The sequence below is a fragment of the Gallinula chloropus genome (assembly GCF_964237585.1).
Source record: "Gallinula chloropus genome assembly, chromosome: 7".
Lineage (NCBI taxonomy): Eukaryota > Metazoa > Chordata > Aves > Gruiformes > Rallidae > Gallinula > Gallinula chloropus.
The window spans coordinates 186,082-330,260 of NC_140092.1; the positions used below are offsets into that span (position 1 = coordinate 186,082).

The window sequence follows — 144,179 nt, forward strand, 5'->3', positions numbered from 1 at the left end:
TCACCCAGCTACTTGGTAAAACAAACTACACAAAGGGAAGGGAAGGGAGCTAAAGGGAAGGAACATCTTGATTGAACTGGTTCGCGTACACCAGCATTTATGTCAGAGCAAAGGTCAGTCTCCTATTACCTCTAGTGAACCCCCCTTGAATGAGCAGCCCGGTGATTTAATGGGCTGCAAATGAAGATTTATCAACATACCATGGGTTGCTGGCACTTTCTCTTAACCCACTGAAGGGGGCTTTAATTTTTATACAAGGGAGGGGCTATGCATGTAATAGCTGCTTATGTTAAGAGTAAACGTGCTCTCACTTCACAGAGCCTGCTGCTGCCTATTAGATATCAGGCTTATCTTCTGTAAGCATGAAAGTTAACACAAAGCTTCCTCACTTGAAACCATCTGAGCAGTTGAGGGCATGGAGATGAATGAGGGGAAAGCTGTAGTCACAGAATGTCTTGAGTTGGAAGGGACCCCTAAGGCCCATCAGTGCCACTCCTGGCCCCACACAGCCCAGCCCAGTCAGAGGTGGCACTGAGCACATCGTCCAGACACTTCTTGCCCTCAGCCCAGCTCGGGGCTGTGACCCCTTCCCTGGGGAGCCTGTGCCAGCACCCGACCCCCCCCCTCAGCACAGAACTTCTTCCTGACACCCAGCCTAAACCTCCCCTGGTGCAGCTTCACGCCATCCCCTTGGGTTCTGTCCCTGGTCCCCAAAGAGAGGAGAGAAATCGGCGCTGCCCTTTCGCTCCCCTCAGCAGGCAGCCACAGACCAGGGTGAGGTCTCCCCTCAGCCTCCGCTTTTCCAGGCTGGGCAACCCCAGGGCCTTCAGCCTATCCTCAGGAGCCTTCCTCTCCAGACCCTTCCCCTTCCCCACTGTCCTCCTCTGGACACTCTCCAATAGTTTTGTGTCCCTCTTGTCCTGTGGTGCCCAAACCTGCCCCCAGGACTCGTGGTGAGGCTGCCCCAGTGCAGGGCAGAGGGGGACAATCCTTCCCTGCACCAGCTGGCCGTGCCAGGCTGGATGTACCCCAGGATGCGGCTGGTTCTCCTGGCTGCCTGGGCACACTGCTGGCTCAGCATGAAAATCCCATGGTGTCATGCAATGTAACTTATGTACTATATCATGTAGTTGCCAGAATATCTGCATTGTTTGCTTTATCACCTATGTGAGCTCAAGGTCAGAGGAAACCAGCTACCACTAATTCAGAGCATGGCAAGCACTCCCTTTCTCCACTGGCACCCTATTTCTGAGCCAGGAGGGCACCCCACAGCCAATGGCAAGGCAGACACCTCCAGAGGGTGATCCAGAGCTCACATCTGGGGTCTTCATATTGCTACAAGAAAAGCTGGTCTGTTTTTAAGGAAAAAAGTCCATGTGGGATATAACCCTCTCAACAGACTTGCTCCCTCTCCTAAATCACCACCCTTGATTGTACAACAGCAGCTTAAAATGGGAAGAGCAACCTGAACAGTTCTGCATTCACAAAACCACATCCTTGCACCTCTTCTAGCAGCAGCTTTCACTGAGGTCTTCCTCTCTACACCTCTGGTCCCTCCACCCACAGCATTGCCTCTGGCCAGCTGCACATGAAGTACCAGGTTCCTTCCCCCGACCCAGCATTCCTAGGAGATTCCCACAAACCCCACTGCATCCAGCAGTTGGGTTTTACAAGATCCATCTTGACTGCAAAACCTCCTCAGACCCCTGACCTTTCACTGGCAGCTAAGGGAAATAAAACCCCTCCACATCCTATGTTTACACTTAAGGTTTACACACCTCACACCTGTTTCCAAATTTTTCTTATCACATCTCAAACCCACTTCTCCACAGTGCTGGACACGGGATCACAGGGAAACTGGATTCACTCCCCCTTTCCCTGCTGCTGTTCCAGGTAAACCACACAGCTGTCTTTCCTTCTGTGCTCCATAAGAGAGGTAAGGCTTTCTTCCTTTGTGGAAGCACCATCAGAACAAGCTTGCCAGCCTGTTTGGGGCATTTACACACCCAAATCCCTTTGGCTGCCGCAGGCGTGGCTGGGGGAACAGAGTAAGGACTGGGAGAGGGATTCCCAATATGTGCTCCTGCAGAATGAATAATTTCTCTTCTGCAGCTAGTGCCAGCACTTGCTCTTTGCCAGTTGGCAGAGGGTACCGCTTCCTTTTCTGAGGAATGCTGAACATCCACCTTTCTCCCCACAGAGCGGTGCTGTGGAAGCTGGTGTGCGCCCCTCAGAGCAGCCACGCTCCCTCCAGAGCTGCAGCCTTGGGGAAGGAGCAGTAATGCAGCAAGGAGACAAAGGTCCCTTCTTCAGGTGCTACTTTTAGCCCAACTGCTGGCACTCTTCTCCCTCTCACCTGAGAGTTCCCATGGGAACACAGAAGGGCTCTGTAACAGTAAATTTTGGAACAGGCATGTATGTGAAAAACTTCTGATCTAATATTTGAGTCCTCAGATGCTCAACCATTTGCACATGCTGCGCCAACGCCTTATTTGCATAGAATTTGTATTTGTTGGTATTCACATTTGTAGGAGAATGCATACATTAGGTTAATGTCATCGCAGCTTATGGAGATCATCTGTGCCACGGCATCAGCTCAAGGCTCTGCCTCCACCCAGCGCCCCGTGGCAGGCAGCAAGCCCCCTGCCCCCCCAAAGGGCAAGGCAGCACTGCCACAAGCCGGGACAGAGGGCATGAGGCTGCAGACCCGTCAGTGGTCACACTGAGCCCCAAGTCAGGTCCTGGTGCACTATCCTTTTGACCAGACTGTGCTAACATTTCAAAGCAGAGCTTAAGGATCATTAGGAGCAACTGGCCAGGATTGCTTAGCCTGGATTTCCAAAGGTGAAGTTAATTGAGCTCTTCTAATTTGTTCTTGCTTATATGATCTTATGTCACACTCCTCACCTGCATCTTTAGTGTCTATGTATGGACATTTGGATGCAAAACAGTCCAACTAGGTGGTCCCTTTTCTTCTTGCAACAGCATTCCTCCCTCCAGAAAATGGGAATGGTTATTATTCACTCCCTGGTTTACCAAGACACCTGGGTGCTCTTGTCTGCTAGACAGCTGGAAACTGTCACTAGAGATGCTGTTCTCACAGAAGCGTTGCTAGGCTGAGTCAGATATTGTTTGTAAAGCAGATGGAAAACCTCAGAACAGCAGCACTGCAGCAACAGAAAGCTCATTTTCTGCTAGGAAATTTTTGTTATTGGGCAATGTTTTCATCAGGTGACTTCACATCCCAGCGAGCCCACATGCCAGGACAGTCTAATAACAATTTTGTTAACCAACTTCCCTTACTGAAACTCTACAACTTTACTTTTCAAGGCCAGTCAACAGCCCCAGGTCATTTTACCATCTCTGCTCTCCCCAGCTGCATGGCACAGAGAGCATCTGGGAGCAGCCAAAATCAGGGCTCACACTCCAGTGACAGCCAAAGCACTCCTAAGCTCTGTCACCCAGAAACCTTTCCTACAGGTGACCACCCCATCCCTGAGCAGCCACTCTCCCACAGGCCTCTCGCCTTGGCTTGCAAAGGGGCTCTTCACATGCAGGGTCAGTGGGATTTCCCTTGGAGGACACCCAGTCTGCACAGCAGCAGGTGGCAGAGCTGCCCAGCAAGCAAGAGGCTGCGCTGCCTGTTGGGCAAGGACATGGTGGGATCAGCCTTTGGAGGATGCTTCAGCAGCCTGAGCAGACCCAGATCACTTCAGTGGCTGTTAAGGAGAAACCCACACAGGTCAGTTTGCAGGAGAGTTTGGTTCCTGAAGAGCTGACAGGTTTGTTCTATTGGCTCAGCATCAGAACGGACCAAAGGGCTTCACAGTCATTCTGGGACTTCCATATTTGCACTACAGGACTGCTCCTCTTTCTTCCCCCCTCAAGCTTACATGAGCCTGGAGGGATCTCTTGATCTGCTGCTGGAGGGAGAGGTGCGTGACCAACCGACCGCTGAATCCTGCACCACCAGCAATGTGGTTCCGTGAAATCTCTCTCAAGCTTCATGATGCAACCAAAAGGAAGTGGGTAGCTCACAGGAAAAGTCTGCATCCCCAGATCTGTCTTTCACACTTACTTGGGTAACAGTCCCAGTAACACCATTCTGGCAGTCATTAACAGTTCTGCTGTTAAGGATGTGTGTCACCAGCCCATTACCGAGCTGAGCGTGTCATCAAGTCCCTCAGATTTCTCCTACATAGACACAGACTTTCCACCTCGCAGCGAAGGTCCCATTCCTGCTGCACTCAAGGCACAGAGGTACTATATCACAAATATCTAGAGAAAGGGTACGAGAAAGTCTTTCAACATTCAGGTGCTCCGGTACAACTTTCCAAGTGATATATGCTCCGAGAACCTCACTTAACTTCCAGAACACAATCAAAATCCTTAAACAGTTTAGGAAATTGTGTCCCCAAGTCTTTTTGTAACTAGCATCCTTGTGACAAATAGCTCCCTATTTGTCTTTCTTTTGGTTCCTACTTCTCACCAACATCTGTCACTATGATTATGATCTCTAATGAGCTTCTAAACTATATCATGGCATTCTGCATTGATGAGCTACATTCAGTAACTGTTTCATCCAGCAAGTTGTGGAACACTTCCTACAAGATGCTGAATGCTCACAATTCCCACAGCACAAAACATGAGGCACTTAGGTGGTTTGGTTTTTTTACTCACAAATCTTGTTTAAGGAAACCTGGGTACTTCAAGAATGAGAGACAGAGATTTGAGCCTCCCTGCTTCACACACTGAAAGCCTTTAAGTGGTGCAGCTTTCTCTCAACACAAAGTGAGCTGAGGCATTTCTGTTAAGCAGTGGACAGTGGAAAACACCACAGCCCTAGAGAATCCTACCATTATTTTTACATTGGTTTCAAGTTCAAAACAAAGGCCAGTTTGGGTGATGTACCTAAGAGGTTGGGATGCTGCCAAGATCCATCATTATGCTTCACACCTATGCACATGCACAAGCACTCTTTTCCGCTAGTCACTGGGAGACTTTGGCATTAGTGGAACTGGACAAGTTAATATTAACAAGCCATGCTTGCTGCCTTGGCTGTAAGGAACCAGTTTCACAGCTGTGATGGCACAGCCCTGTGAACGTATGCCTACCCCAGATGGCCATCTCTAGATGACTCAGATCTCTCGATCCCTGTTCCCATTAATTCCTGACATAACCTGTAGCAGTACAACAGCAGCCCCACTCAGCTTCCTGTCACCGGCTGAGGACGCACCCAGAGCCACCTCCTGCATCACTGTCCCTTGTCCTGCCTGGGAAGGGAGTACTGTGTACTCAGCACATCCTGTCTCAGGAAAACAAGGACACCAGAAGGATGATATCTTAGGTGTAATGGTTTAGCCCCAGCCAGCAATTAATCATCATGCAGCAGCTCCTTCACTCCCCCCTGGTGGGATGGGGAAGAGAACAGGAAGAGTGAAAGCAAGAGAACCCAAGGATTGAGATAAAAACAGTTTAATAGGACACACAGAAGAGGAAGGCAATAATAATATATATTAATAATAAATACACAAAGCAAGTGATCAGCAGCACAACTCCACCCAAAGTCAATGCTGCACAGGACCCCCAAGCTGCCCAGCCTCTAGCCCACATCCCCAGGCAAAGCAAAACAAGGCATTCGTTCACCATTTCCCATTGGCAGAGGCAGGGGTTCAACCACCACCCCCAAGTCAAAGCTAGACAACACCCCCAGCTGCCACTCAGCCCCTCAGCCCACCCCCAGTTAGAAATGTGACATGACACTGTATTGGTATGGAATATCTCCTTGGCCAGTTTGAGTCACCTGTCCTGGCTGTGTCCCCTCCCAGCTCCCTGGGTCCCCCACCGCCCATCCCCTCGTTAGCAGGGCAGGTTGAGGAGCTGAAAACTCCTTGACTGCTTGGCACAACTGAAGCCATCAGTGTGTAATCCACATTCCTCTTATCCTGAATCCAACACACAGCTACCGGAAAGAAAATCAGCTCTATCCCTGATGAAGCCGGGACAACAGGGCCTACAAATAGCTTCCACAATCTGGCAGCAAGGTGAGGACTCCCGGCGGGGAACTCAGCTGTGCTGTTCACCGCTTCTCACTGAGGTCCCTGTGACACGGCTCGTGACAGCACAGGTCTGTAGGGCTTGATTTACAGGACAGGATTTATGGGGGTTATTCCAAACATCCTGCTGATAAGGAACATGCAGAGCTGATAAGCAGTTACTGCAGCACAGGGTATATAGGCCTTTCTTGCTTTGAAGGTGCAGAGTGGAAGCCTGGCCATAGACAGGAGTTGCAACTCCAAATCTATTGGGATGAGGTGTGCTGTGCCCAGCAGAGGTGGGAATAACTCCTGCCACCACTGTGCCCTCCCCGTACAGCTGGGCTCCCAGACACTGCAGTGGAGCAGCTTGGCAGACAAGAACACTGCAGTGGGACACACAGTCTGAACTTGTGGCTGTCAGGACCAACAGCAAGCTATAGGATTTCTATGGGTGGCACTCATGCCACTGAACAGAGATATCTCTAGTTGGTGTCTAAAGCCGAGCTCTGCATCTTCGGCCCTATTGTCTGCAGAAGCAATTCAACCCATTTAAAAAGCTGATACCTACATTCAGTCAGGTGAAGCACATCTCCTTCCTCTCCATCACCCAGAAAGACCAACTCACAACGGATGTTTACCATCGAGGACAAGTCTTCCTGAGCATCCTCCAGGCTGAATGAACCCAGGGCCTGCAACCTCTCCTCAGGAGCCTTCCTCTCCAGACCCTTCCCCTTCCCCACTGTCCTCCTCTGGACACTCTCCAATAGTTTTGTGTCCCTCTTGTCCTGTGGCACCCAAACCTGCCCCCTGGACTCGTGGTGAGGCTGCCCCAGTGCAGGGCAGAGGGGGACAATCCCCTCCCTGGACCAGCCGTGCTGGGCTGGATGCACCCCAGGGTACGGTGCCCTCCTGCCTGCCTGGGCACACTGCCAGCTCATGGGTAACCAAGACCCCCAAACCCCTCTCAGCATGGTCAGCCTCCAGCACCTGATCCCCAGGGCTGGGGGTGCAGCCAGGGCTGCCCCTTCCCAGGGGCAGAATCCAGCACTTGCCCTTGTTAAACTTCAGGTGGCTGCCCAGCTCTCCCATCTGTCCAGGTCTCTCCGTAAGGCTTCTCCACTCTCAACAGAGTCAACAGCTCCTCCCAATTAAGTGTCATCTGCAGATGTACTTAAGGCACCCTCTAGTCCTGATCCTTTATGAAAATGTTGAAGTACTGAACCTAAAATGGAACCCTGGGGAATGAACCCAACTAGTGACTTGCTGTCAGCCAGGGGTAACCCCATTCACTGTCACCCTCTGGGCCTGACCCTTCTGCCACGTGCCCACCCATTCAGTTGAAGAAACCCTCTTCAAGTGAAACATCTACCTGCTCTTTGCCCCAGGTGACAGCATCTCCCATTTCTTTTGCTCTGTGTGCACCAAGCACCTCTCCAAGCCCATGATGAATAGGGCACTGGTACAGGCTGCCCAGGGAAGTTCAGCCCTGGAGGTATTTAAAAGGCATGTAGATGAAATGCTTAAGGACATGATCTAGAGGTGGGCTAGTCAGGGTTAGGCTGTGGTTGGACTCGATCAGAGGGTCTCTTCTGACACAGGTGATTCTATGACACAGACTCGCTCCCTGAGGTGTGGCTGGGCCCAGTGGTTCTTGCCAGCTCAGGAGCATGACAGCCTGAATGAGCTAAACAAGTAAATCCTACTCACCAGAGGGAGATTGCACTGCCCTGGCCAGGAACTGCTCAGGGGCGCGTGCACGGCAGCTGGGCTGTGCTGCAAGGCATCTTGGCTTATGCCTAGGTGAGGTGTCCTCAAGCTGCCCCCATGAACATACACTGACTCATCGCTGTCTGCGAGCCAGGAAGTGAGTTAGCCAGTGAATTAAACCACCTCTGTTCTGCACATCCGCAGCAGGGACTGAAACACCCACTCTGGACATGCTTCACAACAGGTATCTTTTGCTACGATGGACTTGTGATGGAGCTTAAAAACTGCTTCCCTGCAGAAGCTGAGGAGCACCTCTCAAACTAGCCAGGGGAGCTGCAGATCAGCACCATAAGCAGAAGCCACTTGCCTTGGCTGCATGCTTGCTTTCTCTGCTGTCACAGCAGTGTCAGGCAGGTGCCCAGCAGAGTCTGCACGAGAAGAGACACTGTGCTGAGCTGCTGCAGAGCCATCACAGCAGTTCTGCCAAAGACACACATCCGCACAGGAACTGGGTGCTGGACATCACCAAGGAAACATGGGTATAACAAAGACATCCATCCCCAGCAGGCAAGTGGCACATCACTACCAGCACTGCAGAAGAGCCTGGAGAGATCAGGCCTCACTGTGCACTGCTTTCTGAGCATCCCAGGAGCAAAAGAATAGCAGAAGCCAAGTCACAATTGCACAGAAAGAAAGCTTAAGATCAAGCAGTTAGATACCAGCTGGGTGTCACACAGGAAAGTGGAGGGTTTCACATCACCAAGCCTTCCCCCACAATCAGCTTCTGAGCCTTAAGCACAAGGTGAGCTGCACTTTGCAAACACACTGGAGAGGAACACTGGTCATCCCTAGTACCATGAGCTATTTTGCTTCTCATTTACCTTTGCTGAACAAACCTTTTACTTTATAATGCGGGGTTTTTGTGGTTTTTTTTTCCCCCACCCAGGAGACCTCAAGAAGTCAACCTCAATACTGAAGTACTGCCCAGTAGGATGGCAGTTTAGCATCTTTCCCCATGACTAGTAATGTATAGGAACTGTAAGTGTTCCCCAAGGCCATTGTTACACGTGCTGGTTTTGGCTGGGATAGAGTTTATTTCCGTCACAGCAGCTAGCACTGGGCTATGGTTAGGATTTGTGCTGGAAAAGGTGTTGGTAACACAGGGATGTTTCAGTTCCTGCTGACTCTTACACAGAGCTGAGGCCTTTTCTGGTTCTCACCCCTCCGTCGAGTAGGCAGGTGGTGCACAACCCACCGGGGCTGAGCGAGCACATCCTGCACTTAGCTGCTGGCCAGGGTTCAACTAAGGCAAGTCAGTCACCTTCCCCACCACGGCAGTCCACAGAAGTTCACTCAGCACCAGCCATGTTCAAAGGAGTTACTATCTCCAAGGCACCAACCCCCAAAACCCTCACAAAGCTGCTTCACCCGCTCACCTCTGGGTAAAGAGACACTACTAGAGAATCATTTTTAATGCTCTGCCAACACCACTGCTTGAAATGTAACCTGGAAACCCAGACAACACTGTCCCACCTCTACCTACCTACCACAACTGCAATATAGAAAGAAAGGACAGCCTCTGGGAGTGCAGAGCGCAGGACATCAGGACTGCTTGCTAGTTCAACTTCTGCTGCTGTGTTGAGAAATGGAGGAACTAAGAAAAAGGGTAATCCAGAGCCACGCATATTTAAACACCATCACTTCTGTCTGAAGCCCAGCAGAGTCACACTGATGCACCAAAGCTACTCATACAGGGCGGGTAAGACTGACTACACCTGAGTTATCAGCATGGTTCGGCTGGTACATTACCTGGCACAGCCCTGACTCAGCTGGCAAACACACCCACCTGTACTCTTCCTGCCCTGCAGCCTCTGAGGACAGACTAGGAAGACTGACTGAGGTAGAAGCCCCAGGGTACTCGGTAAGCTTGGGGCTCCACCAGGCACATCCTTTCGTAGGTTTGACTGGAGTATGCAATTTGCTCGAAAAGTTTTCGGTAACCTGAAGTTACACAAGGCAGCAAAAACCAGGACCACAGCCAAGCTGAAGATGTGCATAGCCAAGGCACACCATATCTTTCAGCCAAAGGGGGAAAATCCCCTCAATCAGGTTGGAAAGTACCCCAGACAGTCCAGCTTCCTGCTCAAACCACGGCAATCACCAAGTCCAGACCAAAGCTCAGGACTATGACTAGTCACGCCTTAAACCTCTCCCAGGGTGCAGATAGCACCTCTCTGGAGTGCCCTGCCCCAGGGCTCAGCTGCCTTCATGGAGTCAGGATTTCTTTGTATCCTGCTGCCACAGCCCAGCACAGTGCTGCCCTCCCATCCCAACATCTAGCACACAGCCAGCTTGTTGCCCAGTTCCCCAGGTAGCTCCACACCTCACAACTGCTCCTGTGTGTGAAGGAAAAGCCCTCTCCATTTCCTCCTCAGCCCTCTCCTGAAGGGCCTGTATCTGCTGCAGCACTCCCTCCACCTCCCAGGTGCCCACACAGCATCCTGGGCCAACACAGACATGCAGAATCTCTGCTCCTCGTTTGCTGTGGCACAAAGGTCTCTCGTAGGCCTCAAGGCTAGCATCTGAGCTGTTTCACTCCTCCCAAGGTATCTCTAACAAACATCACCTTGTCCTCATTGCAGGGCTCCTTCTCCCCATTAAGACCAGAAAACAGTGTAAACCTTCCCCAGGTGCCACAAACTGCTGACTCACCCCACACTGGAGCCTTCAGCCACCCCCTGCCCCCCCCCCCCCCCCCCCAGCTCTTACCTGCAGACCCCCACAGCAGGTCTGTCACTGCCTCACCCGCAGCTCCTGGTGCTATGCAGCCCCATCCACACCTCCTCCAGCCTTTCCTCCACAGCCACCATGGTGCCAGCACCTGGGGTCCCTCCAGCAGCAGGGGCAGACACCAAGTCCCCATACAGCCCCACAGCTCTGATCTTCTGGAAGCAGTTTTTCTAGCTCTCCCAGCTCTGCAAAGCATGACTCCCCTGCACACAGAGCAGCAGCACAACCCCCCCAGTGATAACCAGCAATGAGGAGAAGCCTTCAGGGTTCAGCCTTTATACTGTCAGCCCCACAGTCAGGTAACACCCAACAGCTGCTCTCGGCTGCAGGTGGCCCCAGGAACAATCTGGAGCAGGGACCCCAACCTAAGCAGAACCCCCATGAAAAGGTAAATGAACAAATCTGACAGAGTTGCTGGGGGAGCAAGGGAAGGATAAAATAAAATAAAATAAAATAAAATATGCCAAACGCCCAGGTGTTTCCTCAAAAAAAGCCACCACAAAAAACCAAACCACCACCCCAAAACTTATAAAATCTCTCCAAAACTTATAAAGTACCTATCTAAATAAAAAAGGTAAAGAAATCCTCTCATGGCAAGCTCCAAAATTGGAAGACGTGTCAAATAATGGGTGGGGAAAAAAATGAGGAAAAAGGAGAAAGAAAAAAAATCCCAAGAAACTGGCAAAAAACCCAGGGAATGAAGGCACCCCCCATATCCCCTTAGAAAGACCCATGAACCATGAAAAGTTGTGAAAAAAGCACCAGCAACAGCCACCAAGGAAATCTCTCCCTGTGGAAAATTCCTCGCCATCACCCCCAAACCAACAGCATCTCTAAGTCTCTGCCAAGACCACACTTCCTTGCTTGATGGTCCCCCCAAGCAGATGCCTCCCTGGTCCGTACCCTCTATGACCTACAAGGGGTAAAGCAAGCGAAGGAGCAGACCCAGGTCCCAGTCGGCATTTGGGTGGACTGTAGACGGGTTATGTTTGGTCAGAGCACCGGCAAAGTGCTGTGTTCCGACAGCGAGCTGTTGGTAACTGGCCGTGAGTGCCACCTACCCCTGGCCAAGGCTCACACTCTGCTGAACTGTATCTTTAAGGAGATGCACAGCTCCTACAGGAATGGATTTCACACTCCACCGTGGCTACAATGCCGATGGCGAACAGGAGCTGTGTGTGGTCTGCACACTGCTTGGTGGTGCCCAGAGCCCCCGTACGAACAAGGCTCACAGGTTTCAGGCGCTGCCCGCTGCTGTTGCTAAGCACAAATCTCTTCGTGACTGTCACTCGGCCACGATTGCATGCCGGAAGAATGCTGCACAGATGACTTCATGAAACAAAATTAAGAGTCATACATAAGAAAGGACATTGCCACAGCTCTGGCGTAATTAGGACCCATCATCATCAAATACAGGAAATTGGCACATCTGCTTTTCAGGCTGTTGATCCAACAGTGGCTCGTGCACGCTGTCAGGGGGAGTCCTGCTGCAGCTCGCTGGCCCTGCAAAGCTGTCTTTGCATAAATATTTACACAATTTCCCCCAAACAGCGGTATAAGCAGTTGTTTTGTAATTTATCCTCCCAATTGTTCTTCTCTTTCTCTACCAAGCCCAGGAAGACAAAACTGACATCACAGCAGAAGTTCGCTTTCTCCTTTGCAGCCCCACTGAGATCAGGCTAGGTAGGCGAACGTCAGTCTCTTTTCAGCCAATGTGACCCCAAACAGAACAAAAGAGACGTTTCTGTTTGGATGGGCCCTAGATGAAATGTGATCTTTTCCCCCAGACCAATGATAAAAGGTCACAAACTGGGTGGCAGTAGGACTGCGGCCTGTTTCACACCTGCAGATGCTTCACCCCACCCCGCCCCGCTTCATATACTACTCAGAAATGTGGTGTTGTTTTTAATGGGGTGTGCTATTCTCCAAGGAGAGTTCCTGCCTACTTTATCCTCCATCTCCTCTAGTTGGACCTTTGTTTCCTGAGAAGACCAAAAAGGGTCACTACGGCTCTAGAGTTGTGCTGAAATCCCAGTTCAAGGCATCCCTCGGTGCTGCTCTGGGCCAGCAGTGGCTCCTGGGGCATAGCAGCAGTTTGATGTATTCTATGCTTTGCTTTTTGCTCTCCCAGGCCAAGATGGATTTATTTTTATTCTGGGATGGTTTGCACCGGGACAGCCCATCTTTCCTTCTCTGCTTTCATTCCTTCTGCTTATCCGAGCATAGTGGAAACAAACAGCTCTGTGCCATGTGAAGGCAATCGGCCAGCAGACAGCCATGCCAGGAAACAATGGAGCCTTCTCCACCTCTGCTAGGACCAGGAATGAGTACCAATTAACATCCCTGGCTCATCTGGGCAGCCACTGGTCCAGTACACACATACCAGTGACATCACTCTGTATTCTCACATTTGTAGCTTCTCTGACCCAACCTATTGGTCATATTTAGGTTTCCTAGTTTTGGAGTTGTGATGGTTTTTCTTGTTTTTTGGTGTTCCCCCACATTTTTTGGTGTTTTTTCAGTGGGTATTGCAAACTGTTTAAGGATGCTGGAAAGGAATGGTTATTCAGGAATTCTGAGCTTGCATAATTCCCAGATTTGTCTAGACAGATACTTTCCATCTGGAGGATACATGCAACACCACACTAACATGAGAGTTCCTGTGTTACTTAATGCTATCCTCTTTATTTATTCATTTATACACTGATTTACGGAATGAGCACAGACCATGAGTCTACATCTGCAACGGGGAAAAGGGATTTGTATCTCTAATCCTCCACGAGGCAGCTCCTGAGTAACTGCTGCACGTTGTATAACTCCTGGAGTCACTCTGGTTTCTCTTTCCTTTTGCAAAGCATGAGACTTCCACGTGTTGTTCATATCCTGTGATAGGAGAAGAAAAATATTTTCCTGTGAGCTGCCTCAAGTCAAATTCTGTTTTAAGCTGGAGCAGCTCAAGGGTTCACATCAGTGTCACCTCTCTCCTTTGGTTTGGTTCACACAGCTCCGAGTGTCCTGAAGGGTGGGTGATACCTGCCACCGCGTTACCAGCTCTGTCACTTCAGAGCAGGCAGGTGCCACGTGGTACTCGTGGCATTGCTGGAGCTGTAAGAAGAAGGGCTGGGACACCTTCGTCCCTCCTGTTACACTCTGCTCCTGTAGCACGAACAACAAACCCAGATCTTAATCAGAAAGTGTATTAAATTACTCTGAACTGCAGCCGCACACGCGCACGAGTTAAATTTTTCCCAGACAAGATTTTGGCAACTGGTAAGCATCTTGCAGAAAGCAGTCTGCCTCACAGTTGTTGTACAGAGCCTCCCTGAACTGGACCTGAATTTAACGAGCAACAGAGACCTACTGACCCTTTGTAGCCTATAGAAAAGGCAGCCTGTGTGGTTGCCAACTCTGGTTAAGCCCCAAAGGTCCATTCTCCTCCTGCCAAGGTCGCTGCAGCGAAGTACTTCCCATCACTGAGCACCATCTTTCTGCAACAGCATTAACAAGCATCTAAGGGCAGGGCCAGGCTTACAGCCAGGTTACCCTGAAGTCACAGGTCGACTTCTCCCTCCAGCTTTGGAAATACGCTGACTTTGGTTTGGCACAAGCACCACTAGTTAAAGGTCTTCCCAGCCAGTCTGGGCCAAAAAGAAGGTGGGAGTGGGTGGCTCTTAAAGAACAACATGTGAGGAAATCATCTGCAAGCGCTGTAAAAAAAAGAGAAGGGAGTTGTATAGTACCATACGTGTTGTACACTGTACAGTTTACTACTGTCTCTGCAGTAAATCTTGGCAATAAACTTAACGTTCTGCCGCGCATCAGCCTTCCATGTGAAAGCTTCATCTTCTGTCGCTGGGTTATTCCTAAGCTGTATTTAAGAGTCCTGTTTTCAATGACCACAGATTCCCCTGCTCCAAAATAGCCAACACCTTCCTTTTCGTTATCTCTATTTGCTGCATGTGGAAGAAAAGATCCTCAGCAGAAGTTTTAACCACTCGTTCTCTACTTTGTGAAAATGTCATGGCTAAAATATGACTCCTATTGTTAGGTGAGAAACCCCAAATCCAAAAACTACCTCCTGAGTGGCTGTTCTCTGTTCACTTGTGCTGTTCTCTGTTGTTCCTAATCTGCCAGGTCTGAGCCAGCCATGTCCCAAAGCTGAGAGGTGCTGTGCAGCTGTGAGACGGGTGGTGATCTCCAAAACCAGGATGTGCACGACCTGAGGGTCCTGCAATGGCAGCAGCATGGACTCATCGCTGCGGTCTCTTTCTGCCATGTGGAGGTCTGAGCTACATGTCATGGGACAAGTAGTGCCAGACCTGTTTTTCTTCCACCAGACCAACCCAGAGGACAGAAACACAGCAGGATCATTTCTGAGAGGTAGGAAACGTGGGCAAGGAACCAGCCATCATCAGGCACTTCAGGAAGTTTTAGATACGCCCACGGTTTGAGAGAGCTTCCTTTACAGAGCTTTGCCAAGCGCTGTCAGCCTCACATGTACCAAGTACCCAAGGACGGTTTCTCCCCAGTTCCTCCGTTTTCCCTGCTGTCCTGGCTGCTGGTGAACACTGTGCACATGGAACCAATGTAAAAGGGGTCCTCATGTGGGCAAGCTTCCCTGGGGACTGATGGGACAGGGAGTGAGGGGAAGCTGTTGCTACTCTAAGTGGGAACCAATACCCAGAGACAGCAGGAGACTTGCCTGGTGTCAGGGTGGGGGTCTACAGTGGCCCTTGGTCCCTTGATATCTGTGGACTGGCCTCCTCCTGCTGTAGCATGTTCTTCTCAGCTCTGGCAAGCCACCGACACCCCACCCAGCTCCTGGGGTATATGCAAGTATGTCCAGCGGCACTGGAGGGAGCAGCAGGAGGGTGGGAGATAGGGAACATCTGGCAGCACACCCCTCAGCTCCACAGCCTGTTGTTCTGATGGTTGGTGCACACATGGCAGTCAGGGCAGCTGCAGTGCCCTGTGTCGATGTCACGCAGCGTGAAACACCTGTCTTGCTGGGGCTAGGCACTGCGGCTCCAGTGTCAGCTGGCTCTGTGGCAGCGGAGGAGGGAGAGAGGCGCGCATCCTCTAACGAGTTCTGAGAACTGGGAAAGGAGGCCCCTGGGCCCTTGTGTGAATGAAGCCAAACACGTGTAAACAGCCCTGGGCTATTGGCCAGTACCTCTGTGCCTATCTCCCTCTCCTCTGACCACCCCAGCAAAACAGGCGCGATTCATCTGCTACGTCAGCAGAAACCGCAGGCTGAAAGAGGAGTTCACACAGTTGGAAACAAGAAAAGTGCAAAGCCTGGCTACCAGAGATCCCCAGCTGGCAGGGGTGTCTTGTTCCAAACAGTCGATCACATGCGCTTCAAGTAAGATGTCCAACAGCTGGATAACATGACACATACTCCCAGGCGAGGCAAAGCTCCTATGGCTGGGGAGTGACTCGTGCAGCTCTGAAGGCTGAGGCAGGATTGTTTTGGAAGCCCTCCGAAAGCCTGCTCTGCTGTACTGCATGCCTCTGCAGAGAGGGGGAGAGGTCGGCTCTGCACAGCGTTTCTGAGATGTAATGGATGATCAGCCTTCGCTTTTGTTGGGTCTCTGGCAAAGCACAGGCTGCTCGGTCCTTAATCTTCCGTGTTTTGTGCATCCAGAGGGACCGTAAAATACCGCTTACTTACCCTTTAGCCTTGCTAGCTCAAAGACATTAAGAAGTTCATGAGCCAGATCTTTGGCTGACATAAATCACTGCTGATCCACGGACTTTTGTGAAATTTCCAACTTGCATCACACTGAGGCTTGGCTTCATGTTTGGATCAGCAGGGAGAAGCCATTCTGACATGGATGTGTCAGGTCAGAGCACCACGCCTGCAGGAAACCATCCAGAGACATCAGGAAGTGGGATGAAGCAAAAGGTCTCTGGCAGGCCACCCTTGACTATGACTTTCCCAGCTTCCCTTGAAGATCCTGTTTGGAGCAGTGGTGCATCTGATGAGCCCATGCTCCCATGAGAGCCACATGATTTGTGTTAGGTGGTTGTCCCAGTCAAAAAACAATCCCTTCTTGTTGGTGTGACACTTTCAATCGCTGGTAGACTAAGATGTGCAGATATGGTACAGGTTAGGACTGAAAATTCATTTGATCCCACAGCAGTGGGGCTGCATTGTGATCCAAATTAACAAGAAACCACTTGATAATTCTGTGTGGAGACCTGTCGTTCCAATGAGCAATCCAGCATGGGAAACCTGTCTGGTAGAAGTGACAAGGAGAAGTTGGATGTTAAACATATCAACCCTGCCAGCTTACTGCTGGCATGACTGACACAGAATGCTTCTTGTATTTTATCATGCATGAACAGGAAAGATGTTGACTGAGCGATGGAAGCCCCGGTGTACTTGGCTCACCTGTCAATGAGGCTCGTGCTGTCTGGACTCTCCTGCACAGGATGCCAGCCTTTATGTCCATAGTAGAAGAGAGATCCCATTACAGATCAAGCTTGCAGCAAGCTGTGCTGTTTGAACAGCCACATCACTTCGGTTCTTGCCAGAGGGAAGTACAAATAATGTAGTTCCTTAAAACTTTGATTCAATGACTTCTCTTGAATCAAAGATGCACCTTATTTCACCTCCCGGTGCAAAGCACTGCTTGCTGTGAGGCACTGTGTTGCGGTTTGGCGGCTGCTGGGTGACCTGCACTTCTGGGAAATTCAGATACGTACAGCATAAAACCTGAGAGGATCATTGCCCCCTCCTCACCTGTATTCCCAGTGCATCAGGCCTTCCACTGCACTCGGGGGCTGTGCCCTGCAATGCCTGCGCTGGCAGCATGTCTGGCAAGTAGGTTTCTGAAGCACACGAACCTCTGTATAACGCCAGCGGGATGCCTGGCAGCATGAGGAATTCTCACCAAGTTACAGACAGCAGAGTGGTACCTGCTGGAAAGGAAATGTAAATAAGATGGTCCATCTAAGAAATGAGACAGTTACTATGAAGAAATAAGAAAAGAGCATCTTGGGAACAAATGGTAGGGTTCCAGGTAATATCCTCTATATAGCCCCATAAAACATTAATTTAATAAAAGCCACAAGGCCATGACAGCTTACTGCCAGTCACGAACTCATGCTGGTTCATGAAAAATTTATTTGGTAGATGAAAGGGGAAGCCTGTAATTTCTGTGGGGCGGGGGGTTGTTTGCGTATGGTACCCTCTGACCACTTCCACCACAAGGCAGAACTGACAGATTCTGAAGGAAGCAGGGTTTTTTTGTCATAAGGCACAGAGCACCTCTGAACTGCGTTTTATCTTTCCACAGTTGGAAAGTCTTATTGACTCATTGCTCCCGTGATTGATGTTATGATGGGAGACAGGCTTTTGAGAGCTCTAGCACATTACTTGGCTAGTAAAATGTAACTCAACACGTTATGAGAGAGCATACCGAGTCTGGTCCTAATTTGAAGTCTCCTGAGGTCTCTGGTGCTTGAGAGCGCTGCGTCTTGAGCTGCCGGGTGTCGTAGCAGCGAATGCAGTCCACCATAAATTAAAGCCGCTCAAAGCAGATGCCATTAAAACAAAGCACCGGGCACACAACTGCTGAACAAAAAGAGAATAATCAGTTTTACTTCAAGACCTCTTAATTGCTTGTCACAAAGAGCTGCAGGATAAAAGTCTAGAACGGAAACAAAGGAGCAGAGGCTGGGCACGTATTAACTACGGGATAATTTTGGTTTATGCAGCTGGCCATGTGACTGGTGTTTCTCTTCGCACAAAATTCACGCATCTTTTTAGCCTTCAGACAGCATTTTAAAGTCATTAAGCACGTTTGAACTTAACGTGAAGATCTGAGACCACAGATGGAAAACCGGGGAGGATAATGCTCTTGCAGCATGAAGTGACGCTTTCCGCAGCGCCTCATGCTCGCTGCGAGGGATCCAGCTTATGCTCCGGACCACATGTCCGCTCTATATTTAGTCTATTGTAGCCGGGCTCGCTCGGTGGCTCCCGCGCGCGCAGCCCCCAGGCACAGCCCGGGGCTGTGGCAGCCGGCTCCTGGCAGCCGGGACGCGGCCCACGGGCACGGCTCTAGCGCGGCGTGCGGCAGCTTCCCGCCGGCCGCGAAAAGGGGCGCGACACCGGACCCCCCGGCAGGGAACACTCGCATCCATCAGAAACCCACCGCCGCCACCAAACCGGCCCCAGGGATGCCGGTCCCGTCCCCTCGCAGGGCTTTAGCGGAGCGGACGGGCCGAGCCCCGAGTCCGGGAGAGGAAACGGGTTGGGGGAGCGGAAGAGGAGCTGCCGGCCCCCAAGTACGGGCAGCTCAGAGCCGCGGGGCCCGGCTGCGCCTTCTCATTGTTAGCGTGCAATCACGTACTCCGAGCATGTCGCAATCAGTTTTGTCAGCTCTCCGCGCTCTTTAAACTTGGCACGAAACCCGAGCAGAGCGCGGGCAGCGGGGAGACGTGCCCGCTCTCCCGGTGGCCGCTCACGGGTGGGCTTCCCCCGGCCGCGGGACCTGCTGCCTCTGCCTGCCCGGCCCTGCCTCCGAAGCGGGGCTGGCCCCACAGCTCTGCCTTCGCGGAGGGCGGGGGACGGCTCCCTCCGGGCCCGGCCGCCGGGGACGCGAACCCGGGGTCAGACGCCGGCCACCGGGGAGGTGCCTGTGGCGGCGGGGAGGGGGCGACGCCGCGGGGTCGCCATTGCCGGAGTGCGGGCGCGCGGGTGAGGGGGAGCGAGCCGCGTCATTACAGGCGCAGAGGAACGCGCCGAGCTCGCCCGGCCCCGGCCCCCGCCTCAGGCGCCGCCGCTGACGGGCGGGGAGGGCCGGGCCGGGCCGGGCCGAGCGAGCCGCGGCGGCGGGCGAGGGGCGGCCACTTCAGGACCGCCCGCGCCCGCTGAGCGGCAGTTCGGCAGCGCCGGGCCCCCGCGTCCCCTCGCCGCCGCCGCCCCAAGGCCCCATGGCGGGGCCCGTGCCCCGGGGGCACCTCGCCCCGCGCGGCCCGGCGCTGCCGCTGCTGCTGCTGCTGCTGCCGCTGCTGCCCGCCGCCGCCCCAGCCCCGGAGACACCATCGTGCCACGGCGCCTTCGACTTGTACTTCGTGTTGGACAAGTAAGGGGAGCGCGGGGGACGCCGCCGCCTCGCTCCGGGCGCGCCTTTGTTCGGCCGAGCACTGGGGCAGCCGGGCGGCGGGAGGGCGCGCCGGCCGGTCCGGGCCAGCGGCGGGGCCGTGCTAACGGCGGGACCGTACTAGCTAACGGCGGGACCGTGCCAACGGCGGGACCGTGCTAATGGAGGGGCTGTACTAACGGCGGGACCGTACTAGCTAACGGAGGGGCTGTACTAACGGCGGAGCCGTGCTAAGGCCGGTCCGGGCTAACGGCGGGTCCGGGCTAACGGCCAGGCCGGGCCGGGCCAGCAGCCGCGGGGTGCCGGGCGCGGTGTAACTCCCGCGCTGAGGCGGGGGGCGCGAGGAGCACGCACGAAGTTTCCGGTGCCCACCGCGGCCTCGCGTCGGGCGGCGGGGCCGGGGCCGGGGGCTGGGGGTCCGGCGCGGGGCTGGTCCCGCGCCCGCCGGAGAGAGGATTTTGGCGAAGGGGCGATTCCGACCGAAAGCCCGTGGGCAGATGCGGGTGAAGCGGCCCGAGCGACCGGCCGCATCTGCCGCCCCTCCCCCCGGCAGCCGCGGCCGATCGCGCCGTCGCGGTGCGGCTCGCGCGGCCATCGCGCGCCCGGCGCCTGAGGTGCGGCGGGGCCGAGGCCGCCGGGCCTCCCGGTGAGGCCCTGACGTGCTTGGCACCGGGGGTGCTGCTGAACGTGCGCGTTCCGCCACGCCTCCGCTCCGCGGGGCGCAACAGGGCTCCCCGCGAGCCGGAGGTGACTCGGAGGGGAGTGAAGAGCCCGGAGCCCCGCCGTGCCCGCCGTGCGGCTGAGGTCGGCGCCCTTCCCTGCCTGGCTCCCTCGCACCGGGCCTTCTGACGCGCTTTTGTTTCCTTTTCAGGTCCGGGAGCGTAGCGCAGAACTGGCAGGAGATATTTGAGTTTGTAGAGCAGCTGACGGAAAGATTTGTGAGGTGCGTTTTGCTCCCTGTGGCTTCCGTGACACTGGGATGCGATGGGAGAGGCGCTGTGAGGCTGGGCCGATGTGTTTCACCAGCGTGTAAAGAGTTTGGCTGCGAGTGCCAAAATTGCTGGGAAACGTTGTAAACTTAGTTTTCTCATGTTTGGAGCTCGCTGGAAGGGTGGTAGTGTGCATCTTTAAGTACTGAATAATCTCCCAGCTTGCTCTCAGATGTAATTCTATGAATTTTAAAACGTTTTTCATAAGCCACAGTCCATGTTTCTGGTGGAGTCTTGTAATCTTCTTTTGAAGATCTCTATAACAAAAGCAATTTGAATACGTGTCTGTATATACACAAATGTATGGTGCAGGTCAAAAGGAAAGAAGCATCTTTCAAGCTGAAACAGTCAGGAAGTTTATGCCATGGTAGCAGCTTGCTTGTTGTACACGGTTGTAATCAACGGACCAGCCACAGTGTCTGGCAAGGATTGCTGCTGCAGAAAAGGCCACTGTAAATACCCACTAACTGTACTTTGTGCAAACAGCTGAGGATAACTGGGATGCAGCATTTTGCATAAAAAATCCCTGGCAAATACCAAAGAATAAAACCAAGGAAGCCCTCCGATGTCACAGAAGGAGGTGGTGTGGTATGCTTTGCCTGTTGGTGCATCTGTTCTCCAGTTTGACTTGCCTGTAATGTGCCTGTTGACAGTAACAGTGCTGGACACAGATTATCTTCATTCCCAAAGGCTAGTGCCTGGCAGGGCTATGGAGTCCAACAGTTGTGTTCGTACAGTCCCCCTCCAGCATCACAGTGTCTTGAGTGCTGGGAGAATGGAACAGAAACAGGATGTCTTGTGAGAACAGGTCTGTGGCCGTCCTGGACAAGTTTGCTAAATCATAAGCCAATTGAAGTTATTACACACAGAGAGTTGCATCTCAAATAGGGAAGTCTCACAGTGCTTGGACTAGGTAATGATGCAATTACCAGAGATTGGGATTGCAAGTATTTTCCTTTTGTTTGACAACCGCTTGCGGCAACTAACATGACTGATAATCCCACGCCCGGGGTTGTAATTCAATTTCAAGCATCTCACAGTTTTGTATTCTGAGTTTTATGGACAGACCACAAGACTGGATCTTAAATCCAGGATCTGTGCAGTTCCAGGCAAAGTCTCACCCAGTATTTCTATTTCCAAATGTCAATAATGTTAAGTTGCATCATTGACAAGTGAACTGAAAATGTATGGTCATTCATCTGTACAAGTGTTACGTCTTTAGTAACATTATGCTGATTAATGAATGCTGATAGGCATTTGTCATGGTTTGACCACAACTCGCAATTAAACCCGACATGGAGCGTACCATGGGTATACTGCTGACTTTTTACACCAGCTGTCTGAAAACATAAAGGGATGTGTTACCTTCTGCACGTTGGTAGATCACAGCCTATGAAGTTCACTTTCAGTTGGGTTGCACAACATTGTTACTGTTAAGCTTAGCACGTCTTGATCTGGAACCTAGTTGGGGAACACAATAATAATTCAGCTACTTCATTCTCAAAGCTTCTGGGTAAGGAGCAGACAAGCAAAAAGCCTTTAATTCCTCTCATTCTGGCTTTGTAGTTCACAAGTTGTTCTTTGGAAGTTGGAGGATAAAGATGATACTGATGAAGCATGCATAAGCGAATGAAATGCTGTCCATCTGTACATTTCTCTTCATTTGTCTAAACCGTATTTTTTTCTTCTTTCCCTGTTTTAAAAGCCCCAAGATGAGATTATCGTTTATCGTATTTTCCACCCAGGCACACGTCATTATGCCATTAACTGGAGACAGGTTAGTGCACTGCTTTTTTAATTCTCCCTTTCCCTCCTCCCCCACCAAGGCCTCTGATGTAATCAGGGGAACAGTACCAGATACTGAATAATAACCTATACCTTTAAGTGGTGGCCAGTCATGAAGCCTCTCTGCAGAGCTGGATGTAATTTTGTGAGCATGGCAATGGAAAGCTTAGTAAAAAAAGGAAGGAGAAGACTGATGGGAAGCAGATTCTTGCTGTGAACTGTGTCACTGCTTTTGCAAGACCACCATGAGTACTGCTTACATCTCTGTGTGACTGCATCTTCCTTGGCACAACAAGGGAAATTATTCTTGCTTTTAGTTTTGTAAAGCACTGTCTCTAGATGAGTCTTTGGTGTTATTTCATTTCTAGGTAAAGCATACAATGGTAAACTAGTGTTTCCCATAGTGTCATATAGGGTAGGTATTTCATTTTGTATTTTCAGATCACAACTTCAAAATCAGTTTCAGATAATGGAGCTTGTGCCACTTGAAAAGTGTGAGATCTTTCTGCCACTGTGGTGATGTTTGGATGCGCCTGGACCCTTCCCTGCAGTAGATCCTTTCAAAAAAAAGTGCTATTCAAGGGTGCTCACTTCAATTTCTACAGCAAATAAGGCTTAGCAGCTAGGATGGGTGAAGGACAGATGGGGGGAACTGTGGGAGAAGATCAGGTAGACAAGAGATTGTACAAGGTTAGCTGCTGAAATGACAGGAATTGGAAAATGATACTGTGGTATGGGTGCTTTTCAGCAGCGGCCATTCCTCCAGAGCCCTTCAGAGCTTTCAGCCTTCTCAAAAGCATGGTGACCTCCTCTCTTTCTCTTTCTTCTGTCCAGAAGCTAACCACTCTGAACAACTCTTTGCATTTTGAACATGTGGGCAAACCATTTAGGGATCATTTTAATGAGTTGTGGCAGGGTGGAAGTCTTTCTTTGCTGCTCCTTCCAGTAGAATCAATACAAAACATGGTCTGTCATAGTCAGTTTACTGTGTGGGTGGGGATTTTTCTGGTTTTTGGGTTTTTTTTCTTTAAATGACACCTAATAGCAAGTACATGACTTACCAAAGAGACCTGTCATTGGCAGCAGACAGATGTTTCACACTACAGGATGTATGCTGACATACTGGAAATAGGGAAGTGGTCTGTCTAAAGACTTGGTTCTAAGCTTCTCCTGTTTTAGCATTTAATAAGTGGTCTGACTTGAGAATGGCCAAATTCTCACATTCCCCCACCAGGACTTGGATACTGGATCTGCTCTCTGTGGGGAGAGACAAGGTTACAAGCCATTTTTCCAGATGGCTCGAGAGAGGTCAGGAGAGGACACCCAAGCCTGTTCCGAGGACTGCTGAAGTCAATGAGATCCTTTCTCTTGATTTCAGTAGGCCCTTAATCCCCATCAGGGCCCTATTCCTTATCAGGAATAGTCAGCACTGATAGCACACAGACCCCTTGAAATGCTTGGGTGGAGCACGGGAACCCTGCCACAGAGAAACACAAGTGCCTTGTTCATTCCTGTCTGTGGCGAGCTGTAAGCCATGGCAAGTTTTTCTCGGAAGCCTCATTTAGACATAGGAAGAGCCTTTTTATGTTTCAGGGAGCTTGTTAGTGGGGCTTCTGTTTCATGTAAGGCTTGCTGATGCTTTTGTTAGCATGGTAGGAGAAGGAAAATTACTACCCTTATTATTTAGGAGGAATTTAAGGAGAATGAAGGAGGATGCATTCATAGCCATGACCATACGTACGTAGGTAAGAATGGATAGATACAGTTGGAACAGCTGTCCCTTTAACTATTAAAGAAGTCAGCAGTGGAAAAGGCCTTAGAAAGTGTAACTCCCATCATTCCAAACATAAGATGAGGATGCAAAACACTGTGCAGTTTTGGGGATGGGTGTGTACATGTGGGTGATTATGGGATATTATGGCCTTGGGGTTTTGTGTGTGTTTTGGAGTCGCAGGGCTGTTTTTCCCCTTGCTTACTTGCTATTTGCTAATGTCAGGAAACCACAATTCATTCCCAGCAGTTAGTTCAAAGTCTTTTTCATTTCGAAGGCTTTAGGCTTCTAATTGTTTGCACAAAGTTTTTGGTGTTTTTTCCTGCATAGTAAAGCTGTGGGTATAAAGAAACCCACACTATAGCCTGAAGCCCCCAGATCACCAAATATTTTGTGACTATGAACAGTTCTACATGAGTAACTCTTGAAACAGAAGTCACTGTTAACCACAGTACCCACGCTGCTATAATAAATACATGGGAAAAAAATAACACCCAGATGGCAAAGACATCTCACAATGGTTATATTCCATTTTGGAGATGGATGTTTCCCCTGTGAAGTTCAGCCGGAAGCTGTATGCTACACATTAAACAAAAACTTGTGCACATTTGGGCATCAATTTTGCTACTACTTTTAAGCAGCAAGTTGTTTGGAAAAGCAGATACACTTACAAACATCATCCAGATGGCACAGCATCATCTGAGCTCTCTTTTGGCCAACTGTATGTTGGCCAGTGGAATTTCAGGTGTCTGTAAACCTGCTTCTGCAGCATTTGGAGTAGCACTGCTGACTGCTTAGGTGAAACTCCTGTGGGAGCTAAAGAAAGCTTGTCTTAGTGAAGATGGAAAAATAAGATGCTTCAGTACTTGGTACATGACCAACTATACCTTACTGTGCATGTCTGTAGCCTGCTCCAGCACTGACTCTTCCTTTATGGCATGGAGACATGTAATATAGCAAGACCTTTATGCAGCTTGAGCCTTTGGTCACACAAGCTAACTCTGCTTCGGTGCAAGAAGCTTGCTGGACTAGAGCCTTTGCAGAGAGCACATTCTGCTGAGTGTGTGAGGCACAGCAAAGTCAGCTGTGTACTTGTTTTCCACCTGGAGTCCAAGCAGGACACCTGAAGTTGGGAGCAGAATAATCATTATAATGGCACTGAGTCCTCTGTAGTCTCTGAGAGGTGTCGAAAGCAGGAATGCCCACCAAATCCTAAGAGGCCGATGTGCAGGGTCAGACAGCTCTGTTCACTGGGGATGTGACTGACCTTGTTAAAGAACACTTCCCTCCCTGCTCCTCCCCCTTGTGTTTTCCTGTTACTATGCTTCCTTCTTCACAGCAAAACCCAAGTACCTGTTTTGTTTGTGTGTATTTGTTAGAGATGAAGTACGTTGCCCCGCAGGCACAGAACCTAGTTCCTGATGATAAATATACTCTTACTGGGAACTACAGTTTCCCTACCAGCACTCATACTCTCCACACCCTGAGAAACGATCCGAGATTCCAGCACATCGATATGCAGAAAGCAACATGGAAAAGGTGATATGGTACTGTCCCCCATCCCAAAGAGCTCGGAACACCACTAATTAAAACTGCATGGGTATTAATGGAGATTCAGTGTTTAATGCAACGCTAGCCCCTTGCCTGACTGAACCACCATGACCTGAGGTTTATGCAACAGTTTCAGCTGGTTGTAGCCTCTAGTATTAATGTATGAGCACAAAATTTCCCCCCCGCACCCCCCCCCAACAAAAAGCAGGATTTGAATGTTTTTTAAGATTCAGTCCTCTGGCATGCTTTACTTTCTACCAAGTATAAGACTATTTGTACATGGTGAAGATACATTTATTTCCTTTGAGGCAAATGACTGTCTCTTTCTGTTAAGGGTTCTTCCTCTCAAACATGGTATCACATCTCTGACAAACTAGGATGGGTTGTACTTTGTAACCAGTCTGTAGCTTTGTTCCTCTCAAATGGGTGTGTGAGCTACATCTGGCCGTGGTAGAACAAAATGTTATTATTACCTGTGCTGGGCTGCCAGCAAGTGGTGGCTGTGCCACTGTCTGTGAGGAACTGAGGCAGTGCCTTAATGTCAGTTGTCTGACCACTCGTCTGCTGACAGCACCAATCTCAGCATTGTGTTGATTAAACTTACTTAAAGCATGAGATAATACTGAGCAGTGAGGGAAACAGTACCTGTTGAGTTGCCTAAAAAAAAATCTCACATCTTGGTGCATCAGAGCTCATGCAGAGAAACCTCCCCTGTGAACTGGTGACAGTGACCTGGCCTAATTTGAACTCAGAAAGACAAACAGGTACATTTATGCCTGAAAGTAAATAGGAATCTTGGAGCAGTTCTCAGGTGAGGTGAGGTGGTTACATTTTCATTTACCTTAGGTTGGTTTCTGGGGTCATTTGCAGAGATGGGCTGCTCTGCAGTCTCTCTTGACTGAGCGGGGTGTTTCCAGTCCGTTGTGTGGTACTCGGCCCTGGGGGAGGCCGTGCAGGCGCTAGGCAAGCTCACAGCATAGACATGGGCAGTGCAGAGATCAGTGCTAGAGCTAGGCCGGCGTGCCTCGCAGCACACAGGGCACAGCCTCCCTCAGCGTCCAGTGCGGGGGCGAGGTCCAGCTCTGGAGGCAGAGCACAGCAGAGCTCCCTGGAGAGACAGGTGCTACTGCTGCCCATGCAGAGGTGCTGGGCTTAGGTCTGCAGCCCCCGCTCATGGAGGAGCTAAGAGGAGCCCACAGAGCAGAATGCTGGAGAGCTCGTTGCCAGGGCTGTGTTTGTCTCACTGCTGCTGGAATCATTTTCTGAAGTGGTTACAAAGCTTAAAGGAGAGAACAGACAGGGTAGCTATCAAAAATTAGATGCGCCTTTTCTAGAAAACAGAGATGTGATGCCGCGCATATGCTGGAGGGGAAGAGATATTAAATTTGTACTCATTCAGCACAAACACAGACAGGCTGCAAGTTGGTGATTTTGTTCTGCTTTTCCCACTTCCCTTCCTTGCCTGGCTTAAACCACAAAGCCAGTGGCCCTTCAGCCTTTATCACGGATACTGAACTTCCAGACATCCAGACTGAGGTCATGGCTCCGCGTTAATGCGCCACAGATGAGGTTTAAAACCAGATCTCCTCTGTGGTCTTTGTGGCTACAAAGAAAATACTACAGAAACTAGAGAGAGTTTTGAGTGCACTGAAAAGAGGGGGCTTCAGAGAGCTATGGCCAGTTGACTAAAGTGAGTCCTGTTATCGGAATGATTCAGGCAGGTACGAGCTTCTGTGCGCACCCCCAAACTGGCCAGGTGTGAGTGGTGACTGAACTGACCTCTCCTGCTGCTCCAAGTCCTGCACCCACCATAGCCTTGGGACATCTAGAGCGGGGCTTGCTTGTACCTGACCAGTGCTGAGCAGAGGGCAGGGAACTTGTTCGCATCTGGCTGGGCCTATGTAGTACAGATGTGCCCTGAGGGAAGAAGATGGTGACTGATTAAATGCAGCTAAAAAGGCTGCTGCTGCTAAAGATTTTCCTGGAACCCCTTGTAGGCAGAGGCCTGGAAACACCAGAGATTCCTGTGTGACCGGGTCACAAGACATTGTACATAAATAAACCCAAAGCGATTGTACAGAAGCTATTTTTGCAAAATGAAATCTGTTTCCGAAAACTGGGACTTCAGTTGCTGCTTGTTTCTTGGCAGCAGAACACTGAGGCCTGTGATGTGCTGCCACTCATTTCTGGCAAGCACTAAGTATGTGGTTTATAATCTACGTTCATACATAATCAGTTCCAAGTTGTTTCTATAGATGCTGAATGTAAAATATTTGGATCAAACAGATTGCATTATCTTACATAACTTGTTCTCTTCCACATATGCAATGCCACATTTCTCGCTCTGTCACGCCCCCCTGTATCGGTTGATCCTGTGATTGGGAGCTTATTACAGCTACGGATTGGACTCGGGAGCAGAGCTGCTCAGCTCAGAGGAAGCTCCTCAGTGGAACAAATGAGTAGTGGGTGGCATTCAGGCAGAGTGGCATATGCATTCTCTCTCTCATTTGGTATGCCCTACAGAAAGCTCTCGCATCCTGCAACGCATTTTCCCTCCATCTCCTCACCCCTGCTGGTTTCCTCTGTCACCTATATTTGTTAGTCTTCTCTATGTTCTGGCCCATATTTTCTCCCCGCTTAGTTTCTACTTGTTCTTCCTAGCACAGCCTTCAACAGCCTTCACTGGAGCTTTGTATAAGCATTAAGAACTTCCAAATTTGATCCTTTCAGTCAAATCTCTCAGCCCACCTCCCTCCACCTCCTCCCCTCCCCCCAGTGAATTGCATTGGAAGTAACTGGTTTCATGCTACCACTAGCTTCTCTGGTTTTACCATCATGGTTATGTGTCTCAGTTAGACATGATTTAGAGACCCATGAGAAATAACAGCACAACCTTATCCCCAAAACTAAGTGAACTTACGACCTGTGTAAGTTTGATGTCTTGTCAGAGGTCACATAGAAAGGTAGTGACAGCCAAAAATTGAAACAACTCTATCCTTAATTCTAGTCCCTGTCCATGGATACAAGATGTGTCTTGCAAATACAGCTTTTTCCTATTGATACTTAGTTTTACAGGAGAAAGTTTTAATTATTGCAGTTGTGTCCTACTCCATTAAATACCTGCATATTGATGTGGAAAAATTCTCTAGAATTAGAACTGTTGGTTTAGGAGATTTCTTTTTTAATTGCAGTGTGATTGGAAGTGAAGTTGATTTAATTGAGCAAAGTTGACTTAATACAACAGAATTTCCACTGGGCTGTTTATGCTGAGGCTCTGCTGCTTCTTTGTGATACTTGCTTCATCTGAGGTGTCTTCCTTGATTCTAGCTCTTTGACTCACCAAGGCACATTGTGTTATTTACGTCTAAAATCTCTGTTACCACAGTGCTGCTTCCATTGTGAATAGGAAATCTGCCTCCAAATGGTATCTTGGCTAAATGCTGTATTTTATGGATTTTAATTTCCAATCTCTTTCATGAAAAAGCACTAATTTTTCTAGCAACAAACTAACCTCTCTCCACTTGAAATGACTCTTGACAATCTTTTCTACCTTTTTGCTTTCAGAGAGAAAATCAGGAAAGGTCTTCAGGATTTGGGAGCAGTAAAGCCAGCAGGTGACACATACATACATGAAGGATTAAAGCAGGTAGGCTTTACTCATCTTCTTGCAATCAATCTATCCTCTGTTCTCACCCTCTGGATAACAGCAGCAACAACCTGTAACATGAATGGATGCATTGTATGCCCCAGTCTGTTACACTCCAATCTTTTTGTTTTCCTAAGCAGTCCCAAGATTGCACAGATCCTATGCAAATCCCATGCAGAAGATTAGCCATCACAGCAAATTGCCATATGGAGTTTCTTTGACTCGGCCCTTCGCGGTTCTTTGTCGTGAATTTAACACTAAGGCAGCATACCAATTACATGGTAAACAGTCACGCACAGCGCTGCAGGGCTGCGAGCCCAGCACGTGCTTAGGGAGACTTCACAGCACAAATGGCCTTGATTTTGGACTATCTGAATTACGGAGTTCCCAACTGCATGTATTTTCTTGAGATGTACATCTAAAGTGTCCTTTGCTATTTTACTCGAAGCCTTGGGCTCTGAAGGCAAGGGTCTAAGCTGTCACTGCTACAGATAGAAACTCACTGTCCTCCTTTATGCCTGTGGAGTTAAATTTGTAATTGCAGCCTGCAGGCTAAAAAGATAGGCAAACAGAATATTGTTGCCATTTAAAAAAACCCAACTCAACAACTTAGATTTAACCTGTTCTTTTTATATGTGGAACCTACTGACTGGCATTTGAAATTTGGGGAGTGCCAAAGGAAACCTTAGGGTGGATCTAAAGAGAATCGAGCTTTACAACTCTGGGAGTATCCGTCCTGAAAGAATCAAGCATTTCCAAAGGTCAGTCAGTTAGTGACCCCAGTGTTTTGGAGATGGGCTCACCCAGCACTGGAAATGGCTGATGATTTTCTTCTTAGTGGTGATGTAAAGGGAGCAGAGGATTGTCATGAGAGACGGGTTTGAAGATGAGGCGTGTGGTGTTTCAGATGCTGCGTTCATTTGGAAGTTAAATCTCATTTAAAATAAGTTCAGGCATAATTTTAAGATGGATTTTTTTTTTACTGTTTTCAGGCCAATGTGCAGATTGAAAAACAAGGAGCCTTGAGGTTTTCTAGTATCATCATCGCACTGACAGATGGCAAGCTAGATGGTCAGATTCCCTTATATGCAGAGAAAGAGGTGAGTGCTAGGTAAAAACATCCACCGTATTCTAAAGAGCTTGGGTGCTGCCTGTTGAATGGAAAAAAGCTTACTCTCTTCTATTTTGGGGCAGGCAAAGCACTCCAGAGACCTGGGAGCTAGAGTTTACTGCGTTGGCGTCCTGGATTTCGTACAAGAACAGGTAAGAACGTTACTATTTTGGACTACTAGGCAGCGCCTTGTCATGAGGTTATATACAGTTAAGTAACACAGAAATTAATTTTACTTATATTAGGCAGTATAAAGCCTTCTCTGACTCAGAAAGCAGCTGCTCGTAAGTAGTGTGTGGGCACCCCTTTCATTGCCGAAAAGACCCATCAGAAACAGGTAGCTGCCAGCAGGACAGGAAGCAGGAGAAACCCTGTCAGTAAAGGCAGCAGCCAGATGAAGCTACAGGTTGTGTGACCAGAGTGGCTACAGACAAATATCAGGAAGCACTGGGATAAGAATGAGATCCTTATCTGTGTCTTTCATTGACTGAAAGCTATTTCAGAGTTCTATGTCCTAATGAAGGCTGTAGCTACTCTCCTGCCTTCAAAGTGACTCAGATGGAGAAGGATGGTAAAGACTTTACGAGGTGCACTGAAAAGCATTTTTAACGGAAGGTGGAGCGAGCAGGGAAAGTAACTCTAGAAAGAGGTACCAAATCACTGTTAAGATACAGGCACTGAAAGATTTCTTTAGTGTGTTGGTTTGTCACAATGGCTAGCCACTATACCCTTTTGTTAGCTGCTGTAGGTTGTAGTAAATCCTCCCATTTGGAAGAGTCATAGCTAGCTGTGATGGAACACACATTTTCCTTCTCTTTGCAGAGTTGATGGGAGTTGTTTTTAGACATCCATTTACATGATAAGGGTGAAATGCAGCATGACAAATTTAGTGTGCCGAATGATTCATGTGTTTGCATGCATTTTCTCTCCAAAGCTGGAAAAAATTGCTGACACAAAAGAGCAAGTCTTCCCTGTCACTGGAGGATTCCAAGCACTTAAGGGGATAATCAATTCCGTGAGTATCCTGCAATAAGCTTAACATTTCCTCAAGATTACAGCATACTTGCTGGTCCCATTTACCTTCCCGGGCAGAATCGGTTCCTAAATCACTAATTGCAGTGTATTAAGTTCTTTCCTTATCGTAGAGATGCAGTTCTGTAAATTAATATTGCCTGCCTCTCCTGCAATTATTTATGCTGAGACCTTGTGCAGAGTTTGAGGACTCCACAGGAGTGCAGTTTGAGGGGGATGCTTTGAGGAATGGCTGCTAGAGATGTCTGGAAAAAAAAAAATCAAGACTGTTTCTCTGGCAGAGTTGAGAAGAATGGGTTCAGATCATAGGAATGAGTGCAATTTTGGAATTGCCCAAATCTTTGTCTGCAGAGAAGCATTCTAAATACAAGCTTTAGCCTTAATTTAACCATTTGATTTTCCAGTAAGCGTTTTAGTTCCTTTTAAACAGCACGCCATGAGAAGCTCTCATCAGGGAGATGAGGCTATTCAACCGAATACTCGGATTTGCAAGAAGGGATTAAAGCAAGAGGAATACTTTTGTTGTGATCAGTGGGGTTGACAGTATTTAAGCCTTTTCTGTGGGGACCTAATTTATTTGCCTCGTCTTAAATTATAGGCTGCGTATTTCATGCAAGGTTAACGGTGCTGCTGCTGAATGCAGGCAGCACAATGAAAAAAGCTCACTGGCAAAAGTCAAGTCAAAACCAATAATGAAATCCTTTTTCTGAGAGAGATCCCACTTAAATTAATTTCCCTTTCCTTTTTTTTTTTAATAAAGAAAGGATACTAGTCACAGGATATTATGCAGTCATGAATTTATCACTTCCTTCGAATAGAGCTTTTTTGTGGAAGATAATGTCATAATGAAACAACTGAGTTTCCTTCTTGTTGCTTAAAATAAATGTAATTTCAGCATCTTCCCTGCACAGTCTAAAGAGATACAATCAACCTTTTAATGCAGTGACATTTATTTTCCTGAAAAAAAGTACATCCCACGTAGAACTACTTTTTAAAAGACTACTTTTTCAAAGACTGCTTATTAAAGACTTAAAAGGATCAGTTATTCTGCTAGTGCAAAGTGATGCAACTTTGAAACCACTAGTGACAGACTTATTTAAAAGAGCTAAATATTTAACCCCAGTTGATGACGTTAACTTTCCAAGGATAGTGTGTTTCAGAATGCCTATGTCACAGTAAAACTAGATAAAGGACCAGAGAGTTAGGTGTTCAGGGTCTGCCCTCCAGCAAAGGACACTGGCCTGCATATTCAGCCCTTCCAAGGAGTCCAGCAGTAGTATGATGTCTGAGATACCTGAAGATCTCAGCTTGAGGAGTCAGTAACGCAAACACTTAGAGGACTGGCATAACCCGTGGGCTGTCCCATTATCCCTCAGTCTCAGCAGAGGTACTTCTGTGCTGCCGCTGGCTAGTGCCAAGGCCAATCCGCTGCTTTTGTACCTCCCAAGAGCTTTCAGGCACCTTCACTCTTTAGTGTACAGAGCAAGGGAAGATCTTCTAATAAGGTTTGGCAGATGCTTGCACAAGCCTCAATCCAGCTGCTTCTGGCACTTGTGAAAACGCAGAGAGTATAAATCCCAGATTTGTAGCCACAGAGCAAGAGAGACACACAAAATGGCAGCAGCTTGTTTTAAGGTAACAGCTGAGCGCTGACAGGGACTGGACAGGAAAAGCAAACTTCAAGTGTACTGTTCAACAGCTTCAGTGCATTGTCTGCCCCTTTAAACTGCAGCTGAACTCCTGAACTGCTCAGGATTTCAGTTAACAGGCTGCAGCTGGAGTAGGCATTTCAACACTTGGCTTGCTGCGTATTTCTGCCCATTAAAACGATCTCTTGTGTTGTTGCTGTCTGGGAAGTGGAAAATGTTTTTGCTTTATAAAGGAGTGTGAGAAGGCCTTTCTGATTGGAAACATGTCATCTGATTTCAGTCTTACTTGTATCAGTCTTATTTGTTGGGATAATGGATCAAACAAAACCAGTTAGTGCTGGTGAGTTGATAGCTCCCGAGAGGCCTGAATCTTGTTTACAGCTTTCTGAAAAGCACTGAATCTAACTCGAGTTTCATTTAGCTGTCAGGGGATTTGAAACTCTCCTCTAGTAAGCACATCAGACATATTTGTTGAATGCAGAGGGAGAATGACACCTTGCCAGCAGCCCTGTTTTACCACGGAGTGTGGATGGAAGTATCCATGGATAGGCTTTTTAGGTTTGTTTATTTTTTTTTTCAATGCATGTGTGGTGGCTCTATTAATGTGGTTTTTTGGTATGCTGTAGTTATAGCTCAGTTTTCTTCAAAGGAGTTTTGACTGATTGTGACAGTTAATTCTCACTGCATTATAAAATTGATAAGCAGATCTAATTGAACATGAAATAGTCAGGGTTTTCTTTTTTATCCATGATTATAAATCCATTTCAGTTTGTAAGTTAGCTAGAAAATACAGGCCCAAAGAGACACTCTGTCATAAAAGGGAAATCTAATTTCAAAACAAATCCAAATGCAATACCCACGTCACCAACACGCAGAAGCATTGCTCAAAGTGCAGTGCCAAAGGTGCAGTTGTGAAACCCTCCAACTGAACACTGCTAAGCACTACTCATTTAGAAGAAATACACTGCATATAGAAATGGCAGCGACCCAGCAACTAAAGCCCTCAAGCAAAACTACCACACAAACCCATTCAGTAGGAATCATTAGAGGAGCTGCTCACAGCCTGTACTACATTTATCTGTACCAAACCATAGGTGAAATGTTTTGGCTGCTATGTTTATATACTTGTAGCAGCATCCAGGACTGAGCACTTCTTCTTTTGTCAATGGCAAAGAAAGAGCGACGAGCTGTTAATACCTGTTTCTGCAGTCTTTTTAAGTCTATGCCATCACTGCAATTTATTTTCTTTGGACAGATCCTCAAAATATGTTTAAACGTGGCCAGTTTGATTAGCATAGTTGAGAGTAGCATAGAGAGAATACCTAGTGCAGTGTGTTTGACCCTTCTTAGTTCAGATAAAATGCCAGTGAAGTGTGTAAGGATTTAAGCACCACCATGCTGTGTTGCACTTCTGTTGAATAATGTCAGCTAACGATTCAAAACTCTGTGCAGATTTCTGTGAAGAGCCGCCTGTTCCCTGAAGTTTCCAGCTCTTCTGGCATTGCTAATAGCCAGCTTTATGGAGTAGTAACTGAACAGCATTGTCAGGGTAAATAAATCTAAGCAAAAGTCTAGGGCTGAGAAGAAAAATGCTCAAGGCAAGTTACTATGCTATCAGAAACAGTTTACTGATGTAGTTTGGCTGATAATTACACGGAGTGTGGCCTCATGAGCAAGCCATGGCAGTGTGAACTGTGGGAGTTTGGGAGGGCAGAGTTCTAACCGCTGCCTGACAGTTTAGTACCATACAGGAGAACAAAACTCTTCTTATATATGATTTATGTTAATTTCCTCCCCCCCCCCCCCCATTTGAGAATGTGTCATTTACATTGTTACAGCTGAGTTTGTCATAACCAAACCAGCACCTTCCTGCCTGGCCATGGGAGTGTCGGTGGGGCTGCATGTCTCCTGATACAAGGGTGCTGACCTGTAAGCAAGCAGTCTGTAAACAAGCTGACTCAGGAGTGCCTCACTTGCACCTAACCAGATACAGTCCTGAGACCGTGCTTTCATTTGGGGAACTGTGGAGACTCTGTGCTTATTAAATAGCTTGGTCATACTCAGTTTCCCTGCAGGATCAGTTTCTGCAAGGTGACTAGAGGCTGCAGGGCTGACCCAGGCATCAGGTAAACTCAGGAAATGTTGCTCTGAACGCTGCTATTCACTGCCTGATCACTTAAGCTGGGAGCCAAGGTGTGCTACCACTGGATTCAGAGACACAGTCTTTCGACAAGGCAGTTTCCTTTCCTGCAGGCTGACGTTTCTGCTGTGTTCCCCTGACAGTCCCCTCTAAATCACTAGGGTGTTTTATGTCCATTTTTCCCTGCAGTGCTTTCATGTGGCATGTTTCTCTGCCTGTGGTTTGCACAGCTCAGCAAATTCAAATCGCTTTTGTGCACCACATTTTGAAAAACAAAAGCAGTGGAAGATCCCTGCTTCCTCTTTCGCTCAGCAAACACAACTCCACACCTGGGATATTGTGTCCAGTTCTGGGTCCCTCAGCTCAAGAAGGACATGGAACTCCTGGAAAGAGCCCAGTGCAGGGACACCAAGATGATGGTAGTAGAAGCCCTCCCTTATGAGGAGAGGCTGAGGGAGCTGGGCCTCTTTAGCCTGGATGAGATTGAGGGGTGACCTTATTAATGTCTATAAATATGTAAATGGTGAGAGTCAGGAGGCTGGAGCCAGGCTCTGCTCAGGGATGGCAGCGACAGGACAAGGGGCAGCGGGTGTGAGCTGGAGCAGAGGAGATTCCATGGGAATGTCAGGGGGAACTTTTTCCCTGTGAGGGTGAGGGAGCCCTGGGACAGGCTGCCCAGAGAGGCTGGGGAGTCTCCTTCTGTGGAGACATTCAAACCCACCTGGACATGTTCCTGTGGGATTTAGTCTGGGTGATCTGGCTCTGGCAGGGGTGGGACTGGATGATCTCTTGAGGTCCCTTCCAACTCCTAATGCTCTGTGGTTCTGTGTGGATTTGTGAAAGTTGTCTGGTTGTCTCTGCAGGCAGAATTGGACAAGGCTTGTGCCTTTAACAGTTACATTAATGCATGCAACTCACTTGAGGAACACTGCAGTGTGTGACAGTTCTAAGTAGACTTAAACGCATTTTTTATACTAAAGTGAGTTGGCAGCACTTAATGCAAGAAGTTAAAATATATTTTGTACTTAAGAAACCCTACAAAAACTTCTCAGATAAGATGACAGGAACTGATACATGTGGAGCTTAAGAGGTAGTTGTCAGTTAAAAACAAAGAGTTCTGTCTAAAATTGTTTTATCTTTGTTACAAAATTTCTTAAAGCGATGTACCTCAGAAGGATTAGAAATAGAAGAATTAGTAAGCTCCCTTGCTTATTCATTTTGAGGGTGCTTGGTTTTGAATTGTTCATTTTCTGTGGAAAACCACCCTTAAACATACTGGACAAAGAAAATTAAATTCATCTAGACATGCAAGGTGAGCAGTTGCATCACCTAAAATGTTTTAAGTTGACACTACATTGTCTCTGAGTTGGCTGAGCCCCTCAAGGAAAAACCCTACCATAAAGGTTCAGGTTTGTCCAAGAAAACTTGTGAATTCATAGATCGTCTTGCGACAGATTAAGAGGCAAATTAAGAGTTAAGTCTCAAACATCAGCGTGGGTATGGAGAGACAGGACCCAGTAGAGCAAGTTACTGACTGGCCTCAACAGTCCCCTCCAGCTGCACCGTGACTGCTGTGCTCAGCCCTGCAGATCTCCCTGCAGGAACGCTCTGAATAGAAACTGGAGGGTGGCTAACTGATGGTGTAGCTATGAGGGGAATGGGACAGCACGGCAGCAAGGGATGGTGCTGGGAAGAAGGGAGCAGTGCTTCTCTCTGGCTGAGCTTTTTGTCTGAAAGTGCCTGCACTGAAATGCACAGCACCACTTGCTATCTGGTACCTTGCATGGGATTTCTTGGTGTCTACTCAAGGACCCACCTCTTGGTGGAAAGGTAACCTGGGGAGAAGAGACCTCAGCGTCTGTAGGATGTAAACTCCAAGGTTGAAGTGGAGTTACGTAGAACCTCTGTTACTTAGAGCAAAGGATTAAATGCATCCAAGGTCCTTTAAAAAATACATTCATAGCATACCCAGTGGCAGACTCTTGCTAAAGCAGTATAAGCAGGTAGTGCTATAAAAGTCTTACTGCCTAATTGTAAAGATTCTTTCCAGTAAAAATCTTGTTGGTGATGGATGAGGGAAGCCTGCTTGTTTGTAAAGAACAGCCAGTCACCAAATCCCTCTAGGACTCACGTTCATTTCAACAACGGTGAAGGATACCTATAGAATATCCAGGGGGTTTCAGCTCAGTGAGATGGTTCCTGTATCAGTTGCTGCATGGGACAGTGCATTGCTATCTTCAAGTTACTGGCTCGGTGACAGCAGTGGGGCCCAAAGTGAACCACTGCATAAAACGCTTGTGGCAGCAGCATGCTGTAAAGCTCTTAATACCTGATCAGTTGCTTCTCATCCTGACCGTGGTGGCAGTCACCATCACTCTGCCTGTACCCCAGGGCAGACCCACACCCAAGCCCTCAGTCTAACAAAGCAGTAAGCGACCCAAGCTGGACAGCGATTGGTGCCAGAGGGGAGAAGAGAGCAGAATCTGGCAAGGGGTGGGGACAGTTCTGTTGAGCTAGGCACATCTCACCTGAAGAACCGTTTTATCCTTTAGGATTGTGGAACTTGTGCAGAGACTTTGCAAAAACACACTGCAGCCCTTCCCTGTGAATGTGACACCTTCTGCAGTTGGTACACTGCTGGCAGCACTGCTGGGTCTGGCCTGGCCTTTGCACTGGGTGGGTAGTGAATCATTAAACTCAGGGGAGCCGCTGAGCATCTCCTGCTGTTACCTGCTGCAAGGCAGCGAGACAGGCAGAGCTCACGTTTGCAGAGTGGGAAACTCAACAGCTGCAGCAGCGCTCCAAGGTTAGATGTTCAGGTGTATGTGCAGTGCCTCTAACGTGAGTGTTTACTGAGCCTCTTCTGTCTAAACCACTTGTGCCTCTGTGGCCAAACTGCAAACGACTTTGGTTATGGAGCAATAATCTGGGACTGTGCTAAAGTAGTTGAGACTTCTGCCCTGACCCAGCTCAGCTTGTTAAAGCTGAAATGCCTCCCTAGTCTACCTTGCTTAGGGTAAGCTGAGTCTGCTCCCCCCTTTTTCCTTGAACGATGCCCATCAGCTGCAGATGAGGGAAGGAGGGTCACCCAACTGACTGCCTGCTGTTAAGATTTTTCAAGAGCAAAATCAGCTTAAACGGTTCATTATCAATTATACATCAACTTAATTGGATCATTTCCTGTAGGAAGAAAATATGCTCAGTTTATGCACTGGGAATCCAGGAAGCAAACTATTAAACATTTAAGGAGGTGGGGGAGGAGAAATGCAACAAGTTATCATTAAAAGAATTATTCTGATTAAATCAGTCATCTTCTTTAATCCCCTTGGATGGTCTAACATCCAGGCTGCACTAGGTGCAAGGTTTAGAACTAATGCTGTGCTTTGTTTTCCATGTGATTGAGACTGAGTAGATAGTTTTGGGAATTACGGCATGTAGTTGTTAAAAGGAATCAATGGCCTGGAATAGAATGCTTTCTGCTCTACCCTTCACTGCTGTGCAGCCCTTAATTTGACATTCTCTGACATATTACAAACCATATAATGTTCTCCTGGAGAACAGAGAGCTTGATAAGCCAGCAACTTAACTGACATGGTTCCAGTTTGTGTGCACACGCACGTGCCTCATGATTTGGATTTGACTTGTCAGCTATCCCTGCACAGCTATCAGTTCTGTTACATAAGGGATGCTGTAAAACTTGCTTAAAATGAAGCCCTCCCAAGTCCAAGTGAAATACAGTGTTTTCTTAGGCAAGTTTTTTTGAGCCAGATTTTCCTTACTAATTAAAAAATAGCCCAAACAACTTTTTCCCCTGTTATGGAAAGTAACAGTTTGTCTTGATTCTTATTTAAATTGCTTAATAAGCAATGGGTTTAGGGTTGTTTTTAGTAATTTGGGGGTAAAGGTTCTGATGCTGTTAAAATACGCATCTCATGACCCACAGTTTTGTCATCTACATTTGGTTCACTCAGCGACTGCAAATGAGGTACTGCTTAGACATTGTATAATTAGAATATTCTCACTAACCTGACACTGCACCAGGCTTCTCTCTGATGGTTATTTTATGCAAGACCATATGTCTCCAGGATTCTTTTCATTTACATGGGGGACAGGATAGCAACCTCCCCACCCCCTTTCCCCTCGCTCTTTGTCTCGGCATTGCTGAGCGGTGTCAGGAAGTAGCTGGAATTGGCAGCTAGTTGCAGTTAAGAGCACAGCTGTTTGGCAGCAGACAGAAGTAGATCCCATCGGTATTAACTGCTGTAGTTCCTTTGCTATGACTTTGTTGGAGAGAAGCATGGAAATGGTGTCTCCCCTGAAAGCATGCGTTTCATTCCAGTTATCTGGAGCTGGTGTGAGGTGGTCCTGGGGCCTCACTGCTTTCCACACAGATCAACATGGAGGAGAACACACAGGAGAGTAGAGACATTTGATGGGGAACTGCTCTGTAGATGTAGTATGGAATTTCCTCTCGTGTGTGGATCCCGTGGGTAGGTGGTTTTGGTTCTGTTGGGGTTTTTTGTTTCTAAATACTGTTTTTTCATTAAGCTCCAAGTACAGTGATGCAGGCCTTGTGACACTATGTGAAAGAATGGTAGGTGTCACTTTGGAAAGGAGTTTAAATAGTAGTTGCTGAATGGAGAAGCTGGCCTGTCCTGAGCCTAAGGTTCACTGTGAAGGTGCTGCTAACCTAACCTGAGCAGGTTACTCAAAGGTAATCAGCTAAATCAAAGTCTCTACTTACATTAATTTTGTCTTGTAACCTAGCCCAGGTCTTTAAAGCCTAATCCTACTACAGTACAAGGAGGCACAACCATTTAGGTAAACAAAGAAAGAAAAGAAGAAAGTAACAACTCATAAATGAGAGACACCTGTAACCATGCCAGCACACATACAGCCAGAGTTTTTCACCAAACTGATTTCATGCACATTCACTTTTACATGCTGTAAGGTATAGTGAATTCAGCATGGAAAATAGTGACCTATGGATTCATTCTCTTGAGCAAAATCAGCATGTGAGTCCATTACACCAATTAAACACCTTCTGCTTTACTTTCACTTCTTTTTTACTGCCTCAGCAAGAGTGGAAAAAAGATTTTTAAGTTACAGGGAAAAAAAGAAAAAGAATAAAGCTGCCAGTAGTACTTGTAAATGATTCCTAGAAAAATAAAAATACATGGAAACCTGGGCTAAGCCCAGTCCTAACCCAGCCAGTCAGCACAAATGGAACAAAATAATTTCAGGAACTAACCCAAGCACCTGTGTGATCTCAGTTTTGGTAGGTCCTGCCTGACTCAGGCTGGCCAGACAAGCTGCTTGGCCAGGCTAGCTTGAAATGGCTAAACCAAACAATAGTACAACACTCGTTTCATTACACATTCTTCTGAGAAACTTCACAGCTCCAGGCTAGGCAGGAGCTCAAAACAGCACTGACTTACCAGGGAAAGGATGATCTCTGTAGCATTGCTGCACGGACTCAGCAAGCTCCTGGCAGTGTCGACCCAGGGTCTCTAACCCTGCCTGGGTACCCTGCAATGCCAGCTGTACAGTGTGTGGCACTCCCTGGTCACCACTTAGGGGCCCAAAGGCAGAGGCAATCCCTCCTCAGGAAGCAGCCTGCAGAGCTTGAGAGTGTTACTGCAGGCAACAGAACCGGGGCTGGGGGGGGGGAGTAAGTGTGCTAACATGCACCAGTGCAACTGAGGCTGGGAAGGCTAAAGGCAGTTTTAAATGTTCTCCTGTTATCAGGGCCTACCCAGACACAGGCTTGCAAGTGAGCTGTGGCATGCACCATCCTCCCTCCCTCCTTTTCAGGTGCATTTATCCAATTAAGCATAGTGATTTGCAGGTGACTGATTGGAGCATGTCTACCACCCTGTCTCAGCTGAGTGTGGAACGAAAGGAGATGAGCTCTCTGAGGATGCAGGTTTCGTGGCTAACTGGGAGAGGCACGTGGAACAGGATGTGAGGAAAAGCACGTTCTCTTGACGTGTCACACTGTGAATATAGATTCTCCAGTTTTAATTATGTTTGCGGTTCCTTGATCTGCTTTCCTCAAGGTTGGTTTTATTTTGCTCGCTAGGTGTTGTGTTTGTAGCATCCCTGGAGAAAATGATAAACCCCATATTTGGAAGGGAGAGACTAAGGAAAAGGGTGGAAGTCTCTACAGAAAAGCCTGTCTTGAGTTAGCTGTTGGACTAGCATTTAAGGGATTGGGCTTTTTTGCACAGTTTGCAGGGAGTGCACATGACTGGCTGGCAGCGTGGCGATAGGCAGCGCTCCAGGCGCAAGCTCAGAGAGCACTGAGCAGGACCTGATGCTGCTGTAAATACATTTTTGCACATGGACTGTGGATGTGATTGTATCGTGCTGTCAGCGTGCTCTGCATGTGTCTTGCCATACATGAGTATAGTAAATAAGATTATTTTTTAAAAGTGAATGTTTGTTTTCCCCTTTGAAGCTTGGTTCTGGAAATAGCAAGTTAAATGTGTTTAGTTTATTATAGTACATACTTTTTTTCATGGAACCATATTGCCTTCCCTGCAAAAAGTGAAGCCAGCCCGGTTTGGGATCGGCTTCCAGTGAGCAGCAATGTGAACAGAGGTGCATGTCTGGAATTGAACTGTAGGAGTAAAGGCCAACAGAGACTCTGGGAATCCTCAGTTCTTCAAAGATATTAGCATGCCAAATCCGATGAAAACTGTCAAAGATCACTCTTCTCCAGCACTTCACTGACATACAAATTGCTCTACCAGGAAGCAAACACCTTACACATCCCTGCCCCATTTTCTAGCTGCAGAACTGCAGACTTAAAGATTGTTGTGGTGGTTCAGTGAAGAGCCCAGCGGTGCCGCCGACCTGCCCCAGATCCTGAGCTCAGTGTGCAGTTTGGGGAGAAACAGATGCCACACGAGTTGTGATTTATGGTGCCGGCTGCTGCCAGGAGCTGCTGAGCTGCACACGGGCTGAGCAGAGTCAAACGGTGCTGTGAAATAAATTGACACTGAGCATGTTTCGTTAATTGTCGATGTACATTTGGGTTGCTCGTGGCTCGTTAATACTGCATTGTTCTCACAATTTCTTGGAACGTGAATTCATTAAAGTGCTGGAAGGGAAAGTTGTTGTTTTAGCCCGCGTGTAACGTTGTGCCGCATGGAACCGCTCTGTTCCGCAGTATGTTCTGAGTGTGTGGCAGTCAAAATACTTAAAAAGCTGCAGGAGCTGAACTGCTGTATCATCTAAATTCCAAGGACTTTTTAAGAGGCTGGAGCAAGGGTGAAAAGTGAGTCAGAGCAGAGCTGGGCCATCCTGGGACAAGTTAAAGAGATACTGGAGGACGCAGATGGCATGTTTTCTACTGGAAGGAATGCTTGCATAAAGCAGGGGCAAGATTACAGCAAAGCACAGTTATAAACAGAGGTGGAGTTTGCAAAGACTCCAAGCAGTGGTGAGCTTTATGTCATATTATTTGGCTGACTTTCTGCAATTTACTGCAGGGACATCTGCCCCTTCTAGGCTAATGTCATCATTTGCTTAGGTGTCTTGTTTCTGTAACTTCAATCTAACAAACCATGATTCTGTTTTTCAATCCAGACACCTACCCATCAGAAACTGATACCTCTCTAACTGAATTAAATGTTCTATTAGTGACAGAAATGGCAAACCACCTATTTAGGAAGTGGACTGTGAAGTTAATGCCAGCCTTTGGGAACCTTCTGGTGGGAAGGGCATAGAAGTCCAGGCCACTGATGGGGATTGGTGTGTATTTTAAGTACTGATTAACAATCGGGTTGTTCAGAAAAAAACATTGCTAGGTGAGAAGTGGTCTCAAACTGGAAAGTTGGTAAAGTGTCTGCGCTTTCTACAGCTGTGCAGAGGAATTTATGCAGGCACTGGCTAAACTGAGTGTGAAAGTAAAATCATCTGTGGCTTGTAAGCCTCTGAAATGGCTTGAGGGATGGAAATAGATGACATCTGGACAAGGTAGGACTTTGAGAGAATATCTGAACACCAGTTAGGTGGTTCAGGAGCTGTTCAGCATGCTTTGCTGTTGTTTGTGAGCTGATAGGAAGCTTTGGACAGTGACAGTGGAGTACGTAGAGACTCCTGTAAAGGACAGAGCCCACGAGAGCTGTGTGCGTGCCAGAGTCTACAGGACTAGGTTCAACTTCCTTCAGTAACCATTTTCTGTAGGGGAAGTCACAGCCTCCATCCAGCATGGGATGTGTAAGTGTAACTGGGATCTCATCTCACCCCACTGAACAGCCTGTGCCTAGAGCTGCACACGCAGATGAGGGTTGGGAGAGCTGGCTCACAGGCAGGATCTGCGTCACGGCAGCTGCTTTACAAGGGACCCTTCAGAAAACCAATGCTTGTTGGGCCAAAGAGAAGCCTGGTGTAGCTGGTGGGTTTACATCAAGGGTGCACTTGGTTCTGAGTGCCCACAGAACGTCTCGGACACCTTTATTTGGATAACTTCTGTTGTTGAAAGTATTCTGGAGTGATTACTTGCATTCCTGAGAAATGCTGTGCCTTCAGCTGTCCCTCAGAGGCTGTGCCAGGCAGTCTCAGCCCTGATCCTAGGCTGCAGTCACGCTGCTTGTTGCCACGGGCATGGCTGTAGTAACTGCGCCTAGAAAATAGCACAGCTACTCTTCTTTTTCATCTTAGATGCTCAGCTGCTGCGCTGTGGCAATGATGCAACAAATTCTGTGTACAGAGGAACTACAGAATAGGGTCTCCTCTACAGTCAGTTGTTTTGATGTTGAACAAGAGGAAGTTTGGGGCCTGAATTTCATGTCCTGTTTTGTTCAGGTGCAGGAGACTGACAGCCTCGGGGAGCAGAACTCCTCTGCCTTTTTGCAGCAGGCACACATGCTTCCTAACAAGAACTCAAATGCAGGCTCCCAGCTTTGGTTCTGATGCCCCCCTCTCCGCTTTGACTAGCCCCAGGGTTTCCAGCTGTAACCAGTCTGTCTGTCTCAGGCATGGAGGAACCACTTTGCAGTTCCTCTCTGAAGCAGCCAGGACCCAGACTGACAGGTTTCAGCTCTGGCCTGCCCTTTGGTTTGTGGGGGAGCGTTTCTTTCTGAGAAAGGTAGCATTTGGGGGGGGACTCAAAGGAAAGCCTTGGAAGCCAGAGAGCCCTATATTTGGTGTGGAGCTCTGGAAGCAAAGTGGATGACATCAACTCTCTGAATCCCTCCCTGCGTGCTGTTAAACTAAGACAATTTATAGTCTTATTTGAACTTATTTTATGCCAGCAGCGTGTTTAACTATCCTGGCCAAGGATGGCCTTATATAGAGATTTATTTCAAGTTTTGTCATGGTGGTAGTTTTCTAAATAATGAATTTGCAATGCCAGATCATTCTCTCATTATTCTGAACTGGGAAAGAGGGAGCATAGTACGGACTTTTGTAGAGATCATTTTGATCTTGCTGACTTTGCAGCCCAGGTTTCCATAGCAAGATAGTTTAAAATTAGCTTTAAATTTCTTAAAAGGAGAGGGGGAGAAGGGAAGTGAAATTCTAACTACGCTTTGGTTTGTACTTTGCCATTGTTAAACGTGCTTCCTTACCTCCCAACTGAGATGGCTCCATTACAGTTGATACGTTTGAGACCCATCAGACCTCTCCTCTGGGGCTGGCAAGGATGCTGATCTCAGCTGCGCTTGCAGCTCCTGCACACTTGCCCCTTCCAGCCACATGTGAAGCACCAGCACCTTGAGAAGTGGTGCTCTGACAAGTAGTGTGCTCCATGCAGAATCCCTTGCCAGCAGCTGCTGAAGGAAACAGGAACAGCCCTGATCCAGGGAAATGAAGGCATGTTAAATAACAAACAGGGATCATAAGGCAGAATGGCTTCACATCATTCCTCCTAACGAGAAGAGATGAGCTTTCCACTGGGGTGCACTGGGCTTGCTCAGGAGGAGTAGCTTGCATTGAAATTGAGGAAAAAAGGTGAAAACAGATAGAAAAGAACACGATACAGAGCAAGGAAAGAATAAAGAGAGGCCACAAGTTTCTGTCTATCCTTTCAAGATGCAAGAATACGTCCTCCTCTTCCACATGCGCAAGAATAAGTGGTGAGAGCTTTCTCTGAAAACATCTTGATGTTTTCCAGTGTCACAGCTGAGTGCTGGTTGCTGAGCCATCCCTTCGAGCTGGTTATCCCATTGTTAATGGGTTTTGGCCCTTCACAAGAATGCTCTTTTACTTAACTGATGGAAAATTTGGTTCCACATATTGTTTCAATGTTACTTAGAGGGAGTGTGGACAAGAATGTGGAATGCAAAAGGCCCAGCAAAGAGCTATCAACATGCTTTTAGGTTGGTTACATTCAATTTCAGTCAATTTGTGATTTCTTGCTACTTAAGGTTACTAGGTGATTGTTGTTGAGGGGAAGGATATTTGGGGGCAGGACAGATTTCTATGATGTTAGTTTTATTTTTCTCTTTTTTGAAACAGGCTTTTAGAGGGATGGAAAAGAGCTAGTTAAACAGAAAAACAATTTTTACTATTTTCAGAGCTCTCTTTCCTGGTGTAAGCTGTTTGGGTTAAAGTGACAGTCCCAGGCCACCACTTGCAGAGAGACAGAGGCTATCTGAACAGCACAGCTTTGTCAAAGCCAGTGGAGAATGGCAATTAAGATGATGAAAAAACAGTGATAGTTCATTCCTCAGAACAGTACTGAAACCCAGTATTTTCCTGCTTTATGTCAGTAACAGCACATGTGCAGGTACAGGTGTGAGTTCCACACTGCCGTGCAGGAAGTCAGCGTCTCCTGCACTCTGTACTGCAGTGTGCTTCTGTTCATCCATGGTGATCAGTCAGTCTAGGCCCTATTTTATCTCAGATGGGGATGGTATATCCCCCCCCACCCCAGTTTACTGTTAAATCCAAAGGGAGTTAAGCATGTCCAAATAGGTTTTGCTCCTATTTTATACAGAGCGTGGAGATACAGTGCAATTACAGAAGTGCTGCTTTCCAGTGTCTGTCACTGTCCTCCCCTCCCCAGTCTGTAGTGTGGCCCTGCTTCAGACAGCGGGCACGGGGGGACAGGACAGGAGTTGTAAAGTTTCTCCCTGTCTACACAGTGCTGCTCTAACAAATAAATAAATAATGAGTTTGGTGGGCTCGGATGCTGCCAGCTGCTAGATCTGTACTTCATACGCAAGCCAGTCTAGAGTCTCATTACCTTAAATTGGACTATTTGTCTGACTCAGTTTCCTCAGAGGGAGAAAACCCCAAACCCAAATGTATTTACAGTAAAGGAATAAAATGCTTTATTCCTTCTGTATTTCTGCACAAAATACTCCACACTGCCCCCAGACCAAACCCAAAACCTAAACCAAACCCAACAAACCACACAACACTTACACTCTCTACACTGAAATGGGAATGAAAAAGCCATGTCCTTTTTTGGAAGTGAGATGAGCTCCTCAGCATATATAAACTTGCCCTGAACTGGAAGCTACATTCTTTCCAAAGCTCTCTAGCTGTGTCCAACCCAAATGTGTGCCCCCTGCAAGGGCTCTACTTATTTAAATACTGTGTCATGTTTATAATGGGTTTTGAAGAACTAAGAGGTAGTCTGTGCACAGTGATCTGTGGGGAGACAGGCAGCACCGAGGGTGTTAAATGAGGCTGGCTACCCCCTTCTCTTGGAGCTGGATGACAGTGACAAACAGGTTATTGTTTCTATAGGGCCTGGGTATGCAGCAACAGAAATCACTAGGAAATAGAGGAGACTAAAAAGCCAACAGGTGTATTTAAAGGAAACAAAAGGGAAGTTAAGAGCAAGACAGTTACATTCACTGACAGGCCAGCTGAGGAACAGGCAGAGTTTGGCAAACGGAGGTAGAGAGAGGACGATAACAGGACTTGATGCTATGCACGTGACTGTCAGGACTTGAATTGATTCCATGTGGTGTGACATGCAATGCCTGCTAAAAATACACCACTTAGTACAGTGAAACCTCAATACAGGGCTCATGAAAGGTGTCCAAGAGGGGAAATTAAAACCCATCCATTGTCATGTAAAGGTAGACAGAGGTTAAATTGTGGTGTGTTGGTGAGCCTCAGGATACTTATTCCCCCAGAGTATTTGAGTCACCTGTAGGAGTATTGTTTTGCCCCAGCCATTTGGAAGAATATTCTGGCTGGTTGGAGACTCAAAGCAAACTGGTACAGCAGTGGAAAAAAATCCCATCTGACAGCAGGCAGCGCAGTCACCAATATCGTGTGTTCTTGCTCTGCCTTACGCAGGGCAGGGTGCCAGTGCTTGGAATAACGTGCGCTTGGCTTGACCCACAGACTGCTGGAAGACTGCTTTTGACTGGATTAGGTTTTGGATCAGGCTCCTTCTGACTAATTTTTGGCTTAAATTTTAGGATTGGAGTTCATGGATAATTAGGTTAGGTATCTGGACAGAAATTTAAACACCAAAATCAGACATCATTATGTCCTGGACTTAAACTAATCCAAGTCTTACAAACTCTTAGGACTTTTGACTCTGCAGGTGTGCAAAAGTTTTACATGATCGAGGCAGTGTCTTACATCAGATTTACACAAGTAAAACCTGAAGCTGTTCATGTGTACCTTGCAAGGATAAGCATTGACTTGAAAATATTATTTCTTACTGAAGCAGCACTCTGATACCTATTTATGACATTTCCTTCTTTGCAATAGATTTTGAAGCAATCATGCACTGAGATTTTATACTTGGAGCCATCCAGTGTCTGTGTTGGAGGTAAGGTTTTATAATTTTAGAGTAATATTAAAAATTGTTGATTTCCATATTTCATCCAAAGAACCCCCCCCCCAGGTCTCTACAGTAACTAGCACCTCTATCCAAAAATACCCCAGGGACTTTAAGAGAGCTCGGACCAGTTGAGCTCTGCACTTGCCCTCATATTCAAAGCAGTGACACTTCTGTGGCACTCACATACCTGTGGTCACAGCATTAAGCTCAGGAAATCCTGACAACGTGTTCATATAAATTCACGGCAACATTTCTCATGCCCTGCCCCAAAGCTGTGGAGTATAAGCAATTAAGCATTTCTTAAGTGCCGTTTTTATGCATCAATTGGGAATGCATTTACTAAGTAGAAGGTGTGCACAGAATTGAAAGGGCTTGTTGTCTCTGGATTTTGCAATCCACGCAGTCTGAGACTGCAAAACCCCCACCTTTTGACATGTCTGTAAAACCACTGATGGTCTCAATGAAATCAGTGGCTGGGTAAGCAAACTGTTTTCACTCCTGCACAGCTCACAAATGGCGTGGCCCTTATGCAGCTTCCAGATAAACAGTAGTAAGGAGAAATGTTTCCTTCATTTGGCACTTGACCTGGGCCTAATCTGGGTTTGGGGAGTTGTGTCGTTATGAGACCCAGATTTGTCATTTATTAGTGTTCACTGAGAACCTATGTCTTGCTGTGGAACTGAGCCCTAGACCCGGTTGATAGTCAGAATCAACTTCCATTTTAATAGGGCTGCCTCCATGATAAAGATTAGTTCCCAAATCTTTATTTTTCCTACGGTGACCTAACTGAAGAACACAGTACCCAGGGGCCGCTTAGAGAGGAGTCCTGACTGAGTCTGAAGCATTACAACGTTGTGCTTCATTTATTGCAGGCTGTACTGAAATTCTCCTTGTCTAACTTACTGCAACACACTAAAGACTGGGGATTTTGTATTTTTGCTTTCCTCTCCAGAGGAGTTTCAAGTTGTTCTTAGAGGAAGTGGCTTAACCCTTGGTGGAAAAACCGATGGTATTACTTGCACCTATCATGTGAATGGAACTACAGTTCGTAAGTATTACAGTTTGAGATGATTTGCCTTTAAATTGCCTAATAAGTGATTCATTTTTGCTTCTCGTTACCTCATTTAACTCAAATTGAAAGAGGAAGGAAACAGCTGGCAGTATTTGGTCCCTGTATTGTGGCATGGTTCATCAGCTTACAGAACAGTAGAATAGTCTTGGTTGGAAGGAGACCTTCATATCATCAAGTCCAGCCATCACCCTAACCTGCCAACCACCACTAAACCATGTCCTTCAGCACTGCATCTACCTGGCTTTTAAATACCTCCAGGGATGGACACTCCACCACTTCCCTGGGCAGCCCATCCCAATGCCTGACAACCCTCTGGGAAGAAGATTTTCCTAACATCCAACCTAAACTTCCCCGGGCACAACTTGAGGCCATTTCCTCTTAACCTATCACCTGTTACTTGGGAGAAGAGGTCAGCTCCCACCTCTCTACAACCCCCCTTCAGGTAGTTGTAGAGAGTGAGTAGGTCTCCCCAATTTTCTTAATCAGTAAGTAACTGCTTAACACCTCTTGGAAACTTATAATACTCATTTCTAATAAATCTTCACCATTACATGAAGCATCACACACATTAATACCTAGCATTAAAAATATTTCCAATGCAGACAGAAATCTGATTCAGAAGAATTTTAGTGGCTGTAGGCTTGAAGAGGAAATTACTGATTTCACAGAGTCATAGAACAGGTGGGGTTGGAAGGGACCTTAAAGATCACGGAGTTTAAGCTTGGTGTCCCAAGCAGCGCTCTGATCCAGGAGTGTGTCTCACTGCAACCAGATCCCAAGCTGGACTCTAGCTTCCTCACCAAAGGAATTCTGTTTCAGACAGACTGACTGTGGCATCTTTTGCAGGCACTTTCCCCATAGATTTATGGGTTGGTTTTTGGGGGGGGGGGGGGTGTGTGTGTGCAAATGGGTAGGGTTGTTTTTTTAAAAAATATATTATTGGTATTTACTATGTCCAGATGTTGCAGTTCTTAGATACTCCTTTGTCAAACTACAAATGTCATTGAGAAAATTTGAGTGAAATGCTGCAGAAGTTAGAAAAGTTCTAAAAGAAATTGAGAGTTAGCACAGATCATTTTCTTCTTGCAACCTGATTAAGAATACTCATGGAGAAATTAATTTTCAGCAAAATATTCATGACTTGATCTTCTCTTGCTCAGTGTGTTAACTGCAGCAGGGCAGATAAAACCTCACGCCAGAACTTGGATTGGTCTCCTTTTGCTGCTCTGTTCCCTGCACTGGCACAAGGTAGATGGTGGTGGAAAAATTCCATTAATGGAAACCTCTGCCATTTTTTATATCCAGAAACGGCAGTGGACGGCTAGTATAAATACATCCAACTTCTGGCTTTAAGCAGTATCCCTTAGAAGCAAGTCAGACTGGAAAATGAACAGAAACGGACCTGTAGAAAAAGCCCAACTAATTTTTTCCTTACCTACTGTCTGATTTTTATATTAGCCTGTCTTAAATTCCTACCCAAGTGAACACGTGTTTCCAGTACATTTTCTTCCTTTCTCTGGATATTGTATATACTCGAATAAGCTGTCAGTCTCTCCTGCCTGTTAAATGTCTAAAATAATTCGCAAGAATAACAGCAGTTCTGGGTAAAGGCAGCCTGTGCAAATAAATTCTGCTTGTGTAAGTTTCCCTTCAGTTTCAGTAAGAAACATCACCTTTGTTTCCTGTATTAAACTGTAGCTTGCTCATTCACACTTGCTGCATAAATGAGCATCATTGAGCTACGATCTGGAAGGTGGCAACATTATTGCTGCAGTTACCTATTGATTATTGTGGTGTACCTTTCTTGCCAGGAGAGGTGGGGAAGTAAACTAGCTTAGTTCTGGGCGAATAAAATTAATCTCCTACTAGCTAGGGTAAATACTTGAGACACTGGGTGCATGTCCTGAAGACAATTAGAACTTAAATTCCAATTTAAGTGACTGGCTTGCAAGTCTTCAGGACCCTCATCTGCTCCTGACTTGTCCTTCACCATGAACAGTCACTTCTCCACACCCCATTCCGTCTGTTTGGGACACGGGAACCGCAGCACGTACCTTCTTACGTGGCTGTTCTGGGGCTTGCACCAACATGGTTACCTTCACGGCAGCATTCGCACCAGTCGCGACTGTCTGATGGAGCAGATTAATGTCCTGATGAAGAGAATGCCCTGCAGAACACAGGAGAGGAGGGGTTTAGTCATTCTCCATACAAACGCAGGCCGCCTCTGTCCTGCCGGCGGGTGCTGGTGTCACACTAAAGCTCGTGGCAGTGTGTAGCAGCGGTGTGAGCCGCAGACACTGAGTGAGCTTATGGCACGTGGTGCTGGCAGGTTGTGGTGAGGGTTAAATCCGGGGCTGCACCGTGCTGCTAAACGATAGCCCCCAGGAAGCTGGATTTTGGAGTGCATCATGCTGCAAGCAGGGGATGAATCCACCGTGGAGTGTCCAGAGGAGGTTGGCACGGGTGGGCGGAAGGCTGGAGCACAAGCTGTAGGGAAGGGCAGAAGAGTTCGATTCCTTAGATCTATGGGAAAGGGAGAATGGCCAAAGTGGCTGTTAAGCAGGAGCTGCTGCAGGGCTGAGCTTACCTAGAAAGCCTCTTAAGAGCGTAGATGAGTGCCACTCAGGAATGTCTGCAGCATGTTGCCTTCTTTAAGTAACCTTTCTAATTGATTTCAGGCTCTGGCTCGTCTGCTCGCGCAGTCTTCTGTAGCTGCATGGCATGTGTATGCCTGCTTTGCTGGGGTGGGAATAACTCCACGCAGAACAGGATGAAGCCCCCAATACCTGCTAGCATCTGACATGAGAATTTACAACTAGATCTCTGGGAGGCTTTTTTTTCTCTTTCTTTCTTCCTTGGCTTTAGGAAAGGGAGTGCTGAAGCACAGGAAGGGAGGGGAACGGCACAGTGATGTATTTATTATACACTGCAGTGTAAAAACACAATCTGCTGTATGGGGTCTTGCCAGAGGCCTGCTACAACACACCCAGCTGCTCATCCTCAGGGACAGACACCAGAGAATGTTTAGGGAGTAGTATGGGGGGAAATGGGGAAACATTACGTGATCCCTCCTCTGATACACAAGCTCATTCTCCACAACTCTCTGCTGGGCTCCAAGAGCTCTGGGCTCAGAGGAAACGTAAAAGAGAACAGTGGAGCTAGGATGGACAAAAAGGCAGGAAGAGTGCTTTAAGCAGTAGCAGGGGGAAAGAGATGGCCCTGAGAAAAGGAACATTGTTCCAGTAGTCTCCCAGCGGAGCCCTCACCGTTTGAGGGCATAAGGGAGGGTACTTGCGTGAGGATCTATGCTGGAGCTCCCCTTCCTGATAGCCAGGGCTCTGCTTTGGGACCAGGCTCAGAGCAAACTGTTACTGTGTCAGTTCTTCTGGTTTTAAAAGATGAGTTTGGCGTGTTTCTCTTTTGCATTTATAAAGAACCATTACCAAATGCTGGGAAGGAAACCTGCCAAATGTAGCTGTGGGATAGAAAAATAATCTATGAAACATACCATTAAGACAAAAACATATGGCAATGTGCTAATCCTTCTTCCCCACCTCACAACTAGCCCCAAATCTAGGCCAAGCAGTCAGTGCAGATTATAGCACATAAGAAAAGCTCATTTATGGTAACAGCTCCTCCTCCAGCTGCCCCTGAACTACTTGTACGTCTGCCTGTTCCCTAAACGCAGGACAGAGTCATCTCCAAGTTTATCTGGCAGATCACTTCTCTGCTCTCATCCCTAAATCAGGAAACAGCCCATGCTCACAGGAGCAGCTCCAGTACAGAAATTAAAAGCCCTGCCACAAGCAGGTTTGGGACGATGGCCCTGCACGCAGAGCAGAGTCTTACCCAGCTTACCAAATGCATGAAGTAAAACTGTTCCCTCCTTCCCTTTTCACAAAGGCAGGAGTGCTTTGCTGGACACTGTGCTCTGCAAGCTGGCGCTTTCCAAGTTTAAGAGATCTGCAAACAGATAAACTCAAAAACATGAGAAAGACTGGAGAAACAGGCACTCCAGTCAGCTGCTGAAACAGTCCTAGAGTGCAGTGCACCGGGTTGGAGCTAATTAAAAACAAATCTTCATCGTGCAAATATTAGGAAACGCCTAATAACGTTCCCAGTCTTTGCAAAAAAGGTCCCAAGTCTAGGAAATTATCTCTCTGGAAGAGCATGAGCTTACTTGAGTAAAGTAAGCAGTGTAACACAGGCTCACACTCGTGTTTAAAGCCAGCTTTGGGTTTGTATGTTCAAAGTACAGCTTTAAAAAAGCAGCAGCTTTATTCCCTGACTTGGACCTGCCTTGCTTCCAAGTCCCAGACATTACCAAACGTAACCAGTGTACTGTGAGAAAGAAAAGTATTTTTGGGGGTTTTTTTTGGTTTTAAATCAGTTGGAAGCAGCAGCGCTGAGGTACCGACAGACTGACTCCTGTCCTTACCTCTGCTGTCAGAGTGGTTCCACAGAATGTTTCAGTACAGTGATCGGCGCTTTATGTATAGAAATATAAATATATATGTATAAAAATATGTATTTTGTTATATATATATTAAATGTTCAGTTGTCAGCTTCACATTTAAGCAGCACAGTATGTTAAGCTCATGTGATTTGTTTTTCAGATGAAAAACCAAAAACAGTGGAATCTGATTTTTTGCTCTGTCCTGCACCAATCCTGTACCAAAGTGGACAGTAAGTACTTGAAACAAATGTCATCCTGTGTTTTGTTAGAGTCAGACCCCTTGTGCTGGCATTAATCACAAGGGGTTTGGGCTGGAGGCGATCTCTTGTTGGTTTTATGGGGGGTGGTTTGTTGTTGCTTTGCCCCCTCCCTCACCCCCCCTTGTGTTATTTCCCTGGTATATTTGCTAGCTTTGGAATGGACTTTAAATAGTCATCTGTGACCAAACCAATTTGGACAGTGCCTTAAAAATGAATATTCAACCAGTTTATTAAACACTGAAAAGGTCTGGCTTGTCATAAGTTTTATGCAGATTAGCTGTTTTAATAGGACATAATATGCTCTCTTCTGGATAATCTTTAGGCTCATTGTTAAATAGATTACATTATCACTGACACTTACAAGCTATTATTAAAATTATGTGTCAAGATGCATACCACTGCTCAACATGCAACGATACAGCGAGGCACCAATTTAACAGCGGCAGCAGTCTCCTAACAGCACTGTGGCTAAGCTGCAGTTCGAGCCTTATTCTAAGTGTCACTGGCCACGGCCATGCATTACTTCTAGCCCTTTGAGAACTAATCCTTCCCTCCTCCTCTCAGATTCACACACGCCCTGGGCTTTAAGATCACTTCAACTTCATTGTCTGGATTTGTGAAATACTAATCTGAAATAAGAAAACCACACGTCAGAGCTTGGCCTGTGGGAGGGAGAAGGCTTTCAGGCTGCTGACTTTCTGTTCTGCAAGTAGTTCTTCTCAGAGTTATTTGGGATGAGGCTGATACTAATCCAGCAGGAAGCACAGCAGTTCGTTACAGCTCCGCATTGTCATTTTTTCTGTGGCAAGTCTCAGCAGTTCAGTAACTAAGCACACTGCACAGACTGCCAGTGGTGGCTTTTCTGAGTGAAGCAACAATCCAGTGCCTCAGTTCTGCTGTAAGACCAACAGCACAACCCCAGATACGCATCTGTTCTGTGTGTTAAATGGCACCGGGAGGGGAAAGGCTGGGAAGTGGTAGAAGAAAGAAAACCCAAACATGCGACTGGAGTGCTTAACCCTGTTAGTAGTAGTGGGGTGAATCACTGCAGAGGAGCTGCGCCGCAGCCCCTGTGCAGCAGCCAAAGCTTCCCTCTGGGGAGCAAGTGCTGGTTCGTGGCACGGAAACCAAGCATACAAGAGAGTGCCACAGAGAGCAGAGGATGGGAGGAGTTTTTAAACGCTGTTAGGTTTCCTGGATGCTCAGATTGCCCTTTGCACAGCCGTGTGAAATGCTGAACGTGTTCTGCGTGCAGCAGGACTCCATCGCCCAACGTGCCTTCCTGCCATACGGTGCAGAGCATCCTTTCCAGTTGGGCTGCGTGTGGCTGCTTTGTCTACTGCCTGACCACACCGCTGCAGCAAAACGCTGTTTGGCTGATCAGCACCGTGCGCAGCCCAGACAGACAGCGTCAGAAGGACCCTGTGAATTGGCTGCATTAAGAACCCTTCCTGTCCATGCCAAGTATGTTGGTGGACTTACCTTACAGCAGAACAGCAGCAGCAAATTAGGCCCCCAGTATTAAGCACCCTGAAGACCTGAGGCTGTCAAGGCTTTTCCACACACTGTTAGTCCCAGAGTCTGTAAACAGCCCGTCCTGCCAAATTAACGTGAAATGCACAGGGTGTTTATGTAGGTTAAAGCACAGTGGAAGCTACTTGAACATGCTGCATTTTTTCCTCTTTCTGTGAAGAGCTTGTTTGGCCTGTGAAGCATTATTGAAACAGACAACTCACCATATTGTAATTGCAGTGCAGATCAAGAGCTTAATTACAGCACTTTTCTTCTCAGCAGTGTTTGTAGTGAACAATGCACATAAAGTTGTATGGGTTCACAGGAACGAGGTTTTTTCCCCAAAAGTCAGTATGTGAAATACACTTCCATAACCCAGTACTGGAGTAATTGCAGCTTTGGACCAGAGATAAACAGTTTTCTGTGCAGAAGACTGACAGCTATGAAAGATATGTACATACTTGAACTCTTGACTTTCCATTGGCACAGCTCAGACTAATGCTGGATAACTCCCAGTAATTCCTCATGTAGTGGAGCTAATATTAGTCGCTAATGTAGCAACAACCAGTCTGCTCTTTTTCTAGTGCTCTTTTCAGTGGAATTTAGAGCAACACAAGCAGGCAAAGTTAGTTCTGTGACTTCCAGAGCTGCAGCTTTGTTCTGGGTAAAAGGTAAAGACTCACTTAACAGGTTTCATAATGTTTCTGTAATTGGAGACACATTACACACTAACGAATTTGCAGTTTTCACATGCAGAACAATGAAAACCCACGTAGAATAAACAAAATGCCAAAGTACCAGAGATGTTGGGTTGGTAAACCCCTGGTCTCCTGGACTTAGGCCACTGTGTGTTTCTACTTTTTTCAAGCTGCTGGCTGTGTGTAGTTAAGAGCCTTCAAAATGCCAGCTGTAGATTGAAGCAAGCATTCTTTTCAAAACCTATTTTGTCACTGTACAGTGTAGCAGATGGATGTGGTATCCTTAGGTTATGTGACAGCATGACAGTGGTGCTTGTGCCACTTAAAAAAAAAAACCCTTCATGTTGTGCTGCTTCTTAGATGCAGAATTACGTATTCAGCTTACAAAAGCGCTTTAAGAGGTGCCTGATTAGCCAAGGGGTAAGAGTTACTGGGGATTTCTACACAAGCAACCTACACATCGCAACAAAATGTTGGAAAGTATCAAAATAATACAGAAAGGAAGAGTACCACATACACTCTGCAGGGTGAAAATGGAGGGACAAACCCAAATGGAATTGCTTCACTTGACATATTTAGGGATCACTTAGATCCCATAGGGCAAGCATAACACTGCAGCTAAGCTGGTTTACTAAAAAGGACTCAGATTCTACCCTATGAAGAATTAAAAGCCATGTACATCAAGTGTCTTTCAGAACATCTGAGAGTATCAGTTCCCCTTTTTGCTTAGGATTGGTCCTGCCACAGCTCAAGCCATTTCTTTGACCTCTCTGTCACTTCAGATGTTTCTGTAGTCATTGTACTTTGGAAAGAAAACAGAGCCCTTCCTCTCTGTGCAAGACCAGTACAGGAAAAAGTGGCATAATTTTATCAGTCTACCTTCTTACACTATACTTTTGCTTTTGTTCTCTTCATATTGCTTTAAGTTCTTTGAGCATGCAATCAGAAAAATACATCTTTAGGCTTGGCTTGATAAACAGATGGCTTCAGTTCCTCTCAGCCAGTAGTGAAATCCCCTCTGTTTTCAGTAGAAAGACCTCCACAGCAATACACATCTCTTATTTCTCAGGCATTTACAAGTTCCCTTATTTGATCAGTGAATGACAAGTTCAAACTAGTGCAGCTATTCAGTATTTCACTGAAATATTTGTAGGGAATATTTTCATGACTACTACTTAACTAACTCAGTTTGAGTTCTAGTTTTTCCTTATTACAGTAAGAGATCTGGATTTGCTGGTGCCTCCTGAAACAAATCGGATTTGATCTCATGCAGATACTCATCTAAGCAAACCAAGACAGTTTGGTCTAGGCTAAGTGGTGAATTATTCAAAATGAACCAACAGGCTGAAAAGTTATCATTGTTCTTAAAATAGTTCAGGAGACCCCAGAAGTTCATTTTTTAATGCAGCTGCAGTGTTGCTGGCCAGCATCCACCTTTATGCAGCCTGCACTTGAATTCATACAATGTTTGCTCCCAGAGTAGCTCAGAACAAAGCGAGCATTTACCCCTCAGCCCACCAGGACGCACAAGCGCCTCGGAACTGGAGGCACATTGACTGGGCCTGTGTGAACACATGTACAAGGTGTGGTTACACTGACAGGACAGGTGTTGGTTTGAGGGGAAGGCTGCTTTCATCAGGGCATCACACGGTTGCCATCTCTCAGTCCAGTGGCTTTTTGGCACCCGTGCAGCAAGCAGCGCTTTACCCTCCTGAGGGGAGCCCTAGGACAGAAGCCTAAGTAATAGCAAAGCCAAAAAGGACAAATTCAAACATACATCTGAGCAAGTTTTCACTTGCACTCACAGTTACCCTGAATTCACGATCTGATTGCCTGCAGAACTGTTACAGTCCACACTACTGTCTTAATGACCTTATTTGCCCTCTATTCAAACCATGTTGGCTTCCGCTTGTATACATCCCTTCCTACATCCTGTCCAACATGAACAGCTGGTGGCACTTAAAGAGCAAAGATTAAATAGGAATTATTTTTTGTGCAGTAAGAAGGAAAATGACTACATTTGTATTCCCAAATTGAGTTGCCTCCAGTTCCAACGTAGCTGACTTGCATTCAGTCCCTGGTGTGCAGTTCACTTGAAACAAAGCACACAGCAAGCATGGGACGATCTGTTAGCCTTTATCAGATTCTGACTTTATTTATGTACTGCAAGTAGTAAGAGCTCTTGGCAATGGTACAAGTTCACAAGTTTAATAGTAACTTCAAATGTACTTCCTATCCAGGCATTCCAATAAGGAGTTACTGCAGGAAAAATTAACCTTCTTGAGCAAGTCTTGTAAGAGTCTGAACATAGCTGGGGAACCAATCTCTCACTCTTGCCACTGTAAGAAAAACCTTTTTCCCTAGAAAGAAAACACAGTGGGAAAAGATCTCCAGGACTAAGCACATGGCTTTATGTTTCTGAGCTGCAAACATTACCTTGAGACATCCTTTTATTTGGCTTTTAACCAGTTTACTCACAGGAGGAGCCTGTCTCATTCAAGTCTCCACGATTCCTGTTGAGAACAGTTGCTTTGCCTGCTCGGCACTCATTGTGAAGAGGGTGGCAGCTCAGACACTGAGGGCACCATGTGCTTCCTGCACTGGCACTTCTGAAGCTTTAATTTTTTGTTTCTGCTTTATCATTGATTTCCTTTTGATCTGTTACAACTCAGATATTATCCCTTAGCCCTTTGGAATAAGGATATAAGGAAGAAAGTAGTAACAGCCTCCTTATTTTATGTAGCACTTTCAACCCGTAAACAACCTATTTCAGGAACTGGCTTAACCACCTATTGCATCCAAGTGTTTTCCTCTTAAGCTTCTCACCTTCTCCACACAGGCAAATAAACTCTTTTTTGGGGAGCCTGTCTCACTGCTGGAGGTTTGATTGCTTTTTCCACAGCAGGAAGCAGGCCCTGTAATACTTAATAATGCTACCTGGCTGCTTGTGTTTGACAACTCACACTACCTGCCCTCTGCTCTTGCTCGAGCTAGTGCTAGAACATACTCCTTTTTACACTGCTTTCTGTAGCCTCTGATGGCCTGATGTAGGCAAGCGTTTCTCTCTTCAGCTAAAACTTTGGTACCATAAGCTTAATCTCTGAAGTACAGATTTAGGGCAGAATTCTCTGCTCTGCTTTTGTGCTGTGCATTATGTACAAGGCTGAGGACAGTGGGAATTAACCACCCGCTTCGAAGTAGAAGTGTCTCTCTCAGCATCGCTCAAGAGGGGCTTAAGGAATGCCACAGTTGTGTCTTCTGAAGAGCCTGTAGCAGACTTGTGAGTCTGGTGCATTTCTGCCTACAGGTTTCTGACAAACTGTTCTAAGTGGAACAGTATTGTAGGAGTATCTACAACTCACTGCAGCTTACAGGAGACACCAGGAGGTTCCTGCTCACTGTTTTAGGGGCCTTGCACATTCTCTGTGGCAGATACAGGCAACAACTAAAATGAGCTGAAGGCCCAGCATTCATGCCAGAGCTGTCATGGGCACTCTCGCCCTGAGTTCCTGCCTTCTTGGGAAACAATCCCTTGATATCAAGAGGAAGCACAAAGGCACTTTGAGTCTTGCTCTGTGGTTTCTCATTTTCATTAATACCAGCACCAGGATTAAGAGGAAGAGCACAGACACAGGAAAGCCTCATTGCAGGCCCCATCCTGCCAGTTACCTCATTGGAGAGCAGCTGAAATGTGTTCTACAAAGGCTGTCATGGCAGGTGTCTAACAAAGCCTCCTAACTACTCCCCCCTGCCCTGACTAGACCAAAGAGAGAGCATATTCTGCCTTTACTCCATCAGCTGCTTCCTGTGATGTGACCTGGGAGCCAGAAACTCAAGACATGACTTTTGAATCTCTTGGGAGGCACGAGCCCGCTGCGTTAGCCAGCAGTGTTCCAGAGCACTGTGGCAGTGCCTGCACCCTCAGGGACACATACCACGTATGCAGGAGCAGCAAGGCCATCCTTTTTCCAGCTTGACTTTACTAAGGAAAAAAGTAAGACAAACACAAAAACTCTTTCCACTGTTAATTCCCTTTTCTTCCTCAACACCTGTAGGTCCTTATCCCAGCCTCCCTGCTTGCTGGAACACGTTGCTGGTATAGCTGTTGGTGTCGAGGCACACGGTTAAGGCCACTGCTTGGAGCACTGCAGCTTCCATTGGTGCCCTGTGATCAGATTTCCTAAATCTGTGCTGCACTGCAGGCCCTTTATAGGAGATTTACTTTCCCCCTCTTGTTTCCTGTGGTCAGTGGTGGTTCTAAATAAGTAAAAGCAGTGTTAAAGAAGCGAGTCTTTTTTAAGGCAACTTGTGTTTAATATGTTTGACTAATTAACTTCTGGCTAATAATTCTAACCCATTAAGTAGCTAGTTAGTGCATGTTTCAAGCAAACACATCTGGTCCTGCAACGAGCACAGGTTCTGCCTGCATGTGGGTGACAGATGTGATGGTAGTTTCCCCAGTGCTCTCTTTTAAATAATTAACAGCACACTGGTGAAGTAGCCTTGGACAGGCTGTCTCAGAGCCAGCTGTACAGTCAGCAGACACAGCTCTGAGACACACACCCCATCTCAGCCTGCTCCAGCGATTGCCTTCCCTCTTCTTTGGTGTTTCAAGAGCTACATGGGGCTCCACAAAACACCCTTTTCAGTAACTTTGGGCTCTTGGCTTCTGGTCTGAAAGGCAGCAGGTGAAGAAGAGATAATGTGCCAGGCCACCCAAGGGACACAGTTTGGAACTGACAAGCCTTGCAGATTGATCTCTTAGTTAAACAAAGGGCATTTGAAACAGTCCTGCCCTGCTGTTTCAGTACTCGGAGTTGCTGGGTTAGGTTTGCAAACAGCCTTCCTTTGGTAGCTTGTTTCTTTACATGGTCAGTAGCTTCCTCAGCTGGAACAGCTGGTAATTCTTACCAACCTCTGAAGAGAGAAAGTCTAATCTCTGTTACATGCACAAGGAATCATGCCTTCCAACTCAGCTGTCATTTGCTTTTTCCGGTTTTGGCTTTTTATGGGGGGGTTGTATAATTCATTTTCCCCCCAGATGGAAGGAGAAACTGGGTCAGTAATTGAATAAACAGCAGGATATTTTGCAAGAGGCTTATTTGCACAAAAATTACTTGTAAAAACAAGACCTGAAGTCTTGCTTACCAAAGGGCAAGGTAAGATTTATTTCTGCTTCTGAGGGTCCATGAACCCTGATCGTTCTGTGCCTATACCATAATGGTTAACATGCAGCTGTCATTAGTTGTAGTGATACAGGCTCAGTCTGTGACCTTTGTTTTGTAAGGCATCAACAATAGCACAGCTGCCCCTGCATAGTTGAGATCTCAAACCTGCAATTTGGCAAGGGGAACAGAACAAATTGGATAAATATACATAAACACATTGTGAAGGAAGGGAAAACAGAACAGAATGAACCAGAGCGTCATCCTACAACTTGTTTGATAGGGATGATTTAAGTAGGCATATGGTATAGTTAAATGTGCTTTCAAAAACATTGGCCCGATTCGTCGAGCAAATATGAAATAAATATCTAAATAGAAAGAGAGCTGATACAGTACCACTAGTTCTCTCAGAGGAGGCATATGAACGCCCTGGGAAGTGTGTGCGGGTGGGGGCTGGGCGTGAACGATAAGCAGATTTACATTCCCACACAAAAAGTGTCATTAACTTATTGTTAAGATTACACAGTTGTACTTGCAACACTGTGAGCATCAGAAAAACAAGCAGGCACTAAACTAACATTTAGCCCTAACCCAGCACCAGTTTCCACCTCTTACTGGCTCAGCATTGGCCTGGCAGACAGCTGCAGCCGCTGTGGTACCTCCCCATCCCCAGCACACGTGTTTAAGGACCAGAGATCTCTGCTGTGCTCATCAACACCACAGTATTTAGTAACTCAGTAACAATTGTAAGTTAAAATTAGCCTTTGTCTTTCTGCGTTCCTTCTACCAGATGGAAAGACAATACCAAGTAGACAAGCTAAAAAACGCTGAGCATGTCATTACAAACTGAGCCTAAACCCCTCTTCAAGGGATGCTTTTCTCAGGTCACACCAGGCGCATCTCCCACGAGGTGTATGCAGACACCCAATACACAGAGCCACAGGTTTCCAGAGCATGCAGATAAACATACCACGCAACCTGTTTGTCCAGACAGGTCCATAGCTTGGCCAGGTTCCTTGTAGAGCACGTGAATTGAGTTTTCTTGTAACTTGCAAGCAAGGAGCTGAAAACCAGGTGAAGGAGATAATGGCTGCTGCTGCTCTCTGTGTCTGGAATTACTATTCTTTCTTACTTTTTTCCTTTGCTGATTAAGATAAAGGTTTGGAAAATGTGTTGCAAGCACAGAGAGTTAGTACCAAAGGAGGGAAGTAGTGTGCAAGCTGTGGATTTGACTTGTGTATCTCTCAGTCATTTGAGAAAGAAATAATCTTTCACAGGCTTTGTTGAGCATTTTCTGTTCCCAGTTAATGAGTTACATTCTTTTTGAGGTGGCATTAACTAAATAGACTCCCCACAACGTTTGTGACAATTAAACTAAGCGATCAGTTTCACCAGAGAACTAAACTACTCATTAGTCTAAGGGGCAACGAGCATGATGAGTTCTTAGTCCCTGGAAAGTCAGGCAGTTTGGAGAAGTGTTGAAGCATGGGCTTAAGGACCCATTTAAAAAGCCTTGTCCTTAGCCTGTAAAACCACATTGTGACTACATGCTGCTTGAACACCACCTTGTCCACAGAAAAGGGGAGCAATTAAAATTAGGATTCAGTGGGATTTCTCAACTTGAGAGGTTACCTATTGACAAAGACACTTTGCACCCCAGGTAAGACCACTCAGTACTACAGAAAGGCAAAAGCACAACAAGTCCACACCAGTAGTTACCTCTCCAACGTGCTGACAGAGGAACAGTGGCAGTCTGCTGTGGCAAAAGGAGGGATCAGCCATCCAAACACTGCACTTCCTAAAGCCTTTCCATCACCCCGGGGCACAGCAGCTGAGCAGCTCTCTAACACAACATCCAAAATAGCCCCAACCCAACAAAAAGGAAGTGAGAAGTGCTTACCCCCTTTTAACCTCCTGCTGCCCTGTCAGCTGCAGCAGTGCCTCCTGCTCGCTGGCCGGTGGGACACTATCTCCAAGGCCGACTCTTTTCACCTGTGTTTGCCTGCAGAGCCTCTGTGCTGGGGTGACTGGAGAGCTTCATCACGCTGCACTCATGGCTGATGAGGCCCCCTGACTTGGCATTAACATCATCCTCCAGTGCAGGCAGCTGCTCCTCCCAGGTAACACTGGCTGAGGAGAGTTGATGAGCTGATGTAAATCAGGTTGTCTCCCACCTGGACCCATTCTGTTTTCTGCAAAGTCTCACCTGAACTTAGTTTTTATTTTCAGCCCCAGCATTTAAGCATTTTTTTTCTTTTCCCCTTTGCAAGCATTTTGTTCCAACAACAACAAAACCCAACACCTCCCCCCCACTCCCTCTCCCCCCCACTCCCTCTCCCCCCTCCCCAAAGTATAGTTACCAGTTGCTGGTTACTTGCAGGGTACAACTTCTCCCCTCCAAAACTGCTACAGAAATAAACTCAGGTAGTGGGAAACCACAAACACTGCTGGATTACCCTTAATGTCTGTTATAAATATTAACTTCTGAAAATATTTTAGAAATACATTTACATTGACACAATTGGATTATAATGGGAACTATTCACAGATGGAAACATCCTCAATGAATTGTATAGGCTAACTGGCTCCTAAGACATATGGATCTGATGTTAAGATCAGTAGTAATTTCTGATGCAGTCCTTCACGTTCCTCAATAGGGCACACAGTGTTCCCAGAGCATTAAGAAAGAGTGCATGAGCAGAACTAAGTGCTTAATATTATGCAGTGGACATAGTATCCTGAGCTGAATTAATAGACTAATTTAACATAATAATGACATTTCATACCCTGTTACTGCACGTTCCCATGATTCCATGAGATCAGAGCTAATTCACTGCTGGCTTCCCATTCTTTCAGATTCACTAGCACTTCTCAGCAGCAATACTTGGGTAAAGCCAAACCCAAACAGACAGTGCGTTGGACACTCCTGGGAAAGGTGGATAGTTGTGGGGTAACAAGAAGGGATCCTTTAATTCATGTCAGTGCTGAGCTACACCAAGAAGGGTGGAGTGGGGGAAGACTTTGTACTAATTATTTACCAACCCCCAAACCATTATTTGTATAGAGCTTAGATTGTGCTGCCCTTGGGAAAATACTCCTTTTTATGCCTGTGTGGTGGGAGGAAAACAACTCTGACCATTTATTGGAAGTGCAGAGTATTAATTGTCCCCAGAACAATTCCCATCAGCTGGAGTAAAGCGTTTCCTGTGCTTCCCAGGCAGAGATGCTGCTTGGCACAGTGAAACTGCACTGAGCATTTGGCAGGCGGGGTTTGTAACCCTGCTCCTAGGGAACTTGCTGTGTCTGTGCAGCTGAGGCTTTTATTTAGGAAAAGCAACAAACCTGGAAGCATGGACTTGAAATCCCTTCCTCAGTGGCTCGGTGTTGCCTCATCCACCTGCAAGGACGTGTCCCTAGAAGCAGTCAGAGCTGTGGTCCAGGAGTGTCTGTTGACCCAGAACAGGGGAAAGGATGCTCTGTGCTTTGGCTGGTCCCCAGCAGATGATGGCCAATGATTTCAAACCCAAGTTGGTCAAAATGAAGTATGGTCATGGTGGCGCCCCTTTGTGCTGCCAGGCGGGTGCACAAGAGATGGCAGATTCCATAGGGCTAAAGCAACAGGCATGCAGAAAGGGACATTTAAAATCAGTTATTCCACCAAACCCTTCTCCTGCCATGGTTACCAATTTCCCAGTGTGTGGAACATACATATATATATGTTGTGTACACATATATATCTATGTGCTCTGGGCATATATTTGTGCATGCAAGCACACACAGAGATGCAGATATATGTATAGATCTATTTAGTACACATACACACACACACTGACTTACCAATATTAACTGTATAATGAAGCTATATATTAACCCACGGCGGTGGGTTTGTTTAAGGAAAAGCATCCTTCTAAATACACACGTAGATCTATTTATTCCCTTCCTACTTTGTACAGCATTTCAGCTATTTTAATGCTAGCACTTGATTCTAAAATACCTTTGTCACCATAATTTTAATAACTTTTTGAGCAGTTGCCAGTTTAATTTTCAGTGCGTGAAAATTGGAGGTAAATTATTTATTACTTCCAGCAAATGTCTTTCACAATTTTATTTAATTTTTTTTTCATCTTTTTTAATGGGTCATAAAATGGCAGTCTTTTATTGGATACTCATAAAGTAAGGAGCAAATGAATACTTTGCAAATAGGTTACTGTGGATTGAAATGTCAGCTGTATTTCATAGGGTATGAAATTCTTTAGACCGGAGCTGTAGTGACATATGGCAGCAGGCCACGCTCCTCTTCTCTAACAATGAAACGGCAGTGGACACAAAGGAGAGAAAGAATCGTAATTGTTGGCTCTTCTCAAGTTACATTTTGTTGGTTAATTGTTTAGTAGAATGGCCAGTGGGCCAGGACTGATGCAGTTTAAAGTTGGGAAAGTCCTGTGGTTTGCTCTGGTCACAAAGAACATTTTAAAAAAGCTTTCTCCAGTTTTCCAGGATTGATTCCTGTCCAAAAAGGGATACTCCACAGATGAAACATAGGAAAATCCCTTCCGCGCTGAGCAGGGGCTCTGAACTGTAAACAGACCCCGCAGTTTTTCCTATTACAAATAAACAGCTTTAGACGTACAGACCTGGAAGACTGCACGTTAGCCATGTGGTATGTAAAAAGCAATAGAGTCTGTGAGTGTCTGCACAGCATGTTAATTACGCATGCTTATTAGCTCCAGTTTGCCATGGCTCTGATTCCCCTTTACTCAAGTGCTGTGTCAGAAGCCATCAGGAGACAGGAATGAGCATCCTGGCTAAAAGCCATCAGAAGATGCTGGACTTGGGCACTGCTACATTGTTGAAGAACAGTGTGAAGGGCTACACTTGCCTTTCCCTGGAGGCTTGTTCCTGCAGCCATGTCCTCCATGCTGAACGTAGAGAAACTGCTGGACTCGCTGTGTTTGTGGGTGTAACTGCAAGAAGGCCTGGGTATTTGTGTGGGCCTTGACACTTGGAACTCTGGGTCGTTACCGCAGGGTCTGCTTCCCCTTCCCGTGTGCGAGATGTGAAATCCACACTGTGAGCCACCCGAATGTGTCACTCAGCAGTGAGGGTTTCGCTGGGCTTTGGAGGATGTCTTCCTGGGTTGCTACAGCAACATCAACATTTATGCTTACTGATTCTTTGTGGTTTTCACTGAGGGTTGACCTGAGGAGATGCTCTGTCTGCAGCAGCTTTCGAGAGCTCAGCACTGGGTTTTGCTCTGTGCTAGTATGAAATTAGTCTAACCTTTCCTTGCAAAAGGAGGGCTGTATCAAAGGGTCTGTTTTCCTTTAGGGACAGTCTGCCCTCACAGGCAGCTCTGCTGTTCACCTGTGACCAGATTCACAGTGCATCGAGTGCAGCAATGGATCAGACACGGGCCTCAGGCCTGCACGGTCTTTGTTTCGGTGCTAGGTGGGACACCTCCTCTTCTCGCTCTTTCTCAGCAGAAAGGGAGGCAATTTTCTGTGAGTCTTCAGAAAACAATTAAGATCCTATGGGTGCAGTCATGTAAATCACATAGATAATTGCTAGGAGATCTGGCCAAACAGCCTGATAAAACCAGGCCTTCAGTGCCTGTGGAGGCATTTTTGAGGCATTCCTGACAGCCTGCACCAGGGACACTGCAGGTACGGTCAGATGGCCAGCAGACCGAAGTGTGTGCTGCTCCTCCCCTCAGGACCTAAGCCTGTCACGAAAAGTCTCTGCAGACTCATAACCCTCTAAATTGTGTTCTCTGGTCTGTAGAAACAAGGATCAGCAGAGGCCTGAAGGTGCAGACATATCACCTGGTAACACAGGCTGGCACAGCTCTGAGCTGGTTTGAGCATCTCCGAAGGACCCCGACCTCCAGGGAGCCAGTGAGCCTTGGATGGGCTCTGTCGGTAACACGTGTTACCAATGCCCGTCCTGGGGCCTGGGCACTGGTGAGCACTGCACCCAGACGTTGCTGGGCACAAGGGTTGGGTCCCTACACCTCACTGACAGCAGAGTTCATTCCTGGAGCATGACAGGAGCTCTCTAGCTTCTAAAAATACGGGTAAGCTCCCCATTTTTGTAACTGTCCCTAACAGCTGGCCTTCAGTAACTGGCCTGAGCAGACTTTGTGGAACGCTTCTGTTCTTGTTAATGGTGAGTTTTTGCCTGGCTGCTTCTGCTGGAGTGAGATTTCTGTGCCCCTTCCAAGGATGTCTTTCCACCAGCTCACACACTCCAGCAGGAATTGCTTATTTGTCACTTCCTGGGTGCCGAGTGTGACCCCAACCCCAAGCTAAGCAAAATGCGCTGAAGTTGGGTCCTGGTGACCCTGCCTGCTCAGCACAGCCCCTCTCTGGGACTCGGGCATGTTGCCTAAGAGAACAGATTGCAGGCATCTCTGCTTGCTGTTTTTCCCCTAAATCGCTGGTAAAATACTTGGATAAGTGCATGGAGCTGGAACGCAGCTCTTGGAGCTGCAGAGCACATCTGTCTAGTGAACATCTTTTTGGTGAGGCTGGAATTCACAGTTGCCTTTTCTAGTGGAAGACAGTAGTAACAATACTGTTTGTCAGTTCTTTGGGTAATCCCTGTTTAAGAGGAGCTGGTCAGTGGAGGTAAAGAGAGGCCAGCTCTATGGCAAGGTGTATGCACGGGCGTCAGTCCTCTCAGCTCTTGTAGAAAGCTTTTCAGTCTCATGGGTTCCAAGTAACTTTCAAGATGCACAAGATAGCTGGGCAACAGTCCTTTTCTTTAGTATGGGTTAAGATGCTCTTCTGAAGGCTTTATCCACGTCTTTCACGTTCCTGTTTTGCTCAGTTTGCTAGCAAAGGCAGTCTTAAAAAATTGCATCACTTTTTAACAGCTAAATGAGACAAACTTTGTGCCTTTCAGCCAGGACTTACCAAGCTCATAGCGGCAAATTGTGTTTGCCACACCCCCGGCATCGCGGCCGTGAAGGGGCTGTTGTGGGGGGGCTGCTCGGGCAGCCCCAGCATAGCAGGTGTGTGCGGTGCTCGGAGCTGCCGCCGTGGCTCCGTGTTATCACTGGGGGTGGGAGGCGGGGGGGTGTGTGTGTGTCTGTCCCCCCACCCCTCTGGGCGCGGTGTGGGGTCTGCCCTTGCCCAGTGCGCGGGGTCTGCCCGCCCTCCCTGGGGAGGGATGAGGGATGCAGCAGCCCCGCTGATTCACTGATTCCAGGAACAATTAGAAGTGAATTGGCGTTATTCTTTCTGCTGGATCAATTATTCATAACACGGATCATTTAAAAATGAGTTTAGCAGGAGCAGCTTCCTTGATTTTTAGTGAAAGAGAAAAAGGAATTAGCCAAATGAGTTAAAACAGCTCTGAGCTCCACACTGACTGAAGCGCTTGTGCCAGAATAGGAGCTCATGACATAGAAGAACGGTTTAAATGATTAATCACTTTAGTTCAGGGATATCTATATTCTTATTTAATTACGTCTATGCATAATATAAACTGTCTGAATCCTGGGAATCCAAGCCAGAGAAGCTGAAGAGTCTTCTTATGTTTAACATTCACCATGTGTTGTTTTCTTCTAGGGTTAATTTGTAGAATGTAAACCGCACACTATGTGTATGCAGTGTTTACGTGCTATTTATAGAAAGTCTTGACCATTTATAATTATCCGACATTTTTATCCATAATGTCTGCGTATGACTAAAGAGATGCTTATGGAGCAGACAAAACAATGTTGTTTTTACAGCTGAACTTTGGTTTATTTTATGTAAAACTTTTTGGTGCATTTTATGCTGCATGGCCTAGAGAAGGGATGATCTCTGCCTGAGACAGCTCTCTGGTGGGGAGAGTGAAACGATCTCCAGGCCGTCATCAGCGTGGTACCTGCCAGACACTGTGGTGTTCATTTTAGGCAGTGTGAAGAGAGGGAAAGAAAGCTCAGTCTGAAGTGACCAGAAAGAGGGTTCTGCAAGCCACAAGGTCCAACCCTAGCAGCTGCTCAGTATCTCAATCACTTAGAAGTCATCAGAGGTTTCTAGAAACAAAGTTCTCACATCAGTTTTGTCACTTCGAGGTCTAGTGCAGGAGGCCCAGGCTCCTGTTTCCTTCTCTTGGAACTCTTCACTTTTAACAGAGCCTGTGTGTGTGTGTGAGTGCCTCTGGAGCAGGTCTGTGCTTTTATCGACTGTCTTGTGCCTGATGTATTTTTTTTTCCTCTCTCTCTTTCCAGAACTCTGGAAGTTTTGGTGAGTCTGAATGAAGGGCAGTCTTTCATGTCCAGCTCACTAACAATCACCGCTTCAGAGTGTGTAAGTAAATGGCTGACATCATTCAGTGCACAGCCCCACAGTCCAGTTTCTTTTGGGTTTAGCCCTGCATAATCTCTCAGTGTGGAGAACCTCAATGCATGGCAGGGTGCCCCAGATGTTCAGAATGTGCAAATCCACCCAAATAAAAAAAAATACATGTGCAGATACGAACAGAACATAGATAATCTAGTGATACATGATTTCTTAATACGTTGGTGTGTATATGTACGTTCTAAGTTGCTGTCTCTCTGTTTTGAGACACACTCAGAATCTGATTTACAACACCACTATTTGCAACAAAGAGTTTTCAGCTGGTTTAACTCCCCAGTGAAGTGTGTACAGAAGGTTTTTCCTGCAGTTATACAAACTAGTTCCCTTAATTCTTGCTATTAAGGTGGCAAACTATAGCTGTACATACCTTCCCAATAACACATGAAAGGCATCTCTTAACGTGCCAGGCTTGGAGATTTACCTTTGCTTTCTGACACAGGCTCTCTTATAAGGGTTTCTCCTTCCATTGGTGCTCCATCTCTTTCACTAGCTGCTTCAGGGGCTCCTGACTTAGACCAGATGCAGAACTCCACATAGAGATCAAGTCACTGGGAGATCCTCTCCCAGGCAACCTCAGCCAGCACTGCCCTGAGATCAAGCAGTGTCTCTGTTCCCTGTCTGTTTGGGGCTTATATTTCTCTCCAATTTGTGAAGTGTTCTTTGCTAAATACATGACAAGAAATGCCTTAGCACAGTGCTGCTGTGACCTTACAAGTATCAGGAAGCTTCCATGCCATCAGAGACTTGCTGATGAACACACTGATGTCCTGAGAGCCAGGTCCCATCCCAGCTCCCCTGAGCAGCACTGGTGGGAGCAGGCTGAACCGAGCAGAACGTGAGGACTCTGTCCTGCCTATGCAAGGTGGTTATAACCCTGTGTAACTTTGGTGCCTGAGGAAGGTGTGCATGATCTCAGCTCTGTTCATGAGGGAAGATGGTCTTTCTCAAAGCACAGGCTGGAGGAGTACCTCAGCAGAGCCTAGTTACAGCTAAGACAGTGCAAACATCCTGCTATGATTTTATCATAGGCTTAGAAAAGAGATACAAACAGCTTCCAGGATAACCCACATACTTAGGGTTCTTCTAACTTCATATCTAACACTTGTAATCTCACATTTCTGCTCTGCACTAATTTGTTCTGTCTTTCATATTACATAGTCAGTATAGTTAAAATTTGTGCAGTTAGACACAAGACTGCTCTGTAGGCATGGAGCTTTGGGAAACATGCTGCGCACGGATACTGTGTTGCTTTAAATTTGCCTCATTTAAAGTGTGAATTTAGTGCAGCTTTCCTGTCAGGCTTAGAAGCATGCAGAACAGTACCTTCTGCTCATCAGTGTGCATTTTTCCAATGGTATTTTTACCACTCATAGGTAATTAACCTAAAAGAAAATAAAAGAATGAAGTACTTGGGTAACCACAGAAATCAGAAGAATCTCAGTTCAGCCCTTCAGTTTTGGGAAGAAAGCCTGAATGAACTGGGGGAACACACACTGCCTAAATCAAGTTACTCTGTTTAAGGGTCTCTCTATCATTCAGAAGCATTTCCACCTTATACCAAGGCATGCTGAAGCAGCCTCTCAGCATGGTAATGTAAGGAGAGTACAGTCATGGCAGGATGCTGGAGACTAACAGATACTTTTCTTATTATCTCAGTCCTTTTGGAGAAAGCAGCACATATTAAGTCTGTCCCTGTGCCCCCTTAAAAACTGCTATGATTGCAGAGGGGTAAAAACAAAGCACTGATGCAAAGCAGATCATACCAAATTGCTGTGTACGGCTGTCTCCCCTCTGCTGTACTCTCAATAGCGCTTCTCTGTAGTCAGAAGTTTTCCCTAACAGGAAACAGAATGAGTACAGATGTGCACTGACAAGAAAAACTGTCATACTTCTGATCATCCTGCCTTTTTTCTGGGTTTTTTTTCCCCTTTCATACACATTGCAGCAAAGACAGCTCCATACAAGAACTGTGGTTTCCATAGTAGCAGATGGGCAACTGCAAGAAGTGGGTCACTGCTAGAATTGTTCCACTAATTCTGATAGCTGAGCAGCTGATGGCTAGTTGGTGTATGGAAGTTACAATCTACAGCCTTCCCCACGCACACTGCTGCACTGAAAACAAACGAACAGGCTGCATCTAGGGGCTGAGGCACACATCTCACCTGTGTCTGGTAAACACGTACCTGCCACTGCATTTACATGTAGGTGGAGTAAAGCTGTTTCACCTTCCCTTTGCAATGGCCTATCTCCAGTGCAGCTCTTCCCACCCTGACAGGGTTCCTCAAGCTGTGCTCCAGCCTCAGTGATTCCCTGGGCTGCCTCCTCCTTCCCCAGCTGAAGTCTAAAGAGCTTCTCTTTTCCTCAGGCCGCTGTTGGGTTTTTCTGAGCGTTGCTCTAAAGCAGCACAGAGCACCACATGTGAGGAGAAGAGTGTCTGCAGGATGTGGGTTTGAGGTGGTGGGAGATGGGCTGTTCATCTCTGTGTTGAAAGCAATAGTGCTAGAAGCAGTAATGCTTGTCCAGAACTTCTTAGGATGGTGGCTTCGGGTTCAGACGGCACAGTTACGGGGATTTAGTGGGCTACAGCCAGTACAGGCCGAGTGCCTCGGGTGTGTCAGCGGTCAGCGTAACAGCCCTACATACACACTGTTAGTAGAGCCTCCTCCCTCCAGCCCATGCAGACCTGTGTACTCATGGGAGAAGGGCACTTCTCACCCACAGACCTGGGAGGACACACTCCCTGGTTCTGTCTAACAGCTCATTTATTAGCAGTCAGTGTGCCCTTTCGTTTCTGGGAGCTGGGCCTCGTGCTGATCTGGAGAATATCAGCTTTACATCCCAATGAATCCACTGCCTTGCACTGGGGCACGCTGGGCCCCTTCCCATGGCTGACTGAACGTGAATTTAGGTTTACGGGTAGGTAGAAGAAGTAGTTTCCAAAGGCTTGTCATTCTCAATGTGTCCATCAGTGCTGCAGCACACTGTGTTCAGCCCTCAGAATACCTGGGACCCCAGAATATGTAGGGAATGGGAAAAGGAACAGCACCTCACCACCTCCTTCCTCTTAGTGTTGAAAGATCAGTTGCTGTGACACGCGGTTCCCGTTGAAGCATCCTTGTTTACCTCCTACATAACTCATGGAACTGAGGAGACGCAGAGCAGAGGGTGTCACTGAACTTGTGCTGAACATGAGTTAGGCCAAGACCCCCTTCCTGATCCTTGTGAGGAAGTTCTCTGTGGTGAGAACAGAGTCCAGTGAGTGGGAATGATTTGTTTGTGATTTGTGTTAGCCAGTTGGAAGCTATCTGGGGTAAGTGGGAAAACCAGGCACTGGCGACATCCACTGACACGGTCTTTCTGCTTTCCTCACAGTCCAGTGGAGTAGCAGCGCTCATTGCAGTTCTCGTGCTGTTGCTGTTAGCGGCGCTGGGTCTGCTGTGGTGGTTCTGGCCCCTCTGCTGCAAAGTGGTGAGTAAAGAAGTGACTGGATGTGTGACTCATGGCTATAACTCATACTGTGTTGGGAAACAGAGATACCAGGGGAATTAGGTTAAGAAAGAGAGCTACATGTGACATATGCCATCTGTTGAGGGAGTTTTCTTTCATCAGTGATACGCAATAAATGCAAGATGAGACCAGCTTTAACCTTGGACTGCACTCTGAGCAGTGCTTCTGGCTTTCTGAGACCTGCATGCACATGAACCAGCATTGGCATGCTGGGTGCTGCTCACTGGCTTCTGCTGAGGCAGCACATGTTACACTTCTGTGAAATCTTTGATAAAAGACTTTTCTCTGTTATTTGAAGGTGGTTGGCTATGGCAGATGCTATCCTGGTATCAAGGACCAATCAAAAAGTACTATCACTAAAGTCAGTATTTGCAGCCTATTATGGGCTCTCAAATTGGAAATCCCCTATTGCCTGAATAACCCCTCACACACACTGCATCCCTCTTCATCTGAGAACATCTTTATCCTTCCAGCAGCCACCAGCAATGCTGCTTCACTAACTCTCCTTTCACCACCTTGCGAGTTGGGGTTTTAAATTGCTTAATAGTACTTGTCCAGCCCAATGAGAGTGCTGATAACTTGGGAAGTGGGATTGCTGCAGGCTGTTGGGGTGTTCTTTGGGCTCGTGGAAGGACGAGCTGGCCTTCTCGCCTGACCGTGCCGAAGCCCATGTCATCAAAGGTGCTGGCGTAGTCCGTCAGGCCCTAGGCTATGGTAGGGCAACAAGTCCTCAGCCCCCATCTGTGTCCTCATGGTCTGAGATTTCTGAGGAAAGAACTACGAGCGCTCTTTAACGTGACAACTCTCTCCTCTCTCATTCTCCACTGTACAGTCCCATCAGAAATCCAGGGAGGTTGTCTGTTAGCCATTTTACTTCACCTCCTATCATAAGCCTTCCCATAGAAAAGGAAAATTGGAAATCAGTAAGAAGCAAGCTTCCTATTTTCCTGTTTTAAAATAATTGGCTAACCTTGATTCAGAGACCACACTTCTCAGCGACTACATTTTCTGTCTGTAAAAGTGGCTACAGCTAGGTATATCACATAGATCTGTCATCTGGGGCAGGGTGAGAGGGAGATGGAGGGCATGAAGGAGATAATATTGCAGCAGACTCATGCTGGTAGAAAAGCAAACATTTCTGAGTTTCAAAGTCTAGTTATTTTAAAAATATGCATGTAAAGTATAATTTAAATATCTAAGAGAAACCAAGTAACTTTTTTTCAGTGTCTTCTGTCAGCTAATTAGGGGCAAACTTTGACTTGCTTCACTACTCCTTCACAGTTGTAGAGAGGGATCATCATATCCTTTCTCAAGACCTGATTTTCTATTGTGCTTTTCCTCATTTCTCAAGGTTTTCTTCCCCACCAAGACACACACGCTTCCTTTTGAGTTGCCGGGCATCACGAGAACTCTTGTTCCTTTAGTTTGACAGAGCTCTCAGAATGAGTTACCTCACTGAAATTCTGTTGCTTTCACTAGCTGAGTGTGACTGTCAGAAGGTAATCCACTCATGTCTGATTTATGTGAGCCCAGAACCAGGCTCTTACTGCTGGAAGTGCAATGGATCACATCGTATTGCAGTTGTGCCTGCACTTTCAGTTGTTTGCCAAGTGGATGTTTTTTTTGTCAGCATCAGGTTTACACATGTACAATCTCATAAACCCCCCTGAAATTCTCTTCACATTGAGAAGTCAGTGCTTACCAGCAGTTGGTTCCCATGGTATAGCAGAATTTCACACAGGATGCTTTTTCCTTTCACGGCAGTAAAGAGGGGCTGCAGTATCCCAGTCTCTCCAGGGCAGGTATTGCCAGTGATGGCTCTGCAGTGACAATCAGTAAGGTGCTTTCTGGGATTTTTTTGTGTGTTAAAGGTCTACATAAAAAAAAAAGAAGTAAAATGTATAGTTCCATAGCATTAATTTCTAGCCTTTTTGGTAGCTGTGCCAGTATAATCTATTAAAATACTATCTACACCAGCCTATGTCCTTACAAGTGAAAGGATGTACACATTACAGGTGTGCATCAACACATCATGCAGACCTGTGGAGGAATACCTAAGCTAGGATCCAATTAACTAAAACAGATGCCCTCTACTGCAGTGCAGAGACACCACTGTGGTGCCCAGGATGCAGGGTTCTGCCTGGGCTAACCTCCTGTGTGGAGCTGCATCTGCACAGAGCTAAAAGAGAACTCCTGCTGAAGTCAGTTCCTCCCTGGTGCTTACTTCAAGGGACAGTATCCTAGCCTGAGCATCCTTCCTGGACATAGTGTTTGATACAGGAAGGTTGTTTGGTAGAGAAGTCTTGAGCTGCAGATTGCGAAGTTATTACTAAGAAGCAGCCTGACTTCTATGGGCGCAATAAAGCCACAGCACTCTGTGTTAGGTGCCCTCTCAGTTCCTCCAACCTCCCATGGATATTATTTGTTTCTTTAAAAAAAAAGGTAATTTTAGGAGTTGCTGCTCCAATACTGCGTTTCAACTGCACCTACTGCCAAGTACCGACACCTTCCTTTTTGCTGGCGTGTGCGTCCCCTCAGATGGTTACACTGTGCCTCCACTCCTTGCCCTCTCTCCTGCACCTGAGGTGCTCACACAGCTTATTGTGGCCACTGCTGACTGTGAAGTTCTGGGATTTGTTGCCAGTGGCCTTGACGAGAGAGGCAGCATATCATGGCCAGGCAGGACCTTCTCCTCTTCCCTTCCTCTGAGTTCCCTGGCAGAGCAGAACGTCTGGTTTCATGGGACAAAGTGCAGGAAGAAAGCAGCAGCCCTCAGGCTGTGTAACCATCCCATGCTTGGGCATCAGATGGATGAGAGAGGGGCAAAGCCACTGAGGACAGAGCAGCGCGAGCGTCCGCAGCCAGGCGAGCCGCATGCCAGCAGAGCGCTGAGCGCCGGGAGCTGGGGCACTCCCCTTCCTCCTGGCAGCATTCCTTCCGTGGACGCTCAGAGCTCGGGGTAGGAGAACTCCTTTTTCTTATTCTCCACACCCCCTGCCTTTTTTAAAGGCAGTTCATTGCTGACAGTTCTTTCACTCTTCCCTCAATATCAGAACATATGATCGCATCAAGCTGGCTTCAGGCTCTGGTGCTGACATTTCCTAATGCCCACATCATGCGAACACTTGAGAAGTGTTAATGAGCAGATCAAAAGGACTGTTGCCTGAAGCAACTAACTTTTTTTTTAATTTAAGAAATCGGCTCTCCTCCAAACTCAAGTCTTCCTTCCTTGCGACTAAATAATGAGGTGCAGCCTTGCCTGGTGACAATAATAATAAAAACCCCCAAATTAAGAAGTAATCCAGCTCTATGTGGGATTAAGAAGACAAGCAGCATTATTCACAGTCTTCTGTATTTAATCTGAATCAAGTTGAGGGAAGTTTATTTGCAGGATTATGATCTTCAGTGCGTGCAGGTTCACACCACGTTGGCATTGTGTTTTCTGCCGAAGCTCCACGGGTTCCTCAGATTTCTCCTTTTCAAAAATGGCTTTCTGCTGATTTCATGTGACATCACACAGGGCTGAAAGTAACCTGTGTGTGAGTGTGTGAGGAGCCTGTGGAAGCATAAGGATGCAGGCATTTACATTCCACTTCTGTCAGCAGGGGTGAGTATCTGCTACTCACAGCAGATTATTTTCTCACACCACTGTCATATTTGAAACGAGTTTCCTTTTGTGCAGCTATTAGAAATAGCAGCTAATTAATGTATTAGTTAGCTTCAAATCAAGTTTACCCCATAACTTCAGGGGGTTTAGCAGCTGGCAGCGGATTAGATCCTGTGGTTAGGGAGTCAAACAAAGAATGTCATCAACTCACGACTTTTGAAGCCCAGAGAGAGCCAACCAGTGAGAGTTTTCTGTGACTGACTGGGGCAAATTCTGGTTCTGGAAATGAAGTCTTTGCTCAGGAGAGATGGTGAGACTTAAGAATCGCAGAACTGGAGTGGTAATACTTTTTAAGATGTATTTACATAAATCCATAATCTCCCTGGCCTTTCCTCCTGCACGGCTTGCAGGTAATTGTTAGAGACAGGCAAAAGGGAAGTACGAAGGGGAATAAAGAAAGCTAAGATGACCCTTCAATATATTAAAGTATCATTTTACCATTTCCAGTCTCTTACTTGATTTCAGTGAGAAATAAATGGATTTGTGCTTTGAAAACCTCAAGTTGCGCCAGGGGAGGCTTAGATTGGATGTTAGGAAAAACTTCTTCTTAGAGAGGGTTGTCAGGCATTGGGATGGGCTGCCCAGGGAAGTGGTGGAGTGTCCATCCCTGGAGGGGTTTAAAAGACGGGTAGATGTGCTGAGGGACATGGTCTAGTGGTGGTTGGTGGGTTAGGGTGATGGTTGGACTTGATGATCTAAAGGGTCCCTCTTCCTACCAAGACAATTCTATGATGCTCTTATTTGATAGAATTCCTGTTTCCAGTGCTAAAAGTCCACAGCTTGTCTAGGCTGTAGCTGGTGACTGTGTTGTGGCACTGAGACTAGAAATGTAAATCAAGAAGAAAAGCAAGATTACTGGTCAATAAAAATATGTTTCTTTTATGTATGATGCTATACATTCACACACTGGCATTATTTACAGGCAGTGGTAGAGTAAATGAGAGTGCTATAACTAATAGCATGGAAATAAAATAAGACACATTTCAGCTAAGATACTAAGTCCTGTCCTAGGACATTTTGGTGTTTGTCATCATGGACAGTGTTGGTTGTGACTGTATAATACTAAGGCACAGCAGAAACAGACTCCTTTATATTTGTGGGGCGCTTTTCAGTCATTTCTGTACAACAGCCAAGCACAAAAAAAGGGCTCAATAACACATAAGTATTTCTTTTTAGCTTACAGGCCTGCTTTCTTGTGCAAGGATGCCTGTGCTTCAGTTTTCATCTTAATCATTTAAGAGGGTCACTGCTTTCCTCTTCCCCTCGCTGTAGATTCCTGTCAGTACTGGGGAACTCCCTGAGATTTACAATGTGTGTGTGAGAAAGGGAGTGGGAAGAAAGGTAGGTAGTGATTGAAAAATGGGCCTGTGTGAATGATCCTGAGAGCTGGTCTATTCCAGAAGGATTTTAAGAAGCCCTGTGAGTGTAACTCCCACTTGCAGGCACTCCACACTGAACCGTCAAGGATCTACATCCTTAAATTATTAGATCTGAAATGTGAGATCTGTGGAAGTGATCTAGACGTCTAGAGGTGAAGCCTGAGCTACCAGAAGGCATTTCACACTTGTCACTGGGCCAGAAATCATCCAGCATCATGGCACAATGAAGCAGGCATCTTGGCCCAAGATTCCGCAAGACCTCACAGAGACCTTGGGATGCTTTTTCTCCCAGGCTTGCTAATTAACTCCATAGGGTTTCATCACTGGCTGTTACTTAGAGTGACTGAGTCTCATCCGGTCAGGAAGCAAAGTGGCAGACACGTCTGCCCAAAGAGTGTCTGCCAGTCAATTGATGTTATTTTCTATTAGATGGATGGTGTTAATTTCCAGAAGGCCTTGATAATCAATACCCAAGGGACTTGGCAGCAGCAGTTGCCAGTTTGCAAGCAGATGTGGGGGACTCAGATGGAAACTGTTCACTCTTTAAATATTTTGTTGGTGTTTGTATGCTGCCAGTGCAATTCCTTATGCTTTTATATGTTTGGCTCTTTCAGGTCATCAAAGATCCCCCTCCACCTCCGCCAGCTCCTAAAGAGGTAGGGTATGATGGTGCTCCGCTCCTCAGGCGGGTTACGCGATGCCACTGCTCTCTGCTTCCCTGTGCTGCGAGCCTGTCCCTTTGCCCCAGCTGCTGAAGACAGAACTGCCCCGTGGGAAGCTGTAAGCTGAGTGCGGGATGGACGAATTCCAGACCTCTGTTCTGCCTCAGCCATCTCAGTGTGGCATAAACTAAGCCCAACCCCACAGAAATATTTAAGGGCTTTATCCCAAGAGAGCAGAACATTGTTCTTCCCATTCTGCAGTGAAAGCACAAAGACTGAGGAACTCTTGTATAACAGTCTAAAGATTCACATAAGACTTGAACAGTGTTTTACCACAGCTTTGGCATGCCATGGAATTCTCTCTCTCTTACGGGCATTTAGTGCACTAGAGGATCTTCCGATGCCTCCGGAGTTTTTGTCCCTTGGTCTTGATGTAGCCAACTGCTTGAGCAGTGTACTCTAGTGTACTCTGACAGTTAAGTCCATGATGAGGCACACTTCATGGAGCTGAGGCAGCCAAGAGTGAGTTTGACAAAGGTTGGCTTAGGAAACTGCGATCGGCGGTGTAACCTTTATCTGCAGATCTGCCGAGCACTGTCTGCTGAATCCAAATGAGTGGGGCTGATGATCTGGCTCTTTGAAGGCATTATATTTTCTGAACGAGAAGCTGCTGCAAATCTCTTTGTGTGTGATTTGCTGATTTTTGTGAGAGGAAAGGAAAAGGATGAGGCAAATGAATGCCTGTCAGGAGAATACAGTTAGATTCCCCATTCAGGACTTTACTAACCGTCAGCACCAGTGCTCTTCCCATGCAAAACACTGAAAATACTTCCAAACACGACCAGATTTTGTTTGGGAATTGGTAAACACTCTGGAAACCTAAATATCTGATTTTTCTCACTTAACATGGGAAAACTTACTACCTCTGAACTCTAGTGCAATATAAAAAAAAGACAGCAGGGGAGAGAAGGGGGGAAACTATCTTTGTGAAGTAAACGTTATTTCAATTTATCAACAGGAAGAGGAACAAGAGCCCTTGCCTACCAAGAAATGGCCCACAGTGGATGCTTCCTACTATGGTGGACGAGGAGTTGGAGGAATTAAAAGGATGGAGGTCTGTATGATGCAGATGCCAATTCATTAAAACACAAGCTCTCTGAGGCTGCAAATGGTGGAAACAAAGACTTTTAAATTGCTCTGAAAATACAAGGGCATAATGTGTGCTTCCTTCCCAGTGACATAAGCCTGGTAAAATTCTTCACCGTATTGAACAATTTTGACCTTGCCCATGAAAGAACAGCTTTCAGTAGTTCCATTTGACTGGAACTTTAAATAGCTGCCTGAAGACACGCTCTTTCCATCAAGCTAATGAGAGAGTGAGAGCCTTTTCTGAATGTTTTGGAAGAAATTACAGTGAAACATAAGTCCTCCAACTGTGGGACAGCTAAATGCACTGACAATGGTGACGCTAAGGAGAGGCTTGATCCCAGAGGAACTCACAGCGACAACAGTGCCTCTCTTTGAAAAGACACGATAGCATCATGTTAATTAAAACAGAATGAAGAATGTGCATCCTTATGGGCACGTCCTTATGTCAGATTTGATAGTCACGTCAGCCTCTATAGAATTTGGAAAGCAGTTTTCTGCAGTTTGTAACTTCCATCTAGGAGACCCACCTAGGCCATACTGATGTATCCTGGTGAACCTTTGAAGGTACTGGCCTAAGAATCAGCTGCTTTGGAGTGTTTTTAAATGCAGCAGAGAAACATGCAAGTTCTAACCTTTATTGCTTGTATGTGTTTCCTGTGGCAGTTCAGAATTGCTAATTTGGAGGAGAGACTGATCTTAGAAAGAGAACACATTTTGTGTAGCACTTCTCAGAGGCAAACTAGAGACCACCTACCAGAGCTTCTAGCAGGAGCCATTGTGAGCCTCCAGGAGGGGTTCCAGGGTTTAAATCATTAGTTTGTAAATGGGATCTTGTGCAGTGAAACAGAAAACTCTCGTGAATGCCATTAACATCAGTGCCATAAAGAAGTGCACGTTCATCACATGACAAAACCCCAGTATTTCCCATTGGAAAAAAGAATAACGATTACCTTAGGGAACTCTGATCTGTACTAGGGATTCTGGTCAGAAGTAAAGGCTGAAGCGGTAGCCTTTAGCCCGACTGAAACTGCTGACAACAATCACAGGCTGGAGCAAGGCCCCTCATTCTGTGGAGCTGTGTGTGTCCCTTCTCTGGGGTGTGAGAGCACCAACAAATATCGGGGTTGGGTGCCACACTGTAAGTGCCCCAAGCACTCAGTCCTGCAGCATCTCTAACAGTGGGGCTGAGGGATGTGCTGGATGACAGGGCTGCTCAGGGCAGTATCAGACCTGGTAGTTCTGCCTGGCTTGAGGGAGCTGCTGCTCACGTGGTGAATCAGGGCAGAGCAAGCGTGGACTAAGGGACAGCAGACATGGTCTGAGATGAGAAGGTGACTGGGTCAGAGGAAATTACTCCTTACCTGACAGTAGATGTGGTTTCTGTTGCCAAGGCACAACTCGCTGGACTGGTGTTTGTTCTGTTTTCAGTTCATGCAGTTGTCTGGTTTTTTAGTGCTTCTCTGTGCTCTCTTCGTTGGCCATTCTCCAGGCAGCTTGATTCTTGTGGCAGGTTCCCTGCACAGAGAAAGGGAGAGAATCAAGCAGTAAACTTCTGCTTAGTGCTTGTCTCCTGGTTCTCTTCACTTACTACATTGCCTTTCGTGGCAGTTAACACGTTAACTCCCACCTTCCCCACAAACTTCACCCCTCTGTGACAGGCTGGAATAATTCAGCCAGTGTTGTTCATTCTTCCTAGAGCTGTATTTGGCACTGCTTCAGGCTTTTATGATGTAATTTCTAGACCCCACCCGTTACAGGCAGTATGTTGTGTTGTCAGACTCCACAAATCCTGGTGTGTTCTGGGCGAAGTCGCTTTCATCTGAAGGAGAAGGTCATTTTATCAGCAAGGAATCCACCATCTATCTCTAAATGGTTTTAACAGTGTTTAAAATACATTTTAACAACCTCATAAAAAACACCGTAAAAGTACCATTGATCACAGTGAAAGATACAGATGCATTTTAATGACTCAGCAGGGCCTACTTGGACATGAAAGCCCATTCCAATATTGCAGAGAGGGTTCCCCAGTGAGAAGAAGAAATCACTAAGCAAGCCAAACAGTAAAGTTGAAAATAACAAAGGTTCAAAACATTCCCCCTCCTAGGAAACGATGGTCTGTGTTGTACCAAGGCATGTTATGCTTTTACAGACCAGACTTTACAGACCAAAATCAGACTTTGCTGCTTTCGTTTTCCACATTGAGATTACAGTGATAAAAGTCACTTGGGGGTGGTGATAAAATGACAAGGTTTTCCTCCAGAGTATTTGATTTTTCTGAAGGGGGCTAGACTCTGGCTTGCCTAGGTACTCAAGGAAGAGGAAGTCGGGTTGCTTCCTTCTCCCATCCTATGGCATAGTTACCTGGCACTTTAGTGTCCCCAGCAAGGTCTGCAGCAGTCCCCTCTGTCCACTGGTAGCAGACAGAAGACCAGGGTCAAATCTTTTTCCTGGTGAGTAAAATGATTTTGTGCCCTGGAGCACTGGAGAGCTGCTGCTTCCCATGTTTTCCTGCCCATTTTCAAGTCCTTGACTGGGCAGGTAGTGAGACAGAGCTTCCCTCAGGATGGAGGGTCTGACTTCTCTGGCGTTTCTTCCTTGGATGCTTCTCTGCTCATGCCTGGCCTCTCCAGTCAGGAGGCCCCTGAAACGAAGCCCACACAAGTGGGCTGTGTCTGTCAGCGTGTCCCATTTACCTACGATGTGATGCCCAAAGTATAATTTCCCCTGTAGCTGTACCAGGTCCCCTGACAGGCTGGGTGCAGCAGATGCCATGATTGAGAAAGTCCTGTGGTGACAATGATCCAGGTCAGTTCCACTAAAAGCCTCTGAACTCCAGCTGCAGCTTTTCGATGCTCGGTCTGGACCGTGACAGTTTGTACAACACAGAAAGCATCCTTGCTCAAAGTGCTCTGTGGTGTTTCCAGTTACATGAAGTTAGATGAAGATTGCTGTAGATAAGATGACTGTAGCAAGGCAAGTAATCTTTCAGGAAAGGGTTTTTCCTGTCTTTCCTCTTCACGGCATAATAAGCACAACCTTTTATGGCAGTGGAAATGCAAGCCTGTCTCACCATCAGCAATAATCCAGGCTTCCTTTCTCTTTGCACCCTTTGTATATATTTTATATACTCATGGCAGGATAAAATACACATTGCTGCTACATGCTTTACATTTACTTATCATGCAGGTTAGACTGCTTCAGCCATACCATTCTCCAGTATGCATCTTCTTACAGAACTACTTCAACATCTGAGCAGTCTGAAGGAGCTTCTGCTAAAACTTGCTCAAGCATCACCTATGCAATTTGGGGTTCTCAACAGACATGCTGTATTAGGAAGTCTGGGTGACCAAAAAAATCTAGGCTTTCATCAGTGCCAGATTAAGGTCTGGTATTAGGATAAATCAGAACTGGAGGCGGTACTTTTGCATCACTAATTAGAGAAGATTTCCCAGATTTCCTGTCTCCTCCTATACTGCCTGTGTGATACACGCTAGAATTTTTTTTCTGGTATTTCTCTAAACTTTTTGCCACTGAGACTCATATTGCAAATGTATTTAACCAAGAATGCTTGCCATCAAAAATGAAGAGGGAACGTTTTCCTCAGTACCTGCTCCCTGGTTTATTCAGAGCTTCTTCCAAATCTAAGTGTTTTTCAGCTGCTTCTGTTATTTGCAGGAGTTTCCTTCTCCTTTGCATACACCATATTCCTGTCTGTTCTCTGGCTTTGTTCAGGTTCGCTGGGGTGACAAAGGATCTACTGAAGAAGGGGCTAGATTAGAAAAAGCAAAGAATGCTGTGGTTAAACTCCCTGAAGAACCAGAAGAACCTTTTCATCCCAAACCACCCAAACAAAAGCCTACCTCACCAGCCATTCAGGCCAAGTGGTATACACCAATTAAGGTAATCTTTTTTATTCTTCAGTACAGCATAAGTTTGTATGAAGGGCTGGATGTTGTCTGCCTCACTAGTCTTACATGTGCCGATCTGTACACTGTTTTTCAAGTATTCCCATTAAAGTGTGATGTACTGTTCTCAAAGTGGATACCTAGTTGGGATGAACAGCAGGAACAGTTTTTCGCCTTAAATGCTGTACTCAGTCATTACTGCCCCATTCTGTTATCCTTGGCCAAAAAAGGGGCGTATTGTACAGTAAGAGTACTAAAATCTGTGGGAGGCTTTGCTGGCATTGGGTCTATCTCAGTGTATATCCCGTAAGAACTGAGCAATACTGATTTAAACATACATACTCACTACTAGCCAGGAAGAGCAAAAAAACTGTATAAACCAATATAATGCAGAAGGTCTGAGAAACAAGCAGAACATGATAAACAGCATGAAACAAAGACATTTCCCATGGGTCACTGCAAACCTGTAACAAGCTCTTCTTAAACCTGACGACAGGTTCATTAGCACTGTGCTTTAAACATGTGGGAGCAGAGAACATGCAGGTTTAGCTGGCAGTATGGACACGTCTATTCTGTCTTCACAACTCCTTACCAGTCCTTTCTGGCCACTGGGAAGCCTTGAAGACCTATTGCATGGGCACACACACAGGTGTGAAGTCTGCAGCCCATCTGTGTAGAGCGGGATGTTGCTGACCCGCCGGAGCTGCTGTGCCTGCTCTGCGTGCGCAGCCTGAGCCTTCACTGTGAACCTGCTGCAGTCGCCAGATGCAGGACTCCCCAGGCTGCACGAGGCAGCTGCACACTGTGTGCCTGGCGGGTCCTGGGCTTCCTGGGAAGGATGAACTTGCTGTGTGCATGCTGGAAGGGCAAAAACATTTGTGTGGGAGGAATCCCAGGTGGACATGTGGCAGTTGAGCCCAAAATATTAGCAAATAAACCTTCAACTTCTTGTTTGCTCAGAAGTGAACATGGGTTAGGTTAGATCATAGCCATGCCGCTCCCAGGGAAGACGAGCATGCAGCACCTAGCATTTGCGGATGGGAAAGAGCAGTACTGCAGCCGTGTGGTGTGGGTGCCACAGCTCAAGCCTGTACTTTGTTTATAGGGCTCTAAGCAACTGGTGCTCAGTTCTGCCAGTAAATTTCTGTACTGTAGCACGTGTGCTGTGTGCTGTGACTGATTTCACGGTGCTGAGAGTCTCTTGCTGTGTGTCTCCAGGGTCGACTTGACGCACTGTGGGCGCTGTTACGACGGCAGTACGACAGAGTCTCTCTGATGCGACCTCAGCAGGGAGATGAGGTACGTGTGCGGCGCGTGTCTCTGCTAGGTTGGTGGGGACCTCACCTGAAGACAGCACTGCTGCCAGGCAGTGGCACAGGTTCATGCTGGGGAAGCAAGTAACGTGCTGGGGAAGCAGATGCATTGGTAGGTGCATCGCACCCGCCCAGGAACGTTGCAGAAAACACAGCTCCTCAAAGCAGAGTGAAGGCTTCTGTATTTTGTGTGTGTTCAGCTGGAAAACAAAACCACAGTGCACATTGCATTCAGTGTAAACTCTGTGACAAATAGCAGCTATTTGTAAGAGTAGAGTCTGGCAGCTTGCACAGAAAAAAAAGGTGAGGATACCCGTTTCTCAGACAGTCCTTCCTTCTACTACACATGACCCATGGAAAAGCAGCCTCCACTACTAAGACTGCTATGACTGGGGACTGAATTACAATTTGAACCGTTATAGAGAAGCTAGACTGTGTATTTCTGATCATTATTCCTCAAGAAAGTATTCCTTTAAGTCTTAGCATTTATCTCAGGAATGTATTTGTCACCAAGGTATTCCAGATCTACTGGGACCATTCAGCTTCCTCTTTGTGGCACATCAGAAGAGACGTGGGAGAAAATTATTTCCTCCTAATGAGCTAGCTGGTTTTGCTCAACAGCCTGGCCCCAGACGGCCACGACAGATCAGGTTCTCTCTTGCCACAGAGCAGTAGTGCGTGAGAATGCTGGTTTTGCAACGTACCCTGTAGAGGTGGCATAAAAGAATTAAAGGAGTTAAAGGGAGAGCGTTACCTTTGAGAGAATGAGACGTAACTGGTGTTTAGATTGTCTTCCTGGGATGAAGCTGGATACTGTTCTAAGGGAAAGAAGGGTGACATTTAATTAATACGAGGACAAGTGTTGGAAGAAGCAGAATGACAGAGCAGTGCTGGAAACAGGAGCACAGTCAAATACTTGTGCTACCGTTCTTATGTTGGCAAGTTATTTGCTGTTCACATGAATGATGCATGTGACATGTAGCAGAATTAACAGTAACAAATTTACACACAAAATAGATGGTACAATGCAGTTTAACTGGCAAATTCAATGCCAGTAGGGATGTAGAAGAAATGGTGCCAGAACAGGTTAAAAAATTGTCAGTTGGGACCTCTTTTGATGATTTCTGATAAGGACAGGTAGTTCCTGTAAGAACTGTGTGCCAGGGCTTTGTGGACCCCTTGTGGAGTGAGGCATCCGCCTTCTTTGGACTTGACAGGGAGACACTGATCAACATGTTGACTTAGAAAAAACAGAAGTAGCTCACTAAGCTTCATATCCCCGGTGAAGAAAGGAGTAGGATTTGTACTGATGAAGGAAATGTAAACCAGTGGTCATTACGGTGTGACCTGTGAGAACACTGCAGGAGAGCAGTTTCTGCCTGCCATGGTATTTTGTATTTAGGGAGAAAATAAATCTCGGGTGGTTGACCACTTGCTGTAGGTAGAGATGCTGTGCTGCAGCCCCGTGGGTGCCAGTCAGCAGGTGAGCGATCACGGATGCGTACAGGAGACACACGTGCACATACTTAGTTTGGAAGCACCATTATGGTTAACAGCAACTACACAGCTCTTTTGTTTTGTCTTTGTCTTCTTTCTTTTGCTGTTTTAGAACTTGGTAGTTCCCATTTGTAGAAGAATTCACTGCTGAATTCAAGTCCTTGATCAAGTAACTGAAATTTAGGCATGAAGTATCAAAGCTGAGCGAGCTTTTTCTTCCTTCTCTCTCCTCTCCCACCTCTGCCACGGTGCCAGATAGTGCCGAGGGTGGCCCGGTTTGAGGGCTGCACGCGGCTGAGCTGAGAAGCTTTGATTGTGGCTGGAAGTCCTTTGAGTCATAAATTTTTCAGCTCGCAATCGGTGAGGTTAGGGAGGCTTGCACAGGTGTGAGCTAGCAGGTTGTCGCCGACATCTGTTTAGAGCAGAGGCACAGGTCCTCGGCAGCCTGCAGCGAGGCTGCAGGACTGTCAGCAGATGTAGGGAAGAGTGGCAGAGCAGTTTTGGTCTCACATTTGCCGCCTGGGGGCTGAAACACTAAAGGTAGAGTGGGGGTGGACACAGCTGCGCTCCCAAACATGCCTCGGGCACAAATAAAGAGATCTAATATAGTTTGACTCTGTTGTGGTGGGGAGATGAGGACAGAGAGCCACTTCAGAGACAACTTAATGCTGCAACATCTGCCGCCAAGTTTCCAGGGAGTGACAGGGGACAGCAGGTACAGATCGAAGTCCCCACATAAACAGCCTCCATTAAGCCATGAACTCTTTTGAAGGGCTCCCATCAAACATAGTGGAGTCCGCAGCAGGAGATTTTGTTTTCAAAGCCCTGTTTTTGTTTTCTGTGCTAACAAGGTGATTTATAAATGATGCATTACCCTGCGTTCATACTCCTAGTTACACTCCCTTGCCTTCTTTTTATTAAAGGGGCAAAAAAGAATGAGCCACAGGAGTTGTGGAGTAGTTTGATAAAGCAGCTAATTGTTAAGAACAGGATTTTAACTGAGCTAACAGCATTCTTCAGTCGGCAGCGTTATGCTCAGCTCGGCAGCAGGGTGAGTGCCTGCGCCTTGACCTGTCACTGTGGAGAAGCGGCCGCCGTCACTGCCGCATCGCAACACTTCTGCCAGCGAGAAGAGAACTCGGCACTGGTCTGTGATGCTGCATTAGGGTCCTGTTCTCTTCTCCAAGTCCTTGTGTTTGTTTTCTGATTTGTAGTTTATCAGCTAAAAGTAATCAGTAGGGTTTCTCAGATTCTTTCTATCACCTTGTTGCATTGTGCAGTTTGACAGGGGCTGAGATTCTGGTCCTGTGCATGCTCATGCATGCAGATGTCTTTTAAGTCCACAAACAGACCGTGGCACTTGGATTTAGGATTTTGTCCTGTCAGGATGCAAATACACGTGACTGGTAAGAGGAAGAAATGTCTATAGCTAACTCTAGAAAAATTGCTATAGGAGAACCATAGAATACTGTCACAGCTTCTTTAACATTACAAACCAGCACGATAAAAGAAGGAAACTTTTACCTGTTTTTAATTTTAAGCTCATTCGCATTTACCTGCCTTAAAGATTATTTTTTTAAATAATAATGGCTGCAGAACTAGTAGTGTCATGTGTTTGACCTGTTACTTTGTGAGCATCTCTACATTCTACAGAAGCATTGTATTTTGCACTGTAACTCTGTTAGCATCAACCAGTTGACAGTTACAGCACTGTGACAGTGTTACAGCCCATGTTACCACTCCGGTAATCCCTACACTGGGCACAGGCAGAAAGTCATGATCTCAGGCTGTCAGTTGTGAAGGGCAGCAGCAATTGTCAGGAGGCTTTAAGGCTTTAAGTGCCTTAAAACTGAGAGAAATCTCGCTGTTTACCTGCAGTGCCTCGCAGTGCCGTGGCTGCCAGTTCTCACCCTGCTTTCCCGGGGTTTGATGGGCAGCTCATCACTACCTTTGCAGCAGAGCTGCCCCTCTGCCAGCACTGCTACGAGCTAGTGGTGGTAACTCATGGAAACAAAGGCCAGAGTGGTGACAGCAGGAGGTTTTTGTTTCCTTCCATATTCTCTATCAACAAAACTTTTTTTTTTTGCCCATTTTCTAACTCAGGAGGTCCTCATTCAAGAAAATACAGGTGATTTGGCTTCTCTTCTCATCACTGCAAATAGCTGAAATGCACAGAGAAATAGCAAGGTGCAGTTAGAGAAGGATTACTGTGGCAGCTACAACGTAGTGTGCTTTTTTGTTTGAAATTTCTCAAAATCAAACTGCTCCCAGCAGTAACTGATATGACAATGCAGGCCTCCTCCGTTCACTGCAGCTCCTTGTTCAGTGATAGCATGGCATAGTGTATTTTAACTGAACATGGAAATCATTATCCTCAAGAAATAGTTGACTGAGAGTTCTAAAAAGAAACTTTGGTATCATTTGCGTAGCACGTTGGATCTTCTAAGTACTTGCAGAGAAGATGCAGAGCTGGTTCTGGAATGTGTGAGGTTAGAAGGGAGTCAAAGCACTTCTTCTTTGTAACTGTTTTCTGTCAAAATATTCCTTCTGCCATTTTTTTCAAGTGGGAACTTGTTTGTATAGATCTGAGAGACAAACTGGAGCCAAAGCTGTTCAAATTATTAAGCTCCCTGTTAAAGAAAGCAGAAGAAAACATTTTCAGGGTATTCGTTTCCCACTGCCCTATTCAGACTGCGTTCAGAGGTCAGTCTCCAACACAAAGCAATGCATCTGGTTGAGTGAAGCACTGAACTCAGTTTCAGAGAAACACTCATCCCTTGGCCTGCCTGAAAGAAGAAAGTCCTTTTTTTGGAAAGAACACCTACTCCTTTTGTTAAAAGAGCAAGTGGCAGCCAACAGACCAGCACACAGGACAAGAGGCAAGGAATTTACATCAGTGGAGCGTTTTAAAAAGCTGAGCTGCCACCGGAGCATGCAGAGAGGAGAATCCTTGCAGTCTTGTTACTTCACACCCAGCTATCTGGAAGATGAATGGGTGCTTCAGGCTGCCCATAATGCACCCGGCATCAGTGTGCTGGCTGCATGAGAGTAATGCCTATGAAGACAGGAAAAGTCAATCTTCTATGGGTGCAATATCAATTTGCTACAGTGGTTCAATACTGTCCTCCAAGCTGTACTAAGAAGAACAATTCATTTGGCAGTGCAGGATTTGTTAATAACTGCTTGCTTCATTGGGCGCAACTCAAAGGGGAGACAACAAATTTGTTTTCTGAATTCCTCGAAACATCTTTCTCTGTGGAGTGGGCTGCAGTAAAACCTGTTGGTTTTAATTGCTACCTGGCTCCCAGTGAAGACAGGGCAGTGCCCTGATGATGAAGCACAGCTCCCAGCGTGTGCCCAGCCCTCACGCAGTTTACGCTGATACCCAGCACCTCATTAGTCCGGCTCACAGAGGGGCCCAGCCACTGTCCAGGAGCAGCAGCAAGGAAGCTGACAGGTTCCTTTGGTCGCTGCTCTCCAGGAGAGACGTGACGGCTTTAACTGTCTTGGGCGTCCAGATTTATGAACTAGTCCTACGCTCCTAACCAGATTAGTTCCCTTTCCATTAACTGCTGAAAGTAGGGCAGCTGTCCGAGCGGCTGGCTGTAAATTCGATAATGTCTGCTGTGTTAATCTGTAGGCTTTTCAGATGAAGGAGGCAGCAGATAACAGGATTAAAGTTTCACGACCCAGGGTTTTCACAGCCCGAGACGCAGGCGTAGGGGGATAGAGAATGACTTCTGTCATTAATCTTAATTGATTGCCAAGAGGTTTTAATCTGGGTTATTAATTAGGAAGGTCCTTAACACACTGTCTACATATCAACATCAGATGCTCTTTTGGGACTTTTGGGACATATGGCCTATCTTATATTTACATTCACACAATTTACACATACATACATTTCCGTAAGAAGAAATTCTTGTATGTATATATGCACACAGATAGCTGGGGAAGGAGGCATCTGCATGCACGGAGGCATCACACGCTCTGGCAAAATGTGATGAAAATGGAAAACACACTTTGCACAGAGGTTATGTTTTCACGCTATACCATATATTTATGTTGATATGTATATTAATCCGTGTTGATTATAGTGGTGTTTAGATTATCTTTCAAATGGAAACCTCTGACTTGCAGATTTAAGCCGTGTTTCGTTGACACGCAGCAGGCACCTCTCTGTCCCTCTGTCCCTTCAGATGATGCAGATCACAAAAGGAAGTGTTGCCAGCTTTTATCTTTCACAGTTCTGAGGAACTAATTCCAGGCCTCCACTTTTCCCTCTGTTTGTTTTTAAACAAGTTGCTGTTGGACAGCCAGAATGAATAGGAATCCACAGCTCCAGCTATGTACTATGTGATAGATCCCAGCAACACTGCTCACTGGAGGAGGAAACGCTGACCTGTGATCTGAGTGTATAAACCAGGCCCTGTCACAGGGCCCTGGCATGTGAATTTTGTGCAGATTCACACTGCACTACAAATTTCTGTGGTCTTTCTGCTCTTTACAGAAGATCATGTACATGATTAATCCCATGTATGGGAACGGAGCCAGGGCTGAGGGGCCCTTTTGTTTTAAGTGCTTTGTGAGTGACGGGAAGATTCCCGTTCCTTGCTAGGCCGTGCCGTGCCCGGTCTGCTTTCCAAAGCAAAAGGCAAACATGTTAAGGCAGCTGACCACCACTTGGTTACTCAGGAGCTGAACAGTCCGCTCTGTAAGTGTTCTCAGCCAGTAAGAACGGTTTGAGATACTTCAGACTAGAGAGAAGGGCATAACTGCTGGTTTTTAGGAAGAGAGAAAAAGAGGCCTGTAGGCAGGGAGGACTTACCAACATCTGAGTCCAAGAACTTCCCAGTTCTTCCTGGAAAAGGGAGATCATCACTTTTCTTGGCTAACACTAACAAAGCAGCAGTAGGGACATCTATCTGTGGAGAAACACATGAAACATTCTGAAAGCTCTTTCCTCACGTCCTTTGTAGGTACCCTGTTGCACCTTGAAACTGCTAGGCACAACCCTTGCTCGTTTTCAGCAATGAATTCCATTCAGTCTCTCCTCAGGAGACTTAAAAAGGAATTAATTTTGACTAATTGCTACGGTATTTCTCCATCAGAGTTCCATCTGCAGAATCAAAATAATATGAGGCCATGGCAGACACCGGTCTCCTCTCTTTGGGGACCAGGGACAGAACCCAAGGGGATGGCGTGAAGCTGCACCAGGGGAGGTTTAGGCTGGGTGTCAGGAAGAAGTTCTGTGCTGAGAGGGGGGGTCGGGTGCTGGCACAGGCTCCCCAGGGAAGGGGTCACAGCCCCGAGCTGGGCTGAGGGCAAGAAGTGTCTGGACGATGTGCTCAGTGCCACCTCTGACTGGGCTGGGCTGTGTGGGGCCAGGAGTGGCACTGATGGGCCTTAGGGGTCCCTCCCAGCTCAGGGGCTTCTGTGAATCTATGGTTCTGTGATCGGTTTGTGCATGCACATTTTCTCACTAGCTTTAGTAGAACATCATCAAAGAGAAGGTGCAGTGAGGGAGCTTTTCCATTATCTTGACACTGATCGCATAGGTCTTGTGGAATCAACGAATGAATATGATAAAACGTGGGGAACTACTACGGCACACGTGCTGCTGCATGTGACAACCGTGCATCAGAGGTGGACAGTGGGAGAGAAAGAAGAAAAATGATAAAAAGATACATGTACTGCTTCTGGCCTTTTTACTGTATTCCCATAATCCAAACTTATTTTTGTTCTGAAATCAGTTTTTGCCTGTTGTAAGTTCACTGTGAACTCTAGATCCATAACAGATTAATGAGCAGCCCTGAACACTTCAGTTACAGTTCAAAATGACGTGAGTCTTCGTAAGCTGTAATACAGTCTTCTGAACAAACTGTCCATGGAGTGTGCCCTCCAGCAGCACACGCCTCTCATCTCTGTCTGTTCGTATGCTGTGTCTACAGGGGAACTTGCTACCTAGTAAAAGCTGCAACTGTGCTATGGGTTGCCAAAGCCCATTATACTTTAAGGTTCAGGCTGACATCCATCCATAAATCAGAGTTTTGTCCCTGAACACTGTGACACAACGGCACGCCCTCAGCCTTAACACTTAATTTTAATATTGAATGTGCTGCTTTTTGATGGCTTGTGTCATAGCCTTCATGTAATTTAAACAGCCTTAAAGAAAAGTTAATTCAATTACACGTAATGGAGTTATTAATGCTGCTTCATGTCACTAACTATATATGGATGCATATGATTCTGTTCCTTCCAAGTCACTCTCAAATTAATTTTGCAACTTTTGATAACTGTGGTGGACAAATGCTAAATGAAAATCACTCGCTTAAGTTTAAATAGGCTCAGCTCACCATCTCCCTTCAGCAGCCTCTGTCGGACAGCTAACTAGATGATAAGTAACAGTTCCCTGACCTCTGAATGTTTAACATACCCCGCTGAGGGCAGCACTTCGACTGCCACAGCACTGCTTGGGCTCAGCATTTCTCATTCACAGATAAAGGTTACTTTATTTTTGATAGACATTTCTAGCTGTAGCTTTCTCCCACGATGTTACTCTACCTTTATTACTTACCTGAGCAATCCTAATCCTGCCACTAAAATCAGTCTGATCAAATTAAAAAGGATTAGATTATCTTGGAATTATAACTTTTTGTCCCCCCCTGGAAAAAACAGAAATTCTTAATGGTCTGAAATAGAGATTTCCTTGCTGGATGCGAAGTATTATGGTCTGATCAGAGAGGGTAAGCGCAGGTGGGAAGCACTGGGTAGCTAGTGGCACATTTTATATCTCTCTGTGCTGAAGTAGATGGATGATATTTTATTTTACATTGTAGTACAACATAAAACCTTCTAACATTTGGAATGGTTGTAGAATGAGGGGCAGCTATCTTTAGGAAGTACAGTATGATCCCACAAGAAAGTTGATTACTTAGGGCTGAAAATTTTCCTAAGAGCCTCGGGGCTCTTCCCACACTTCTGTGGAAGGACTCTCCCAACAAACCCAAACACACCCCAGCATTGAGAGTGGGGCAGGTCTCTGAATCACCTGTAAATCCTGCATGTTGCCCCCAGAGAACAACTGCACACCCTGGGAGGATGGGCACATCCTCATGCCAGGGCTGCCTCACTGCCCTGCTCCCGGCTCCTCAGCCAGCACGTGCTGCTCCGCTTGCCCTGCTGCTGGACAGCTTGGTGTGGCTACCCCAAGCCTGGGCTATCTGCCCAGTCGAGCCACAGCTACTCAGGGGTCATTCACTTCATTTCACTGCAGTGATACAGTAACAGCACCTACAGACAAGGGTTCTGCCCCGTAAGTGCGTGTTGAGCCTCCGCAGCTGATGGGAGTGACCCTTTGTTCGTGCTGTCATTTTCATAATGATATTCGGGGTCAGGCCTGACAACCAATCTGCCACGCATCAGCAGCAGACACCGTCTCTCTTCGGTAACAGGACATAGAGGCACCCCAGGCAGATGGTCAGGGATCATAGGTGGCTAATGAACTCGATGGGGCATTTTATTAAGACCATGATGGCAACTAAGTGAGGTTTTTTTCCCTCTCGTAACAGCATTTACAAGGTAAAGACAAGACAGGGAAGGCGTGCAGAGGAACAGGAGAACATGATGGAGCGAGGGTTACATGAACTAAAATTCTGTGAAATCTCTGAGTTCTGGATCTAGTTTCTCAGATCTCACAGCTTTAAAAGCACAGTGGTATGCACCATCTTGTGGAAAAGAAAGTGCTAATGGGTGTAGATACTAACTGGAGAGCAAGTGGCATGATACCGGCTCCTTCATGGTATTTTTGCTAGTAACTCTGGCCCTTTGAGTGAATGAGATGTGCCAAGTATTTTTAAGCTAGTTACCATCCTGCCCACTCTGGTGAAGAGAACTGGGGGGGAGGAAGAAGAAACAGAGCAAATCCCAGTAAGTTTGGCCTTGCAGATGCATATCAAGGACTTGGGCATATAGGTGGCTCTCAGTAGATGCCTGTTATGGATCTGCATCCCTTCCATCTTAGCAGAGAACAGCACTTGTGTTTTTAATCCTTCCAGGCCCTTCCTGCACCTAGCATTTGCTTTTTTGGTGTATAGGCATTCAGAAGTTTTCAGACTAACCAGACTGAAATCCAGATTACCCTCCCCTTTTCCTGGTGATCTTTGTTTCAATACATGCTCAGATACAGCATTTTCTGTGCTTTCACTGGAAGCTGCCTAGAGGAGTTGTTTTGGCAGTCATGAGATGACTGGTAAAGGAAACATGGGAACAGCCTCAGGAAGCAGCGCTCTGTGCTCGCTGCACCCTTGGTTAGAGCTCTGACCAGCTGTGGGGCTCTGCCTGTGCCACAGAGCCTGCATGGAGCAAGAGATGCCCTCCTGAGGAGCCCAGCACTGTGCCTACAGAACCTGCACACACGGGCGTGGGAGCAGCAGGAGCTCTTTGTGCTGTGCTGCTCACAGCAGGTTACGTTACACGCCGTAGGACGGCTTCACGGTCTCAGACGCGTAGCCAAGTGGTGCTGGTTGGTGTGAGAGGAAGCGGGGATTCTCCTTTTGGCAGGAGTGGGTGCAGATCTCTTGCTATCAGCAGGAAGATAAGTCACATGCCTTCTAAGTTTTTGAGGCTGATATTTTCAGACGTGCTACTCAGATCTATTTTAAGGGTTCTTCATGCTGTAAGTTTGTGAAAAGCCTGCATCAGAGTTTTACAGCACTGCTTTGGGAAGCTATTATCAGTAGATATTAATTATTGAATGCTATACCTTCTGGAAAAGTTGTTCCATCCCTGGAAAGTGACCTTGTTAGAAGAGGCAGAGGAAAAGAGAGACGTATAGTGCCTCCTGAGATCAAGTGGAGTGATGCGTATCAAGAGAAGACACTAAAGATTTATTGTCTGTGGCAAAAGAAACACAGATCTCTGCTTGTACAGTAAGTGTTTTTGACATCATACACCATAAAGAATGATTGGATACTCTAGGTTAAAAACTGTTTCACTGAAGGAAAATAATAGCCATGTTCACAGTGCTGCTTACCTGAGAGGGCTGGCGGTGTGGCTGCTGGCCTGGGGAATGTGACGTCATCTGAGTTAAGCCAGTTTTGTGGCAAAAGGTAGCTGAATAATCCTGTGAGAGGACGCTGAAGATCTACCTGAGTAAAAGGAAATGTAATGTCAGGGAAAAACGTGTGATTGTATAGGCTGTTGGTTTTGGTTTTACTTTTCCATGACGTTTACAGTTAGAGAACAAAGAATGTGACCGTAGCCCTTCACGGCTGCTGTGGGGGTGTTTAAGCGACGACATTGCTCGCGTAGGGCGCAGACTGTACTGCTGTGACACTCCTACTCACCTGTGACACTACCTGTTTCACAGCAAATGCTGCTGCCTTTGCAACTCCTGCTTCTGACCTTGGTGATAGCTGGTCTAAGTTCTTGCCTTGTGATGTCCACACCATTGGAGAAATCCAAGCTCAGCACTGTTTTAAAGCCCTGCATGGCAAGGCCTTACACCCCCCTAGTGTCTTTCTTTTTTCCCACTGCTGTTTCACAGCATGATGCTTGTCTTCCAGTTACACTGCTGTGTGGAGTTTTCCCGTTGCTCCCTCAGCTTTAAGTGTTGGAAAAAGCCCTAAGGTAACTGAGTTTAAAATAAAAGCTAGGGAAAAGTGACCACTCAAACTCATCCCTCACTTTTATCAATGCCACTGTGAGGTTGGAGAGCAAGGCAGTGGGGCCAGAGAGCTTCCAGATAAATCTTCATTAGATACATGTGCAAATACATCAGCTAGGCCTAGGCACACAATTAGGCACCTAATTACGTTGAAAATGCAATTGCACACTTAGCTGCAGTGGCCACGCCACCTCTGAAGCCCTTGGGTTGTCTCCATCCAGTCCCCCAGCGAGGCTCAGGGGCGGCAGGAAGGCCCCGAGGGGAGATGGGGGTGTCGGCCAGCCAAGCGCTTGCTGTGTGGCCCTGCTCGGCACCGGCTGCTCCGGAGCCAAGCCGCTGCCATGGCGAGGTGTTCAGGATGGGTTTCTGCCACGGTGTGCCCAAGCACAGCCCTGCACTTGGGCCTGGTTTTCCTGCCACTGCTGAGGTGACCGTGTCTGGCAGTGATGGAGGAGACATGCTGTGGCTCCCAGTCTCTCCAGCCTGGGAGAGGAGGGCTTCCACTGGTGTCACCTCGCCTGTAAGTACCATGGGGAAGCGGCCGACCAGAAAGGGATGTCAGGGTGTCTCCTTGGAAGGACAAGCTGCAGCACAGGCACTCGCATCCATGCTGAGGAGATCCCGAGGATTCCGGTGACTGGGCTGCCCCAGCTGACTTCATGTGGAATTGCTTGTTCTTGAGAGACCAATGTGGAGTCATCAGAAGGTGTGGTGAGAGGGGGTACCGATAGTACCGGCATCTCTGGCAGCTGTGTGGGTCTGCAGAATGTAGTAGGAGTGTGGTAACCAGCCAGGCACCAGTCCATACCACTGCTGGAGACACATCCCAGAGCAGGAGCTTGATAGCAACAGTTGAGCCGATAATGCTGAAAGCCCTAGATAAGAGTCAGAGTTAATTCTGCCCTCCCAAGGACAGCAGGCAGCCCAGACCTGCAGAGTTAGGCATTCACTGAACAGGCTCAGAAGTGCCCAAAGGAAAAAGCTGGGTCCTCATGAGGCACACACACACCTCACCTGGAAGGGAAGGAGGGGGCTGCATATGCAGAGCATGTGGAGGTCAGTTCCCAGCGGGTCCCTGAGCCCGGCCAGCAGCAGCGACCGCACAAGCGGCAGGCGAAGACATGAAAGACTCTGCCAGCAGTGGTGGATATGCTTAATGTGTTTAAGAGCTTAACGGCCTATGGAAATTAAACTGCACGTGTGCTGTGCCAGTCGCCTGCTGGCCAGCAGCCCCGGGAGCTGCCTTCCCCAGCTACCCGCTCGCCTGGGATTCACCAGGGAATAAACCTGCCCTTTACTTCCCTACCCAAAATACGGTAACCTTGCTGTCTGCCAGGGACTGAATGCTGAGGGAGATGGGAACACACGAGGATGATTTTCCCTGTAGATACACATATATTTTTTTGCCCTTTCTAATCCTTGAAATGCAACATTGTAAAATTCAGAACTTTTTTCTCCTATGGCAGCACTTTCATTAATGTTCCGGTGATGTAAGTTTTTAATGGTTGTAATCTGAATAGTCATTCTTCCATAATGCTCAATTTATTAAGCATCCTAAATAAGAAAGAAGTAGCCCTTAAAATAAAGCAGTTACTTCTTGTTAACATTACTCTGATTCCTCTGAAGGAGTATCTAGAATTGAAAACTTCACAAAGTCTGAAAATAAGACTTGTTTCAGAACACTTTCTAGCCAAGGAGTGAAGATACATTCTCTCCCTGTTTCTTTTGGGTTTTTTTTCCTTTTTAAACCACTGTTTGATGACAGAACTACTTTTTTTAAATTAATGCAGCTTATACTTTAAAAATTCATATTATTTGTACAAGCTGAGGTGCTCAAAGGAAGTTTGTCTGTGCAGTGATGAGGCCGTGCAGCTGAGAAGGGTTTGCTTTGTGTCCTTGGGTCTGCAACCAGTACAGAATCATGGAATCACAGAATGTGTCAGGTTGGAAGGGAAAGCCATTGTTTTGCTTGGGAAAAAATCCAGTTTCACATGTTCCCAATTGCTTGCCTACGTTTCCAAAGAATGTGTCCACATTCCAAAACCCCACCAGAACTGCTAACAGCTCTTCTGGCTCTAGTTAGCACTGGAATTGGTGATTACAACTGGATTTGAGAAAGCAAATTTTTCTGTGCTGTGATCCAGATTTGTAGGTGTGAATTTAGGGTTAGAAGCATCTGGACCTTTAAGTGCTGGTCAGAAAGACACACTTAGAGAGAGAAAGGGGAGGACTTGCACTGAATTGCTCAGTAGCAGCACTAGCTCAGCGCTGCCTTAGGCGAATGCTGTGGCTCAGAGAGCTGCGGTGTGTCCCACTGTCAGAACCCCGGCGTGCCCTGCCCCAGAAAGCTCAAGGGAGAGCAGCACTCCCGCGGTCCTACATGTTTCAGGTTCCTTTTGGATGTGGCTGTAGCAGGTGCCTGTGGGGTGTCACTTCCCTGGCAGCGGGCTGAGACAGGTTATTAAAACCATCCCACCTAAATGACTGAGATGATGCACACCCAAGTTCTCAGTACCTGCTCCAAGCTGTGCTTGCGTCTCTCAAAGCCTCCCCAAAGCCATGTGGAGAGGTGCTGGCTGACAGTCCCACGTGCTGCTGTGCAGTGGGAGCTCCTGCTGCTTCACAGCACTGTATCAAGCTAGGACAAGCTCATGCCCGTTTCTGAGATCACGTCCCAAAACAGCTGGCTGGTTAATTCCTTGGAGTTCGTGCACATAGCACAGGACTTGCTGCCTGCTCTTCCTCCCTCTCCCAAGCCAAAGCCGGCCTCTCACTCCGCCTGCCCTGGTGTGTTTTGCCAGCTCAGTGGAGGCAGAAACACATGAAGAGCTGTCTTTGCAGACCCCAGGAGGGGACACAGGACTCCTCCTAGGACTCAGTTACCAGAGGTGGTATCAGTCTGCTGCAACCACATTGTGCCCAGGGGGCTCAAAATGGGGCTGCAGGTCTTCATCCCTTTGGCCTGTTTCACAGAAAGAACAGGCACTGCATTTTCTTATTGTCACTATCAAGTCTGCAGTGATTTATTCCTCTAGTCTGTAACCGAATTAAAATCTTAATTAAGCTTATGCCACTTTTTTCTTCTTTTTAATTAGGTATAGCCAAATCACTTGTCTGTGAAAGAAGTAAGAAAGAGATAAAGAGCAGAAACATTTTTTTTTCTGATCTGTACATGCAGCAGTAAAGCCTTAGTAAGAACATCCTCTCAAAGAGATCTCAAAGGGGTTTTTGTCTTTTTAATAGTGTTAAGGACTTACTCTTCCCCAAACCTTCAAGCCCACTATGCAGCTACATCCTCTGTCTCTACTCTGGCAATTCGTGCTAAAGGTTCAGCCTTGTCCCGTGGCCCTGCCCATGCCAGCCAGTGACCTGTGCCGCAGGCGGGGAGCACGCACGGGCCAGAGCATCGTGGCAAAGGCTTTCCCTTATCAAACTCTCCAACTGGCAAGAAGCTACACTTAAGACAGGCTCATCAAGATGACCACATGGGTGGGATTGATGTACTAGGCCGGGGAGTAATGCTGGGCCAGTGCTCCTCCTTCACCTCTTTCCTTGCTTGCGCAGAGAGGCTGCCACCCGCCAGTGCCCCTCGGTGACAGCGGGTGTGTAGTGTCTGCCCTCCCTGAGCTGCTCACCGGCTGAGGAAACTTCTTGCACACGTTCATTCACAACAAGTTTAAGCAAGGGCTGGTGGGTGAGCACAGCCACACATGGACTTTGGGCTTGGGCCCTGGCAGGCAGCTGCCCGGCACAGAGGAACATCCCTGGCTATTCCTCTTGGAATGCTGCCTATGGGCAGCAGCACCACCGTCTGACTCGGCTTCTTCACCGGGCTCCCAGCAGCACAAGCACAGCACAGGAAGGAGAGCTGGTGTACAGGAAACCTCAGTCATTTACAGAAATGTTTTCTTGAGTGCTTCCTGGTGTTAATTTCACACCCAGCTTCTCAGTTCTTGTTACTTTAAAACAACACCAAGAGACAACACGTTCCAGCAGTGAGGTTTGGATGCCTGTAATAACCACTGCTTCCATCCAAAACAATAACTCAGGGTGAAATGAAGAATCAGAGGCATGTTTGGCCCACAGTACACTACAGATGTGTGTCCTGGCTTTGCAGATGTAACTGCAATCTTCAGCGGGTTCGGTGGAAAGGGTGAGCTCAGCTGCACCTCTCCGTGCTTCCCCCGGACGCATCACTTCTCTTTCCTGCTCGTGTTTCACCCACAGCAAACATGAGACAGACTACAGGCTCTTCCCAAGCAAATTACAAGTCTGTACTAAGCTCTCCTAAAATACCAAACGCTGCCATCAGCAAAGTGCAAATCTGTAACTCTGGGCAGCGAAGGGGTTTTTGTTTGGTCTTCTTTCAGCATTACCCATTCATTTGGCTCTTGCCTCAACCAGCCTCTTCAAAGGCTGCAGTTTTGTGGAAAAAGTGTAAGCTGGCTCTTTTGGGGGACATAGAGCTGAGTTCATACACTAGTCTGCAGGGTGGGACCTTTCCGAGGTTTCACCCTTTGAAGGTTTGGATCCAGGCAAAGCATTTTATCTGCTCTCTGTGGTGCAGGGGTAGGATCTCAGTCCAAGCTGAATTCTGATGATTCCTCTGTAACTCAACTGCATAACTCCTATTCATTACCCAAGCAAGCGTCTCCAGTTTCTGTACTGTTTATAAATTACATTACTAATGAAGCCTTTCTTAATGAGCCTTAGGAGAAACTCCCAAACCTCCCAAGTCACGTTCTGTGCCCTGCCCGATGGAAACTGCGGGGCTCTCCTTGTGCTCGGATCGGCTGTTTACTGAGAAGCTCTCTTAAAAAAGCCTGTCTCTCACAGTCATAACTAAACCCACTTCTTTCCAGATCAACCTCATCATTTGAGTTTAATCTGTGCTCTCCTCCGGGAGAGAAGGAGCTGTGGCATGTGATTGTTTTAATGTCCAAGTGGCAGGCGTTCAAACACGCGAGCCCATCCCCGGTCTGACAGCTTACTCCAATTAAGGCTGACACTCTGTCCTTAACTCATCCTCTTGTGCATAGGTACTGCAGCACATATGGTCTGTACCCCCACGAGCTGGTCCCAGACCCCTGCTCTACCTCCAATGAGAGGGCAGGGAGGCAAGAGGGGTGTGTGTGGGGGGGCTCGAGCCCAATTCTGTCTCAGCCTGGGCACAGCCCCGTGGACACGGGCGCGTGGAGAGGCAGCGGCTGTCACCTCGCAGCCAGACTGGTCTGAACGAGAATGACTTCCTTGAGCAAGCATGGCTACCGCAGTGCCTTAGGACCCAGATTTTTCAAGGGGTTTATGGGATGTAAAGCCTTTCAGTGGGAATTGGAGGCTTCAGTTCTTCTGTAAATCTCTTGCTTAACATTGGCGGGCTGACATTTCCTACTTAAGGGGCCTTTTGGCATCGTCCCCATTAATTTATAATGCTGTGGCAGTTGGGTTGCAAGCGCTGCAGGAAGGTTCTTTACTTTAAAAAGACTTTGCTTTGAAATCAGACTGGATGTGGTGGAGACAGACCACACTGCTACCTCTCGTGTTGCTGATGGGGGTTTGGTTTCTGGTTTGGGTTTTGGGGTTGGTTTCTACACATTCTACAGATGTATTTCCTGACAAAAATGACCCGTGCCTTTACACTGCACGTGTTCTAAGAACCCTGGCAATATTCTGTATGCCTTCCAATGTTAATAGAGTCTTAATGTGGCCCTGCTGATTTTAATGGGGTCAGTGAAGGGAAAAACTCACCTCACTGATGGCAGCTTCTGTTCAGTTGAAGGATCCTGTTTGTACCTCTGAAGAGTTTGCTCCTTTAAAGACAACGGGGGCAAAACTCCGGGCTGTTAATTTGTCCATGACAGCAAGTAAGAGTCAGCTCTAGGTGGAACTGTTCAGTCCTCATCCTCAAGGAGTAATGTGAGCAGCATGTCCGGTGTGTCGTCTTAATCCAATGCTGAGTGACAACAGTGGGCCTTGAATTTCTGCTCCTTCTGTGCCTCGTGCAGTTCTGAAGCCTCAGTTGGTTTGCAAAGCTGCGATGAAAAACAAGGATTTTTAGACAAGCAAAGTGGGGTTTAATAGGGCTATTTATTTCAGTAAGGCCTTACAAACACTAGTAACAGGCTGCCTTGATTAAATTGTATTACAGCCGGTACAAGACCACTTACCAACATGCCTCCATCATTTGAAAATCAAAGAAAATCATTTAGCTTAGAGCAGCCCCATGCTAACTGCAGCTAAATATACATAAGCCATGTATGGTTCACAAAGCTATCTTTACTAATTTAACTACTTGTTTGAAAATATAATTTGAAATATGCAACTATCACAATAATTAAACCTGAATTTTATTTTTGTGAGAGAATTTTTATCTATCAGTTTATAATTTAACAGTGCAGGTTTTTGTTCTATTATGGTTTCAACTAGAAATAGCTGTCATCCCCACCAGCGACAGGATTTGAAAAAGGCACCAATCTACCCATATTATAATTAAATTCAAGATTAAGTATGTGTGTGTGCCCAGCTTTAGAAGGTAATTGTGCACACCTCATTGCTTTTTACTTCTAAATGTTGCTGTGGTCATTTACCAGGTAATTTCAGAGACAAGTTCTAAATTACCAGTGATTTCATAAAGTTTAAAATATTCATACCTAGCTGGAGGATGATTGGGCACCCCCCACCTCCCCCCCAGCTAATTAAACATTAATGAGAAAGACCTAAAACAAGGGGGAAAGGTAGGTACTGGGAGCGCTGGCAGGCAGCACATTTTCGCAGTTTACTCTGCTGGATAATAAACAAGGCGTTGCCATAGCAACAGCCACATAACTTGGTTTTATATAACGAATGACAAACCCCATTTCCTTTCCTCCATTCACCAGTCAGGGTTATCACAGGGTTCTTAAATCTTACCTCGGCTTGAACACACGGGACTGTTTCCCCCCTCTTAGAGAGGACTGTTTGTGGAGACAGTTTGTTTTCATTCTACCAGTTAAACCAGTCCAATGCCGTAGGCAGCCACTCCGAGCCAGACCAGGAGGATGAGTGTGATTTCCTTCCCATCCTTTACAACTTTCTCCTCCTCTCCCCACGCTTCTGAGCGCGGCTCCAGCAGAGACAAAGGAGCGAGCTCAGCATAGAGCTGCTGTGCTCGCCCGTGTCCTGCCATGCGGGGCTGCTCTGCGGGGGGCTCTGCCACTCACCTTCCTGTGCCACCACACAAACCCAGCTCCCAAATCCCACTGAGGGGCTTCCAAGTGCGTCACCCCCACTACAGAGCAGCCACAGCTCCAGGCTCTCACCAGCACCACCCCTTCACTCCCTGGCCCTCGGAAGTCAGTTCCACATTCTGAAATTCTCCTGAAGGATGTTTCCTACACAGGGTGTTAGGAAAAAGAAAAGAAGAAAAAACCCTGAGGTTTGATAATGAAGCAAACATATTTTTGGGGCGTGGGCTATTTTTTTCAGTCTGCTGCTAGTTTTTATATATAAAGCAGAGCATATGTTTAACACGGAACATACGGAAAGGAAGGAAAAGCAAATCTTAAATTCCAAATATCATATTCTTAGCAGAAAAGACTCCACAGTGAGAGTGGTCATTCAGAAGAAAACAAAAAATATTATTTATTATATAATATAAATTAAACTAGCTCTAGTTCTGATCTGATATATCCTGATGGAGATCTGGAGCAAGAGCGCTGCTGATAGCACAAAGTGCACAGAATGCCAGCAGTACTTTTGGGGAGCCTACTGGTTCAGCATGCCTCCAGGAGCACGCCAAGGGCCTGACCTTCATGCAGGAGCCCCTGTGGTGTCCACAGCCCGGTGCCAGCAGTGGGCTGTGCTCCCTGGGCTTCTCCCTCCAGGGAAGGGCTCTGGGTGGGCAGGGGCCAGTGCCCCCAGGGTGGACGAGGGGCTGAGGCCTCTCTGCACCTCCCTGCCCACAGAACCTGCTGTCGGCACTGCCGCAGTTCAGGGTGTGGAGCTGCTGGCCAGAGCCTGCCTGTAGAGACTGAGGGCCCCTGTGCCACCGCAGAGGGCATTCCCGACGTGCTGCTCCTGTAACTTTCAAGTCTCTGGTGAAAGGATGGGACTTCTGCTCCCACACAAGGCCACACAAACACCTAAGTGGCAAGGTCTGGCCTTGGAGGCAACTCCTGAGGGAACATGCTGTAAACGTGTGAATCGCAACCTCTGCTCTACAGTACCAGATCTCTGTGAAAATACACTGAGCGGACAGCACAGCAGTGAAACTGCTGGTACTCCAACATCTGTTCTTGCTGAGGGTCTACTGTAAGGTCACCCTAATTTCAGGGGATGCTTACATGACAAGGAGGAGAGAGTTCCATCAGTCTTGGCACTGCATGGGCAAACACAGAGAGGAGTCCTCCTCTGGAGCAGAGCGTTTGATTCATCAGCCTCAGTAAGAGCTGTGTTCAGCTCAGGGTGTGTTCTTACCCCCTCTGCCAGAAGCCTGTGTGCTTGCTCTCAGATGTAGGTTAGGCTGGGTAAGGCACATCATTTTTATTGACAGACTGATGTTGTTAAAGTAAATCTTAAGTCAGATTAATTCTCTCTTTAATTCTTACCAGACAGTTGACTCAGCTTTAAGAATGTTGTCATTTGTAGTTCTATCTGAGGTTCATAGTTTGTACCTACCTACTTAGGACAAATCAATCCAACTGCTGTTGGCCTGGGCAGAGCTGCCCCGTGAGGCTTTCCCTGCCTCTGCCAGGAGCTCCCTTCTCCGTGCTGTGTGCAGACCTTCCTGTGGCAGAGATGCTCATGGTGTAGGGTTCTGCCACCCTTCTTTCCAGGGCAGCAGCAGAAGGAAGTGAAGGCAGGATGTGGCGGGAGGGGGAGACAGGCTGGTTCCTTGACTGGCTGCTTGACGCTCTGAGCAGCAGTAGAGCTCCTGCCTGCGCTCCCATTCCAGGAATCCCGGACAAGGTCATGATGCTGCTGTGGCTCTGCCCCCTCTGACTTTGAACCATGAGCACTTCTTGTTATGCTGACCAAGATGACAGACATTGCAGAGCCAGTAACAGAAGGAAACACTCACCTCTCCCTCTGTTGACAGGAAAGGAGCAATAGGAGGCTATTTCACACCGAAGCTGTTTTCACCTGCAGATAACTCTGACTAGAAAGCAAAAGGATGAACCCAGCATGGTGACATCTGCATTCATATGTGCGATCGACACTGTCAGTAACCTTCTAGACTAGCTGGCAGATTGAAAGCATCACTTGGTCCAAACTCTCTTTGACCAAATTGAAACATGATCCAATGGAAAAAGTCCATCACTAATCCAAAACCATCCCTCTGGCTGCAGTAGTTTCTCCCTCTTAGGTCTTGCTGGTTTGTCTCTCCTTTAGAACACAAGGGTAGGGAGAATTTATTTCAGTACTGTGGCAGGAGGAAGCAGCTCTTACTTAGAGGCTCAGGAAGGATGCAGCACATTTCAACAGCAGTTGAAATGAGGGATGTGAGTGCAGGTGTTTGCGCTTACCAGTGCCTTGCTCCCTGAGATCCATTAGTGCCAGCAGCAAGCACAAAGCTCTAGGTACCATCCTCACCGTCTCTCTTCCTCTCCCCCCCTTTCTTTTTCTTTCTCTCTCTCCTTTATTTTTTTTCTCAGTGCACTTCCAGATAAATGCCAGTCATTTGGCCAGGGCTAACTCACAGAAGGTACAGCAGGCACAGATGGTACTAATGCATAAATGTAATCTAGCAAAAGGATGCCAACACCAACCCAGAAAAGGTTCCAAGTAGCTGCAGTGCACTTACAGGAATACAGTGATTGGCAAGGTGAAAGCTGAGATTTGCAAGAGCTTACTGTTCCCAAGTCAACAATAGAAATTCTACAACAAATGAGCAAATTTATTTATTAATTTATAAAATGCACTTAATACCAAGATCTCTAGGCATATGTATAATAAAGCCTCGCCCAAACCCAAACTCATTATACAGATTAGACTGATCAAAGTAAACGAAGGGAGTGGGGGGAAGGGTCCAGACTGAAGCACAACGAAATCCAGCACTGTGCACCCATTCCCTGTGTTTCTTTCCTAGGAGGAAAGAGGGGCAAGGAGAGGGGCTTTCAGGTCAGCCTACCTGGACAGGTAGCGACAGGAGCAAATCCCCGTGGGTTGCTTTGTAGATCATGAACACCCAGCCCTTCCTCGGGATTCAGAGCATAACCAGACTCCTACCAAATCCCTTCTCCAGCAGCGGCCGGTAACGTGCTCTTGGGAAAAACCTACAGGGAAACGAGTAAATGCAGTTTGACTGTGTCCCTGTGGACACTTCTCCTAGCTTCTGGAGAACAGCAGCATCTCCACAAAGCACATCTGCAGGAGTGACTTCCAGTGAGGGAGAAGTATTTCAGAAAACACAGCCTTCACCCCACATGTCCCAGTCCGGAGCGAAGGGAGCGCAGCTGCTGCAGGACTCGAGTGGTGTCTCTCTGTGGTGCAACATCCTGGCGGCTGCCAGCACCACGTGTGATGGGCCAACTGCCTGGTAGTCCTGAAAAGGAGCCTGTGATAGACACCACACTGTCACAATACAATCTGAGGACCGGCTCTGGTCTTACTTCAGGAGCTTTGTGCTGCTGACTTTATGAGAACTATTTGCACGGCACAGGAGATCAGAAAATGCCTGAAATTTAACAGAAGCTGGTGACTGTGACACTGGTACATCCAAGCGAACTGTGAGCAAATGCCTTGCTAGCAGGAGATAAGGGGATGAAGCCTTAAATGTGCATGTGAGGGGCCCAGACACGCAGCCCTTGCTTGGAACAGTTTGTGTTCCTGGACAGAGGCACCCACTCCTCATTCACAGGCACAACAGTGCCAGCCCCTTTTCAGTGGTCTGTGGGGACAGGACTAGGGGCAATGGCTGCAAGCTGGAGCATAGGAAGTTCCGCACCAACATGCGGAAGAACTTTTACACAGTGAGGGTGACGGAGCAGTGGAATAGGCTGCCCAGGGAGGTGGTTGAGTCTCCTTCTCTGGAGATATTCAAGTCTCGTCTGGATGCCTATCTGTGTAATATGAGATAGCGAGCCTGCTTTGGCAGGGGGGTTGGACCCGATGATCTCTTGAGGTCCCTTCCAACCCCTAAGATTCTGTGATTCTGTGATTCTGTGAACAGATGTGGAGACGAGCACTGGCATTGCATCTCTGTCCCCATACATTCGCATCAGGAATCAGCACTTGTTGTTGTAACAGGCGGGTTAGAGCCATCTTTTCCGTGTTCTGAGTACAGTGGATCGTGGGTCAGTGTGAGCCCTGCGACCGGCAGCGATGTTACCAACAGTGGCCATAAATTAGCACTGATTGAAATACACCTGACATACAATTAATACACATCTTTGCAAACTGAGAGCAAGGCAGACCAAGAGAGATGTGTGTGAACATAAATCAGGCAGTTTGTAGATACTTCTCTCATCATCTGTAAGGTCTGTATCAGAGGTGGAGCAGGACAGACAAGAAAATACATGCTGCAGTCATTTTAATCAAGTGTTGGCCCTCAGGAAGGATCTAGGCATTGTCCTGGACCTGTCACTTGTAGCACTGAGCAGAGAGGGGGTTTTTTGGGGGTAGGGATGTCCAAATATCTGAGAAGTTTACAATTACTAATCTGTGTGAATTGAACCAGCAGCCTGATGATGGGCTGCAGGGTTTTGGCTGCAGAAGGAAAAGCGACTTGCTGATGTGTACCCGTGGTACCGGGGAAGCTGATGTGGGTCCAGGAGTGGGGAAACAGTTTGGCACCCGCATCCTTTACCGGGCCCGGCGGTCAGCGTGGCACACGCCGCATTCATCAGTGCTGCAAGGGCCCAGCAGCCAGACGCTGCCGCATGGGTTCTGGCTGGGGAAGCCACAGCTGGGTCACAGTGGCATCTAGAGGGCTGCGACATGCAGCGACGGTCAGGGCCAGGGTGAGGGTCCTGCTCGGGCTCTGCCTCACCAGCCACAGACCATCTCAGCCTCAGTGGTCACAGCCAGGGTAGAGCTGCACCCTCCTGCTGTGCCGGGGCCTTTCTGCTCTTCCTCTGAGAGGATCCACTTAAACCCTGTCTGCATCTCGATGATCCTTGTGGATCCCTTCTCACTCAGTACGTTCTATGATTCTGTGATCTTCCCACAGATTTCTGGAGCAGAGGTTTTGTCCTTGTATTAATGCTGGGATCACTATTTTAAAACAATTCACACAGCATCCTAAACGCTCGCTAAGGGGTGACTTCCTCTTCACAAGTGGCTGTCATCAGCCAGTCAGGTACCACCAAAGCAAATGGCCCAGGTTTTTGGCTGGGGTATGAATGCAACGTCATTCCTCTGTTATGAGCTGAGCACATGAACCCCTGGGGTTCCCCCTAGGGACTTCATAGCTGCAGAGTATCTGCTGCTTAAATACATGAGCCATGTGAAAGCAACAGGGTGCCTGAGAAAAGCACCAGTTAGGGGAGGGAGTGGGACATGTTCCTGAAGGAAGGGTTAGGGTTAGGACTTCAGGAGAGGCCTGAAGGGGACTTTGCGGAGTTGAGGTCATGATGGAGGAGAACAGGAGTTGCAAGAGAGTGGTTCTTCTGACAGTTGTGGTTTATCTGCCCTTACCTCCAACTGCAGAGCAAGATGAAGGGCATTCTTCTCTCTTTGAGTGGTTACACAGAGGGGAGGAAGGAAGAATAATGGAGATGTTTGACTTTTGCCTCAGAGGTGCCATCTCTAGGAACTGTAAATTTCTGATACTCTCTGTAGATGAAAAAGATGCCAAAGTGCTGGGCTTTGATGTTTGTTCATTTCAGTGGGCTTAAAATTGGGCTCCGCTGCTGCTCTCACAAGGCCTGAAACGTGATGCATCGAGCAGCGAATTCCTTTTATTTCCTTAAAAAAAGAAGAAGATGTAGAAGAGGCAAGGAGTCATTTATGATGCTAACGCGAGGAAAACATTTGGCACTAAAGATCAGGCCTGCTGTCAGCTTGGCTGGAGTCCTCCCATAACATAAATGGGATCTCCAGTAACACTTACCCCTGACAGGGATTCATCCCAGAAAGTTTCAGCAGAGTGTGAAGAGCCAAGACGCTTCTGGAGAAAAACCTCTCTCCTGCTCTCCAGCACCCCACCCGCTGCAGCCACGCATGGCACCACAGGAACTGAGGAGCAGCCCTGAGGCTTCACCTGCAGTCAGCGTTCAGATCCCCCCCGTGGTTTCTGTCTGATGAGGGAGCTCTCCCAGCGACAGCTCCACGTACCACTGGGGATGATGGGAGCAGAAGCGTGCACCAGCGCCAGCGCCGGGTGAGGTGTGCGCTGGGACGGCCGCCAGCGCAGGGATCACTTTCCCCCTGGCAGTGAGAACAAGCTTGCTCTGCCTTCCAAGGCGTAATTAGATCTGAAGGAGAAGAGCCCTCCATTGGCAGGCGCTGGCGATGGGAAAACAAGGACGTGTCCTTCAGGACAGCAGGGTCAGACCTTGCCAGGCCATGGTGTACTTCCAGGGAGGCAGAAGCGCTGCGAGCGAGGGAGGCTTGCTGCCAAGGGGTCAGATGGAGAGCGTGCCGGGGTCCTTGCTCCGAAGGGCCCATGGTAGGAAGACAGGGACTCTCCAGGCCATTTCTGCATCCTTTCCTTCTGCATGAGCAGCGCTTGCCGTGCATGAGGAAAACAACAAACTCCTGCCCTCTAGAGACAGCAGACCTCCAGCTCTGCTGAATAAAATATTTGCCACAGCCTCCTTTCGAAGCAGATGCTACAAATGCACAGAGTTTATTCTCCCCTAAGGCCCACACAGCCAGCTCAGCGTGCTCTCTTCTCCCAGACCTGGAAGGCCAACTCACAGGAGAGGCAGCTTGTCACAACCACTCTGTTTCAAGGCAGGAGTTTATTTGGAGAACTGCTGAATAAAGCAGTCACAGAAAACTTGGCAAAGGAAGATCAATCCCTCCCTCCATTAACCAAAACCTGCCCAGGCAGGGTGGCAAATGCCCCCGCTCACCAAGTGCTGGTTTCCCATCCCTTCCCCACACCTCCACCATCCGCTTGGCTGTCCCTGCACACCGGCTGGGACAAGAGCTGCCCCCATGGCACCTACGAGACAGAGCAGAGGGAGAAGGAGCAGAGATGACGCCGAGAGCTGCAGCTCGCCCCGCTCCCGAGCAGCCCCACAGAGCACAGGCCTGTGCTCGTGCCGTGTGCGGCGCCTGCGCGGCTCCATCTGCCTTGATGAGCAGCAGCTCGGTGTGTGCTGCGCTTCAGATGAGGCTGCGGCAGTTACCTGGAGCTGTGGAAGTCCAACAGCCCTGCACACTCCCTATCGAGTACCGGCTGTCTCGGCAGCAGCACTCCCCGAGCACCGGGCAGCACTCTGAGCCACAGAGCCCCAGCCCTGGGTCTCCCGAGGTTACACCACTGGTTAACATGTACCCTGAAGATCTTGTTGGCTGTAGCGACTGTGCTGAAATGTCCATATGTCCAGTCACAAAATAAGCGTCATTAGTGGGGTGAAAGCTGTTCTTAATAGCATTTTCTCAAAGCTGCTGGCGTACTAAACATGCTGCAGATAATGCCACTCGACTCCTCACCGCAGCGCACCGAGTGTTTTCATTTACACCGAAGCAAAGCGCGCATGAAGCGGGTACCAAGCCCTGCCAGATGCCACTAGCAGCAGTTCAGAGGGGCAGGCTTGCTCTGCATCCCTGAGTGCTTGCTCCAGACGCTTAGCAACCCCCCGATTTGCCCAAACACACACCCCAAACACCGTCACTTGAAGAAGTACCAACAAACCAGAACTGAGCAACTTGTTTCTATCCAGTGAATGGATTGAAGATACCCAGGGGGGTTTCTCTCCACAAATTACTACTTTCTGCATATTATTTATATTAAGGTAAAAATCTGAGGCAGATGGCTACAGCTGAGCTGTGCACTGTCCTGCCAGAAATACTTCTCTGACTCAGCAGCAACAGACTGCTGCCCATCCATTACACATTTGGTGTATTTAGGGAGCATCACTGAAATACCTATTTTGGACCTATTACCGGCAACTTTGTTTTGTGGGCCTATACACCAAACCACAGCATGTCTCTGATGCAGGAAGACAGGAAGTGAAATGAGTCCCACCTTCCTTTTCTGCATGTCGCTCCGCGTTCGCTTTCCTTGCCTGCAGTCACTGACGCAGGACCAGGGCATGGCGGGGGGCGGCTGGGGAGTCGGATGCGGCTACTGAGGCATCTGTAACTGTGCTGGCACATCCTCCTCAAAGCAGCCTCCTTCAAGACAGACACTGTCTGTCTTCATTGTGAAGCTACTGGGCTTAATATTTGGATTGTGTGACTTTTGGAAGTTGACCTACAGGACCACCAGATTGTGTGGGAAAGACCAGGAGGTTCATGCACAGTGCTAAGGAGGCTACATTACATAAATCTGAGGATAAGAAACAAGTTAGATGCCAGTTACTGGCAAGAACTGCCTGAGTGAAAAAACCCACGTCCTTCTTAGTGTAAAAACATACAGCGCCATTTATCTGTGGTTTGTTTCTTTTTATAACACTGTGGTTACTTCAGGAGGGTTTTGAGCCCATCCTGTGTTGTTGTTGGGGTTTGGAGCTTTCTGGCAGTGGCATTTCAGCCATCAGTAAGTGACTGGGGGGAAAGAAAGCTTCCTTGGGCAGACCTAGAAACGATGCTGGTGCCTGCATCAGTAGCGATGGGTTCTGTAGCAATAACGCCAGCTCAAGATCATTCCTCTAAGAGATTCATTGCTGATTTATTCTGTGAAAAAATGATACTTTCAGCAGCGTGTAGCACTGCAAGTCATCTCCTCCCAGGTGCTAAATATCTTCCACCCTAGCGTGGTTCCAGGATGCTGACTGGGGCTTCTTCCCTCACAAGTGGTGTGGCTGCCTGGTGGGACCGTGTTGGGATGGCAGTTGGTGAGCAGCAGCCTCTGAAACCCACTGTGGGTGGTCTGCTGTGGGCAACAGTGCAACACATGCAAGGACAGGAAGCTCCAACAACTTTAAATGGGTTTTGCTTTATATGAAATAAACATGCTGGTGGCAATGCACATCTGCAGAGATGAGGCTGAGTGCTGCCAGGTTGGCAGAGGAGCACACAGGTTTCTGTGAGCAGAAGTGTAATGCCAGCTCCAAATTCCTAACATGTTCTGAGCTCCTTGGGTCTGAGATGAGGGATCACTCAATTGCCAGGGACAAAGGGCGAGTGTGGGGGAGATCCTTTTAAATAACCCTGCTTAGAGCTACACAGGGCACGGGGGTGGTTAGCAACCCCTCTCCAGAGTAAACATATAAATCAGCTATCTTTAAATATATATATATATAAAAACTTAACTTCAGTTGTATGCTCCAGCTTGTCAACGGATATTTATGAGGTGAGGGTGATATTATAACGGCTATAGCAGTGAAATACATCCCGAGCGGGGAGCTAGTAAAGACGCGCGGTGTTAATGCCAGTAGAATTTTAATGCCCAGGAGACAGGGCAAGGTGACACCAGCTCCAGTTAATGTGGCTTTTGCTGGCTATGATGAGGGGACAGCACGGATGGCCCTTTCTGAAGGCTGAAAGACAGCGGGGTTTGGCTCAGTGGTGTTCCACTCTGAGGGGCCGGGCTCTTCTGAGGGAAGCAGCCACTGCTGTCAGCTCTCAGCCCAGGACTTGAGGAGGGTGCTGCCAGTGCTGACCTCCCAGCACCTCGTCCCTGCCAGTTTTGTTCCTTTAAGAGGCCCTTTTAATGTGACAAGTGCCACGAGCGTGAAGGTCAGGAGCACGCGCCGGAGTTCAGTATCTCCAGTCGGCTCTGTACCAGGAGTTACTGGTTCTGGAGAGGATTGGACAGCAGGAATGTGCCTGTTCCCTGGCATTAGTGTAGAAGAAGAGGTTTACACAGGCCTGCCCTTTGCTGAAAGGGCTGTGGGCAAGAACCCGATATTCTCAACTTGGATTCCTTTGAGAGAGGCAAATTGCAGGCTGGGCCATGGGGAAAGTGTGTGCAAAAAGGGAAAGAATCAGGAAACCATGTTCTCATCTGCTGAACCCAGCTGCACTGGCAGCCTGGGCAGACTCTCCTGGAGAGCTGCTGTGAGAAGACAAGCTTCCCAGGGAATGACAAAGCTGGGCTAAAAGGGGTGTGCCGATCACAGAGATGAAAGATGCTCTGAGAGCGCCGCGAAGACAGGGCCAACATAAATGACATCGCTGAATACATGTCCCGGGGGTGACATTACTGTACAACCCTCTCCTTCCCTGTGGCTGTACGGGCACCGATCAATTGGGCTGGAGGGCACAGAGCTCATGTGCGCCATATAAATGACAAATCCCAAGAGGGCACGTTCTCTTTATGGGGTCACTGCGACTGGGGGTAGAAGCACGCGACTCGGCTTCCACGGGCACATCAGCAACAGAGGGTGGAGGATCTTGATCCTCCAGGGCCAAGGTGAGCCAATCTTTTATGTCATTATATGTTACAGGGGGTAATACAACTGTTCTGGACAAAACAGATCTCTATGTGCTCCTCTGGAAAACGCAGTTGTTCTTATGGTCCTAATGCTGAGTGGTTCAGCAGTGCACAGGGAACCTTCTCCTACACACAGGTACTCAGCCTGGTAAAGAAATTCAGTCATAGGCAAGGACAAGATATGGCTGAGAGACACAGTATGTAAGAACGGGCAGTGCCACAGGCTGGGGGGCTGGATACCATCACATCCCATCTCTGCTGTCCTCGAGCCTGCAGCCTGCCTCACCCGCCTTCGTGAGCTGCTGGGAACACAGTGTGAGGCCACACGCCAGCCAGCAGCGGAGACAGGGTGAAAGCGGTCCCTTAGCCACCTCCCAAGATCCCAGACTGCCCAGGGCAGCCAGCTACCTAAGGACTGAGTGAATGATTTTTGTGTCGTGTCCCAGTTTGTGGGCACTCTGTCCTGTCAGCCTCCCGTGCCCTATGCGTGACAGTTCATAGGCAGCCTGAGCCTGTCAGCTAAGCAGTGTGTGGAGGAAGGCTGTGACAAAGCATCCGCAGCCTCAAAGGAGATCACATCTCACCGGGACCCCAGTGACAGCATCCAGAAGTGGATGGTGCAGTCAAGGTTTTTTATGGGGAGAGCCTGTCTTAGGTTAATTGCATCTCTTTAGGCAACAGTGCAACCAGTAAAGGAGAGCAAACGAGGAATCTTAAAGCACCTGTACCCAACCCATGGTTAAACACTCCCTTTGGAAAGTCCTTTCCATGCAGCAGGGCCGCCCCGCGGTTCAGAAGCTACAGATTCCTGTAGTATTTCACTTGTGAGTACAGAAAGCCTGCCATGAGGGAGGTGAAAGCAAACAGTCCTATTGCCCAGTTACAGCTTCGGAGGCCTGCTGTCCCTGCCTGGCAAACCCAGTCCACTCCCAAGGTACCATGAACAGAGCCCATTATCCGTGTCTGTATTTGTCTCTCCTTTGCATGTATGTCATAGACTAAAAAAGATGCTTCTCAACAAGCTCCAGGCACTCCAGATGGTACTTAATAATAGAAAAAGTTATATTCTGACGCGACTCAAGGCAGCAAAACTCCCCAGCCAAGAAGGCAGCCGTGGCCTGGGCACCCAGCTCCTCCCAGTCCCATCCTGAGATGCAGGGGACAGTGAGGGTGAAGAGATTTCCCAGCCCCTGGCTGGCTGAATTCTTAGTCAATAATTTAAGGAATTACTTTGATCTAAGGTGTTCACCGGGGAGTACAGGGATAGGATGGGGAGACGGCATCAAGCTGGAAGAGGGCAGGGTTAGGTTAGACGTGAGGAAGGAATTCTTCCCTGTGAGGGTGGTGAGGCCCTGGCACAGGGTACCCAGGGAGGTGGTGGCTGCCCCCTCTCTGGAGGTGTCCAAGGCCGGGTTGGATGGGGCCTTGAGCATCCTGGGCTGGGGAGAGATGTCCCTGCCCATAGCAGGGGGTGGGACCGGATGGGCTCTGAAGTCCCTTCCAACCCAAAGCAATCTGTCATTCTACGATAAGAGAAATTATTCCTTCTTAGGTAAAAGCCCTCACCATAAAGCTCTTCCCTGTTTTTTTGGGTTTTTTGATTGTTTCTTTCTCTTTAGTACCTGCCATGTTATTCTCCTGAAGCACCTGTGGTGCATCTTCAAGAGCTAATGGTGTTTTTTTCTGTTGAGTCTGGTGCATGGAGACAACTCCTATATTCTACATAAAGACCAGGGAATGCTTGCATAACTCATTGTTTAATTAGACTAGTGCTAAACCACTGATTTACTTCAATTTTATACCAACTCCATGTTAGTATTGTTAAGGTTTATGATCCAGTGGTTTACAAGGCATGATACATGTGATTTCAAATTGGTTGTATCGATCATTTAATTGAGTACAGGCACATGAGTGTAACATGAACTCACCGAACTGGTGGATCATGGCAGTGCTGCCAGGATGGTAATGCACTGGTGTAATTAGTTACACAGAGTAAGCATGTTTTAATTGTGACAGTCAAATACAGACTGGTGAGTGTACTGTTTGGTCAATTTTGCCTTAATTTAGGTAAATAGCCCTTTTTGTGAATTTCAGATTAATCAGAAGGAAATTTTGGTTTTATTTAAAAGCTTGTTGTAAATGGGTATCACTAGGTAGGAAGGTCTGAGTTCATGTAACAACTCACACAAACCTGCATCCTTCTCTCAAAACCAGCTTGCACAATGATGGTGGTACTGGTTACATCACGTGCAGCCTGGCTTTCTAGTTGCTGATGACCTACAGCTCATACTGGTTTAGATCGGAGCGCTGAGTCCCTGACAACTGAAAATGAGCCTTTTATCTGAAAATGAGCCTCTTATCTTCTGCCCAATTCAGTTTGCCCATCTGAAATGAGAATGGTTCAGAATCTCGTGTAAGCTGTAGTGTGTCTGTTACTACCCTTCAGTGCCTGAGGCTGGCAGTGTTCTGAGAGCTGGTGTTGCTTGGGCGCATTGTGGTTCTCTGGGGAATGGTTGTGTGTCTGCCTGTCAGGTGGGCTGCACGGGGTCTGCCTGACCAAGCAGTTCCTTCCTGTTCTCCTTCCTCCCCGTGAGTCCTCGAGCTGTGGGGAAGAGACCGTGGGTGATGAGTAGGGCACTGCTCTCTTGGGACCTCCTGTCCCTGCTGTGCCCTGAAGGAGCGTCCCTCTAAGCCAGCATTCAGGGCAAGGAATTGCACACATGCAACCAACCATGGTGAACAGACCAGGGGAGAGGCTTGCTGACACACATGTGTCTATTTTTGCTGAGAAATAATAATCTGAAAGGTATATATGGCAGTTGTGCAAGTGAGACTTGAATTACAAGCACAGGGAGAGCTCACAGCCCTTTACCTTGGCTAGAAAACCACTTCTTAATGCATTTCATGTGCAGGTATTGTGGAACCAGGCACCTTGTCACATCCCATTACCTGCATGCAGAAGCTGTTCTCTACCATGCTGCCGTGCAGCATTTGCTGTTCCGTTAATGACACCACAGCGTTCCTGACCTTCTTGTTAATTAGCACTTTCGGTGTATTTCCAACATCCTGACTTCAGCTCTGTCCTCTGCGAGCATCACGCTGTACACACTAAATGGCCTCGCACAGAGAAGGCTTTGCTTTGCCTTCAACTCCCTCATCCTCTGGTTTTCTTAACTCAGAAAGTGAAGTGAGAGTTGCCGGGACGGAATGTGCAGCAGCTACAGCACTGTCTGCTAACTGATCAAATGAACTCGATAAAGGAAAGGCCAGGGTAGGTCCAGAGGGGACGTGACTCTACCTCAGGTAAAAAGGTAAAAACCCCAAGTATCCAGGAAGCTCTTACAAACCCCCCAACCCTTACTGGAGGCTGGCACAGAAGATGTGTTCAGAACAAAACACATCACCTTTTCCCATCTGCAGTGAAACCCATGCCTGCTAACTCCTCAGACAGCACCTCTACATTTTATTTATGGCTTTGCAATCCCCACAGTTATTGTGAACCAGGTTTACGTTTTCCTTCCTCCTCCCTGTATTGTCCAGGAGCCACTTGCTCCTCCCGGATGGATGCTCCGAAGCCGCAGGGCTCTCTGGAGGCGGCTCTGGCCAGTGGCCCCGAGCGAGGGCAGGGAGCAGCGTCCTGACAGCTGCAGCCGTGATACTGGGCCAACCCCTGCACCCACTGTGGGCTTTGCTAAAGCATTTCGAGATTGTGTTTCTACTTGCCTGAGTAGAGCCAAAAAAACTGTAAGCAGCCACCCTCCCCGTTAACCAGTAAAACATTCAGAGCAGCATAAGGAAGGGAATATGAAATCCAGCCCTACTCTGATCTGGTAATTCCACAATCTCACAGGTGTAAGAAGAAAGCAGTCATTTTCCCTGACCATGCATCTTTAAAAAGAAATGAAGATTCAGAGTGTGAGTGCAGCTGCCTGTTCCAAACAGGCTCATTTGGAATCGTCTTTCACAGTTCTCTTACAAATTGCTTCATAGACGTGGAGATTTCCCAGTCCTCGAGTAGGAACTGCAGGGCACAGAGGAAAGGAAACATGGTCTGCTTCCTTCCTTCCTTTTGAAGAGACCTTCACGTGAAGTCCCTCAAACCTCTGTGAAACCTGCACCCTACACACCTTGAAGGCTTCCCCCCGCCACAGGGACCAGGCTGCCATGGGTCCCTGGCTGAGGGTCCTTACTGGCCGGCACCCGGCCCACTCGAGCAGGCAGATGTCAGAACCAACACAGACCCTCACACCAGAGCTTGCAGTACTGGCATTCGCTCACCTACCACACGCCCTTCCATGCAAGGCCTTCATACTTCCCTGGCCTGCCTTGGAGAACTGCTTTCTCTGGGTGGAGAATTCCTGATGGAGAAGGCTTGACATACACCAGACCAGCTTCTTCCATCACAGAAAGGAAAGGCACTGCCATGGAGCTGCCTGGAAAGGGGAGCTGCTCTGCTCAGAGCACGCCCTACTCGAAAAACCCATGATTGATTCAGAGTTTGGGCATCTAAACAAGCTCTGAGAAGCAACTGCAACTCTTTGTGCTTATCCCAAATTAATAAAAAGGGGCCGTGATGGTTGCTTGTGGATTTGCTTCATTCAGCGACACCACAAGCTGTCAGGGGTAATCTGGGCCTGTTTAAGGGAGAATGGTATTTACTGGTGTATGATGCCAGGAGAAACCACTTTTCCTTTGGATGTGCAGCGATGTTAAAGTGGGTAAGAACAGAGTTTATAGATGGGGAGCTCGGGTTATTGCTGATAAAATACAGTTTGCAATCAGCAGTAGCTCTGCTCACCCCCAGTCACGTTCATCCACCCTGCGCTGTGCGAGGCTGTGGCTCAGGGAGGTCTGTGGGGAGGGTCTGTCTGTGCTGGGTTCAGACGGGTCTGAGTTTGCTCACTGCGGTTACTGAGAGTTCATAAATTATCCTCACAAAAGGCCTAAGAGTGTTGGAAATGCATCGTCTGTGTCATCCCACTGTCCTAACACCCTGGATTTGTAAGTCAGATGCAGTGCCTCGCTCTGGGTAATTCCCATTAATTCTTAAAAGGAATTTCGGGGCCATGTTACTGCTACAAACAGCTGAATTTCAATTACAGCTGCCTTCCAGCATCTAGCACTGAGCGTTGGAAATCCTGGTTGCATTTGTTACTCCACCAATAACAGCTTCTCTCTTTGTACCCCTCAGGGCCGATGTATCAACTTCACCCGAGTCCAGTCTCAGTAGAGGAGGAGAAGAGGACGCAGGAGGGCAGACAGCCGCACCGCCGCTTCTCAACCAAGCAGAGCGCGCCCCGCACGTCCCCGCATCTCTCGGACCACTTCCAGCCCTAACTCAGAAGGTTCCTGCATCCCCTGCTCCCAGGAGCCACTGCCACCATACCGAGCGCCCGCGTTCCGCCCCCGTGCCATGAGCCCCTTGCTCCGCAGCAGCAACGAGAGCAGCAGCACTGACTTCACCCCGCGCCTGCACATCACACCGCAGAGTGCAGGCACCCACGGCGATGATGTTTCTCTATTTTTGTTACTCTGTGTTTTTTAAGGACCACAGATTCTCAGGACGCAATGTGCTTTAAGCGGAGATGCAGAGTTTCTCAGCTGCAGAGCCGGCGCGTGTTATTTAAGCAGGGACTACTAGCCAAAGGCAGAGCGTAAGAACTCCCACCAGGCTAAGCGAGCGCCAGCGCCGAGTGCCTTACAGCCATGTCAGATCACCCACCCTCGCGAGTCGCCCATCGCAGCGTGCCTTACGGGAACCTTCTGACTGGAAATCTTGTCACTCTAACACTGAAAAGTGCACACGCATGACAAAATGTAGACAGGATGCCTCAAGGTATTGGTAGCAAGCAAGACTTTGCCCTTTAGTTTTTGAAGACACCTTTCTTTCATTATGCACCCGGGACAGGAAGAAAATTAATAGAGCGTTATTCCACGGGAAGACAGCCTGTAACCAGAGATCTGGAGCAGAGTTTGAGGGACTGATGCTTCAAGACCTTGACACTGTGGCTGGTGGTTTTTTTCCCCTTTCCTGCATTCAGAGTTCAGTAGCGCATAAAACATCATCCTCTATAAACATACCTAGCAGTTGTAGGCTTATGTATTTTTTTTTTAGATTAAAAAAAGCAGTAGCCACTAAGCTGGTATCTCAGGGTTCCCCCCCCCCAAATCTCCAAGGGCTCTTCAGCGTCACAAGCCAGCAACTCTCTTTGCATGAGAATTTCGAAGTTTAATTAATATAATTAAAGGCAACAGCAAGCAGCAGCCTGTGAAGATTTTGCTCATCTTTTTTATGCCTTTTGACATTGAATGACCTATTACTGTATGTGCATTACTTGCTTTTCGAGGGGGCACCGAGCATTGGTTGAGATTGAGGAGGGGAAAAAGCCCTCCTTCCATCAATTTAGCAACGAATCGTAGGGGAGCACCGGCCATCGCAGAACATCGGCCACGTATGTATTATAATTTTTTAGAAAAACCAGTGTCGTGTCACGTCGACGATGCCAAATTATGTTAGCGTGAGCGGAAACACTGTGGGGGAGGAAGGAGGGAGCAGCTGAAGAAAAAGGCTCAAATGATCCAGTCACTTTGGATACTGTACTTCAGATGCAAAATGGATATTCGAGTCGAAACCTGACAAAGCGCGCCCGCTTTGATGGGAACCGGTATAGACAATGACCAGTGGCTGGGTCAGTGGGATGTCTCTCTGCGAGCAGGGAGGCTTATCAAATGACACTAAAAATAAGTTCAACAACCATCACGTTGGAGGGGAAAAGGCGAACATTTCACATTCGGTGGGCACAAATGTGCGCAAGATGGAAAGAGCAATGCGAAGCATCCTGGTCTAATTATCTCTTTGTGCTCTTCATGGAAATTGAGAGGGACTCTTGGTCAATGTCCAAATCCAGAGCACTGCCCAGAGAAGTCTTTACATATATCCACTCGCTTACGTCTTTCGCTTGAGTTTATTTATGTCACAGGTAGCCTCATCACACAGCCCTGTGTGCACATTAGACTATAAATAAAATTATTATCTAAGTTTTGCCATTATTTCCTCCTCCTTCTTCTCCTTCCCACCCCAACCCTCCCACCCACTTCACAACTCACACCTTCATTCTGCCAGCTACACGGCTGCCCTCCATACTAGCTTTGGAAGATGGCCCCAGCGCCCCGTGGCCCCGCGTGGTGTGCCGAGAGAGCCTGCACAGCCCAAGTCGGGGGCTCCTGACTGTGACACAGGTAGAACCTGCCAGACAGTGGCCTGTGCCATCCTTAGCGTCACGCAAACAGAGCGGAGAGCCCGCAGAGAGGGGTTCTCGCTCCCACACCTCGCCATACGGCTGCCCAACGTGGTAGTGGGGACCCTTTAGCCCCACTGCATGCGCAAGGTTGATTCTGAACCACGCAGCCCAACCACCAGCAAGCCCTTGGCTTATCTCAAGCCACTGATTAAACTTGTGCATACCTCCAGCCTAACTCGGGATGAGACACCACAAGTAGGTGGGTTTGCTGGGACACAGGTGAGCTTCTGCGCCGCCCCGCAAGATGCTGAGGTGGTAGAGGCAGAAACACTGAGCTCATCAGACACCGAGTTAAAATAAACTCTGCTCCCTTTTACTTATTTCCCCCCATCCTTCACGTAGCAGAGCACTGCTGAGATGTTGCTGGCACTGTCAGCTTGCACCCTGAGCAGCGTGTTGCATAACAGGAAAACGTGCAGATGAAGAGGATTTTTCCCCTCACATGTATCTGCTGTCTCTCAAAGAATACGGCTCACAAATAGAGCCACAGGAATAGAAACCCAGGAATCATCTCCTGTTCTCTGTAGCTCTCTATCCACACTCATTAAAACCCGTGGAACGCACAGCTTTTCGCAGAGCGGCTGATACCCAGCAGAAACGTATTTCAGGTATCTACATCTATTTCCCCTTCTAATTGGCATGATACCACAGCACACCACTCTCTTGATTTCGCTGGAGATCATATCCAAAGAGTTTCATTATTATACAGTGTGGAATATCTGTCACAAATAATTTGGGGGGCAAGAGGCACAGGGTAATACTATTTTAAAATCCACTGATTCAAAGTGACACAAAGGAAGACTTCCTTGGCACAAGAGCTCAAGATGCTTGAGAAAACCATGATCGGGGGGTAATGGAGTACATCCCTGGCACAGTTTCAAACCTTGGCTATCTCCTTGCAGAAAAGCCCATGTCCTGACAACACTGTTGGTATCTCTTTTAGCCTGTGTAAGGAAAGTCACTGTCTCTTGCAAAATCAGATGAGCGTAACAGTGATCCAGAAAACATCCTGGATAAAGATCCTCAAAACACAGGAAACAGAGGAGCTACAGGGACCCTTCATGGGTGCAACTACTTTAGGAAACCTCTCATCTCTCAAAAAAAGAGATGGGAGAAAGAGCTCAGGTGACTTGCCCTTCTCAGGAAGGGGCAGAGCTTCCAGGATGCTGTGCTCCAGGTCTGTGTACAAAGTGGTTACTGAACGGCCCAAGCGCGCGGAGCCCAAGGGCTGTTCCCTGGCAGCCTCCGCCATACCCACCCCGTGTCCCCATCTCTGGGCCGCAGATCGGACCCTGCAGTCAGGACTTGGGACACTGGTTTGGTCTCTAGAGACTTTCCCTGAAACAACATGCTTGGGATTGTTACAGAGCACAAAGACAAGAATGAAGCCTAAAGAGAGCTGCTGCTAGGCCAGTACAAGTGCCTGGAGAGATGGCAGTGGGACCAATGATCCTCCTGAGTTGTGTGTTACTTCATTTACTTGCAGATGCCTTGAACTGCACAGGCACTGCGTGTGCATTGGCTTTTGCTGTAGTTGAACTACAGGTATCTGCCTCAGGAGGAGCGTTGTAATGGGTGTACCCCTTGCCCCCAAAGCCAGTGCGCTGACAGGGAACCGCAGAGGTACAATGTGAGACACATGGGGCAGGGGGCTGGATATACCATCTCAATCGATCCTCATCCCAGGCCACCAGCTGCACTGAAACCTGTATTAGATCCAGAAGCTTTACCCCCTTTATGGACTCTTTGTATCCTGATGGGGTGCCCCTGAGGGGGCTGGCAGAAGTCATTGCTAGGGCACTTACTCATCATTTCTGCTAAACCCTGAGAAACAGGAGAGGTGCCCAAGGACTGAAGGAAAGCAAATGTCACTCCAGTCTTCAGAAAGGGCAAGAAGGACCCAGATAACTACAGACTGGTCAGTCTCACTTCCATCCCTGGAAAGGTGATGGAACGACTTATCCTTGGAGCTGTCTCTAGGCACATCAAGGGTAAGAGGGTTGTTAGGAGCAGTCACCATGGATTTACCAAGGGGAAGTCACATTTGACTAATCTAATAGTGCTGGAAAGAGCCCAGCACAGGGCCACCAGACTGCTGAAGGGAGCGAAACCCCTTCCTCATGAGGAGAGGCTGAGGGAGCTGGGCCTCCTTAGTCTGGGTGATTCTTCTCTGGCACAGGGGGTTGGACTGGATGATCTTTTGAGGTCCCTTCCAACTCCTGACCTTCTGTGACTGTCATTTCCCCAGAGATCCCAGATGTGTGTGAACGCTGTTCTCAGGAAAGCCATTTAGACAAAACTCTGTGTGAGACAAGCAGCACTCCAGAATAGCCTTCTCCTTGCTCACACTGAGCAGCAGCCTGCATACAGCAGCACACGTGTGTGGCCAGCAAGAGAGGCACACTGCTGTTGGCACAGGAACACCAGCAGCCAGCCCCTGAGCAGCTCCTGCTACAACTGAGACAAAGCAAGACTGAGAGGAATGGGAAGTATTATTGTGGACAATCCTAAATATAACTTGTCTGGTTTTATTTTACACATTTTGCTAATAGGAGAAAATTAATTGGCTTGAGTTAATATGGAATAAAGAATTAAAATGCCTTTTTCAGTGTTCCCTTTTGGTTGTTTTTTCATGTAAAGAGAACTAGAGCTTTCATCAGACATTAATCCACTGGCGTGGAGCAGAGGAGGCGGGTCGGGCTGATGCAGGGTGGAAGGTAAGGGAATCTTCTCGAGTGCTGTGCTGCAGGTTCACTCGGAGCCATGAGCACTGCATGGAAGCCCGGGCTGGGTGGTAGAAATTCCTGCTGGTATTTTTGCTGCAGGAAATTACCGTGTCACATCTCTCCTCTTCTAATTGTCCTTAACGTGACACCACAACTGTGCATTTTGCATGCTGATGTTTACTGAACATCATCGCGCTACAAAGTCCTAACACGCCCACGCTGTGGGTACAACCCCACCTCCTGTGTGCTGCGGTGTTTCGGTTGGGGGTTTTTTTCAAGGCAAAAGGTAACATGATTTTTTACCGTCTCAGTAAATGGTACCTCATGCAAGTCATGTTTACATCCTTCCCTGTGATGCTGATAGACCCCGAATACACAGTTATCCAGCCTCTTCAGAATTCGTGGTGACATAAGACGGCACTGTTCATTGTTTTCACTTTTAAGCATGTCTTTACCATTCAAATCATGTTGACATACTCGGGGAAAAAAGGGTGAAAGCCACAAGCAGGGTAGCTTTTACCTTTTGTGTTTCCTCCCTGCACGTGGGCAGGGAGTGAGGGTGGAGTTGGAGTTCTGCCACTCGGACACAAGGTCCCTCTGTGGCTGTGGGAGATCGGCCTCTTGTTTGTCACAGTTCAGGCTGCGCTAAGGGGAAGAACCCGAGTGCTAACGGTGAGGTGTTCTCTGGGTGGGAGAAACATTCTATCCTGTGGTTATTGGCTGCTGCCTCATGACTACAACAGCACTGCTCTGTTGCAGAACATCAGCCTTTTTCTATCTCATGGGGAAGCAGTGAAGGTGCTGCCATCCCCTGCCCTTTAGCCCTCAGCTCACTGGAACGTCCCTGGGCCTGGGGACCTCTGTGTGCAGCGTGGCCAGCAGGCCCTGGCCCTGAGCTCCTGCTCGTACTCTCACTTGCTGACAGACGCTTCCCGGCTCCTAGGAGGCTGCACGGTGCCCCGGGATGTGCTGGGGAAGGCGTGTGCCTCCCCCTGGGAGCTAATCTAGACATACCATGCTTGTGGAAGCAGCCCAGGGCCGGGAGGGTCTGCCGAGAACAGACACGAGGAGTCGGGAGGCAGCAGGCAACACAAGGAGAACCCAGCCTAGACACTGAGCCTGTCTCCAGACGTGAGCGCACGGGTTTGGGGGGCAGCTTGTCCAAGCCCCCTTCCCCGAATGTACTGTCAGCAGGGAACTGCTCTGAGCCTTCAGGAGCACAGCCTGGCCTCTCCCCAGCTGAGCTCTGCTTGCGCCGTCCGAGGCAGCAGGCTCTGCAGGCCCTGTCCTGTCCCCACAGCTGCCTGTGGCAGCAGAGGTTTCCTTCTCCTTCTGTGTCACGAATTCCAGCCCAACACTACCAGCACAACGGACATAAACAACGTCATCACCCGCTGTCCAAGCCAAGCTGAAGCTCTGCATGAGAAATGGTTCCTCTCTGTATCAGAGAGAGACATTCCCTCTCCATACCACAGAGAGATGTTCCCTCTCCATATCAGAGGGACGTTCCCTTTCCATACCACAGAGAGATGTTCCCTCTCCATATCAGAGAGAGATGTTCCCTTTCCATACCACAGAGAGATGTTCCCTTTCCATACCAGAGGGAGATGTTCCCTCTCCATACCAGAGAGACATTCTCTTTCAGACCCTGAAGGTGGTAGGGAGGTTTTGCCACTCTTCAGCAAGTAGCAAAGGACCCAGCCCAAGGAGCTGCATTTGAATCTGCGCCACTGACATGGCAAGCCTCCAGTGCCGAAAGGAGTGGGACAAACTGTACCAAGGAGAAATTACAGCAGGTAGAAATGCACTGAGCAAGGACTTAAGTGATTACAGTAGGCAACCAAAGTAAATGATATAGAGTTCCTAATGAGCATCTTCTAAATACCTCTTGTGCTGTTACAAAATTACTTAATGTCAAAATTTCTAGTAAGAGCCTTATTAGACCTGGCATGTACTATTTTATTCGACAAATCTGTTTTGCATTGGCTCAATTAAAATTGTTATATATTTTTGGGTCTTGTGTAGGTGCCATCTGTTTAACGGTTCAAGTGGGTCCTGTGATGCACTTGTAAATTTTCTGCTGCAATAATTTTTTTAATATAATGAGGGACTTCGCATACAAGAAATTGCCTATATTTAATGGGGTTTTATTTTTTGGCAGTCGAGTTACGACGATTCGTGCCGCGTTACAGGGATGGCTCTGCATCCTATGGAAAAGCAAACAGTTGATCTACATGTTTGCACCAAAGTCATATTATTTAATTCACACTTATTTTTTTCATTTGCTTGTTCTGCTGTATTTTGTAAATGAGCTTATTTTCCCTGAGTGGGATCCATAGAGTTGCTCCCAGCTGGTTCCCTGTGGCTGGAGCTGCTGCCTTGGTGGAGCTGCTGGGACCAGGTGGTGAAGGGAAGCCTTCGCCCAGGCGACATGAAGGATGGGTGTCGGAAGGACGGGCCTGCCAGCCTTACCCAGCATCTGGTGCTGGCTGCAGCAGCAATCTGCCCGGTACTACGGTCCCGTGTAAGGGACAAAGACACCGTATCTGACAACAAAGAGCCAGGACAGTCACCCCCCAGCCCCAGGACTGTGCAGTGCTGTGCCTCAGCCACGTTCCTGCAGGAGCTGACCCGCTGGGGTGCTGGGCTGTGGGGTCTGTACAGACACACAGTGCTGCTTGCGGGGCCGAGCTCCCCTGACTGAAGAGATGCCGCCTGTGACAGGTTTGCTGGTCTGGCTTTTGGAGCCAGCGAGCCAGGAGTACACTGGAGCCACCCACGCAGCCAGGACCAGGACCTGTCACCAACGAGCTTTGGAGAATGCGGCCCCGGGTGTCCTGGGGAAGGAGGACATCAGATACAGCACAGGGATGACCAAGCCTGCGGGCCAGGACAGCACAAAGTGCCCGAACTGCCTGGTGAGAAGCTCCCTGTGCCCAGAGCTGCACTCGCTCGAGCAGAGCTCACCCCAGCCCGGCGCGCCTGGCACACACAGACACCTGCACTGCTGCAGAAGCTGACTAAAGCAAGCTGCACAAACATCTCACCACAGTGGCTGGGACAAAGCCACCTTTCTGAGGCAAAATCCCCCTGCACAGGAACACTTGGATGTGCTCTACAAATCCAGCGACAAATCTACCAGGAAACGAATCCATTCTTAAAAACTGTTGGCATATTTTTTTCTTTTTTAACAAGTTTTAGCTCCTGCAGCTACATCACAGGCACTGAAATGTTGTTCCTACTCACAATGAATTACAGCAAAGCCCCAGACCCAACCTATTTGTTGGCTGTCCTTTAAAAAATGTATTCTCAAATTCTCCAATACATTGTAGCAGAGAAGCCTTTGCAATGGCCACAGTCCTGCAGCTTATTTTCAAGATGTGCTCTACAGTCATAAGAGGGATGCCAGACTCAAGCACATGGTTTATTTACGTAGACCCACTTTTGTTTGCTGTAAAGTGCATCAAGCAGCTCGCAAAGGAGTGTTCAGCTACCTGCTGCACTGCATATCATGCTCAAGCAGAGATGAAAACCTCCTCCTAACATCATGTCTGTAAGATCCTTCTAGAGAAACAGATGCACCCCAAGTACACCCCTTGCCTACTTCTGGATTTCACTTCCAAGACTGGAATCGGCCATGGAGAGGATCCCTCCTGGACCGGATCACTTCCTCAGCACCTGGCTGAGCACTGGCGATGCCCCTCACTGCCTGGGTAACCCACCGATGGCGCGGGGAAACCTGCCCACTCTGACCAAGCACCAAGTGTTTGCAGGCACCCAGCACTGTATTTACCAGGCAGCCGGGCACCACAGCAAAGGACCTGCACCACCACCACCACATACTGACACAGCAGCAGTTCACACAGCAGCCCGAGACACCTCTGCTCCTTCCAAACCCGCTCTGCTCCCTCCAAACCCCCTCTGCGTTCTCCACGTGCTCGGTAGTTCCCTGGTCCTGGGACAGCTGCTCAGGGTATTGTCAACACCCAGCATATATTGTGCCTATTGACAGAACCCCCGAGCGCTGATTAGATTATGTGCTTTAGCCAACCTGCATAGGGGAAATTAATTGAACTGCAAAACTGATGGGTTCAGTGTTACCTTGTTGGAACGGGGAGGCTGGGCTATGTAATGCTTGATCTCCTTTTATTTGATTAGGCAAATTAGGAAACAACAGTGTGAAATGCATTATTGTACTAATATGATGTCCAAAATGTGAATCTCATTAAAGCTCTGGCCTCGGTGCTTTTTATTGGGTTTCTCTGTAAGCTGAGGAAGAGTAAGTATGACAGAAATATCTATTTTTCAAATAACAGAGGAACTGCCCAGCAATAAACATGGTATTCTGTACAGGCCTTACTCACTGGAACATCTCCTCAGAAAAAGCATCTCTCAGCTTCTGGAGCCAGAGAGCATTATCGACTGGCCCAGGTTTCCTCGGAGCTAAGAGCTGCCTTGGAGAAAAGCAGCTTTATGGGGTGGGATCCCTGGGGAGTGGGGACACCCCAGCTCCCCAAAGAGGTGGCTGCACTGTCAGAAGTGTGTTTCGCAAAGCTTATCCTGACAAACGAATGTGTTAGGGTTATCTGGGGAGCAGGAAGGAGGAGGAAGTGAGGATGAAGGACACCCCCAAGATGAGCCCTGAGGAGAGCCGGCTGCCGTGCAGCACGGCCAGGGGAAACGTGCTGGCCCCAGAGAGAGCTGTGCTGCCAGAACGTGCTCGGTGCCCTGGGGGCTTGCTGCAGGACCCCCCCCAACAGCCCTCTCTTCTAGGAAAGGTTTGAATTCAAGGTCACCCCCTAATACCAGGGGAGAACAAACATGTGGTATCAAGGTAAAACAACACTACATTTCATCACTAAAAGGGTTTTACGAGAAGAGCCAGTTCAGATATAAGTTGGTAAAGGGTCACTTCACAATATAGCCCTTTCAAATTGCAGTTCAAACTCAGAATTAATTATCCTTTCACTGTCTTGGGTTTTCTTTTCTTCTTTGCTTCACATTAACTGCAGCTGAAATTATTTTAAAGCAATGATCTTGAACATCATGTCCTTCAGCTGGCCCTGAAAATCCATTTTCTATGGAAAGCCGCCTTTCTTTTCCAAGATTTCTCTGAGTGTATAAAGCTCATCAAGGCTCTGGTTCTCTAGGGGTGTCAGATGCTCAAATAATACCCAGGTGTCTGCCTGCTGGACCAGCTCCAAGGTACTTTATTAGCATGAATAGCCCAATTGGAAAGCAGTTTAACTCCTTCGGCTTTCAGGGACCCAGCCCGTGTCCTGCAGCAGCAGCAGGACGCTCTGCGCATGTGCACAGCCACAAACACAAACTCTGAGTCATCACATTGTGAGATAAAAACAGAACATCAAGGGCAACAGGCTTGCTTGGGCTGACAGTCTGACAAAAGAGACATTTTTTCCACGCAATGATACCTATTAAAAACTCTCTTTAAGGCCAGAACTACCCAGCAGCTCCCACACTCTTTTAGAAATGCCACTCTCCCCCCTCCCTGTGTTAACTCTGGGCACAACAGTGGAACAAGGTGGCTCTCCCATGTGAAGCCACCACAGCTGCATTTCAGGGAGCTGTTTACAGGCTTTGGCTGCTCTCGGTTCAGGGGGAGATGTGCAGCATAGGTACTGATGCCAACGGAAGGAGAGGCTCTGGGGCTACGGTTCTGGCTCCCACCCCCGCAGCAGTGGGATTACAAGGCTCCATCACAGCTATAGGGATGATAACCCTATGCATGGCAAGCTCCCACGACACCGCGCTGCATGGCAACACACGGTAAGTCCTTTGCTCCACACACGAGGTGCATGTTGTTGCCACCTCTGACTGGGCTGGGCTGTGTGGGGCCAGGAGTGGGAATCAATGGGCCTTAGGGGTCCCTCACAGCTCACAGGGGATTCTGGGATTCTAAGTCAAAGTTAAAATTGACCAAAGGATGCAAAGATCTGTGGTGTATGAAATGCACTGAGGGCAGTGAAAAGTAAATGCATGCACAACAGATCCAGTCTAATACCTGGACAATGCAGGTTAGATACCAAGAGAGGCTTCTAGGAGATGCAAGGGGTACGGACTGTGCCTCTTAATCACACTCTGGGTTGTGCTGCTTCACTACATCAGGCATTCACAGCTCTGCACACATCTCAGGACAAACACCATCCTGTCACCATAGCCTGAGAAATGTAAACTCTCTGGTGCAAACTCATCACTTCAAGTCCCTGAGAAACGGGTCATCCCTCTCTTTGGTTTGATTAGAGACAAACATTTCCTTGAAGCTTTGGGTGCCAGAGGGACACGGGCAGCAGCAGAAGGCCCTGGCCCCGCTGCTCAGAGCCGCTGCTTGCCACCACTGTGCCCTGCACAGCCCTGGCTTCACAACCCAACGCCTGCTGCTGACCATCTCTTTTATCAGCTGCGAGCGAGCGGTGCTGCGCGGTGCCACCGCTGGCAGAGCAGAGGGAACACAGCATCTCGCTCCTGGCTCAGCGCTCAGGGCCGGTGTGGGAAGCACCCTGCAGCCTGTCTGCTCTGCGAGGCCGGTACCCCCGTGCGCAATGGACCCCGTGCGCGGGAGGAGAGCGCCGGCTCGGAGCCAGACACCCTGTCTTCTCCATCCCCAGGCTGCCGACCAGCCATGGGCAAGGACACGTGATGGCCTGGGAGATGACTGACTCCTTTGATGTTGCAGCTACGGGCCATGTCTGTGCAACCAAAGAAAACACCTTACCCTGCCAGAGTATTACATCGTGCAGCTAACGGCGTCCCAAACCACTCGCAGCCTTCATCTCCTGCCAAGTCAGACTGGGGCAAACGGGTTTCCTTGAGCAGGACTGGTACATGTCTAAGCCCACAGCGGCAGTGTCTCTCAGCACCCTTGCAGAACAGCTGCAAGCTGCATCAGGACATCCCCTGCCACCAGCTAACATGGGCCCAGATCAGGCCCTTTTCTCCCAAAACAGCTCAAACTGCATTTGACCCCTCTCCCTCGGCGGGGGGGCTGTGTTCTCCCTCTGCCAGATGCCACAGCTAGAGCAGCCTCTTCACCTGTGTGCAGGTGACGAGGACTTTCCCAAGTGGACACCATGATACTGGGTCCATCCCTCCCCAGATGTTGGGGCTGGAGTGACTGGTGGCACCAGCTCACTCCACCTTCTCTCTCCCCAGACACACCAGGGGCCACAACCAACAGCAAAACGTTTGCAGGACAAGGGGGCTCCCCCTTTATTTATGTTTGTTTCCCATTACGTAGCTGCTTCAACCGGCAGCTGAAGTTAAATAGGACTGGCTTAAAAGGTAAACATCTCACAGCTTTCTCATCAACTATATTAAATATAGTCATAAAAAAAAGCCCCACAATATTTTCTGTATTTGCTGAAGGATGACGTCCTCCTTGCCTTAAGCATGTGCCAGATTACTCATAAACCTGGACCATATGCCACTGCAATTTACTGATGGGCCCAAGCTGTTTTGGTAGATACAAAATCCGAGGGGATTAGGGAGGCTCGATCCGCGCTGAAAACAGAGCAACAGTGGTGGGGCAGCTGCTTGCTCTCTTTGCTCAGTCTCAATTTAGGTCAGTAGCCAGCAGACCGCCCAGCCGCAGTGCGTGCAAGCGGGGCTGAGCTCCGGCACAGCGCTCCGGCACAGGCATCCGCCCCGCTCCCTCCGGGGTGCTCGCCCACTGTCAGCAGTCAGCGCCTGGCCCGGGCTGCGTGGCCAGGGCAGTACACAGGAACATCATCCCCCCATCCTGTGGACAGGGTCGGGTGGCCAGCCCAATCTGCAGAACCCCCAGAGGAAGCAGAAGAGGGGCTGGTATTCCCTCGACCTGTCTATCTCCCTGTCTCTGGCATGCACAAACCCAGCTGCGCGGCTGCAGCCCCTTGGGGTGCTGTGGGGGGAAAAGCCCAGGTTTGGGGTGGCAGAGCCACGTACATCCAGCACTAGCTCCAGAAAAACTCCCTCCTGCAAACCCTGCCAGTGGCCTGTCTGGAAGGTGGCTGGCGACTGGCAGGTCCCAACAGCACTATTTTCGTGTCTGCTTTCCAGCAAAGGAAGGGGACAGCCCCACTGGCCACACTGCCCGAGGCAGGGCCCTCTGCAGCATGGCAGTCACCTTAAAGAGAAGTGCTCCCTGCCAGCCAGACCTCGGCTCTAGGCTGGTGCTTAGCTTCCTCCTCGATACGCTGACACTCTTATCAAGTATTGAACGGTGTGACTCAAGACAAGCCGGTCAGATACCCAGCAGTACACACACTGCAGCTGGAGCATCTACATCCTGAGCAACTTCGTCACCACATCACTGGAATCTCCACCCCTCCATCCCACATGATCCTCAATCTCCTCTCCCCACACAAAAACACAAGCAAAAGACAAGCCCCTCCACCGCCCCAAGAACAGCACTGCCCATCATCAGTGACTTACAAAGTTCTGCTGGGAGCATGGGAGGAACTGGGGACAGAGAGGCCGGTGCAAGCACCCTGCACCTCTCCATACACAGGAAGCACCCTACACCTCTCCATACCACAGCAGCTTTGTACCCTCGCAAGGATGTGTTGTACCCAAAGATTCCACAATTGGCACAGTTAAGTAACTTAGAGTCCAGCCATTACTACGAGTTCACAATTCTAACCTCATGTATCTCACCCCGACAGCTGAAAAGCACCAACCAGCCAGAGAGCTGTATCTGCCAGACGTATGTGCAACCAAGTCCAATAACAAAAGCTGGGCTCAGGAAATCACAGAGCATCAGGAGTTGGAAGGGACCTCGAGAGATCATCCAGTCCCATCCCTGTCAGAACCAGATCACCCAGACTAAATCCCACAGGAACATGTCCAGGTGGGTTTGAATGTCTCCAGAGAAGGAGACTCCCCAGCCTCTCTGGGCAGCCTGTCCCAGGGCTCCCTCACCCTCACAGGGAAAAAGTTCCCCCTGACATTCCCATGGAATCTCCTCTGCTCCAGCTGCACCCACTGCCCCTTGTCCTGTCGCTGCCATCCCTGAGCAGAGCCTGGCTCCAGCCTCCTGACTCTCACCATTTACATATTTATAGACATTGATGAGGTCACCCCTCAGTCTCCTCTTCTCCAGGCTAAAGAGCCCCAGCTCCCTCAGCCTCTCCTCATAAGGAAGGGGTTCCACTCCATCACCTTGGTGTCCCTGCGCTGGGCTCTTTCCAGGAGTTCCATGTCCTTCTTGAGCTGAGGGACCCAGAACTGGACTCAATATTTCAGGTGAGGTCTCACCAGGGCAGTGCGGAGGGGCAGAAGGACCTCTCTTGACCTACCAAACACACCCCTTCTAATACACCCCATGATGCCACTGGCCTTCTTAGCCATGAGGGCACATTGCTGGTCATGGTCATCCTGCAGTCCCCCCAGGATCCTCTCCCCTACTCTGCTCTCCAACGGGCCAGTCCCCAGCCTATACTGGTCCCTGGAGTTGTTCTTCCCCAGATGCCAGACCCTACACTTTCTTTGTTAAATATCATTAAACTTCTCCCCATTCAGCTATGCAGCCTGGCTCAGTCTGGCTGAATGGCAGCACAGCCCTCTGGGGTGTCAGCCACCCCTCCTGGTTTGGTGTCCTCAGCAAACCTGCTCCAAGGTGAAGGCTGAGGCAGCAGCAGGCTTCCAGCTCAATTACCCAGCCGCTCCCCTCCCTGGAGGGACGAAGCCTCCCTGTCCCTCTGGCCGTGCCTTTGCTCTCAGAGCCCGACACGGAGGGCGGAACAGGGACACCAACCCCTCTGAACCACCCATCAGACGCCCTCTCCTTCCTTCACCTACTGCTCCGCTCGGGTCCTGCTCTCACCAGGACCCTGGGTGCCACCGCACTGCACCCCATCTCCTGAAATAAGCCCTGGCCCCTCGTCCTCACTGCTGCTGAAATCCTTTCCTATCAGTCTGGCAAAGCAGAGAGCCTACGTGGCTCTGTGAAAGCGAGCCCCATGTGCCCAGCAACAGGCTGCCAGGCGGGGAGGACACTGATGTCTGCCTGGAAGGGTATTTATTCCTTCTGCAGATTTGTGCTCCTCAAGCCTCTCTGACATTGCTGCATCCCAGAGAGAGCCTTGAACGTGCATGCCTTCTCCTGGGCTGGGGTGGCTGAGATTGAATGCCATCACTCCCCTCTTTGCCTGCCCAGATGTGCAATGCAGATGGGGTTTGCAGAAAGGGACGAGGTCTGGCTGATGATAATTGTTTACAACTTTTATTAAACCCATTTTCCTTTTCTAATTATTATAATAGTTCCCAAAAACATCGTCCGTGGACTTTAAATGTTTGATGGTGTGTGTTTTGATGAAGGCTGAGGAATGATGCCATGCCCGGTGCCACATGGCCCCACAACGCAATGGAGATGCTAAATAATTTTTAAAAATTTATAGTTTACAAGATGTATTTCCCATCTGTGGCAATCCAGTAGCTCCCAAATGCATTCAATTTCACTACATTAACAACACCTCTTAAAAACAATTGGCTTAACTCCACAGGATGGTTTTATAATGACGGAGAAGCGCAGTATAATGTATACACATGGTGAAGATTAACATCGTTGAGATCAAACGCTACCAAAGCAAACAGCCTCCACGTCCAAACCAAGTGCTTCTACACTTCAAAGTAATGCATTGCTGTTCAAAGTATTAATCCCATTAATACAGAGAGAAAGAAGTTCCTTTTGGCACTTCCCTGCAGAAGCTCAGCCCAGCCACCAGAGCTCTGACAACAAAAAAAGCCTGTAGCGTTTCGAGTGTGGAGTCTACACAATGATTAATCCCTGGGGTGAGATTAGCAGCGACTTCTCCTTCCCTTCTCTCCCCAGAGATGTTCTCTGTTACAAGGCAGAAACACACGAACTGCGCCCAACTTAAAAATTGGTTTTGGGATGTAAGCCAGACCAGATGGTTAGAAGAGCTAAATACCGTTGATTTATTTCTTACCCTTTACAAAGCAATATTAGAGACAATGGACCTTATCAGAACAAATGAGAATAAACATGGGGATGCAGACTCAATAGAGAATTAACAACCAAAGCTACCAGATTCTATTATGCTATGATTAATTCTAAATTTGTGGAAGCATCAAACGTCTAGCTTTATCTAACGAAACCAGTGCCAAACTAGACAACCTTTCAGCTAGCGCTCTTCAATTTCCAGGAAAAGAGTGCGGAAGATGCCAGGCTTTGTGCTGCAAAGTCATCTAGAAAACTAGCTTAAACCCTGGCCCCCACTCAAGCCCCAGAAACCAACAAAAGCCCAGATGGACCCAGGCCACCAGGAGCTCCAGGCCTTGAGTAAAGGAGGCCTCAGGGACCTCACCAGGCAAACCCTGGAGAGGCTGTCACCCTTCCTCACCTCCTCCTGCTGAAACAACCGAGTGGCCTCCAGCCCCTGCCTCCTACTAGCCATCCTGTGAGACCAAGGGGGTGACATCCCCATGGGCTGACTGCCCTTCCCCTCACCCATGACTCCCAGTTCTGCTCCAGATGATGCAGGGTAGGTAACTCTGCTCCCTGGCACCAGCTCAGCGACACATTCCTGCACTGTGAAGCAGCAGGTACTGAAACGTATCTCTGGCTTTTGGCTTTGCCCTGTGTGCCTCGGTTTCACCATCACCAGTTCAGCATCCTCTGGATGCTGCAGCCCCTCTCGCTCCCCTCCCCGCTCCGGCGGAGACAAAAGGTGGGAGAGGCTGTTTATTGCCTGGTGACTGCTGGGCACTCCTTGTAAACAGGTTATATTAATTACTTAACAAATGTTTACCGCTGCCCTAGATCACCCTCAGGTTCAGCCATCTCTGCAGAGAGAATACTCGGCGCTGGTTAACTGCTGCTGGCAACAAGAGGAAATGGACTTTCTGATGAAAATGTTTAAGGCCCATTATTTGAGAGATGCAGCTGAGATGGGGCATAATGAATTTAGCCCTGTTTCGCTTCATTTACCATGGCTAACGCATACAATAAAAGTTTAGTTTATACTCTGGTGCTGCCATGCATGAATATCTCATTATAACTGCAAAGACTTTTTATTTTTATTGGGACCTGTAACAGCATTGTGCCACGTTAATTACCAACCATGTACCACAAGTGCAGCAAGGATTCCTTCCGTCCTTCCTTCCTTCCTCTGATGTGCTCATAATGAAAACCAAGGGGGCCCCTAGATGGGCCAGTATTTAACTAGTGTTTTATTAAGTTATGGCCACAGTTAATAGTGGTGCAGAGCACAGGGAACATGGCGAGTAAGTCACTCCTGCCTTGGCACACAGCCACATCTCTGCCACCCACAGAGAGCCTCAGCAGAGCTCAGGCTGCTCCACACACTGACCCCCAGAGGCGGGGTGCCTCTCACCAAGGGCACCCCTGGCCTTGGGCACCTCTCACCATGGGCACCTCTGGCCCTGGGTGTCTCTCACCATGGGTACCTCCGTCCCTGGGCACCACAGCCATGCCCAGAACCCCGCAGCACTCGCTGCCCTCTGCCCTGCCCTGCTCGCTTGGCAGCACTTTGGCCATGTACGAGGGGGGATCCACCAGCCCATGAAGGGCCCCTGCTGGGCTGGGGCCAAGGCAGCACGCTGGCCTGGCTCCACAGGCTACAGCAAGAAACACACGTCAGAGTGCATCTGAGTGAAGGACAGGCTGCTGCTGCCCTGCCTGGCCCGGGCAGGGTCTCACCATGTGCCCAGAGAGCTACCTGAGATGCTCAAGATGAGGGTACAGCCTACTGAGGAGGGGAGGAGGACAGGGCTACAGTCACCACCTGAGCAAAGATGCACCCTATGAGCTGGGAAGTGAGAGTAGGTCTATTTTAGGACATCCTGATCTGCTGAACATCCTGGCTATCAGGAAAGGCAGGCTGCCATGGTCCTGCATGTGAGACTCATCTGTGGTGAGACCACAAAGGTGACATCATGTCCTGTAGTGTGGCTAGCCGAACAAAATCCCATCATGTTGTCACATCCTGCCTTTCAGGGAAGTGGTTTCTTGAGACAGGAGACCACTCTGTGGAATGGGCACCACTGGTTTTGCCAGGAAACACACGTGTTTCTGGCTTGATGGCAGTTTCTTTGAGAGGCTGGGATCTTCCTTAGGACCTCTCTGAAAGCCAGGATTTGGCTTCACCTTCTTCTCCAGGCAGGGGAAGCAGCTGCATTCTTCCTCTGTGCCAGAAAACTTATTTCAATGCATATTATCTGCCTGTGGCTTCAACCAGGTCATATTTCCCAGCTCATCCATAACACCCCTAAAGCAGAGCCAAAAGAGAAAGGAGCAGCTGGGAGGAGGCAGACGACATTTAAGGAGTCCTTGCAAAGCTACAAACTTCTTCACTTCTGAAAAGCTGAAGGATCACTATAAAAAGGACAGGACTGAGGGCACACAGGAAGGAAATCCAAACGCAGAGGGAAACGGAGCCAGCACGTACAGTAAACTCCAGCACGCCAAGATCGAGACACTTGTTCGGTAACATAATCCTCCAGCTCAGATGTTTTCTACTCAGCTGAGTCCTTAAAAACCCTCAGTGTCTTTTTTTCCTTTCACGAACATTCGTATTTTGGAAATCTCTGTGCTGGATGCTGCTCAGACCGTTCCTGCTGCCAGGGCTGTGGCTGCAGTGAGTCACTGTGCTCGCACTGACCTTCTGGGAACCCTCTGCAGAACCCGGCCCTCAGCTGCAATCACAGCACTGAGAAAGAGGTGAACTCTCCATTTTTAGGGGCTCCTAAGACTGACCTCAGATCTGACCTGAGCAGGTGCAGTGGTGCTGGCGGCACTGACTTTTTGCCCAAAAAAAACAGTTTTCCAGATTGGTGTCCAAAGGAGAAGCAGATGAGCAGTGTCCTGTCTGTTTTCCTCTTCCCCCATGAGGAAGGATTCTGCCTCTCCAGGGACACAAAGGTCATCCTTTTTATCCCCAGGAGGTTCATGCAAAGGTTTGCTCTGTGTCAATACTGCTTCCTCCTTATCTGATGAGTTCTGCTTTCAGCTTAAGAGTCCAGTGAGTGAGAGAAAAATCCTGGAATGCTTTAGGTCAAGCAGCTCCACCTCGGTTCACTGGAGTCACCACCACAGTTCCTACCTGTGAGCTGTAGGTACATGGCTCCGTGATGGGCCAGGGAGAGCAACTGCCGTGCACCTCAAGACAACAGCAAGCAAGGGAACAACTTCACTCCATCACTGCAACCACAGATGTGCTAGCATTTCCTCAACTACCTCTTGATTTTTGTAGAGGTGACCCTTTGGGAACTGGTGTCACTGGGGCTTTGCACTACCTGTGGAGAGCAATGAGCTGGTGAGGTGCCTGTTGAGTCTGTTCACTGCCCATGAACTTTTTTGGCTCAGATGGTGTTGACCACAGAGACTTGACCAGAATTATGTTGGCTATAGCACTGCTGCTGAAGTTGAAGCCCACATGCTCGGAGATGAACTGGAAGTACCGTGGAGGGACCGACAGCCTGGTGTCAGTGGAGCAAGCAGGCTGGCAGCGGGGTGCAGAGGGGTTGTGAATCTTCATTCTCTCTCCCTCTGAAGACACACCAGTGGCCAAGCCCTACCAGGATGGTGGGCAGGCTCTAGGTCAGTACTGGGCAGCAGTGGAGCAGCGATCCTCTGGGGACCAGAAGGACTTGCACACAGTTGACAGCTTTGGTGTTTGGGGTGTCAGCCTCTCTGTTGAAGGGGGAGCTGTGACTTGGGTCACACAGGCCAGAGGGAGCCCCAGGCCTGCAGGCACATGGTGCTTGCTCTGCTCTGTGCCCAGTTCCAGCGCTGGGACTTTCCCAGTGCCTGGGGCCAGTGCTCTTCGTGGCTTGGAGCAACAGGAAGGACACAGCCAGAAGGCAGTGGAAGGTGTCTGCCAAGACTGCTGGGATGGGAGCCTTGAAAAAAACCCTCTTGGCTCTGGACAGCAAAATAGGAATGTACTTTACTGCTCCATCAAACTCTCAGCCTTTTTATTGCTCTGCTGTCAGTCACAGGTTGCAGCAGGGAGAACGAAGCTGCATTGCTATTCACACTTCATCTTCTCTGCTTTGGCTTCTTTAATAGGCCTCTCCTGAAAGCTCCAACCCTGGGTAGGTGTTCCTGGCTTCCAGAGCACCCGATGGCCAGGACATCACCCCACGGTGCCCTCCTGGCTGCACTCAGCCTCAGCTCACCTCCTGTGCAAATCACCTTCTCCCTGAGCTGCTGACGTGCCAGGGGTTGCCTGTGGCTGCTCCTTTGAACTGCAGCTCATCTTCCACTCCCCCTGAGCCACCATGCACTGAACCAGCTCGGTGACAGGCATGGTCTTCCCTCTCTGCCACTCAAGTTCCCGTGGTGGCTCCGCAGGACGGCAGGATTTCGCTGTCTGAGCCACCTACAAAGCACAGGTGCTGTGTGTAGCAGCTGTGGCTTGCTCTGCATGCCTTGCAGGCTGGGGATGCTGTGAGGCAGCGGGCTGTGAGCTGGAGATGCTTCTGTCTTCCCAGCTGGAGAAACCAAACAGAGCAACACCTCCTTGAGAGGTGACCCTGGCAGTGGGAGCTGGGAAACAAGGACCTCCTGCTGCATCTGCTATGGTGTTGGGTGACGACAGGGACGCGGTGCAATAACTGGCCTCAACCAAAACGCATCCGTCTTCAGGCAGCTCTCCTAGGAAGGGGGTTCCTGCCAGTTACTGCCAGATCCCATCCCCTCCTGCTGCAGAGAGCACTCTGCCCCCTGCCCTCCAGCAGTGGCGGTGGGACGGATGTGAGACCGGCTCCCTATTTTCTTCTGGTCCTGACAACACACTGATGCTCGGGCTCTCTCCTTTCCACGAGTTTGTGTATTGAGAGCTGCCCCTTGAAAATCGGCAGCGGGGTTTCCAAATGTAAGAGGAGCAATGAACATAAACCTAAGCTCTACCAAAACCCTCCAGATCAAAACAAAGAGGTCACATTTCATTTGCATTTCAGGGCAAACCAACGTGCAGAAGGCTTCTACCATTACACCAGTCCTAAGAGCAGAAGTAGCCATGGCAGTGCCCTAAGCACAGATTAAAAGCTGTTCTAGTTTGTTGTGCACACCAACTTACAGTCGAGCCTGGCCTTTCCTTCAGAACAGTTCACAAGGCACAAGGGTGGCCTAACAAAAAGCACACAGTCCTGGCTGGGACGCTGCATCACCACACAACATGCTGCAGGGTGTTCAGTACTTGCAGGACAGGGTGCTCGTGGCCAGCCCCACACACTATGGCTGTGGCTCCACGGCTCCCCAGCCACGTTAAAGCCCCAAGGCCACAGCTCCTGCGCCCCGGGACTGCTGCCCACCCAGAGCACTCACCGCCAGTTGCGGAGCAGCGGCCAGCCCTCTGCTATGTGTCTGCGGCACCAGCCCTGCTGCTGGGCCAAGCCTGAGCACCTGACGGGCACGGCTGCCACAGGCTCCAGTCCCATCCACAGAGCCAGGGCACACACTGAGGACACAGACACCTCCTGAGAGGAAGTACAGACTGTAGTACACCGACTTTACACCTACGTGACGGCAGCTGATAGACAACCTGATCACTTTTCATCGCGACCCCCGTGCTGCACAGTGCTGTACAGCGTCCTCTCCATCCATCCAAAGGCACCAGTGGCATTTCTGCTCTGCCGCCCTGACGACGCACACAGCAAAGAGCTGGAACAGGACAGGGGAGTAAAACATGAAATACTGCAGGAGCTCTAGTTACATCTTTCAGGTGAGGAAAACTTGCGAGTCTTTCCTCAAGCTTCCCTTTTATGATGGTTTTATCTAACCAATTTCTTTCCCGAAGTAGATTTGGATATCAAAATGAATGCAGATCTGCTGTAGCTTTGAAAGATTCCCTGATAACCGTGGCAACTGCTGTAGAGTTGGTATTTCTCTTAAAAACCCCCAAACCAAACACCTTTTTAATTTCTACTTACAGGATGAGGTCCTGAAGCACAAATACATTCAATCACTACCTTGGAGTACGTTGTAAATCTCTGCTCAGTATTAGAGCAGTAACAACAGAGAAGAACCAACAATGTTTCAGGCCGAATGGGGCTGGCTCTGTACAGTCAGCGTGCGGGGCGACCTGAGGGGGCAGGAACAGCAGGAAGGTCTCTCTGGCAACCCGGGTGTGACATGGTGCCTGTCAGCATGTCGGGAGTGTGGGCCCAGGCACCCCTCAACATCTGGCTCTGCGGGGTCTCACCTCAGGACCCCATGGCACCACGGGCTCCCCTCTTCCCAGGCCTGTTTCAGATCCCAAGCCCTAGAAACACTTTCAAAGCTGAGCTAGTCAAGTTGCTGCAAATGGGTGACTGGAAATCAATTTCACTGCAGCTCACGTCAAATAAGCTCAAATCACCAGGGGATCAAGTTCAGTCACATCAGTACAAGGCAGGTTTAAAATAAGCACTCACAGGCGTCTCCCTACCAGCACTGCAGTACAGGCTGAACAGAGTGTGCACAGCATCGAGTCTGCATCACACGTCTGTGTCACCGGCATGCGTCCTCCCTCTGCCAGATTGTGACCAAGAACAAGAAGCAGTTCCCTTCTCCTTCAGGTGACTGGAGGATGTTCTAAATGGTGTGAAAAAAATGTTTTTTCTCCCAATAAATACTCATCTGTTCCCAGCCTCATTTCTATTCCTATGCATGTGTCCTCGAGTGAACAGGTATTTAGAACACTGTAACAGCAGAGTTCACTGGGGATGGCGTCACCCCAGAGCTAAAACCACCTTTTTCTGAGCTCATGGCCAAGCTTGTTTCTGCTGCAAGATGAACCTTGTGCTCTGCTAGCACAGTGCTGTTTGGGGAGCTGCGGCGGTGAGTCCCATTTCTACTCAGCCCTTCTACCCAGACTCTGCTTCGGACATGGAGGAAACACACCTGCCAAGGAGGAAAGGACTGGATGATAAAAATTGTGCCTGGTGCTTTGAAGCTAGTAAAACCCGAGTTTCAACTGATGCCCTGCCTGCCACTGAGTGGCCGAGAGCCTTCTAACAGAGCCATCCTGCACCATTCGGGCTGCTGCTCAGCAAGAGAGTTAAGCTGCATCCTTTCACGACCCGCAGCAGTGCTTCCTAGGGCAGCCACGCCTGACCATCGCTATTTTGAGATGTCTTCAGCCTTGTGCCTATTCCCCACAATCACTATGTGCTTAAGATTAGGTGCCTGCCTTTGAGCTTGCCCTGAAAGCAAAGGAATGGGCTTCATTAAGACCACAGTCCCAGGCGACGAGCAGCAGGGCTCCAACAAGGCTGCTGGAGCCCCACGCGCTGATGCGGCCCTCGCCGCGTGTGTGGGTACCTTGGCGATGCGCACAGCGAGCCGCATCAGCGCATCCGAAGTGTGATGAGCAGAAGCCAAAGTCCCACAGAGAATCACAGGTTTTTCAAGTGGCACTTCACACCCCTGTGAATGCCAACGCTTGTGGCTTTGGGGCACCGGAGGCATTCAGATAGGAGACCGAGTCAGGACACCGTGACGACTGTGTTTGTACTTGCTCCTTACAACTTCTGGAGAGCAGACTGGTCCCCTTGTATCGCCAACTGTCCTGTTACCACCCCTGAATGATAAATATATCAGGACTGTGACATTGACGGCTCTCCTTTGGCTGCAAGTCCCCTTCAAGGAGGAAGCCGTGCGCAACGGCAGGAGATGCTGACAGCATGACGTTTGAGCCAGCCAAGGCGCCTGGGCTGCGGGAGATGAAGTTGGAAGGAGGGCAGACAAAGGCCCAGGCGCTGCGCACGCATGGCCGGTGATCTGTGGGGTTCAGGCTGTCAGATCCTCAAGGTCCAGGGACTTGGCAGGAACTGTTCCCTGCCCCTTCTGTGCAGACAGAGAGGCAAGTGCCAAAAACGCTCCCCATCCTGGATGCATTTCAGATGGTGAGGGGAAGGTAAAGAGCTGGACTGCACAGCAGTCGTTAGCCACCATGATTTTCTTCTGAGGACTCAGTCTGCCATCACCTTACCCTACACAAAGGAACTTGCTTATTGAAGTAACATCAGGTTTACAACCTCTTTTCAGCCATGTGAGCCCTCCCAGCTTGGAGGAGGTACCAGTGCCTGGGGACAGGACCACACACGCTGGTGCAGGGCCAGCACCACCCACTGCCCGTGTCTGTCATCCACAGGGCAGTGTGGTCTCAATTTCTAGTATCCACAATTATTTCAACATAGGATGGAACCCAGCGGCTCCCCTGAGCTGCAGCCCCTGCCCACTGCTAGGTGATGCCTTTGTGTCTGGGAGAGAAGCAGCATGAAGTTCAGGTACTGGAGAAAAAGCTCGTGAAGAGGAACAACTTGAGCTTTATATAGCTTGTCCTACATGCTGGACAGAAGGTAGCAGTGAGGCTTGAGCAGGGGTAGTAAGAATGAGTATCTGCTGCAGTGCATCAATGCAGCACGACATCGCCAAGGAAGAGTCCTGAGAGGCAAGGAGAACAGGTCCCCAAGCTACTGACACGAAGGGCACCTCTTCAGCGATGGACATGGACAGGCAGAGGGCTGCTATGAGCTGTGATTCTAAACTGTACAACAAGGGGAGTGGTTGTGTGTAACAACCCTCTCACTGCTCTCCAGCAGTGTTACCCTTACCACGGGGTGCTGGCCAGCAGATGTGCCCCAGAACACGAAGGCAACCCAATTACTACAGGTGGCATTTATTAAGGACTAGAGGGACCTCCACTGGGCAGGCACACCCATCCTCCTCCTCACCCCAGCACACAGCCGTTCCCTTTCTGTACCACTCAGCGTCTTTCACTTTTAATTGTATTTTCTCTTGGCTTTGGCATCACCAACTGCTGCTCCGCTCGACAGCTTTGCCTAACAGTGGGCTGCAGGCAAATGTGCCGATTTCACAGGGTTTTGAGACACACACACACAAAACCCCAAACCCACACCTGCTTCAGTGTGGTTCCTGGGTGAAACCGACCCCGATCCAGCACCCTTTCCCCACCAGCCATCCCAGCACCACTTGGACATTGCAGCAGTAACCGACCAGTCATGTACTCCAGCAATGCTCCTCCTGGATGCTGCAGGAGACATGCTGCACTCTGGAGAGGAGCATAAGGCTCCTGAAGATCTTACACCCTAACTGGTGGGTTGTGAGTCAAGCACTGAGAGGGGACGAGGCTCTCGTGGCCGGTTTCCAGCTCAAGCGACTCCCTGCACGACAAAGATCATTTTTCACTGCGAAGGAGAGATGAGGGAAGCTGTCTCCATCACTGGGACTCTATTTTAAACCCCCTCACAGCGAGATGAGGGTCACTGGCACCGGGAAGCAAGCTGGGCTCCTTAAAACAACATGGACCGCTCAGCCAACGTTATTGCCAATGTTATTGCCATCCAGAT

At 48.2% G+C, this 144,179-nt stretch overlaps 1 protein-coding gene across 1 annotated transcript; it reads left to right on the forward strand.

The window, feature by feature from the left end:
* Positions 1–19,481: 19,481 nt before the first annotated feature.
* ANTXR2 (ANTXR cell adhesion molecule 2) lies at positions 19,482–120,865 on the forward strand (the record flags this gene model as incomplete). The annotated part of the gene is made up of 17 exons (XM_084266939.1): positions 19,482–19,633; positions 20,523–20,594; positions 22,346–22,417; positions 29,312–29,393; positions 30,386–30,493; positions 30,588–30,656; positions 31,439–31,519; positions 48,016–48,076; positions 49,041–49,136; positions 53,777–53,846; positions 69,470–69,548; positions 72,972–73,067; positions 78,767–78,808; positions 79,833–79,928; positions 83,696–83,863; positions 85,087–85,167; positions 119,007–120,865. The coding sequence occupies 17 exons, from the start codon at positions 19,482–19,484 to the stop codon at positions 119,043–119,045; spliced, it is 1,464 nt and encodes a 487-aa protein (XP_084123065.1). The 3' UTR covers positions 119,046–120,865.
* Positions 120,866–144,179: the final 23,314 nt, after the last annotated feature.